Source organism: Theobroma cacao, chromosome 3 (genome assembly GCF_053813885.1).
Source record: "Theobroma cacao isolate CCN51 chromosome 3, ASM5381388v1, whole genome shotgun sequence".
Lineage (NCBI taxonomy): Eukaryota > Viridiplantae > Streptophyta > Magnoliopsida > Malvales > Malvaceae > Theobroma > Theobroma cacao.
This window is the reverse complement of record NC_142641.1, coordinates 1,482,373-1,592,413: the sequence shown is the minus strand read 5'-3', so window position 1 is coordinate 1,592,413 and position 110,041 is coordinate 1,482,373. Positions and strand designations below refer to the sequence as shown.

The following is a 110,041-nucleotide window of genomic DNA, read 5'->3' as shown; positions in this document are numbered from 1 at the left end:
AATTTTCCTATTTTTGTCCAATTTGACATTAATTATTTTTTTCGAGACGTCGGACGGACGTGACATGCGCATATGCATATTTTCTTTGATGAAAATTGTAAGTAAAGACTAATGTGCTTACAAAAGAGTACAATTGGCTCAAGTTAATTAAGTTGGACATGACAGAACAAACATTCATTAGTGACTTTGTTGATCACTTTGACCACTTAAGGCTCTATTTGTCATAATTTTGTCACTTGCCTTTAGCATATACTTTTTTTTTTTTTTTTTTGTAGTTAAAATATCAAATAAGCCCTTCAAATTTTTTCACTTTGCTTAATTGAGCCCCTAAACTTTACTTATGATTAAATTAGAGTCCAATGGTTTTATTTCTTAAGAAATTTGCTATGGTACAAGGCCATATATACTTACAAGAAAGTAGGGTCTGAGTAACATTAGAAAAGCATCTGAAGAGAGGGCAAAGGCAACAGGCTTCCAGCAAAGTAGATAAGAAGAGATGATTCCCCAAAGTGGGCTGGCAAGTGACAACAAAATTGCTAACACTGTGAATCCAAAAAACAACATGAAGTGGTGTTCTTGTTCCTTGTTCTGTTCCTCCTTCCTGACAAAACCTTTTCTGGTTCAAAGAACTGTTGTAGTTGACTCATAACCATTCCTCAAACCATGATTTGAGTGGTTTTGTCAAATCCCTCTGTGCCATCCCATTTCTATCTTCCCTATTCTGGCCAAGAAAATTACAACCCATGTCTCAACTTATTTCCTTCTTCCCCTCAAACTTTTTTTTTTTTGGTTTTAGATTTTATTTGAGTACTTGTTAATTTTTTATGAAATACAAAATCGATCATGTCACTATAATCTAGGTACCAAATACGTAATTAATCCAAATCTTGTACATGAAATGTAGCTTGCAATACTCTCCTCTACTATAAAACAAAAGGAATTACAGCAGAAAAAAGAGAAAAAAAAGGTTGAAAAGGAGACTGAACTTAGGGTCCTACCAGAGGATTTGGGGGGAAGAAAATTTGTTCATCTCATCATTTGTTTGGTAATGGAAGTCAATTATTTGACTAGGTTGCAAATTGTTTAGGTTATGGACAAAGACAGGGATTGAAAAGCATTATTAGTCATGAAATTCCTATGATTAATCTCATGAAAAATTTTCTTTTTCCAATAATGATTAATAATGATGGTCTACTTAGAAATCCATTATGATACATGCTTTTCAAACACTCTGTAAATTTTTAGCTTAGTCATTGGCTCATTTCGTAGTGATAATGTAAGAAGCGAGAAGAAGAAAGAAGAAGGAGAAGAAGAAGAAGGAAAAGACTTGGGCTCCTCCAATTTGCGATACACACCCAACTTTGCTCAAACAGGCAAAGGAAAGCTCACCCATCTACCCATTCTTGAAGGTGGATTCCACCAGGGTGCCAAGGCAGTTAGCTGGAACTTCTCTTCGTGTACGTAATAACGACTGTTTCTGAAAAAGAGTGACCAAATCAATTGGTATTTCATGGTTGTAACTGGGAAGAGATAAGGGTTTGCTTTTCGGCTTTCCATATTACGTGCTCATTGGTTTTGGGTCAAGGGTGCCCAAATCGAACGAAAGATTCAGCTTGCTGTCCATGGGCCAGGGCCTTGCTCATGCTTTAGCCTACTCTTGTTCAAAAAGTGATACCCTAATGCTATCCATGGACACTAGCAGTAGAACAGAATGGGCACTTTCTAGGCTCGAGTAGTGTTAAAATATATATTCATCCGGGGTCTTTCATTCTGGGAATTTTTTGCCTATTACATGATCTTTTGTCATGGCATTCTCATGGTAAAACATATACACTGAGAGAAGGGGAATGCTATTGAAATTTGTAGGTATTAACTCATTGGTTATAAGAGCTGCCCTGACCAGTGAGTCAGTGACCCCCATCAACCCTCCCAATATTTACATGGCTAGTTTTGTTGTGCCTAAAAATACATGCCAACAACATTTTCACCCTCTCTTCCCTCATCATGTAGTGTGTTCTTCCATAAATATGGCACAAATAAAATATAGCATCATCCATTAATCATTACTGAGCCATTGGAGAAGGGGCATTTACACAAAGCCATGCTTTCTCAATAACAGAAATGAACTTAGAAGTATTTTTGTCTCAGAATGGTTAAGGGACATCAAACTCAACTGAAACTACAAATCTAATTTATTCATCTAAAGATTATCAAGGTCTAATTAGCTTTAAAAGTAAAAGACTTTTCTAAAGGCCCAAGGAAAAGCAAAAGCGCAAAACAGCCATGAGAAGCAATTCTAGACTACTAAAACCAAAATTTCACAAAATTATCAAACTGGTTCCGACATAATTAGCTGGGGCCTTTGTCATTGAAATTTCCTTTATGTTTTCTATCATTCTGTTAAAGAAATAGCTCTGCTCCTGATACCAAACAAATGTTCCAAGTTCTAACAGTATCAGTATCACATACAATTCCATATCTGACATAATAAGCGATCTTGCAGTGAAAATAAGCTAATGCCCCAAAACAGAAGAACCTTAAACTATCCCAAAACATGGCTACAGCTTCCAAAGGACAAAATTTCAGACAACCAAGGAAAATAAGCTTCAAAAGTACATGCTTTTGTAAAGGAACAAGGAAAAGCAAACGCTCAAAACAGCCATGAGAAGCAATTCTAGAGCAAGAAAACCAAATCTTAACAAAATTATCAAACTGGTTCCAACATAATTAGCCGTGATCGTTGTCATTGAAATTTCATTCATGTTTTCTATCATTCTGTTAAAGAAATAGCTCTGCACTTGATACCAAACAAATGTTTTCTAAGTTCTAATGGTATCAATATTGCATACAATTCCATATCTCCCATAACAAGCAATGTTGCAGAGAAAATAAGCTAATGCCCTTAAACAAAAGAACCATAACTATTCCCAAAATATTGCTACAGCTTCCAAAGCACAAGATTTCAGACATCCAAATCAACAAAAACCATAAACATCTGTAATGCTACTAGAACAATTCCACATAATTCTCCATCAAGACATGGAAATAAATAACTAAACAGATGGTGTCAGCATTTCAACTAAAATCACAATTACCCACACAGCGTCATACAAGTAAAAATAATTCTATCAGCCAACCAAATAAAGTACTAATAATAACTAAATGAAAATGCATCATGATGCTGAATAACAAAAAAGGAAATGGATCCATATATCAGTAAACAAGTTCATTGCAAATCAAAACTCAAAACGAAATGACACTTAAGCACTAATAATAACATTAAGAGTGAAAAAAATAACTACGAGTCCACCCTAAAACATCTTCAAAAATTATTCAAAAAGCCTAAGCAGTAAGCACAACAGCCCCACCAGCCTCCTTAATCTTCTTCTCAGCAGTCTTAGAAACAAGCTTGGCTTTGACAACAATAGGCTGATTCTCAGGCAAAACACCCTTACCCAAAACCTTAAAGTAACCGAACTGGGTAACATCGATCAAAGGGGCAGAGTCCTTGGAACACTTGGCCTTGTCTTTAACATCTTGAGGGACCATAGACCAGAGCTTGTCGATGTTGACGATGGGGCAGTAGAACTTGTTGCGAAGCTTGTGGAAGTAACGCATACCGACCTTACCAAAGTAACCCGGATGGTACTTGTCGAAGAGGATCCGGTGGTGATGCATGCCTCCGGCGTTACCGCGACCTCCGGGATGCTTCCTGTGCTTGCCGATACGACCATGGCCCGCGCTCACGTGGCCTCTCTTCTTCCGGTGCTTCTTGAAACGGGTCGTCATTTCCTGGTTCTGGGTATGTCTCGCTTTGAGGCAGCTGCTTCAGAAAGAAAGGAGGAGTGGCGCAAGGGATTGGAATTAGGGTTTTTGTGGAATATATAGAGGAGTCTGGCAGTGTGAATTTACCTATTTGTCCTTACAAATGAATATTCCCAGTTTTCCTGCTCAGAACAGTGCGTTTCTGGGCTGGGCCTGGTCTTCATCTTCTCTAGTTCTACCGCTCCTTCGGCCTTTGGTAAATTCATTTTCCATCTGAAAAAATTATTATATTTATCTTTCATTAATTTTTTAATTAAAGTAAAATTTAATTTTGATTATTAAAATTTTAAATAAATTTAAAATTTTTAAAAATAAAACTTGTAAATTATGATTTCAAACTTTTCAAACCATATTTATTAAAACTTTAATTTTATTTTAAAAAAATGATCAAAACTGAATTCTTGTGACGTACAACGAAATGGAAAGAGTAATATTTATTTATTCTTAGATTAACTTGTGATAAGTCTGATAAGAGGAAGCTTAATTCTTTACTCTTCCAACCCCGAAAATATAAAGAATCTTTGCTCTGATTGCTTGTGCTGTCTGTAGAATAGTTGGGGATGGAGACCTTAGGCTGCAATGGCCAGATTTTGAACTTTAAAAAAAGAATAAATTTGCAGTTTTTCTCTTATTAATCATCTTGGTATATGGACAAAATAAGTAAGACAGGCACAACTGATATGCCAAACTAACATTTCCATTCACTTTCATATGAATCTGTAAAACATTATCCTACACAGAACACTGTAAAACAATCTCCTGGATATCAGGGCTCATAGAAGCAGCAACACTATGCAAACCTATGGTACTTGGATTTGGGGATGAGTGTCAGATTCGGATATGTGTCCGAGACAGGTACGGCTCAAGTTTTAAGTTTTTCCGTATATTTGGAGGGTTGTACCTCCCTATCCATGTCTGTCGGATATATGTTGGACATAGACACAGGTACTTGCAAGAAACACATAGATGCAATCTACCAAGGCCTCCTTGCACCAAGAGGTATTGTATTTGATCCTGATATCGAAGAACGATTACCGTAACCTCCACGTCCTCTGGAGCGGAAGTTTCCCCTGGAACCTAAAAACGAAAGGAAAAGTGTTGATTATCCAAGGTTAAATCCAGAAAGTCTTATTCAGTCATTCATTTACTTTTGCCAACAGTTTCCTAAACAAAGTATTACCTCCAAAACTTGAAGCAGCAGAGCGGGCCAATGTAGATAATGCAGGAGAGACAACCTGCCCTGCATCTTGCAGGAGCTTGATAAGGTCCCTAGCATACTTTGCATTTGCCTGCGTGAAGAAGGTAAAAGCAGTTCCCTTAGCCCCTGCTCGACCAGTTCGACCAATCCTATGTACATAATCCTCCAGGCTGGAAGGAAAATCATAGTTGATCACACACTTTATGTCCTTTACATCTACAGCAAACAAAGGAAAATCAGAACAAAAGATCTACAGGGTCAAGACAAAGATAAAGCTGGGAGAAATTTAAGGCTCCAAGTAAAACTAAGTAACTCAAGCACAGCTCTCTGGCTGGCCATGTAAGAGATTTGCTTGAAATCAATTACAACAGCCAGCTTCTCAGGTTGACATTGTTTCTAACGCTAGATCAAATGATCAGTGAAGATCACTAAAACTTTAAATTACATGCAATATTCTTTCACTAAGCAGGTTCAATACATTAAGAACCCTAGAAAGTTTCAAAACCTCCCTTATCCCTGCACCCTAAGATCCAAATGATCAATATTAAGATAACACATTCATTAGATAAATGTGCCCACCTTAACCTTGCAGGGATAAGGAGCAGCTTCACCACCACCATTTTCGTATCCAATCAGGGAATATAAGCAAATGTGAGTCAACCAGGCTGCCACAACAAACCAGCTCCATAACCGTGGGTGGGTGACACTAACTTCAGCTTCAGCTATGTTACTTAGACACTTGATTATAGGAGCCATGCCAATTCAGACAATTCAAGCAAATACATAACCTCACATAAGAGAGCTTTCTAATTTTCTTTTCCCCAAACTTAAAATCAGGAAATACAAATTTTCTGAACAAAGGAACAGAGCAGCCTGTGTTTTCACAGTACACCACCCAAATTATAGATTACTGGCTCAGCTAGATAGGCAAACTGTGCTCCCTGTGTCCATGTAACATGAGCTATAAGCATAAGGTAGTAGCCAATTATATTAGGGTACATCTAATGAATATGAGAAACCACTATGTTCCTCAATCCAACTCATAATTCCCTTTAAGTGGAGGATCATGCTTATGAGTTAAAAGATATATATGTTCACAGATTCTTTATGCACATCATGGCACCTCCTTTGCACCTAAGCCACAAATTATTTTCTCAGGAAACTGGACAGCAGCTGGCAGACTCGCTTATCTTCACCATTTCAAGACCTACATGAATATACTAAGACTCCGAACACACAGTGATCCTACCAAGACCCCGTGCAGCCACATCAGTAGCAGTCATTATGGGACTTCTGCCACTCTTAAATTCAGCCAGGACCCAATCTCTTTCAGACTGGTTTTTATCACCATGGATGGATAGAGCAGGCCATCCATCCATTCTCAGCTGCCTAGTAACTTGGTCGCATCCCTTCTTTGTCTCCATGAATATGAGTATTCGATTCCCATCCATCACTTCCTTGAGCAATTTGATTAGCCTGCACAGAGAGAGATCAACCATTAATATCACAATACAAAATAAAACTTTCCCTAAAACAAGTTGCAGAGACAAACCTGTTGTACTTTTCCAGCTCTGTTACGACTTCAACAACTTGGTTTATAGATTGGTTTGCTTTAAGATCAGGTGATCCAATGATAACCTAAACATCAACAATTTTGGAACTGAATAAGCATGAGCACCTCAAAAAATATATCAACGTATCCAAACATAGATGCCTTAACAACTTCATCTCAAAACCTTATATGGATTGCGTAAAAACTGCCTTGCTAGAGACTCAACCTCCCTTGGCCATGTTGCACTCCAGTACAATGTTTGCCTGTCAGGCCGAATCTGATTATGGATAAAACCAAAATGGTCACATAAAGATCCAAAGCATTTTCTTTTGACAGGATTGTGATGCAGAAATATTACTCAAAAAGACTAGCAGTCTAAACAACACAAGATAACTGGATGAAATTAACTAAAATGCAACAGCCTTGGCACAAAAGATGCCACTTTGGTCTAAAGCAGACATCAAGAATCACAATTAATTTAAAACATACACCTTTGTTCTAAATTGAATAATGAAAACATTAGCACATCTGAATGTGGCTAAAAGCATTGCCATCATTCAGTGTAAACGAGCAATTACTCTGCTTCACCAGTTTAAACTACTTTTTGACAACTATATCATTGACTTATGCATTTTCTAACATATTTTCAGAATTCAATGCCAATAAGTATGCCTTCTGCAATATGCAAGTACCATGTATGCAATAAATAACATTTTGCTACTACATTCCTTAATATAGAATAAAGTTATACCAAGCTTACAGAACTGATGTACAAATGTACAATGGACAATAATCTAAAAGAAGACAACTTGACAACAAATAGAGCTACCTGAGCAACAATTTTTCTTATTTGAGGCTCAAACCCCATATCCAACATTCGATCAGCCTCATCCAGAACAAGGTAAGTCACTCTTTGCAAGCTTGTGTGTTGAGCTTCTAGCATGTCTATCAGTCGACCAGGTGTAGCAATTACAATCTCAACACCTAGCATAGGAAAACCTTAAATTGAATACTGGAGTAACCTCAATGCCATAAAGGTGAATACATTTCACAGAGAGAATTAGAAATACCTCTTTTAAGATCCCGAATTTGTGGTCCTTTAGGAGCACCACCATAGATGCAAGTACTTCTGATATTAGCATGAGTCGCAAACTTGGCAGCTTCTTCTTGAATCTGAACAGCCAACTCTCTCGTAGGTGCTAATATTAATACAATAGGACCCTCACCATGCGCTACACAGTTATAGAAACAAAAAAAATGAGCAATTGCATTCAAATGAACACCACAACAACCTAAAAAAGCACATGAACTGATGATGAGTACTAACCCAATCGTGGCTGCGCATTAACATGCACCAATGCCGGCAGCAAATATGCCAGCGTTTTACCAGAACCAGTCTCAGCAATGCCAATTAAATCCCTACCCTTCAAAGCCATAGGCCACCCTTGAGCCTGAATTGGCGTTGGTTCAACAAAACCCAATCTAGCAATAACCTCAAGGCAATAATCTAACACATAAAAATTACATAAAATAAGATAAAATCAAATTTAGATCAAAAAAATTGGAAACAATCCAATGTAGATGTACCAGGAAAATTGGCTTCATGGAACATCCTTGTTGGCTTTGGAACATCATGTCCTTGAATTGTAATGTCCCGTGTTTTACGATAAACCATAGCTTCTTGCTCTGTCATTCCTCTAACTGCAGGACTCTCAACATAAAAGTTCTTCTCAAAAGGAACCAAATTTCCAAAATTTTGCCTTGGAAGCGAAACATTGTCTAAATCCCCTCTAGACGACCCTCCGTGCCTTCCCCCATAACCCCTCCCACCACCACCACGGCCATCACGACCACCTCCACCACCTCTGAAGCCGCCACCACGACCTCTCGCCCCGTCGCTTCTCCTGTCTCCAACATGACCATTACCCATGCCCCCACCGCGGCCCATCTCTAATCTTCCCGCGACTGGTTGGAAGCTCGGGTACGTATCGAAATTTCCTGTACCTGGGACGGCTCCGGATACTCTTCCCTGAAAAGTCGGCGGCTGCGCAGTCGGTGGGCCTCCGTAAGGAACGTTTCCACCACGGGGATAAGAGGTAGCACCAGCTGGCGGAACCATTTCCGGGCCCATAGCTGGTAGGCCTACCGGAGGCGGTTGGCCCATGAAATCACTGCAAACAAAAAAGAAAAAAAACTCAGCAAATCATAGGAAAAAATAAATAATTTATCAATCTTGCCGGGTGGGGCAGGTATAGATCTGGGGAACAGCCGGAAGTACCTCCTTCGCTGACGGTAAGATTCGGGGTCGCCGTATCTACGGTCGTAAGGATTCATCGAAGCGGTAACAAAGCTTTACGAAAAAAGAGATTTTTTTTTTAAAAACCAATTAAATAAGAGAAAAAAACTTTTTTTCTGAATCTGTTAATATCAATACTTGGTTTCGCTGGTTTGGAGAGATGGGTATGAAAGAAAATCTTCGACAAAGCAAAGCTAATTACCCAAATTATCCATGTAGGGACCTTGGGAGGGAAAAATGTCAGAATTTATACATTGAGTTTGGAATTAGGAGGGATAGTCCAAATTCCCAAGCACAATGTCTCCTCTGGGTCTCGGACTCTGGGTTTGGTCACATCCTTTTCCTTCATGGGCTCTGGACAGAAATGCCTAGAACTGATTAATACTTGCAAATAGCAACTTCCAACTCTTCCAGGCAAAGCCCATAATTTCTTTTTCTTCTTTTCTGTACCACAAGAAAAGAAAGACAAGGCCTAGATACAGATTTGGTTAAGATTAGAAAAACCTTATTAGGAGATAAATTTGTATTTTATTATCCAAAGAAACAGGGAAAGATCAAATAAATCCCATGTATAGCCCATATAGAGGTCTAGGGGTTAATTCCCATGCATTATGGCAGGACACGTATCAGACTATGACCTCTGAAGGTCTCTTACCTTGTGACAGTGCGGCCCTTTGCATGGTTTCCGAATTGTTTTAATCAAGCAAAACCAAATGGACATATCTTGGCTAGCAACAAAAAGGTGAAAGGGAACAAAGCGTAGTGGTTGCTTAGAGAGTGACATTTGGAATTGAAGGATTCTTCTCTCAATTATTGCTGGTGGAGGAATCATAGTAAAGTTAGATGTTTGCGTTCTTTCTTTCTTCTCTCAAAGAATGGATGAACAACTACTTTTTACATTCATTTAATTATTTGCTTATGTACAAAATTTTAGCTTATCTTCCATTTAAGAATGAGAATTGAATCTGTTTTAAGTTATTGCCAAATTGCTTAAACATGGCTTGAAAAATGAAATGTAATTTGTTAATCACGTCAAACGATTCAAAACATCAAACAGCTAAAAAATCTTGAAAGGTTTATAAACGTAAATATTGATAATAGAGCGTTGTTTTGCCCACAGGTTACATCCCTTTCATATACATCATTGGGGGAATTGGTGAACCTCTCATTGCCAGTTGGGATTCAACATTCACATGGAAGCTGTGACATGCTGCAATCTTAAGAATCCCCGACTCTAGTACTCAGTTCTTCACACTGGATTTGGGAGACGAGAGAAACGTTTAGGAAAATTATACTCTATATTTATTCATTTAAAATATATATATATATATATTCATAAATTTTTGTATAGAATTATGTTTGTTTATGAATTCTTTTTATGAGAAGATTTTTCTTTTTCAAACTCTGATGTGTTAACAAATATATATGATACAATAAGGCATTTTTAGATCCGTGCAACTTAATATTAAGTGCATGTTTGGCTTAATTTATTTTTAATTTATCTATCTCTTAAAAGTAAAAATCAGGTTAAACATGATTTTTTAAAAAACTCTTAAAAAGTAGCTTTTTTTTTAAGAACAAAATTTTAAAAAAAATTTCTTCTCTTCTTTTAAAAATATAAGAGAATTTTTATTTTTGTTTCAAAAATATCCTCATTTGTTAAAAATAATTACAATATTACTCTCTAAAAAAATACATTTTATGATAATTTTAACAAAAATTATAACTTATAAAAAGAAATTTACTAAATAATTTTAACTTAATTTTAAAAGTTATTATTTTTCATAAGAACTTCATAATAGCTTTTAAGTTAGAAAAAAGCCAAACTAAACAAGCTCTAAATTCAATTTTAGTTGAGTTGAATTAGGCTGATTTTTTTTCTTTTTACGGGATTCATGTGTAGAAAGTTTCAAACTTAGGATATTCAACGAAGTCATAGGCATGTAGGTTCAAAGCCAGATTGACTACTCAAAGAGCATGGATGGCTGAGAACCTAAACAGAACTAGATAGGCTGTCAACAGAAGGAACTTACCCTAACGATCCAAATGGTCAAGCCCCAAGGATGGCCGAAACCATAATTTTTTGGCTTGTATCCATATCCTCCAACCAAGCATAGCAATTATATCAAATGATCAATCAAATTTTTATTTAACTTTATAGAATTTAGAACTGTTCATTTTTTGTATATGGCACAATATCATGCAGCTGGAGAAAAAAGAAATAATTTTCTTTGTACTTTTTTAGAGTTTATGGTTCATTATAAACTTCCATGTCTGCTTCAATACAGGAACAAAAGAAAAAGCTGAAGGCAGGGACCTCTAATTATGGTACGAGAATAGGGCCGACCACTAAAAGGCTAAATTTTATCTAAACTTAATGGTTCTTAAATGCCAATGGAAAAATATGATTCAAACTGCTTGCTTGTCATGAATCCTGAAGCCCTGTAGGTTTTTTTTTGCTTTAGCAGACTATGGCCCAGGGGGATGATGGACATCTTGATCATGTTGAAACTATTGCTATTATTTGATGCTAACATCTCCAAGTGAAGCACTTTCACAGTATTGCAATGACTTTCACTAAATCTCTTTATCATTATCAGTTTTCCAATTTACATTCAGCATCAAGAGTAGATCAATCAGGCAGTAATGGTATCTTTCGAGTTTATAGAAAATGGAGGAATAAAATGGGAAACTATGATTTTTCCTTGTAGATCATCCCATTGATGCGCAGGGGAACCCAGCACAGGCTCAATTGAACTTGCCTGTAAAGCATACACACTGGAAGAAATTCCTTTCGGGGATGAGCCCTGGTCTTTGGGGACTGGATTCTTGGGATGAATGGACCTGCTCTGGTTCCTGTTGGCAATCTTGAACCTTCTTGCCATCATGGACAACGGTAACCTCACAATAGTCCGGAGCATTCTTCTTGATCAATTCTCCTATCCTCTGTTTTCTCCTCCTCTGCCTGAAGAACATCATGAAAAGTTAGTGATCGATTGGTTTAGCAGTTAGGCTTCTTGGTGAAACATTCGATGATACCTTGAGCTAGGTGGATGTTTGGATCCGATGACAAGGCAGGTGATGTTGAGAACAGGAATGAGCTCAAGGATTGCTTTGGACAAGGAATTGCTCTCAATCAGCATCGTATCCACTGTCACCTGCAGCAGGGAAGTAGAAATGATCAGTTCTCACTGTTAAAAAGTCTTTTGGGGCAAGTTTAATGCATGGTCGAATGCTCCAACCTTGGAGTCAATGCACAAGCGAATGTATTTTGCCAAGAGGTTCTTTCTCCTGTTATTCTCTTCATTAACATAAACTCTCAGCTGTTCTTCGTTCAACTGGTTCTTTGATAACTTCCCAACTATCAACAAACATTTCCAACATGCAGATAAAACACTTAAAAAGAATCTTACCAGGGCAGATGGTTGCAGAGAAATAGTAGCAAGAACATGAAGAAGCTCATCAGGAAATCAAGAACTAAAAAGAAAAGAAAGAAAGGAACTTCGGGTTTAATACCTGGCGTACGTACGAAAGTTATGGGAGCAAAAACATGAACAAGAAAAACCCGAGCTCCAGGAGAAACAGCATGGTCAAGTGCCCATTTCAACACATCTAAGTCATCTCTGCCAACAGCTACATAAACATCGCTGCAACTTCCATCTTTGCTTCCTGCAAAGCTCTTACTCTCTTCTCCGATCTCTACGATTTCCGGAGACATCATCCGAGCTGTGTAATACTGCATGGAGTCTACCGGCACATAGTTTTCTTCTTCCATCTCTCTCTCTCTCTCTAGTTTTTTACAAACAAAGACATAAAGAACAAAAAGGCACAGAAGGGTGAAAGAGGGAGAGAGACAGATAGGGAAAACAAACGAGATTTTGGTGTTAGTGGGTTGGAGGTTTTATGAGATGAACTTGTCGTTGCTCTCAATGCCACAAAAGAAAGAGGGGAAAAAAAAAGAGGGATTCTCTTCCGTCAAGGTTTGCAGGCGAATTGGTTTTATGATATGTCACAACTCACAACAAAAAATGACCCGTCTCTTTTTATTTTTTTCTTCTTCTATTCTACAAGGCCTTTCTACCTTTTCTTCTCCTCCATCTGTCTAGTTTTAAGGTCTTAATTTGACCTTGTATTTGGGGAGGTAGCATCTTGCCTATTATCCTCATATTTGAAGCCTGGGTCTTAATTATATGTCCTTGTTGCACATGTTAAATCAACTGTTGCAACAAAACAAAGTGTGGCCTTAGAATTTTCAGTCACAGAAAAAAGGGGGATGATCAAAGATGATTGCATTGCTGTTATGCTTTCCAAGCTGAGTGGTCCAAGTCCTGGTTGCATTTGCATGCATTGCCATGTTGGGTCTTTGCCGTGTATTAATCAATTTTTGTTGGGTAAACTTAGATGGAATGAAGCTGCAGTAAAAGGAGATGGTAATGATGCAATGTGTCCTGTTGGATATTGGAATCTTTTGGGGAAAAGATGTGTTGTCTGTTTCCTTTGGGATCTCTTTTACAGATACATCTGGGGTCGGACGAGTGCAACACATCTCTTCCATCTAGAATAATGCGTCATGTTCTGCCAGTAAGTTTTAGAAAACAACTGGCCCTGGGGCAGGCTCTTTCTGGGTTTCCTGGTAGACTTTTCTCTGTTTTGTCCTTCTTCTAAGTTATATATGATGGGGCAATGGGCCAGGAATCTGCCTTAAATCACCCAACCTTGAGCCGCTTTGCAGGGTCTCCAACTCTTCAACAAAGACGAAGTGAATCGGCCCTTGCCCCTCGGCCTTGCAACTACAATCAAAGAAATGGGCTTTGGATTTGGGCTGCCAGCTCTCACCATGTTATCCTGTCATCTTTAGGTTAGGTTAGGTAATTAATTTAGTTTAAAAAATAATTACCTAATGGATTCCCTTGGGCCGGGAACATGCTTGAGATAAGGTGTGGGTTGAAAATAAATTGAACTGTGCTCAAAATTTGGTTCCAACACAACACTAAAACTGATCTTGTTGTGGCTCAAGATAGAACAGTTGACAAAATAAATTCGATTTATCCTTTGTCAATTTATCAGAAGTTAAGATTGGGAAAAATCAAGCTAATCACGGTGACACTACAGCTAGCTAATTGCTTTCTCACTTATCATCGAGGGATTGTGGAGGATGTGTTAGTGAAGGTAGATAAATTCATTTTTCCGGTGGATGTTGCTTGTTAATTTATCAAGGCAAATTGCTTTGAAACTTAATCAATTCAGCAAAATATCATGCAAGTATACATGGTCAATAAGTAATATAGTAGTAAGTGAGTTATCATTTCCGGAAATTGTATCTAAATTCTTGTTAATTACTAAAATTAGGCAATCTAATCTTATCCAAAGAAATCTAAAATGGAAATTAATTGAAAATGAAAAAATTAAAGTAGCAAGTCTAAATTAGTGAACTAAGCTAAAAAAAATACAAGTAAATTGAGTTGGAAAATAGTAGGGTAGTACCTAGGATTATGGTTTCAATTAATACTTCATTTAGACTTAAGATTGACTAATTATCTACTTTTATAGAAAACTAATGCTAGTCTAAGATCCTTAAGCATGTACAATTCTCTGTCGAGTTATCGTATAATGTCTTAACTTAATTTAATTCTCTATATGTTTATAGCTAATTAATTAAGCTTTCTGTCGAGTTATCGTACAATGCCCTAACTTAATTTAATTCTCTATATGTCTATAATTAATTAATTAATTAAGCTAAAGTTCATAAGTATAGGTCCTATAAATTGACTATATATGGTTAATAGGTGTATGTCTATTCTATAACAAACCACCCAACTAATTCCTAATTGCAACGATCTTATACTCCTTTTTACCTCTGAAGTTGCTCCTCAAGATGCCTCCTCTTTAGCCTTAAAAATGATTGTATTTATACCCCTTTTTATAGCCATTTGATGTAAAATCGAATAGGCAAAAATGTGCAAAAATGACTTGTTGGTGCCTAGGCGCCCAAGGTTTTGTTTAGTGGCTATTTTGAACATGCTAGACAGTGCAATTGATGCCTAGGCACCCAAGCTTCTGTCAACATTGACTGTAATCTGCTGCAATCAGTCAAATTTTTCCATTTTTTTTTACCAAGATTCCTTTTGAATTGGGTGAAGTGTTAAATATCAAAGTTGTAGCTTTTCCTCTTAGCTTTTCGTAGGTTGAAAAATCATGTCGATTGGAGTTTTGTAACTTGAGTTATGCTTAAAATATTACAGCATGTTCGAAAACCTTTCTTATGTTACTTGCACCATCCTTTGCCATTTGAGTTTCAAGTCCTTGCACATCCTTCAATATCAAAAAATCAATTAATTAGAGGCTGAAATGAGAGATTTTAACAAGAAATTCAATGAAAGTGCATAAATGATAAATGCCATGACATAAATTAAATTACTATTACTAAGTATAAAATTACCTATGGATTACTTAAAACTAAAGGACTTAGTTCAATTTTAAATTTCAAAGATGTATAAGACAACTTTATATAATAGAGCTGTCACATGTTTTATTTTTTGGTTTTTGATAATGACTATCATGTTCTTCAGTTCTTATCTAATGCTTTCCTTGTATGCCTGCACTAAGTATTAGTAATGCCTATTAGTTACTAGAATTATGCTTGAATAGAGGGTTCTCTTTCATTGGAAAGCTTGAATCACAAATTGGAAGGTACAAAGCTGTTGAAGATTATGAGAAGATTGAGGAAGCGAAAGGAAATAAATGGTTCACAAATTTCCAAATGAGAATAATCATTTGGATATGCCACCAATTAACTCAAGTGGAAATTTGGAGTTATAGGGAATAATATGAAATTATGAACTCAAGTGGAAAGTAGGAACTGATGACATATATATATGATGTTCAAGTAAAAGGTGAAGCGAGTTACTTTGCAAATGATGAAATTTGGAGTTAGAAGGAAGGCAAGCACCTCTAATTTTTGGAAGGCCACAACTCACAAGATAAGCTAGGTCTAGACTTCATCTAATCATCTGGTATTGGTGATTTTGTTCTCTAGGGGAGCAATAAGACCTTCATTTTCTTTGCTAGTTTTGATTTATCCATCTTGCAGTGCACAAACTCATCAAGTCATGTAGTGAAAACTCTAGCTGCCACTTTTTGTGGATTCAATTCCAAGTTACCCCACATGGCTTGTCCAATTAGTCCATCATTTGCTTTGTGGAGGAAACTGGCTACAAGTTATGATTAAGAGAGATGCTAAAAGACAAACACAAAGTTAATCCTACGGCCATATGAAGAAATCCTTTTTCATTTTTTCTTTTTTGGATAAATGCATATTAACAGATCTGTTAAGCATCTTATGATTATGATTCAATATAATGAAAAAGGGGTTCACAAAATACAGAAACTTAAACCATTCCTTTTAAGATTGTTGCTGTGGTGAGTTGGAGTTGAATCCTCTTGAAAGGAGCGACTTGTTAGGAAAAAGAAGGAAAGAGGAGAAAAGAAAGTGGATGGACCATATATCCACTATGTAATTTGGGGACAATTCATTTAACTGATAGCAAATCAAAACCTCGCCAGATTATGATGTCTAATAATAATATGAGAATGAAATATGTATTTGCTAGACTATGTCATATGTAAGGAGATGATCCGCAGTCACTTTCATTTCCTCCAAGAAAAAATGTCAACTTCTTATCATGGAAGGTAAACTACTTAGATACAGCGGAAGATTCCTTATTTGAATTGCCAACCACAAGGAAATGACTTTGCAAGTGGTGGGCACTCCTTAAAGCTAGTTGGGGCTTAGAACAGTCTTTTTTATCACCTAGTGGTGCCAGCTCTTTCCCCACAGCTCTTTATATAGAGACCCTTTTTCATACTATATGCAACTCACAAACCTCCTTCCAGCAACCAGTTTAGAAGAAAGAGATGGGGAAAGCCAGTATTCTCACTGTTCTCAAAGTATTGATGGTCTTAATAAGCACAGGCTGGATATCTCTCTGGCTACTGAAACCAACAAACTTCTGGACAAGAAAATGGAAAGGAGCAGAAGCCAGTGCTCAGGATACAGTGTTTGGTTATTATGGTAAATACTTAAGATATTATCAAAATAGGCTTTACTTATGCTGAAAAACACCTTTTTCAATTTGTTTTTGATTCTCTTCTCTAACATGATTCTATCATTCATCTCTTTCCCCAGCAAGAATTGTCTGTAAAAGATGTTATAAACATTAATTTCCAATAATGGATATCATATAGGTCTTGACTTTGCTGTGTATACATTCCCTGTAATTGCCCTGGCTATGATTGGACTTGTCTACTTGAATTTGCAACCTTGGGAGCACAGAAGCAGGTAATATGATCATGCCATTAAATTGCAACCTGCAAATTTTTTTTTTTTGCTTAACACTCTTTCTGCTTAATTTTTTGTGACAGACAAGTAAGGAGTTCAGCAGCTGCTTTCTCAAATCCACTAGTTATAAGTAAACTTATTGGCATTTTATCCAGTGTAGAGATACTGGCAGTATTTCTCTTCACCCTCTTTCTAGCATGGACATTTTATAAACGCATATCTCAGGATTTTAAGAAGCTGACACCGGTTGAATCACTGAAGTTGGATCTGTGAGTTCTTAAAAGCTCTTACTAAACATGACAGATGCTGAGAAATCAAGAATATCACCATTACTTACGTGTTACCTGTGTTTTAGATGGCAACTGAAGTATCTAAGAGTGGCAACCCGATTTGGTTTGCTAGCAGAAGCCTGCCTAACTTTGCTTCTTCTGCCAATCTTAAGGGGACTGGCTGTTTTTCGAATACTTGGCATCCGGTTTGAAGCTTCAGTGAGATATCATATATGGCTAGGGACTGCAATGATATGTTTTGCTACTTTTCATGGTGCAAGCACCTTATTCATCTGGGGCATTAGCCACAACATCCTGGATGAGGTTATTGCAGTTTGTTCAATCTCCTTTCAATATGAATCTCATTAGTACTCGTTATCTTCTACCAGCATCTGACACTTCTTTAAATTTGCACATTCTATCCCTCCTCCTTGCTGTCTTTCAACAACAGATCACAAAATGGCAGAGAACAGGCCGGATATACCTTGCTGGAGAGATTACTCTTGTTACAGGGTTGATTATGTGGATTACATCGCTTCCTCAAATAAGGAGGAAAAGATTTGAAATCTTTTATTACATACACCACCTGTACATAATCTTCATAGTATTTTTCTTGCTTCATGCTGGGGATCGACACTTCTATATGATCTTCCCTGGAATTTTTCTCTTTGGCATTGACAAACTACTCCGCATCATACAGTCAAGGCCTGAAACTTACATTCTTTCAGCAAGATTATACCCATGTAAAGCTGTTGAACTTATTCTGCCAAAAGACTCAGGTAAATTCTTAGTCACCTCTTTGTACTGAAATACTACATGTGAAGAAACGTTTGAAATGTGGTTTCTGTACTCATTTCAGGATTAAGGTATACCCCCACAAGCGTGATATTTCTGAAGATACCAAGTATATCCAATTTTCAGTGGCATTCTTTCAGCATAACGTCGAGTTCAACTATCGATAATCACAGAATGTCTGTCATAGTTAAGTGTGATGGACGGTGGACAAGTTCTCTCTATGACATGATACAGGCTGGGCTAGATTCTAATGCTGATAAGATGAAGTGCATACCTGTTGCAATAGAAGGCCCTTATGGTCCTTCCTCTATGATCTTTCTCAGGTGCGCAAAAGAATTATATAGCATGAAAAAATTTCATATCTAAAAACCGATCTGCTGATATATTCTTCGTTACAAATTTCATTAGATTATCACCGTCATAGCCAAAAATTCTTTGCAGATATGACAGTCTACTTTTGGTTGCTGGTGGAATTGGAATAACACCATTCCTGAGCATACTGCATGAAATTGCTGCAGCTCAAAGCAGCTGTAGAGGTAGAATCCCTTCCAGAATGCACCTGATATATGTTGTGAAGAAGTCCCAGGACATTGGCTTGTTAAACTCAGTTTCGTCCCTACTGCAGAACCAACCCTCACAGAAATGGCATCTGAAACTAGAAGTTTTTGTGACCCAAGAAAAGCAGTCTGGTGCAACAGTAGGAGAAATACTTAGTGAGACATCTCAAGTGCAGACAGTTCACTTAGGCACAAAAGGTCCAATTTATGCAATACATGGACCAGAAAGTCTGCTTCGGATTGCTGCATTGGCTGGAATTGCTTCCATCGTGTTCTTCGTTTTTGTTATCTGTTTCAACAATATATTTGTTCCCTCTGAGAAGAAAAGTTTTCACTCTTTAAAAGTGGCTCTTTCCTCCAAAAACAAGGCCCCAAAAGAAAAGAGCCCCTCTTGGGTTGCTGATATACTCATCATATCCTCATTCATCATATCTCTAGCATGCACCACATTGGTAGCAATTATTTTGAGATGGAGAAAGGTGAAGAAAGAAATACCACTTGTCTCCCAAAGGGAAGAAAAAGTAAAGGAACTTGGTTCAACCGAAACAAAAGGTGCTGTTGAGGAACATGAAGTCCATTTTGGAGGAAGGCCTAATTTGGAAGGTATGGTCATATCTGCCCTTCATTCTGATATACTTTTGTAACTTTTTCTCGGCAATTGTTCTAACACATTTGGATTCTCATCAGATGTATTCTCCAAGTTCCTAAATGAAACGGATGGTTCTAACATTGGAGTCCTGGTGTGCGGACCAGAATCACTGAAAAGGGCAGTTGCATCATTGTGCCAGCAGAAGTCTCAATGGTTTAACATCAGAGACCAGAAAAAGAAACCATACTTGAGTTTCCATGCCCTCAACTTTACACTCTAGTTACACCATAAATACAGTCATTGAGCAACAAAAAAGTCCTACTTTTATTGTACACTTCACCCATCTATCTGAATCAGTTGCAGCCCTTGAAAAAATAAAATAAAATAAAAGGGGATGTAAAAATGAAGTTGATATGTTGCAGAGATGTGCCCTTTCTTCTTTCTGGTTCTTTTGCACTTAGCAAGTGACAAGAAGGGTAGTGTAGTTAGGCAGAAACCATGACAATTTGCAACACAGGTTGCTTTCATTTTGCCATGTTTCATGGAACACTTTATCAAGTCATGCTTACATCTACATGCAGAGAACACTGACTCTATCCAGCAAGTGGCAGCCATTGGCCAACTTGGCAATCGATTTGTCACAACCGTTAGAACCCTATAATGAATTTCGTTAGGCACTTTTAAAAGATAGTTATCTTTTAATCAATTAGTCAGGAAAAGGGGAGAAGAATCCCATAATAAAAGCACTAAAGATCGACCTTTTGTCATGACAGGAATGGGATGGGGAATTGGCAATTGAATGCTCAACCTTTTCTCATATATTTCCAACTTGGGCATTAAATTTGAAACCATGAACAACACTGGATAGGAAACTGGTCACCCTCTTCATCATTATCAAGCACAGGACTTAGGCTCCATTGGAAGGAAGACAATTTTATCTCCATCTCATGTAGGGCACGACCCTGTTAACATCATCTTAAATATATTAATACTCATTTAATTAATCGTATTAACCATTCATTTCGTAGAATTTTTATATGTTGACTTATTAATTTTTGTCGGCATGGCCGTACATTTTGTGAAGACTACAAGAAGAAGAAAACGAAGAAGATTCAACGATTGTTTGTACATTACTTTGCCTGGACCGGTACTGCCACTGACTTCTCTCGAAGCAGATGGAGGTGCAAGAATTAGCCCACCATTTTAGACCAAGGCTTGTTCGTGCAGTAAATATGAAGGACGGATTCAAGGACAACCTAGAGAAGCACTAAGAACAAAAGCCCCATAAGTGTGAGCATGGAAGATCTCCCTCCCTAATCATAAAACTTATATATATATACATATAAAATGTAACAGGGTTTTATTTTTTTAATAAATAACATATTATAAGCAAAAAAAAAATGGGATAAAGAAGGATGAGAACAGCGAAATTCAATATTGGACAAAGGATAACTTGGCCATCTCTATTATGGACATAATTTAATGAAATCAACGTGTGAAATAAGTCAAAGAGCATGTTCCACCGCCACTATTCTATTCTTGCCAAATAAATCGTATTCACACTGGTGGTTCAGGCAGCGCCGCCGCCGTGACCATCATCCGCAGCGGTACTCCCGCCGCGAGTCAACTCGTTCAACAACTCAGCCGGGGCAGCAGCCACTTCCTCCCCGAGTAAAACCGCCGCCACCTCCTTCATGGTGGGTCTCCTCGAAGTATCAGGGTGACAACAAGCCAACCCAAGCTTCAACACCATCTCCACTTCCTCGCCCTCGTATTCCTCTCGAATTCTAGCATCCGCCGCTTCCCTTAGCCGTCCTTCTGCGTACAAGTATCTGACCCAATCAATCAATACTTGCTCCTCCTCCTTTTCCGTACCCATCTCTAATGGTCGCCGCCCACCAACCACTTCCAAAACCACCACCCCAAAGCTATACACGTCACTAGCTGCTGTTGGAACTGCTACTGTGGCTAATTCAGGCGCTAAGTAACCCAATGTTCCGACCACCCTGGTCGTCTTAGGAACTTGTCCGTGTTCGTACAACTTAGCCAATCCAAAATCTCCAAGCCTGCCTCTCATTTCAGAATCCAACAAAATGTTGCTCGATTTTATGTCTCTATGAACAACAACTTGGTCCCAACCATGGTGGAGATAGTTCAAACCCTCGGCGACGTCAGCTAGAACCAAAAGCCGCTGCCTCCAACCGAGGAGCTTCTGGGGTTTGTCGAAAATCCAACGGTTAAGGCTTCCATTGGGCATGTAATCGTAAATAAGCATGAGCTCATTACCTTTCCGACACCAACCTCGCATTTGGACAAGATTCTTATGTTGGAGTCTTCCCATGCTTTCGATCTCAGCCATGAACTCTCTCAATCCTTGTTTGGAATCGTGGTTCACGCACTTTACCGCAACTTCCGTGTTGTTTGGAAGTGTCGCTTTGAAAACACGACCGAACCCACCTGAACCTAAAAGATTTTCATTCGAAAATCCATCCGTAGCTTGTTTAAGCTCTTCATAAGAAAATCTGTGAGGCCAGTACTCCAGCTCCCAATCTTCAATCTCATCTTCACTTTCTTCCCTGAACTTTTTCCTCCAAATCAAATAACACCCAGATCCACAAATTATCACAAAAGCAACACATCCAATAACGATCCCAGCAATCGCCCCAGATGACAAAGAAGACGACGATGATTCTATAAAGAAAATAGGCAAACCCGTGGTGTTAATCTCTCTAAGAACTCCCGTATCACTGAAGCTCCAAGCTAAAATCCTCTGCGCCTCGACCCACTGAGTCTTGGACGCTGAAAACCCAACGAACATTTCACTAGAAACATAATTAGCAATCACTGGACCTTTGTAATTGAGCGTTGGCCTGGCAGGTTTCGGAACTCCCACAGGAGCAACCGTGACGTTGATCTCAAAATTCACACCATCAAAATCAATCCAAGCATGAACATTTTGGCCTGTCCGCATGTTGACAGGAACAAAACTTCCGGTTGAAGAGTTAAAATACTGAGCAGGCGCTGTTTGGGCAGATATAACATTGTTTAAATCGATCCCTATATGGTTCTCATCGGGGTCATTGAATTCCGGGTTTAGACCGGTATCGAACTCGATTGCTAGAAGGGGAGCCACGGGAGAGTCGGTGGCGTTTGTGAAAATACCGAAGTACTGGCTAGCTAAAGCGCCTGGAGGGGAAGTCGAGTTGGAAAGGACGAAGCAGAGGCCGAACCCCGGGCTGTTGGAAAGTTCTGGCAAGACTGAGAAAACGAAGGCTGTTGAGAAGGAAGAGAGAGATGAGGAATTTGAAGTTGATTTCATGGAGAGGGTGGTGGGGTGAAAGGCACGGCCGAACGAGAACTGGTTGGAGTCGTTGGTGAGGCGGATGGTGGAGGTGTCGATTCGGGCGTCGTTTATGAGGGTGAGGTTGGTGGCGGTGGTGAAGGAATTGAACAGGAAGTCGAGGGCAAAAGTGGGACAGATAAACATGAGGAGGAGGAGGAAGGGGACGAGGAGGGATGGCATGGGAAGATGTCGCCATGGGCGGCCGAGGCGGAGAGGCTGGGAGGGTGGTGGTGGTGAGTGGGACATGGCTTCATGGGGTAGGTGGGCGGATTGGGAACTTTGACACCATTGAAAAAGAGAAAAAAAAATGGTCCAACGACACTCCGGGTTTAAAATTATATAAAGAAATATCGGGGTCAAAGCTGGGAGGTGTACGTCTTTGGATGCTAAACACAACTCTGGAATTCAGTTCTTTTATCTGGCTATTACTTATATCACTTCTCTCTAATATACTTTGTACTGTTCGTAGTAAAATGTCAATGGATGACTCTGCAGATAATAATTGTTTTACATGTTTATCTTTAACAATTCCTTTACGTGGTTTGCGTTAGTTTGATTTATTTAATAATCCTTTGTGTTCTCTGCACTCAGCTTATGTATCTTGGAGAAAATGTGGTGCTTTTTGCAAATAACAGTGACTCACTGTAGCTCTTTTGTTTTCCCCCGTTGTTTGAGTTGTTTCTGCAGCCTCCTGGAAATTCGTGGCATGGTTCTCTGATTTCTACAGTAATTGGAAACCTGAAGATATGTATCAGCAATGTACATATCAGATACGAGGATTGTGTCGGGTGGTGATCATGTGCCTTTTTTGGTGTTTTCTCTTCTCTGTTCATTTATGGTTTTGTAATTTTCTTAAGCTCTGTAACCTTGCTTTGCTCTTAACGAACTCTAATCTTGTAGTAATCCAGGCCACCCGATTTCTTCTGGTGTTACCCTGGCTAAGCTTGCTGCTGTTACAATGGATGAGCAGGGAAATGAGACCTTTGATACTAGTGGTGCTCTGGATAAGTTGCGTAAAGTCAGCTCTGTCTTTTTCCTGCCATATAGCTTATGCTGCTGTCCTTTAGAAGTAGTTGAGAAGGGTATTAGTTATTTCATAAAACAAGTTAATAGTTAAACACTATGGTTGTTTCTTGAAAGAGAGGGTATTGCATCCAAATAGAGTGTGGGATCAGGATGCAGCTCAATCATGTGGAACAGTGATGTGTGATTGTTGTGTTTGGTGGTATTGTTTCTCCTTGTTTCAGACCTAATAAAGTTATTCTGTGAATTTCTCAAGAAAAGGTGATGTTTTTCTGTGAATAAAAAAATTTTCCAGTTTCATAAATGGGAATCTGCTTTTCAAGATGTGGTGGTAAAAAATGCGATTTCTGATATTTCAACTTTTATGTTATATATTTGCTAAGAACTTTACCTTGAATTCAGAGGGGTTGGAATCAATTATACGAGTCAATTAATCCATGATGTGGGCTCCTTGAATTTGTGAGTTTAAGTGCATTTTTATGATTATTCAATATCAGAGAATATAGTTTTCCATTGAGGATGGTACAAGGCTTTTTGAATTGAACACTTTATAGCCTTCATTGCAACTGAATTTCATCAGTTGATTATCGGCTTAGGCAAAAAATTATTTATCCTTCTTTTCTTTCTTTTCATTTAATTCTTGAAACTCAATTCAAAACATGATCTGTTATTTGGATATCATACCATATTTGGAGATGAATTGTGAAACTAGGAGGTGACAATGGCTGGCATAGTCTAAAAAATTCCGCATGCATGCCAAAACTGAAGAATGACTTTAACAAATGTCTGCCACATTTTTATCTATGAGAGAAGATGGTGGGTTCATTCTCCTTTTCAACTTTTAAGTTTTTGCTGCTTTCCCTTTTAGGTTTGGTCTTTGTGAATGGTTTTTCATAATTACTACTGCTGGTTCTTGTTTCTGAATGACAAGCAAAATTATTGTGCTAATGCTTTTGAAGTTCATGTTCAGTCTTTGCAACTGGAGTTGCTTGCTATGTATCATGATTTGGATAGCCTGCCTTGGAATATGGATAAGAAATGGGAAGATCCTAGTCCTAAAGAACAGATTGAGGTTTGGCTTATAGTGGAATTATAATCTCATTTACTTCAATAGTTCCATAATTTTAATCATGGTAGTGTGATGAAGGTTAACTGAAACATTACACCAGATTTTAAATTTCCCGTCTTTTTCTAAATTGTTGTTTATCCAGATATTTGAAGATCGTATAAATGAACCTGCTGCTTATTGTGAAGTGGTGTCTAAGTGGGCTATGAATCGCAATTACTTGGTGTCACCAATAATGGAGTACTTAATATGATTGACTTGGAAATCAAGAAAGAAATACTCCAGATTTTCCTTTTGAGAAGGCTTCTCTTGTCTTAAGTGATGTCTCCTTAACTATTACAGAGGTTCCTATACTTTTTTTTCTATATATATTTTAAATTTCTTCATTTTCTTTGTTTTCTAGAGAATAAAATAGATTTAAAAGTTCACTGTTCTTTGCATTGCGTCCAAAGATCTGGCAATTATTCTTTCTAAATTTTTGCATCTTTTTTTTATTGTTTTTACGGACAGATTGGTATCAGTTTTACTCGTTTTGGATTCTTTTTAGACTTGGGGTTTTGGCTGTTTGATTGAATTCTCTCAAATTTAGGTATTGTTTTTATAGGTTGCAGATTGAGGTACAAGGGAATTCACTGATCAGAGAAGGTTAGAGATGTCTGTTTTGGAGTTTATTAATCACTGGCTTTAGGGTTTTGTGGAGGACCTTGATGGTAATGGTAATGGCAACTTGGTGCTTTATTTCAAGGACTGGCATTTTGTGAAGGTGCCATTTAAGCTTTTAATAAGTACTAGTTACTTGATGATTGTTTCATGGTGGTTCCCCTCTTTGTTTACCTGTAATCTTCCTAATTGTCGATTCTCAAGCAGTATTGTTTCGAGAACTCATATATCATTACAATTTGTTAAAATGCTAAGCTTTTTGGAGTGTATATTCACCCTCTTTATTAGAAATTGTTAGTGGCAATGAAAATATTCTAGGTATGTGAGAGTTTCCTAGTGTTTCATTCTAATCGCACACTGCACTATATCGGATTATTAGAAATCAGTGCACATGGATACATCTATGTCAACCATCAATATGTACTATTAGCTCTGAAGATACAGTAGCATACAAGCTAAGTCTTGGAATTTCTTGGTGAACAGAATCATAGACATCTAGATTTTTTGCACTAATTATATTGGAAGCAAAAGAGACATACAAGTTGACTTTTAAAACTGTTTAGGTGAGATTTGAAGAGATTAGATTTCTCAATCTATGAAATATGTTAATGTGTCATTGAGGTCATTGTTTTTCTGGCATCATCTCAAATTACCTGCCCTCTCTTTTCTTTTTTTTTCCCCTCTTTGTTGTTGTTGGTGATGATTATAATAATGCTGTTGTTTTTGTTGGTCATTTTTTGTTTGCTCCAACTCTACATCTTTTATTTTGCAAAATCTTGTTCTTAACAAAACTAATAGTTATTTCCCAAAACATGCCTGGATGCCATTCGGATATTCTGTTATGCTTTATGGTACATATGTTAGGACATTAGCAGCTTAGTTGTCTTAGTCATTCATATCCTTTCAATCTCTTTGTCAGGAGTATCCAGAATATCTAGCATACAGAACTCCACTGTTTTTTACTGATGATTGACTCGATCTTTATCTTGACAATTATTGTATGCTTGACAATCCAGACACTTACCAAGAGAATAATGATATATGTTGCCCTGACTATCATCCGTGTATATGCGAGCCAAAGGTTTGAGAATAGATGCAAAATTCTATTTTTCTCTGTGATTGGATATACTATGGATATATACATGTCAATAAAGATGCTTAGTGTTTATTCTATATCCATGAATATTTAGCGTAAAGGCAACTATCTAACTATTTAAATCTCTTGTACAGGATCCAGGACACCTCTTCATGCTGATGTTTTTAGATCATGTATTTGGTCAGCAAACGTGTTTGGCAAGAAGAAGTGGCTTTTTCTGGCTCATCTGCAATGTCATCTTCTGTTTGACAGGTATGCAGAACTTCTTCTTGCCTAATATATTATTAGACAGGCATATCTTCGGACATTTAACTTTTGTAGCTTTCTTGGACTTAGGGAAAGGACTTACTTAATTACTAAAAGGATGTTTGGCTACTAATTAGAACTGTAACAGCTGTTTCTTTGGCATTATTGTTGTCATCACTGGAATCCAAGAGAAGGGCAAGATGCAGTGGAGAAATCTGAAAAAAAAAAAAAAACAGAAGAGTCCTAGGAGGTGCTGGATTTTGTCCTGCTTTTGACACTCCAAATGTGAAGTTAGTGATGGTGCCATAGAGCAGAGTAAAAGTAAAGAGTGTTTGTGAGATCCCTTACCTAAGAGCCTGAATGTAGTAAGAATTAGGGGTGATGCATGAGTGCTACCTGTCTCCTACATATGGTGGGCCATAAATTAGCCTAGTATGCTGCCCTGAGCTTGTGACTAGGTATGTCTTGCCTTATATTGACCAGGTGGTTATGCAGCTCTCCTCTATTGATTTGGCCTATGGTTCAGTTCTATGGTCTTGATCCATATGCCTTGTCATCTAAAGGCAAAAATTATTAGAATGAGGCAAGAAAAAGATGAAAGGCATCAAGAGGAAATTTTACCTGAATTGTTTTGTGGAGTTGTGATGACAAATGTGTAGGATATTGTCCATATTCTTGCTTTCTATTATGGCCAATTGGAGCTGACTGACCTTCTACATGTTACATGCCTTTAGCTTCATTGTTTCTTGACTGCCATTGTATTTTACTTCAGGAACATGAAAAGCTCTGTGTATAATAATTTTGATGACATTTAGAGAAACTAATTCCCTGGTTTTAAGAAGGTAACCCATCATTCTAGAGCTTCAAATTGTAAATGTAATTTGTCTCTGCTGAACACCTTAGTCATATGTTCTTATGTTCATATTATGTGTAGGCTACCTGGCTGGAATGCTTACAGTAACAGAATTAAATTATCTTTGTGCCTAGCGGATGGTATCATCAAGTCCATAATCTGGTAACTTGATTCTTTTTCTTTTTTGTGTTCTTTCCAATTTCTCTTTTTGAAGGTTATCAATACTTTGAAGGCATGCAATTTAAAATGTCCCCAGACATTGAGGAGAATAGACTAGAGAGAATGATAGATAAAAGGGAGAGAAGAAGCAAAGGACATTGGCTAATCAATCCTTTCAGGGTGGTTCTAACATAAAAAGAGGGGTAGAAGATGGTCTTGCAATCTATTAAATCATAGGTTTTGAAGCTCCTGTTTGCTATATTCTTGCCTAAAACTATAGTCTGAACACAAGCCTCATAGAGATGCCATTGTTTCCTAAATGATTTCTTTATAGTTAGCTTTATTCCCTGTGATGAATGGTAGATCTTCTTAAACATGTTCTCATAGCATAATCTTTTTCGGAAGGACACAATATCAATAAACCACAACCGGTTCAATGCCTATAATCTTTCTTGGTTGGTAAGTGCAGTTACTACAGACAAGTATTTCACAAATGTAAGAGAAACCCATTTCTTCTATGGAACATGAAATATGTCTTATAAATTGTTTATTCTTTTAGTGGGATCTACTGTTAAGAGACTACGAGGAGTACACAGAGGATATCGAAGACATCTGTGACAATTTTGAAGGTCTCTGTCAATGCAATCTTGCAGCAAAAACAGGTATATCATTAATCTTGATAGGAATGCTAATTTACCACAATTCAGTGTCAGATTTTTCTTAGGCCAATTGTGCCCTCTTTTTTCCTTCTAGGTGGTTTTCATGGATGTATCCAAACTTAAGTTGAGGGTCTTATTGATTAGACACAAAAAAGGATAATTACATGATCTAATGCCATGTTATTAAGTGATTTTCCTGAAGTCCATATAGTTTGCACCACTAAAGAATTTCAAAGTCCCTGTGTATATTTTTGTGGATAACATCATTGAGTTGATTCTGCAACTTACCAGAACTCTTTCTATTACATATACCTGGATGCTATTTCTACTTGGACAATGATAATTTTTTTTTTTGGCTCAGTTGGACAATGATAATTGATATGCCAAAATTGCAATTCTCTTGATCATATCTTGTTTGCAAGTTGTTCCTCTTTCCACAGGCATGAATTTTTATGACCTCTTCATCTTCATATCACACTTTTCATTAGCCAATTTGGTGGAACTATTTTATATACATAGTGAATCAAAGTCCGAAAGTTCAGTCTGGCTTTGGTCTGCTATGGTGCAGCATTTTAAACCTTGCATCTATACAGAAAATAGCATTAAAGATGATTTCTGAAGGTGGTGTGCAAGGAAATCTTGGCATCCTGGATTTGAGAAAACTTCTGAGTGATCCTAAGTTTCTTAAACTTTGCACTGGTTTAGGCAGAATATATGCAGTGATCCATGAACAAGAGAATTGGAGCTATACTATGAAGAAAGTTTTGATGGCTGATTTTGAGAAGTATGGATCAAAAGTTTTTAGTCCTGACTCCTGAAGATCTTTTTAAATTTATAGACTATGCCCTTTCTAAACTTAGTTGCAATGGCTCTGAACAAAATACTTTGCTGTCTGTATTATATGATGCCCAGCCACATCAGCAAAGTTAGCACATTTTTCCCGTCTATATAACAGTGGGTGTAAGCGGCTGCTTCTATAAGTTACAAAGAGATGCAATTCTGTTATTGTGTATTCTTCACAGATCTGCAGCTGGAAGAATGGATTATATGGCTGCTGTTGAGAGGTAGTATCTCGTCCTTTTCCTTTTGGTACATATGACGAAGTCCAAAGATTTCTCAACGTTATGGCCATGGTTTGGGTTGGAAGCCAAGTAACTAAGCTTGTTAGAGCTGGAGGGTGAGTTGATAGAATTCAAATGTTTTACCTTAACTATTAGTTCTTTCCAAGTGGAGCTGAATTAGGCCCTTGCTCTTGCCCCATTTGTAGACAGAGCATTGTCATGGTTCACTATCAAATTTAAGTTTGAATCTCAGGAAAAGGCTTTCATGGTGATTGTAGGATTTTGTTTTGGGCTGGCGTTCTTGATGTTTTTGGTTGTGACACTGCTTTGGGCATAAGCTGGCTATTTTTGGTTCTCACCAGCTTACATATCTGGTCAGTTCTATGTCCTGTTAAATCTTAGCTATACAATTGTGATGGCGTAGTTATTTTTGATATGAGAATCTGGAAATTATAGAGGAAAAGAGGGTATATGAGTCGGCTGAGTTTGGAAGAGAAGCAGGGCACACTTGGGCTGGGTTGGGTCCTGCTTTTCTAAAGCTCTAGCTTTAAGCCCAAGTTTTAAGCTGGCATGTTTTCCTTTCCTAGGAAATATTCCAATACAATTTCCTTAAATAATTTATGAGAATGTTAATGGTTTTATTTTAAAATAGCTTGACAAGCAACCTACGCTTTCTTCACCCAAGTAATTTGAGTAATTAAATCTCTCACTAACCGATCTGAGTTTTTTTTTTTTTTTGAGCAAGAAAGTTTAGCTAATCTTGATGGAGGAGAATGCTGATGCTGCTGCTATGTTGCTAGGACTCAAGTTTGAGCCTTCTGACGTCGTGCTAATGTCCTATCTTGTCAGCAAAGTCACTGGCAAGTCCATTCTTCATCTTGAGTAAGACCTAATCAAGGATTTTGATTTGTATGGAGAGAAAGAACTTTGGGAAATATGGGATTCGTTTGGTGGGTGTAATCTTCAATCTGGCGATGATCTCACTCTGTTGGCACTGGTACGTGGATGGGCGAAGATTTAGGCAAGCCAATAACATATTCTCGATTGTCAGCAGTACAGCCCCTAGGATTCAAGAAAAGGTTGTGATATGAGGCTGGAATGTCGCAACAAGTAGGTCAGTGGATCATGCATGAGTATAGTTTGGATACTAATTTGGTGCCTAAGAATGATGATGGTTACATGCTTTGTGGACTAACAAAGAATGATCATGAGGAGAAAAAAGCTGAGAAAAGAAGAAAGTCGATCAGTCGATCACATGAGAGCTAGGGTCTATTATTTGCTAGAGATTCAATGTGAGAGTTAGGGTTTAGTGATTGGATAGAAATACAGTGTATATATGTAAAGGAATTAGGGTGATATCATGGCTGTTCAATTAATTATGGACAATAGCCATGAATGTCGAAATCTTGATGCAATGTTTTGAGATAAAATGAAATTTGGGTTATAAAAAAATAGAAATTAAGTATTGCAATTGATTCTCACATCAATACGATTACACACACAAACGGTCTCAGGTGAGAGACCAGCTTTTGTGATTCTTGATTAGTTGCACAATATCTTTGTTTTCTTCATTGCTTTTTCATGTCAAAGGATCTTTTTATTGCCTTTTAGTTCATGTACCTACAACATTATTAATTTTATTCATTCATTCTTTCTACCAAAATCTATGAACTATTCTGTATCTTCCTGTGGACTTCCACATAAGTAACAATTCTGCCCCTCTTAGGGTGAGTTTGGTATTGCAAATTGGGTTCTCAAAAGTTAGTTTGGATGGCCAATGTAGTGCCAAATAGATCAAGTTTTACGAATTCAAACCTAGCTTTTTCTTTGAAGTGAACTAGGCATTAGCTTTGATATTAGGTGGTGTGTAAACATTTGACTTTGTAGAGACAAGGACATCTGCCCTGATGCCCGAGAGAAGGGCCGGGTTTCTTTCTAACAAAGGAGAAGGACAATACAAGAGTGTAAAATATAGTACTTCCTGATTTAGTATTCTGCTCAAATCCATGTTATAGTCACCAAAAGTTTAGTTAGACTAGTTGTTGCAGTGAATTTGGTATCAGTTTGGCTGCATTCTATCTTGTTTTTACTTTTAAATTGGCATTGCAGGGGGGCCACTGAGATTCATCAGTGTATTTTATTTATTCTTGGGAAGCTGGTGCTGAAGCCAAAGATAGTTTAATATATCCATAAAGAAGTTCCATTTTGTAGTTTAATATTGTAAAGAAGTTTCATTTGTTAAGTTTGCTGGAGAATTCTTTACAATTCTTACATGCTTTCTTGCTTCTTTTCACATGCAAAAGCCATGTAGAAAAATGTTTTCTTATTATCAATATTGTCTTCTGATTGAGGATTCCTAAGCACAGAAAGATTTGTGCATATTTATGGGTTTTTGTGACTGCATTTTTAGGGTTCTTTGGCCCTTTCCTGAGTTGTTTTATCACCATTTTTCTCATCTGTAACTGTGTAACCTAACGAGTTTGTGCTGTTGTTTACTAGGATTGGGAAGCAAAGAAAGGAAAGAAACAGACAGCAACTCAGTGTTATTAACAATTTGTATTTGCCCCAGAATTTACATATAGTCCCCAAAGAGGGAAAATCAACCTATCAGGGGAAGAAAAATATATATTAATAGAGTAAAAAAAAAATCTAAAAATAACCCCAACCGTGTTAAGGTTCAGGAGGAAAACTAAATACCCAGAAAGAAAAACTGGGGGTTGGGTTCACCCTGTATCCTATGCTGTTGGACTCAAGGACACCTTACATTCCTTCCAGGGCCTCCATAGTAAAAGTAAGTTCCCCAAACATTGTTTCTACCTTGTCTGATATCATAACAATTTGAATGATCAGCCAAGAGGCGAAGGTTTGTGAGAGGCAGCAAATTGTTATCCCAATCAACAGTTTGCATGTTCCGGAAATAAGCTGCTTTCCCAAAGCCTTCTTCAGCAAAATGGCCACTGCCCATCTGTGTTGATGTGTGGAACCCTGATGATCGAGTGTTCACAATTTCTCCTCCAAACTGTATCATGTTTGCATGGTTTCTCAAATGGCTGAACAGGAATGCAGGCCAGTACCCAACCAGTAATCCTGATCCAAACTCTAGCCACCAATGTCCATGTTTTGGATCCTACAAAGAACATTTTTGGTGCTTTCAGTTAAAAGTTGGACACTGTTGCAGTCCATTTATGTTTCATCAGTCACAACTCTGCTTGACAATTTTTCTGAAAAATTTTCCTTGTCTGGTTGAATTGTCTTGTTACCTAATGGATGGTGAGATATAACATAAAGTACCAGAAAAGAAAGAAATTTTAGACTTTTTGGTAGCATAAACCTAGTGATTTTCCTCTTAAGCTGACCAATAAGAGTTAAAAATGGAGTCAAACTAAAATAGAGCTGTTTTTTTTTTAAAAAAAATTATAATAAAGAAAACAAAGTTGACACATCAATAAACTGTTTGAGACAATAAAGAGAAGAGAATCTTACATTTTAATATTAAGAACAAAAAAAAGAATTAAGTTAAATGTCAAGAAGGGTCTTTAGTCATTAATCACCTAAGTCAATTTCATTGATTATATTAATTTAAGCCCGCATGTTTAGTGCATTTATTGGTGGTGTTCTCCAGGCATTAGTCAAAGGAGCCAAATCTTGAAGTTTGCAGATGTGAGAACAGTGCAAGCTGCCTTCAAGCTTAAAATAACAAATAGATCTTCCGTTCTTGGAAATTACGCCAGATTGTTTATTTTGAAGTAATGGTGGCAAGCACTCACCTTCCAAACCATTATTCCGATATCAAACTGTCTGCCATTGTATGAAGACCTTGGAGAGATTGCTGCTCCAATGGCAATCTTATTGTTGGTTTGGACAAAGCCAGAGCAAAGCAAGTTGTAGCATCCCGTGGCTTGGTATGCATCGGTCTGTAAATTGAAAGCCAATTAGCAGATGGTTCTTTGTTTTTTTTTTTTTCCTTCTAACTCTTCTTTTCAAGCTTTAAGAAAGACAAGAAAAGTTGCTAGATGTTATACTCACTGTCCAGTATGTGAAGAATCGAGGGTAATTATCTCCATATAATTCAGGGCTAACCTGAAGAAAAACATGAATGCAATTGTTCATCAGATGCAAATGGTAAGTACACAACAGCAAATATCATTTCATGTTTGTGACAGATTAAACAAAATAATTGCATGCTGATAATTGAAGGCAACTTCAGAAAAGGATTTTACAGAAAAATCTCGTGCAACATGCACCAATTGATGTTTCCAGGATACGTTTTGAAACTCGAATAAGATAAAAATGTCATAGCAGGTGTACGAATGAGATTTCCTTTCAGGATATGAATAGCAGATAAGGGCTTCTCAATACAGAAAATTCTGAAATATGTACTAAGAAATTGAGGGGCATGCCTGCCAACCAGCTTCAATGGTGTTCAGATCATTGCCAAAAGAACCAGAGATGACCCATATCTGTGACAAGCTAAACTCGTATTCATTGGTCACCCGAGGCGCCCACACGTTTAAGCTTGCCTTTGCTCCATAATACTGATCTCCATTCACAAACAAAACTGCATGCTGCGATGAGAAAAAACAAAAGAAACAGAAAAATTTGTCAAAACTTTTGCATCATTTGGTATATTTCACCTTGATGGGAAGCATTGAAAGGATGCTGTCATCAGCAATCAGATGATAAAAATGGTTGGTATGAGGAACTATAAAGTAGATGTAAAAAATTTCAATTAAGTTGATGGTTGATGGTAGTGCTCTATAATTGAAAATCAACTTTAGAGTCCAATGTCTATTCACTGTCTGCCTTTCATTCTTTTTCACCAACCAACTCAAGGTGAACTGTTTGATTACTGTTAAAAAACAGAGGAAAATCAAGTTGGCCTTTTCTAATGGAAAACTAGCCTTTTGCTGGAAGGGGTTTCCAGGAAAAAGAATGGAAGCTAACGATAAGACAGATTTTCTGCTCTACTGATCTCAATCCTGGGTTATTAAACGTTTTTGACAGAATGTAACAGAAAATGATTCTTAATTCTCAGTCTGTTTTTTCTTAAGACTGCCGGAATCCTATCCCCCTGTTTTAGTCATATTTTCTGTCTTGGGAATAACGAGTATGATTTGGATGCAAATTTTCTGCCGTACTGTTTCTATTGCTGAAAGTGACTTAAGGTTCAAGGTACTGACCTCATGGCCGTTGCCCGTTGAGTCTCTCCGCACCCGTCTTCTTCTTCCATATCTTCTAACAGAACTTGCTCTCAGAATGTCTTTCTCTGTAGTTCTTCTAATTGGAACAGTTCCTTGGGGGCATGATTCACCTGAGTCTGTCCATAGCTGGAAGCTTTCAGAGACTGCTTCTGTGGAGTTATGGCCTTTTGGCCTCTCCGGTGGATCCTGTCAAAATGAGGTTCGATGTGTTTCACAAATAAGGATGAAATGCTCCAAATTTGCAAATTTTCAGTTGCATTTATATGTATTTCTGAAGAAAAGCTGAGCTGGTAAAACAAGCAGAAAATTACCAATGGCTTCTGCCCTCTAAGCTCAGGGTGGTCAAAAGCAGGTTGAAGATGAGATAGAACACAATCTATGACATCACCATCTGGACTCTGAAGCAAGAATCAAAGAACCAAGATATCTTATTTAATCAGAAAGCTAACAAAAGAAGAACTAGTCTTAACCCTCCCGGAAAGGACAAGCAGAAAATTTGGAAGAAGAAAAGATAAAGGAAAAGAAGATGCCTGAATTGTCTTGACAGCAGGCTTACTGATCTTCTTGAGATAAGCATTGATTCTCCTTAGCTTCTGAATCTCCTTAGCAGGCCTTAAAGTATGGTTTGCCAACTTCCGGTGACCGGAATCTGATACCAATGGTGAAGACAGGACAGGGCCAAGAGAGGAAGCAACAACAAGGAAAGCAACAAAAATAGGAATCATTGAGAAAGTGTTGTGGGAAACAGAAGAAGCCATATTTGTGGAATGTTTTTGTGCTGTTGTTGTTGTTTGTTTTGATAGGAAGGGTTGTGTTTGTATACATTGGAGCTGTCTTGTTGTGTTCGCAACACAACATGGTTTATTCCAAATTTTTGTCCCTGGAAATGAATCTCCCTTCATGTCCTTACAAAACAGATGAACGATTAAAGAAAAAACACACACCCCCCTTCCCCCTCAGGCCTGATCAGTTCTAGACTTCTACTTCCACTGCCTCTCCATTTTTCAACATATAAACAAAACACTCTCGGGTCTCGACCCTTTTCTTTGTAAGACAAAGATTATTCTAAGTGCCTTGGTTTTGAGGTCTGACACACAAGAAACTTCAAGCACGAGCATGTTAAAATAGACCTCGTAAGAGGTCTTGTACTTTTCCAAGTTTTACCCATAACGGACTGTGGTCAAAACAGACATGGGCTGTTTTCTCTTTTGATGCTCTTTTCTTTTTTTCAAAAAAAAAAAGGGAATTAATCCTGTCTCTCAGAAAGAGAAAGATGATTTCGAATTTAAGGAAAGCGAGGACTGAGAGTTGAGGTCTGAGTTGGAATGAACTGGGCCAGTGAGAACTGATTTTTATGATATTCTTTGCTTTGAATTTGAGGAATGTGAGAGACTATGTGTGAGTGTGTGTGTGTGAGACAGAGAGAGAGAGAGAGAGAGAGAGAGAGAGAGAGAGAGAGAGAGAGAGAGAGAGATTTCATACAGTTATAACATCATTCCTTTTAGTTCATTTTCATTTCTTTTTTGCCTCTTGTTTTGCTTTCTGGGTTGTTGTTAGGCAAAGGGTTTCCAGTTTTGTTAAAAGAGAGAATCAAATTCTGTGCTTCTAATTCCTCTGCTCTATACTACAATGTTTTTCTGTACTTCTGTTATCCTCCTGGCACCCCCCCTACCCCTGAAGAACACCAAAAAAAAAAACTGACAGAATGTGATCTTGTGATATTAAATTTCATATCTCAATCATTTTGCAGGCATTTACTGAGTATTCCTCTCCTATTCTTTTCCAATGAATCATTTTGTGAATATGGTTTTTGTTTCTTTCTGTTCTCTACAAATGGCTATTTAATGTGAATTTATTTATGCTTGTTTTTATGTATAGGCACAATTGTACTGAAAAAGAAAGGAAAAAAAAAAAGAATGACACCACAGTCCCGCAGTATGGTGCTCCAATCACTATGAAGTGGGAGTATATGTAGAGAACATTTGTACATTTAGTGGGGCACATACAATGATCATGTCAAAGAAATCATGATGACAGAGGGAAAATAAAAAAAAAAAAAAAAAAGAGAGAAAGAAAGAAAAATTTTCTTGCTCTCCAAACAAATGCAACTTTCTTTTGACTAAGTATTATTAGTACATAATTAAATGTAAAGATACCTAAAGAGTCATTGTAATGATCCCAAAGGAAATTCTAGCACCAGCAGCAGCAGCAGCCCTTAACAGATATAGAAATTGCCAACTAGTATGTACAGTGTTCTGTAGATGGGGGTTAAAAGAAACAAGTAAAAGAGAAGGAAAACTATCATATTTACATGCATGGAAATGCTCATCTGATTATACCAATTCTATGTTCTGTTATTGTATGTCAGTTTGGAATTTCAGATGGTAGAAACATGCATTTCAGTGAAAAATACAGACCCTTTCTCTCTCTCTCTCTTTCTCTCTCTCTCTCTCTCTGAGACTTGGATTAATGGTTTTTAAGTTGGTTGTTGGCTGATTTGATGAGCCACTAAATGCATGGTGGTACCCTGACCTGGTTTTTGGCAATGTCTAATGTACTGGCCACAGGGAGACTAAGACTGCAATATTATCAAATTTATAACATGTCACATTGCATCAACTAAATTTTGCAGGCATGAATTGGACTTAAAAAAGGTCACATTATCTTCAGACTGTTCATATTAAATCAATCTTGTCATTTTTTTTTCAATTAGCAAAATTTTTGAGTTTTGATGATCACATTGCACAGTTAGTTAACCCTTTCTTACCTTGATTTTTCTCATTGAAAAAGAAATGAAATAACTGAAAAGAAAAGAGACTAACAGGGAGCATCCTCAACTGATTTACTATAGCACTGCTGTCACATCCAAAAATTAGAGCCCCCTGGGCCTTTTTCATCCAGAACATTAGCAACTAATTTCTCCAAAAACCACTCCACATCCAAACCAATTTCATCCAAAGCAGTGGTGGAAAACTATCGTAATCTACATTTACTCAAAGGTAATAGTAATAATGCAGTGGGACCACAGGCTCCTTTCAACATTGATCACATTGGCCTGGTTGATTAAAACTGATGTCAAAATCATTGGTTGCTGATGTCTTTTTAAGCAGGACAAGCAGCAGAAATGCCAGACAATGTGTGATCCTCAAGTTTGATCACCAAATACTCTGAGCCATTGCTCTAATTAGTCATGTTAATCGTGGAGGATTGGAGGGAAGGTGGTATGCTTATGCCCCTTAGTGGTGTGAAGGTTCCCTATTCTAAATTGCCTGCGGCATTAGGTAATTTCTATAGCCATCCTAGTAAAGTTAGAATAAAGACACTTCTGTCATGAATCCAAGACAAACAGAGGAGAAGAATCATTCCTATACAGTAATCTAAAAAGTGAAAGGGATCTTTTATTAGATTTTAATAATCTTTGAAATACCCTTTGGATTAGGGGCAGGGATTAGGCTGTGGGCGTGGGTGTGGGAGCACAAAGATATGGGCCCCTTGTCCTGGTTACCTTTTAGGGTCCTGGGTTAGGGTGCTTGCCACTTCCAAAAACTCCCCTTTAGTCAGGATACACATTCTTTATTTTTCTCTCTTCTTTTCACAAATGCCCACTTATGGTCTCACCCACCTCTGCAACCAAATTAAAGCAAAGCTAGCTGTTGAGGAATATTGGGCCACTGAAAGTCACTCTCAAATTTAAAACAACTGGCATTGAGGGGGGGATTATTAAGGTATTTCCAGTGCCCTTTTGTAAAGTTAGCTTGAGAGAATAGATTCCAAACCCACCCCCCTAGAAAGTATATACACTTGGGTATTTGAAAATTTTTTGAATGCCACTTTGTGTTTGTGTTGTGATATATATACTAATACTTTTTTCTTTTATGCATAAAAGGGAATGTGATCTAATGACTAGTTATTATGTAAAAACTACACTCTCTCTGACAAAAGGCTGTCGTGGCCATGCTTTCCCTGAAGGGATTCAACATATGTAAACATGAAAATACAGATTTATAATGGAAGCAATGTGGTAGCAAAGAAGGTAGTGGAGATGATGCTCATAGATTTTAAAGAAGGTGGTCATTCTTACCTTTTTTTTAACTGAGACTGTTGCTGTAATAATAGTTCTGGGTGAACCTAATGGCTGGACCACTATTGATTTCACACTGTGTATCCCACCTGCACTTTGTGTCTTTATATTATTAGAGTTACAGCCATGTCTGAATTCTGGTGGGAGAAATCCTACGAAAAGGAATGAGGATAACAATAATGAAGACATAATTATCTTGCAGATTGTTTCTTATTATAATTATATGTTCAATAATATACCTACAACTTAACAGATTTTGAATTTCTTTATTAAAACTCTATTTCACATGTAGAGAACATGTATTTGTTGAGAAGAGAAGTGACAAGATACTGAATCGTTTAGAAAAGAGCACAACATAAGTGTATAAATTGAAATGTACATCAACTAGTGGAGTCATTATCACTTCAAGTTACAGCAATATGAAGCCATTGAAATTTTCAGAGTCAATTTTTCACATGGTGGATATCATCAATGGGTGAAAAAAGATGAATTATGATTGCTAGAAAAATGGGTTTTTAAAATAAAAAAGGAACAAATAATGGAAAGGGAACACAAACAATTTATGGACTCAACAAGACGTTATCATCAAATGACAATCCAATAAAGTCCAAGCACGCCAAGCGTGTTGGATGGTGATGCTTGCTTGCCAAGCACAACGGGATTGCCCTACCAGATATTGTTTTGCCTGCAGAAGAAAAAGAAAAATGCAAATGAAGATAGACCACAACAAAGGTTAGTGCCTACTTTAAAGGCTGAAGATGGTGATAGATCATCTGATAGAGATGTGGAGACCATGTGGTGGAAAACTATTTGATATATAAGTAACCCATTCTTTTCACTATCTTTATGGGAGAAAAAGCTGTAAAAACATTGTAAACTTTCTAAAAGAATGGTTAGGAAATGAACTCGTTTTAAGCTAACAGTTAGACTGTCACATGGGTGTCAACATTTGCCCCAAACATTGAGAGCAGGGATGTTGCTTTCTTGGAGGCTAGAAAGTAAAGATTACCCCCAAAATGGATTAAAGAAATCCCAAGTTGAGACGTCCAGGCATAGCTCTTTCGTAATGGGGGCATGGACAAACCTTCTCAAGTACTCCAAGCACTCAAGCAGCACCTTTTGTCGACAAATTTGACCATTTAAGGAATCAGCATGATGCTTATGAGAAAATTTGGAACTTTTTTGACTAACTTGGATTTTCTTGAGCCCAAAATCATGTCTTTGTCATGACTAATTGTAGGCTTTTAGGAAGCTCTATCTCATTACCAAAAGGCTCCAGGATTGAACAACTTATCCCCCATCAGAATCAGCCATGGGAGCTCTAGTTTTAAACTTACATTCTAGTAGTCAGGATGTATTCAGTATATCCAATTTCAAGACCAATTAACCATGAAATTCAGTTAATCTGGCGTTTTTGTGCTGTTGTGGTCTCTAGAGAACCATGATTAACATGCTAAAATTCATTTAATTATGCCCTTACTTTACAATTAACTAGCTAAAAGCAATGAGTGATCCCCTTGTACAAACTTTAGCCTTACATTAACCAGTTGCTGTTGACTTTTCTTTAATCTTGGTTCTTATCTGCTTTACATGGCTTTTTAGAGTGGACCAACCGACAGTTTTACAAGATTTACATCACTTGCGCAATTTGCTCTTTGATCAGACAGAATTTCACTTTGAAATTTGAGAACTTTGAACACTCAAACTTTCAAGGAAAGTTGCATAACATATCATTTTTTTGACCATATATTCAAATGCTAATCAAACCAGATGCTACGGTTACAGCTCGGTACAGATGCTAGAAAGTGCTTCGAACGTTGCCCTCACCTACATATCAGAAGGTAAGAAAGTTACATTTGGTAGAATGATTATGAATCGTCCATTGCAACCCTTCTACAGGAAGACTGGGATATGTGCTCTGAGCATTCCTGAACTTGAGAATGCTGCAGGGATGGAATCTTATCCTCCATTCACTGTGGTCTCTGTCAATCAGGTTACCTTTTTACATAAATGGCAAATAGTCACAAGCATCTTCTTTTTTTCAAAATTAACGGTGGATTCTATCATAAGCAAAGCATCCTCTTTGAGTTCTGTAGAAATGGAAAAAAGAAGAGGCATCTTCACATAAAGTTCATTAAAGAACGGTATAACAAAGATGATTATAACAGATTACTAGTTAGTGGCAATCTTTATGGATTGAGAAATTTCCCAAGTGAATATCAAGAACTTAGCCGTCTAGTTCCTTCTAAGATATCCAGCTTGCATGATAGGCAGTTGTATAAATTACAATTTGATCAGTCTACAGCATTCTTGAAAGCAAACAGCAAGTATACAAGTTCTTTCTTGCTTTTTCCTCTTTGGTTTTGAATAATCTTCTGGAGCTACTAATGATAGAGAAATGTCATTGACAATAAGAGGAAGCGTGAGAGCAAGAGGGACGACCCCCTCTTGCAATGGGATTTTTTGTCGGATAGTATGCCTTCCCAGAAACATAATAGGGGGGTTTTCAAGAGTACTGGGTAGAAGAAACCAATACCAACCACCAAACTTGCAGCTGCAACATTCACAACCGCAGCAGCCCCTAGTTGTTCCAGAAGAGTGGGCTTTTCTAGCTAGTTTTGAACAGCAATATGGAATCACACATCCATTTTTCTATGCCTGTAGCTTTATGGAGGCTCTGAAGATAGCAGAGGATGAGCACAAGTTCATGTTCATGTATCTCCACTCTCCGGAACATCCCTTCACTCCCTCGTTTTGTTCAGGGACTTTGTGTTCAGAGCTGGTAGTACAGTTTCTTGATGCAAACTTTGTGTGCTGGGGAGCAATTGCAAATAAAGGAGAGGGTTTACAAATGGCTGCAACTCTGCAGCCTGCTAGCTTCCCCTTCTGTGCAGTGATTGCACCAGCTGCTGGTAACAGCATAGCAGTGCTGCAACAGGTTGGTTAACATTGCAGGTTAAATTCTAGGTTCGTTTCTTAATTTGATTTTGGAACTCTTGCATGCTTATCATTTAGTTTCAACCATCAAGTGTCTTAAAGAAGTTGTCACAACAGTGCTTCTCTTTGGGGTTTAACAACAGGCATGCATCTATCAGTAGGCCATGATTTCTTATTCATTTTCTTAACTTAATGATGAGACCAAAAATATTTTAATGTGGTAGTGGCACTTAACTTGAACATGTATTTGTTCCCCTTGTACTCTCAATATTGACAACAATGACAATAATCTTGTTATGAACTTTTCTTCTATCTACCTTGTTTATGCTTAATGGAGGGCCCAGTTGATCCAGCTGAGCTGGTGGAGATTCTGCAGAGGACAATGGAGGAGCAAGGGTCGGCTTTCAGCAGTACAAGAGGAAGGGAGGAAGAACAGATGAGAGCAAGGATTAAGGAGGAGGAAAGGATAAGAGCAAGAGCTAAGGAGGAAGAGAAGTTAAAGGCCGATCGTCAGTTGAGAGAAGAACAAGAAGCTGCATATTTTGCTGCTTTAAATATAGACCAGGTGTGTGCCTGTTTTGTTTGATTTGTAATTCCTATGGTTTTGGTCAAGGAAAATCTTAAAGCTGCAAATTAACAAGACCAATGTTTTTTTTTTTTTTTGGAACTTTCTAGGAAAAGGAAAGGCTTAGGAATGCGAGAGCTCAAAAACCAGTAGAAGCTTCAAATAAAGCAAATTATGAGAAGCCTAGGCAGATGCCTACAGAGAAACAACTAGGTAAAACAAGGCAGGCCTCATCCATTAGAGAAGCTCAGTACAAAGAAACTGCTACTCAAGGGAAGGACACTCCTCAGGCTACTCAGGTGCTTGTTACAACCAATCATTCTGTCTTAATTAGGCTAACCTGTTTCAGTTTCAGAACATGGTTCTTACAGTTCAAATACCTGATGAATTTTTCAGATATTGATTCGGTTTCCGAGTGGTGAAAGAAGAGAGCATAGCTTTTCTTGCACAGATAAGATCCTCTCAATTTACAGATACATTGATTCATTAGGACTACCTGGGCTTGGAAACTACAGATTAATATCAAGCTTCCCAAGAAGAGTTTATGGTGTTGATCAAATGGGAATGACTTTGAAAGATGCTGGTCTGCATCCTAGAGCAAGCCTGTTCTTGGAGCTTCTCTGACAACAAAACTAATGATGGCGCAGGAAAGCTCCATGCACCATGACATGCACAGCATTCCCGCAAGCTTACAAATATGTCAAAAACTATGATTAGATGTCGTCTATCCCATACCTATCACATCATCCATATATATGTCTTACATCATAGTTTCTTCGCCATGATCTAATCTCCTCAGTAGTTTACATCAATGCTTAGACTTTGGTTAGGGGAGAAACAAAGAGCAAAATACAGAGCAGAACTTTACCTACATAAGCTACCATGAAATTTACTGATACTCATCAAAAAGGATCAGCAAAACCGAGGTGCAAACAAGGTCCACTTTGACATCAGAACTAACAAGCATAATCAAGCAGACACTGTGCTACCAAAGTTCAGTGATTTTCCTCATATTTTTGCTGCTAGAGTTTCAGGAGAAGAAGGTATATCCTTATTCCAAAATGAGGCCTCTATTGATCAAATGTCTATTACCGCCATATCTGTGAAGGTCTTCACATCCAAGAACGCACAAGCCTTTGATATATCCATCAAGTTTACAGCACTATCTATATACACATCATTTAACCTAATTGATAGACTTGAATCTAATTACAGTATCTGCAAAGTTACAGCATGACTTCATGTAATGATACAGAGCTAAACACTAATCTCTCAACAATTTTTCAAACCTAAATCACATCGACATTAAAAACGTAAATTCAAGTTACTAGTAGTGATTAACTTAAACCTTTATATAAAGATCTTTAACACTTATACTGCAGAAAAACTTGTTTGAATGCCAAGCAACAGTTTACACTAACAGGAGCTTTGGGGTAAATCCTTTTTTCTTTTCTCTCCTCTGTTTGCTTGGTCATTGAACAGACAACAAGAAGTTTGAAGCAGCAGCATTTTCTTGGGGTACAGAATCAGATTTCTTCTCCAATTTTCTCATCACATTGCTTGAAAGCAACGGTTGCATATGTCCCTCTTTTCTAAGAAAAATGATTCCCAAAGGAAATGATTACAATAGGGGTTGAAATTCTGCTTTACTCCAATAAGAAAAAGTGAATATTGTCTTAAAAGAAGAAAGGATCCAAAGTGAGGTAAGATAATGTAAATAAACATATCTCCTTGCACACCCCAAACTTTCTATATAGGAATGTATGACTCTAGAAACAATAAAGAGTTTCTTTTTGTTCTTTTGAAAAATCTAAATCATAATCATCACATTTGACTCATTGGGTTTTAAGAACTGCATCAATTCTTCTCCACCAATTCTACCTTTATCCTGAAAAAAATTGTACTTGGTTAAACTATTCTATCCTCAAAAGATACATCTATTCTATTATGATAAATAGTCGATTTATGGTAATACACGTGGTCTCAATGAATTAGAATTCCTACTAATCAATTGTCTATATATTCTCCCGATTCTTTTAAAACTAAATCCTATATAATGTGTATTTAATCTTCGAAATTTATATAATCAAATTAAACCCGAATTCATTCTTTCAAATTCAACATTTTCAAACACAATTATCCGAAATATTATTTTGGAGGTAAATACTAGTACCTAAGTTAAAGAACTTGAAGAGTTCCTAAAAACACTGTGACTAAATTCCTACACTGCTAAGTCTTATATGAATAAAAATGGTGGTCCTGACCTCAATTGTCACCCATCCCTTACCAGGAAAGAAAGTGGAAGAAAGGTAGGTGGTTGATATTTGTGGGCCAAAGAAAGAGAATAGTGGGGAGGTACAAAGACAGGCTAGCAGTGGGGAAAGAGACATTACCATCAGCTGAAAGGTGTCACCTGCACTTTTCCATCTTGTTCTTTTCTTGGCCAAGAAACTTAATTTCCTTTGGAAAAAACAATGGATTGGATCTATCTGGTTGGAAAAGAATGCTTTGTCTATCTCCAATTGGTGTTTGGGTGGTTAGAAAATGTTTGTCGCCAATACCCCCAGTGGGGACACAATGCCCAGCCTCTTTCACCATTGTTTCATGCATCCAAATTGATAGACAAACTCCGACAACTTTTCTTTCTTTTTCATTTGCCTCTGTTAACCCTAGTCATTGGATTTGAAGGAATTCGGCGATTAAAACTTTGTTCGTGACTTATATAAGATTACATTATCAGTAATAAAAATATTATTTATTATTTTATATTTATATAATATATAAAGAATATTATATTATTATATTATTATATTATATCATCATCAATGATAATATATTAATATATTATATTAGTGTCACTTGATATAAAATAATAAATAATATTTTAACTAAATTTATTGGTAATTATAATGATTTATTTAACTCAAAATAAAAATATAAAAATTAAATTAAAAAAATATAAAAATTTATTTAAATTCTTTTAAATAATTAAATTTTTTTTTGATACTATACTATTAAATTACGACGCATGTAAAATTCAGTTTATATTTTTTGAACTTTTAATTGTTTTCGTATGACATTTTCTAGTTGTAAACCTTTTATTTTCAATAATATTTTGATAATTTCAGAAGATGAAATTAAAAGTGTAATTTCCTATGACAACATAATTTATTCATGGGAGGTAGCTGTGGGGGGAATGAAGTACAAATTCGAGGAGGTTGAAACCAGCATGGCTGGGTTGGGGTCGTAGAGAGTTGCGGTCGGCTCTTAATGAGTTGATGGATATATTGAACCAACAAGATATAAAAAATAAAAAAAAAACATTTTAATAGAAATAGAAATACCGTCTAGAATAAAAGGGCCGAAAACGTTGAGATAGGCCCAAAAGCCCAAAATACTGTTTTTCTTCAATGAGCCCAAGGCTAATTCTTTGGGCCACGCCGGGCCCACCCAGTAACAACCGCCAACTAACTTCCAACCAAAACGGCGGAGTTTTCAGTTTGCTGGAGCAGAATACGTTTTTTCAGTTTTAATCGCACTTTTCCACCACCGATTTTCCCGGGAAACGGACAGCCGAACGTTGGAACGGGCGTTGCTGGACGGTAAACTTTGAGCTGAGAGGGTGAATTCGGAGGAATGGCGATCCACACATGTGAAGCTCTTCGTGCGTGTAGTCCTCCCTTGTTTACCTCAATTAAGTTGGCTCCTAATTGCATTCGAAACTGCAAATTCTCTGTTCGAAATTGTCTGAAAAACCCAAATAACTCACGAAAGGTACTACCTTTTTTTTCTTTTTCTTCGGCTTATTACCATTTTTCTTCTCAATATGTCCCATTGCAACTGGGTTTTGTTTGGTTTCTGTGAAAACTCAGGAAAGGGAAAGAAAATGTTGGAATTGTATAAAGTTTCCATTTTTAATGGTTTTTTTTTCCTTTGAGTTCATCTATGTGTTTGGGGTGATTTAGTTTTAGGCTTTTAGTGAGGAATTTCAATCACTTTGATGAATTTTACTTGATTTTGAGAGAAGTTGTTTTGTTCAAATTGGTTACTGACTTGACTTCAATTTTTACTGCTTTGAAAGTGAAATGTGCTTAAGGAAATACTTTCAAATTGATAAACCTAATCAACTGATAAGTATCAGATTAGCTTGTTTCTGCATTGTTGAAATGCATAATCAACTTTTGATTAGTGGTTAAAGCTATTGGCTTGAACCTTGCAGTTAGTTTTGAAAGTGAAGGAGAAGCTTGAAAAGGAGCATTATAGTCTGCCAGTTGGAAAAAATGGAAGAGACGATGAAGACATGATTCTCTGGTATCTAAAGGACCGGAGATTTTCTGTTGAAGAAGCTGTCGCTAAGTTGACAAAAGCTATTGTATCCTTAACCAATGCATTCATACTCTTATGGCTCTAGAACTTTAATTGTGCACATTTTAAGGCATGCCCTAATAACAATCTTCAATTTAGTTTACGAAAATATAAAGTTCATGGAAGCTAATGCGGACCAAGACTGCTTGTGTATAATTTCAAAAGTCCATTCCTTTTTTGGTCAAGAATGGTTCATAACTCGCAGCAAACTGTTAAACGATGCTTTTTCAGTTGCAAGTTTTGTTGAAATAGAGTAGAGATATTTGGAGAAACAATGGCTTCCTTTGTTTACATCTGAAATTTTATTCTATACCTGAAACCCTTATCCAGTTGTCCTTAAAAACTCTTTTCTAGAGATGGCGTCAAGAGTTTGGAGTGTCTGATTTATCTGAAGATGCGGTGAAAAGTATGGCTGAGACTGGAAAAGCCTATGTGCATGACTTTCTTGACGTTAATGACAGACCAGTGCTCATCGTGGTGGCATCCAAGCACTTTCCTGCAGTAAGTTTCAAAAGTCACTGACCATATGCAATGTATCTGTGCAGATTTTTTGGCCTAGAAGGATACTTTTGTCTTGTTTGATACCTTTTAATACACATGCTACAAAAGGTTTTGTGGGTGTATTTCTGGAGAAAAAAGAAAGGAAAATGTTTTCTTACATGAATGTGGATAATTATCAAATATAGGAACTAGGATGCTTTGACCCTGATTATGGTGATTCTTGACATCTGTGCTCTATTTCCCTTGCATTACTGCATATGGGACCATTGTTCAAATTAGTGATCCCCTAATTAGACCATGGAATTGGAGACTAAAAGAGAAGTGAGACACGTATCTCTGCTTCATGAACCAGTTTCTACTTTCTAATTTTTTTTGCAGCTTCTTGGGTCCAGGCACAGCTCTTCTGTCCTCAAGTAAAAATTGCCCTGCTCTCCTCTAGATATATGACAGACAAAATTTTGTTGTTTTAAGGTTCATGTTCTGTATAGAATAAGTCAAAACAGAGTTTAGTATGCTTTAAATATGCTTCTGAGATGATTAAGCTTCCAACAGAAGTCATTAATTTTCATGGCCACAGGTGCACGATCAGCATGAGGATGAGAAACTCTGTGTATTTTTGATTGAGAAGGCATTGAGCAAGCTTCCAGCTGGGAAAGAACAAATACTAGGAATCTTTGATCTCCGGGGCTTCGGCACCAAAAATGCAGATCTCAGTTTTTTAACTTTCTTGGTAATTTACAAATTAGTTGCAGAATATTAGTGGAACTTCAGTAACTATTTGTTTTGTTACCACTACATCGGCATTAAACTTTTCAAAGATATGCGTTTGGCTGGTTAAAGATAAAGAAATAAAATGTTATCAATGTTAACATCTGAGTTTCTTGCTATGATTAAATAGATATCTTACAATTGGTGTATACATGTGTAGGTATGTCTATGGTTTGGGTTTTGCAGGCATAGTCTTTTCCCCCTTAATAGAATATAATCATAAGAGTACCTCTAACCCTTAACATTAGTCCCCCAAGCAATTCATACTGTCATTGGTTCTTCTGTTTCTCAAATATATAAATTAAAAGCCTCTTTTGAGGCTTATTCATTGGTATTGAGTTATTTTATGCTAAGTTTTGATATGTGTGTGTAGAGAGAGAGAGAGAGAGAACTCATGTTAACCTTTTTCTTCTATTGGATACCAAGGTTCAGTTGTCACATTAACTGACATCACATACGCTCAATTCATAAGTCTAGTTGCTAGATGATGTTATTAAGGATAAAAAGAGTTGATTTATATTCGTCTTTCTTTGGCAGTTTAATGTATTTTACTATTATTATCCAAAGCGGTTGGGTGAAGTTCTCTTTGTGGAAGCTCCTTTTGTCTTTAAGCCTATTTGGCAGCTAGTAAAGCCCTTGTTAAAATCATACGCTTCTATGGTATGCACCCTACCTATGAACTTCTTTCTGGCAAGCATATAATTGTATCTAAATTTAAGTTTAAAGTTAATATTCTTTACTTTGAGAAAGCAGGTTCATGCGACACACATTTCACATCGTCTCATGTGTTTTGAAGGTGAAATTTTGCTCCATGGAAACTGTCCGGAAGGAATATTTCACAGAAGCAACCATACCGGTCAACTTCAGAGACTAATGCAATTACCATATGCATCCTTAAGACAAGGATATGTTTATAAACTTTGGCAATGCATTAATATGTAATATAGGAATTAACTTTTCGCAAGTTTAATATTTCTGTCAATTAAGATTTACCTCATTTTGCCCTATTTAGTTTATTGCCATTAGCTGGATTTCGTTTGTCTTAAGATTAGAAAATTGACTGACCTATAGTAGCTCTCCACAGCAGTCAATAAAAGCATGAAAAGAGTTTAGTATTGTTAAGCTTTTAATGAAAATTCTAGAACTATTCCTTTCTTACTCACGCCAACAATTGCAGGATTTTCAAGTGCTAAGCTCAGCGTAGAGTTCTGTGTTTGCAGTTGTGATATACCAGAACTTGCAAAGATCAAAAAGGGGTTTGAAAATGGTCCAAGTCTGCTCTCTAGGAAGGACATTGATGAGTTCTCCAGCTTATAGAAGAACAAACTGCTCCACAAGTTGCAGAAACTGAAACAAATAGGGGTACCATTTCTTTTCCCTGTAGTTACAAATCTGTATACTGTACCTACATGCAATTTGCATTATACCATATAAATGGTAGCTCATTCTACAGAGTTGGAAGAGAATGTCTACAGTATCGAGTTCTTAACCATGGATCAGACACTTTACTTTCGAATTCATTTCAATTTGTCAAATTGCTTGACCTTAACTGCAAGGGCAAAGCCAAAGGGTGGCTGGTGGCAGCGGCCGTCACTCCTCAGTTTTTAATTTTTCTATTATTATATGTATAAATTTAATATATGTAATATGATTATTTTTATAATTACTTTTTAATCACTTTTTATTCAAAATCTTATATTCACCATTGCTCAACTATAAAGAAAAACCTAATTAGCATTAATGATTCAAAGTTCCAGCCGTATGTTTATTCATTTGTGGCATTGACTGGAGCGATTTAGAGTTTAACTATTACTATTATAATTTATAAGGGGAAGCACAAGAGACAGACTTAGGTTCTCGAGAGGTATGCGTAAGAAAATGAGATATATATAAAAAAAATTATTAATTATTTTAAATAAAGTTTTTACATTTTAATTTTTTTAATGAGTTAAATTTAATTTTTATTAATATATAAATTAATTTTAAATTTATTTTTATCTTGCACTCCAATTCATATTTTTTAAAATATTAATAATCAGAGTCTAATATTAAATTTTAATTTTTACTTAAATTTAAATAAAAATATTAATAAATTAAATTTTGGACTTCTTAATAACATTTGATCCCAAATTTAACACATTGCGCTGGTAAAAATGTCAAATCAGCAATCAGGGACAGAACCGTAAAAACCCGATACCCAACACCTTTCTTCAAATACCGAGCAGGGCAAGCAAAACGGTAAAAACGGCGAACACAGAAATGGCGAGAGCACCGAGGCTGATCATCGCGGTGGTAACCCTGCTGTGGTTGCTGGTACTCTGCCGTTCAACCGAATCCCCGCCGTACGAGGTGTTACACGTGGAATCCGACTTCGAAATCAGACACTACCGAAACGCCACGTGGATGTCCGCAACTGTGAACGACCTTTCCTTCCAAAAGGCCACCTTGTTTGGCTTCCACAGGTATAAGTAACAGCAACACCTCCCCGATTCGACTTAACCAGAATTGTTACTTAGTCTTTCTTTTTGATTATTGGTACAGATTGTTCCAGTTTATAGAAGGTGCGAATCTAAATTGGTCTCGGGTAGCCATGACATCACCCGTGGTGACAAGCCTAGTCCCCGGAGCTGGGCCGCTTCACTCCTCAGCCTACGCGGTCCGATTTTACTTGCCTGCTAAGTTCCAGGACTGCCCACCGACGCCACTCCCGGAACTGAACCTGGAACCTTACGCCTGGGAAAGCCATTACGTCGCTGTCAGGAAGTTTTCAGGGTTTGCTACGGATGATAGCGTGCTCAAGGAGGCTGCCAGCCTTGCTACAAGTTTGAGCTTGTCGCCATGGGCTAACTCTACTATTGATTCTGAGTACAGTTATTCGATTGCCCAGTATGATCCACCGTTCAGGTTTATTGGTAGGGTTAACGAATTGTGGGTGGATGTTGATGCTTCTGTGTTTGTTGGCCCTGGAAAAGCTACGGCTTGAAAGATATTGGAGAATCACAAGGTTTGGGTCTTGGGACTTGGGGAGATTTTCTGGTTGTATACTATATGGAGGTAAAATAAGGCTTAATCATGTTGTGTTCTAGTTTTTCTTATGTCTAAAGGTTCTATGTAAATATATGATAGAATTATACAAGAACAATATGTTTTAGTAGTAAATTTTACAATAATCATTCTCATCCTCATGATCAGCTCTGACTAACTAGACTTTGACAATTCGTGTTCAAGATTGATAAACATGTGATTAATTAAATGTGTTAAGATCTTAAGCACACGTATAGATATATTTATTAAAATGTTACACAATATGACGTGTCTAGTATACCCTATTCTTTTACCTAGTTGGAAGTGAAGTTTAGGAGAACTATAAGACACAGGGTATTAGTTTAACATAATAATAAGCTTGCCAAGAAAAAGTTCAATACAAGATTACAACTCAAGATGGTAAAAATAGCTAAAGCAAGAAAAGGAGGGACAAGGAACCTGAACCTCAAAATTATAGCAATATAATGGGCATTTTTGGAACCCAAACCTATTAAACAAATTTGATTTATCATGTCAGAATCTTTTCCAACTTATAGAGCAGTTTGTTCAAAGAATTTTCTAACCTAACTAATGAATGAATGAATTTTGGTTGTACAACCAAACTAACTAGACCAATTACTTAACTTCTGTGCCAAAGATCAAGTTTGTCGGCGTCTTGGATGAACATAAGATGGCAAAGATACACCAACATCTGCAACTTTCCTGCCCAGCATAGGTAGCGTGATTTGGCTGCAATAAACAACAAACAAAAGGAAGAGAAGTAGAACAAAAAGGAAAACAGGGGATGAGAAGATATCCATGTCTTTTGTAGTTGAAATGCTGGCAGGAGTTTCAATACTATCTAGCCCAAGGATTAGTGCAGCTCCCAATGTCCAAGAAACATCCCCTGGGCCAAACACTATCTCTCCATTGCCGAGGCACAGAGAATCTTCAATAAGTGATGCCACATAAGGCACCCGGAAACACAATTGTCCAGCATAAGTTTGTCTTTGGGAAATGCTGCTCAACTCAGTCGAAGATCTTGAACATAACTGCTCACCTTTCTCCCAAATCTCAGTCACACTGGCCCTTGGGCTCAAGTGTAACATGTCGTTAACAACAAAAAACCCAGATAAAGCATGAAAGCGTCCACTGTGATGGGCAACAGCCGTCAAATTTAGCATATTGCTACCTGCAGAATATGTAAAGATTGTTATAGGTGTATAAAGTCCAATCCAAGAATAGGGCAAGATATCTCAAAGAAAGAGCAAAGTTTATCAAAATCTATTACGTGGAAAAAAGTGAAACTGAACCAAGGAAAACATCTAATAAGCATACTTAAGTAAATAGACAAGAATTGCCTGGTTAAAGCATGAAAGCCTCAAAAGGCGTATCTTTATTAGATTTCTGAACAACGTCTGAGAGTATGTTAAAGAGCTTTCAAAAGATAAACAGTGAGATAAAGTCATAGTATACTCACATGAAAATAACCCAAAGCATAAATAGAATGGTCAGTGAACAATCTATATGCCAGTGAGTTTACCTAAAATGCAGTGGCAATTACTATCTCATTAGCAGAGCACTGAATTGTGAACATGATATTATCATTACATAGTACTAACTGTTTTTGATATGGGGCAAAGGACAAATATTATATCTGCTGCTGTCCAATTCTCATGATTCAGAAGTTGGGGAGTGCATATGTCTATCTACATCTACAAGAAATCAGTGCCCTTCTCTATGTCACACAGAGAAACAGTTTAATCAAATGGCCATTATTAGATAATGGCCATTGCAAGAAATGATTCAAGTATGCTATGCCAGAAACTCAATGAGCATTACCTGATGAATAACCACCAAGTATTTCCAACTAACAAGTTCACTTCATAAGATGAACATGGATTCCGAGTTTAATTCACATGTTATATGAAATTAACATATCATCCTTCAAAGAAAAAAAAACCCTTAATCAATAGTCCTGCTTTATACTGAAAAGCATAACCATTAAGTTGGACCAATGGAAACAAATATTTAGCCGAAGTGCCTAACCCTTAATATTTTATCAGTTATCACTGAATTAAAAGCTGTTTTTATATGAATGCAGTAGAAACAAAAGATATATGTCGGTATGTATATGTTTCAACATTTCATACAGAAAAAGAGCAGGATTGTTTCTAACTTACCACCATAAGGAGATGAATTTGCTTCACAGTTTCTACCAACTATTTGATGTGACCAATCTGAACCGCTGTAGTTCATTGCAGCCGCCCTCACAAGTTCCTTGCATTGCTCCCAATTTGGGTCTCCAACTAAATATGTCAAAGAAAATTGAGATTTATACATCAGACTTTCAGAATTTTCAAGATCAGTTACATTTGGCATAGGGCAACCAGAGCAAGTATAATTTTGCACAAAATCAGAACTTAGACAAGGGTGTCTGACTTCAAATCTGTTAGTGGTATTTCCCCTGTCTGTTTGATTTTGACTGAGCATGACCACTGTCCGATCAAATGCCTCAGTCAAACCAAATGCTGGTAATGAATATGCTAAAATTTTATGATCTGTTGAACCAATATTTGATGTCATGACATTTTCATTGCCGTTCTCTTCAGCTACTTCAACCACAACCTGCAATGATGAACCTCCTAGATCAAGAAGTCCAAAGGTAGATGCTTTCAATGTATTTCCAAGGCTACCCAGTTTATAGTTCAGAGCAACCCAACCATAGTATGCCTCTTCTTTCCCAGTCAAAACCCTTATCCAGTTCTTACTATACACAAAAGAATGTCCCCTTACAACAATCTCCACATCATCCAAAACCTGCCTAGCATCCTTGGCAGCCAACCTCCTCAGCCCAGCAGTAGCTAAAACAATTATAGGAGTATCTCCATGCCTTTCATGAGGTACCATCTGTTCTGCCCATGCAATCAATGGTTCTAAAGATGCCCTCATTCCTGAAGCATTACCAACAAATTTATCTAAACCAGGCTCAGTCTGCATACAATGGTAGCGGCAAGAATTTCTCCAAAGTGGACTCTTGGTCGAATAATCTGGATAAGAATGCACCAAATAAGGCAGGCCCTGATTAACCAAACCTCCTTTTTCCCACTCAAATACATTCACTCGTGTTCCAGTGCTTCCACAGTCCACCACAACAGTATAATATGAACTCTCTAATACATTCCAAGCCTTCACAAAATTAAATGCTAAGTAAACACCAATACAGGATAACAGAATGAGAAAGCCGAAAGTGAAAACTTTCAAGACCCGTTTCCATCGTTTGAATCCCATGACTGAGAGCTTAACCTTTGAAGGCGATTTGGGTTCCATTTGTGAACTATCACCATCAAAATTTCCAAATTCTAGCAACCTTCTCTACTGCCCCTTTGAAATACACTAATCATAATACAAACACATACAAGCTTACAAAATCTGCAGAATAAATGGAACTCAACAGCAGCTGGTCAATTACCCAGATCATAATCATAGTTCACTGCCAAATCCCACAACTTTTAATTCCCTTTTCTGTCTCAAAACATGGGAAAAATCTCAAACTTTGAACAGATTTGGAAGGAATTTTCACTTTAAAAAATAGCAACCAGAAGTTCCATATTTAATTGAAGAATATCAGAGCTATGGAATCTTATACAAAGAATCACGGATCAGGAAAAGAAAATCTGAAAGACCAAAATAAATGTACCTTAATCATTGTCGGATTTTCTAAAGAACCCGACCCATCACTCCATTTCTGTTTGTGGTAAGTCGGCGCAGAGAATGAACTGATTCATCCTAGTATTTAATTTTACTTTTAAGAAATATTTTGGTCATTATATAGTTTGCTTAGCAGAGAATCTCGCAAAACATGATTGGTTTTATTATATTATATTTTATAAGCTTTTTTTATAAATTTAAATCTACCACATTACTTTAAAAAATAAATTAATTTACGATTTATTAATATACGAGTGATACAAATTTAATATCATTGATATAATTTGGTTAAAAATATCAAAATTTGATAATAAAACATTTTCGTAAAGAATAAATAGATTGATTATTTGAATTTCTAATAATAAAAAGTAATATATATATATATATAAAATGAATATAAGATATTACTATTAAATAAAAGTAAGAATATTTGCTTTAAATAAAAGTAAGAATATTTGCTTTAAAGAAAAAGAATATTAGTACTAAAAATGAAATATACATAATTTTAAAATTATTTATAAATTAAAATATTAAAAATTAATATTAAATTTGAAGTTGAGTTTTATTTTGGGTTGCTGGTGGCTGTTTCATGGGCAAAATTGTTGGGCCAAGGTTTTTGGACTTTTTTTTGGGTATTTTCTCTTAAGACATGTTTATTTTATATTTTATTTATGTTTAAATTTATTTTCCAATGATTAAAATTAATATTTAAGAAATGAATAAACCTTTTGTTTTTAAAAAATATGTTTGGTAAAATTCTTATAATTTTTAAATTATAATAATTTTAAAAATTAAAAATATAATATCTTGAAATATAAGGAACAATGAAAAAATGTTACCAAATTTTGGGAGACCATGGCCCCCTCCAACTTGAATGCATCAGTACATGCAGTAGTCCTACTGCTACTGCAGCTTGACAGTGTCAGACTTCAGCTGCACTCCAACAAAGTTTCAGAAACTCATATGGGGATTTCACTGTGAACCTTTTTTTCTTTTTAATTATTTTTGCTTCTAAATCTTTCATGATTGGAGAGCTAAAAAGTTCACTAAGGGGACCAAAGGGTCGAAGATTGAAGTCCCTCCTAATTTTTTTGAAAATTCTTTTACTCAATAAATTTAAAAATAATAAAAAATTAATTTGTTGGTTCCCTTGAAGGTTGCTTTAATTGCAATATATATACCAACCCATTGCAATTCAAATTAAACATTTGCTTTATGCCCTCTTTGGAAGTTTGGTTTTTCTTTTTAACTTTCTCAAAAACTAAAAAACAGTTCAAATTGGTCCTTATTTTTTAAAAATTTTCATTATTAAATTAATAATTAACATGCAGAAAGAAAATAAAATAAACTAAGACAAATACATGTTTAGTTAGATCACAATGGCATTTTGAAGATATCCAAAGACTTTTTTTTTATGTAATTACAATTACAAAAAAAATTAATTACAATCAAAAAATTTTCATACAATTAATTAAACAAACTAATATAAAATTAAATTAAACTCATAGACTTAAACTCGAGACCTCAAATTTTCAAGAATTTTTTATTTTACCATTAAAACAAGATATTATTATCGTGAAATCTTTTATTTTGAAAATTAATTATTGAAGGGGATTACCCTGTTAACCAATGGAAAAAATAAATCTCTTAAATTTTCTAAAATATATTAGTTTTTGGAAAATATGAATAGTAATGGTAAAAATTTAGTCAAGAGTGAATTTGTAAACTAATTTTGAATCTTTTTCTGATATATATGTATAGATTAAAAATTTAACAGTTGATGTCATGGGTAATAACTTGAGTTTAACTTTAAATTTTGAAAATAGAGCTTAAGTAAGCGTATAAATCATTTTAAAAATAGAGTTTAAGTAAGTTTATAAATCACAAGCCTACGTACCTAATCCAAAAAATATACTTGATAAGTGATGGAAGACATTTATTTTTATACGAAAATCTACCCACACCATCTGATGTGGGATTCATTATATTTTATTTTATTCAATTGTGTAACATCTTTGTTGCATTAACTCTTTATTCATAGAGGAGAGAAATTTTTACAGTAGTTCGAGTTTTATTGACGTGAGATTTATGACATTTTATTGCATTTAAATATGTAATGTCCTCGTTACACTAACACTTTACTTATAAAGGAGAAAGACTCTTACATTAGTTCGGATTTATCTTAACTTTTGTATCTCTCGTAAGATCATTTGTGTTTATTCTGATATCAAATATCATGATCTGAATTTGTTTTGATATCATGTGCCATAAGATTCACATAAAGAAAGATTAGAATATGTTCTGATACTAAATGTCGTGAACAATCTTATGCGACTTTAAATTATGAAAATAAAATTTAAATAAGGTTATAAATCACGAATTCACATGTTTAACTCAAAAGCTCATATTATTTTTTATTGATGCGAGATCCGTTAAAGTTGAAATCATTTTCAAATTCTCTCATATTCCTTTTATTTGGTCACTTTTTCTTAATTTAAAATAAAAAAAATGTTCTCTTAATTTCTATTTTCATTTTTTGTATTCATAAACAAACGTATTTATTCAATCAAATTTGGAAATAGATATTTTCTTATTATTTTATGTCCTAAATCAGATGTCATGTTAATGAATTAAAAAATGAAAAAAATTTTAAAATAGGAAAAGTTAACTTTCTTTATTCCTTTTAAATTTTTTCCTTAAAAATAAAACTAAAAATAAATAATTTTTTTTCGCTTTGATATTAAAAGCAGGAGACCCCGAACTCGCTTCTTTCTTCTTCAGCTCTTTTTCCCTTTTCCTCCGATCTGAAAAACCCCATACGTTGCTTTCACAGCCCCGTCGATCTCCCATCTTTCCTCCAATCACTTCTCGCGATCTCACGAAACCCGTGACCTTTCGATCTCTTTCTCTTTCTCTCTCTATCCTTTTTTTTTTTAATTTTTTTATAAATTAAGGACACAGCTGTTTCTGATTTTTTTCCTCTCTCTAGGGTTTCCTTAAGGAACCAACTCCCTTACTATTCCATCTTGTCTCAGGCAAGTTATTCCCTTGTTTTAGATTCTATTTAATAATTTCTGGAGTTTGTGTTTGTTTCCCGAGAAATAATCATGGGATAGATATGAAAATAGTCCAGACTGATAATAAGAGAGAAACTATGGTTTTCCATATTTGTGCGGTGTCTGATTTAAGTTTATTTTAATCGGGGAGGATGACTTGATCTTCGGGGGGAACAAAAATAACTGGAAGGCCTTTTCTTTTTTTGAACTTTCCTTTTTAGGTCTTAAATAATTTGTTTTGCGTTTTATTTTGAATGGAGATACTTTGATTGCGTGTAGTATTTTTTTTCTTCATTTCTTTTTATATATCTTTTAATTTTTTGGGGTATAATAGGAAAGAAGTAAAGAAGTTTTCTGCTAATAGGTAGAGTAGAAACGGATGTAAGGGGAGTGTCAGCGAGTAGCTACTAGTGATGGTGAAGAAGGTTGTGGTTTCGAGTAGTGAAGAAGCAGTTTATGAGACAAGTAGAGTGTTGAGAAATCGGGGTTTTTCCATGTCTATGAAAGGGTGGACGGAGTTGAATTATGAACGTTGAGAGGGGTGAGATATATGACGACATGGTTATGTTTTAGAAGTGAAGAGAATGGAAAGTTACTGGACATGGGTTTACCCTAAGTCTGTGTTTGGGGGTGTAGGTGTATGCTGGCTCACTTGGAAAATGGAATATTGCAAGGAAAGAGAAACAATAACTAATCCAGTATAAGTGGGAGAGCATTTTCCCTACTCAACAGGAGCTTGAAAATGTTGGATATTAGGTTTCTTTTGAGTGTTACTAATACAGCAGAGAGGTTAGGGCAAAGATAGGAGCAAAATCATCGGTATTATATTCAGTTTTGGATGGGTTAAAGATTATATACTTTGGTGGATTCAGTTGAAATATTTTACTTTACATGCTGAGTTAAAATTTTGGAAATGGCCATTGAAGAGAACTTGGATAGACTTTTGATGCATAACATATTTGTGAGCGGCACAAGGAGTTTAAGAGTAAGGTTTAATTTTCGACCATCAGGTCTTGAGGTTTGAGGTGTTTGCTTGGCCATAAACCTTACATTTCTGAGAATCTGTTTGTTAACTTTGTTAATTTTGTTTCTTGTGAAGAGTATGTTGTGCTACTAGTGGAGCTTGTAGCTTAATTGGTAATTTGCTTTCATTCCTGCTGATAGGATTAAGAATGTTGGAAAATAGGTTATAAAAGTTTGTATTTGAGTCATGAATACATGGTAATGTCCTACTTATGACACCTCTGTGGTATTTTTGAGAGAAGAATTAGAGATAAGTGATACAATTACCTTTTAATTTGATTTGATGCTGCATAAGTAAAAAAAGGAGGTCCAGCTTGGGTACTTGTTTTCCTTTGTAAAATATGGTTTATTGGCATGGATAGTTGTGAAGGCTAGAATGATAATGAAGGAGTTTTTATGTAATAAGTTGGTTTGTTTCGTTTATTACTACCTCCATGTTTGTAATGTTTCCAAACTATGTTTTCTTTCCTTTTTTGGTTCTTTTTTAACACCTGAAATTCTTATGCTACATTCCATAATAACTGTCATGATATTTCAAACCTGTGAACATATTTTACACAACAATTTACGTACAGTTTATTGTGTTGTATATGTTTTCCAACTTCCATGCATGAAATACCTCATTAAGTGTTGATTGATGTGTTTTTTATGTGCCATTGATTTATGCATGAGTGCTCTGTGGGATCTTGACTATGAATAACTGGATTTCAAGGGATTGGTGATGACTCTCTGCTTGCAAATATTTTAGGTTCCTAGATTAACACTTATGCATTTTGGACTATGGAGATGTGCATACAAGTATTATCTAACTATTGCATATTCTGCTTGTTTACAACATTATATGGTTCTCTTTTTGAAAATTTTTTAACTGATTTCAGAGTGTCCAATTGATGGAGTTTTACTTGTTCTTTGTTGACAGATTTTGTTCAATCTGATTGAATGACCTTGCAACAAAATCTGAATCATGACATCAAGTATGCTCTCTGGAGAACGGAGGTACTTTGGCCCTTAAATCATTGTTCTTTGCCCAGATATTTTTATAATCAACAATGATGCTACCCTTTTAAATCTTGATCATGTATACCCTCCTACTTGGCATCAGAGTGTTGGTATATTGATAGAGACTATTGGAAAATTGAAGCAAAATTTGTCCCCTAGGCTTTTTTTCATGGGCAAACTGGGACACAATCCGGTTCTAACAAATTAAAAATGTTTTTAATCTAATTGTAGAGGGTCTAATTAAGTGATCTTATTTGTGTTCAACTAATTAAAGAAGCTGAGGAAATAATTATGATTATTGTACCTTTGTTGGAAAGCTATCTTAATTTCCTTCATCTTTTGCTTTTGGTGTTGTTAGCTGCATAAGATAGAAAAAAAGGAAGTTGGGCACCTCTTATCTTTTATCTTTCAGTACTTTAAATGCCAAATATAAGTTAAAGTTTTGAGAGGGTTGCTTTTAATGTATTAATACTTTCACATGAGATTGGAGGACAGTCTTTGTGATGTTTTAGAAATGATTTTTAGAATGAACGCAGAATATTTTTGTGAAGGTATCTCCTTTTACCTTTTTGTAGTTTGAAGTAAACTATATTGGGCTCTCCTCCCTTTTCCCAAAGAAAGGGAATTCTTTATTGTTGATGCAATCAGCATCAATTTCTGCATTTCCTGCGTCACTATAGTTGATACTAATGAATGGTTTGGAGATTATGTGTTGTAATGTGAATTGCTTTCTATATAAAGATGCTAATGTTTCTGCAGATGGGCTTCTGCAAGACGAAGTGGCATGACTGTTTTGGGAAAAGTTGCTGTTCCAAAACCAATAAACTTACCCAGCCAAAGGTACTTATTTCCATTTCACATTTACTTTTTTTTGTCAAGGTTGAGGATATTGAGGTCCTTGTGTTCTTTTCTTTAAACCCTTCTGCCTTTCTTTCTGTTGTTTCAAGGTTAGAAAATCATGGCCTGGACCCTAATGTGGAAATAGTTCCCAAGTGAGTAGCATCATATCTAAATTTCCTGTTTTTATTTTCCTCCCCTAGTATGATTACTAGGCATTTGAGAAAAATCTTTCTGTAGGTTCAATTTGTTTGGATGTTATGAATGCTTACCAGTAGCTTGGATTGTTCTATATGTATAGGGGCACGCTTAGTTGGGGCAGTAAATCATCTTCTTCATCAAATGCATGGGGCTCCTCAACATTGTCTCCAAATGCTGATGGTGGTAGCAGTTCACCTGGCCATCTTAGTGCCTGCCCTTCCTCTGGTGGAAGTGGCACCCGACCTTCAACTGCAGGTAGTGACAGAGCACATGAACCTGCTAATGCATGGGGTTCAAATTCTAGACCATCATCAGCTTCTGGGGCGTTGGCTTCAAATCAGACATCACTTACATCTTTGCGTCCTCGCAGTGCAGAAACAAGACCTGGTAGCTCTCAATTATCCCGGTTTGCTGAACCTGTGCCTGAGAATTCAGGGGCATGGGGTGCAGCTGGGACGGCAGAAAAGTTGGTATGGTCAAGTTGTTAATGACTTTATTGTTCAATAATGATATATTAACAGAAGTTGTTTATGAGGAAAATTTCGGCTTATTGCTATTATATATTTGCTTCAGTTCATAATCAGTTGTTTAATAATAGGCTAAAGGTTCAATTTAATCAATTTTGATTTGGATATGTGAACACAACTACTCCACTGTCCAAACACATCTTTTTATATTTGGTTATGATTTTCCAGGTTGATACAACATAACTTTGTCATTATATGATGTTGAGAGGTTCTTGCTACATGGTTTGTTGGAATGGCTTAAGGTGTTTTATGAGATTATGAGGGTTGAGATGGACTAAGGTTGAGATTGTTTCAATATTTTAGGGCTTTGACTGACATGAATTACCCAGATTGTTTGTACTGCTTTCAAGTTTTCCATCTATGGAATTGTATGTTATTAGTCGCTCTTGCTGTTTGCTTTATTATGTCTAAATGTGCGAGTTACCATTGTCCTTTGCAGGGAATGACATCATCCAAGAATGATGGCTTTTCTCTCACTTCTGGAGACTTTCCTACTCTTGGGTCTGAGAAAGATACCTCCGGAAAGAATGCTGAGTTGCAAGGTTTCTTGCTTTCTTATTTTGTTAGTAATTTCCTAAGTGTAAATTTATCCTTGTGGTTTAAAGTTTGGTTGTCTTTCAAAATGGTGCTTGAGCAGTTATTACATGTGTTTGTTCTGTTCTGAAGTGAGCTTTTCTTCTTGAGAAAACTTGCTGCATCAAATTTGAACTTCCAGGTTCAAATATTTGTAGCTTAATCTCTTGTATGGCATGAAGTATATATCGAAAAGTAGATTTTTTTATGACATCTTTTTATTATGGAACTGATTTCATCTCATGTTGGATCTAACAAGGTAATATGAAAGTGTGCTGAGACGGTTGTTATATTTGTAATTGGGGGAGTTTCTTGGATGACATTTCCTGCCCCCCTGTCCAGGCTGGTAGTGAAGTTAGTTATTAGTTATGTCTTTTGTACATTGGTGGAGTCAAGATAGGATAAATTACAGGATATTTAATTTATGTCCTTTAGTGGGCTATTCTATACAGTTCCTTTACAGCTTGAGTAACTTTGATTGCAGAGCATGGTTCTCAAAGTCGTCCTGGCTCATCCTCTGGAGTTGCACCACCGAAAGAGAGGCCTGGAACTTCTATTGTTGGTTTGTGTGCAACTTTCTATTCCCATCTTATTTGGCATCAACTTTTGTCATACTTGATTTTAGCACTCTGATAAGATTAGAATGTTTTTGCATGTTTTTCTTTTCTTTATTGCAGTTGACATTTCTGTTAATGCAAATGTAAAGACTGGAAATACAAATTCCTGGAGAAGAGATAATCCTCCATACACTGAAGATGGAGTCCGGCCAAGCATGGAGAAGTGGCATGCAGATCCTCAGGGATCCCATCCATACCCTAATACTGGTATTCCGCCTCAGCATTATGATGCTTGGCGTGGCCCACCAATAAACAATCATCCAGGTGGTGTTTGGTATAGAGGACCTCCAGGAGGGCCTCCATATGGGCCACCAGTTGCTCCTGGTGGCTTTCCTATGGAACCATTTCCTTATTATCGACCTCAGATTCCAGGTGCTGCTCTTGCTAATCCACAGCCAGTTCCTCCTCCAGGAGCAGGACCAATGGGACCTCACCCTAAAAATGGAGATATGTACAGAGGCCCTATGCCTGATGCTTTTGTCCGCCCAGGTATGCCAATTAGGCCTCCTTTTTACCCTGGTCCTGTGGCCTATGAGGGCTACTATGGTCCTCCCATGGGGTATTGTAATTCAAATGAACGAGATATACCATTTATGGGAATACCAGCCGGCCCTGCTGCCCACAACAGATATCCAAGTCAAAATGCTCCTGATCCTGGTGGTTCCCATGCCAGACCCAGCGTCTATGGTCCCCCAGGAAAAACATTGGCTGCAGAGCATGCGGAATCTGGCCATCCTCATGAAACACGAGGACCGTACAAGGTTCTTCTGAAGCAGCATGATGGTTGGGAAGGAAAAGATGAGGAGCACAGGTGGGAGGATAATGCAACAGCAGGTCTGGAGAAGAGTGATCAACGGAGAACAGCAGCATGGGAAAATGACGGGAAAGCAAATCAGAAAAAGGAGGAAGTGAGTATAAGGACAGTTGTTGAAGAAGCTTCCTTTCAGATTACTGACCACCATGGAGGAGATTCTATCTTGGGCAAATTAAAGTCATCTGAAGGCATGGAAAATGCAAAGGCATATGATGACATTTCAGTAAAGGAAGTGGCACATCCAGAAGTCCCGGCTGCCACAAAAGATGCCAGTTTGATTCAGAAAATAGAGGGTTTAAATGCAAAGGCTCGGGCCTCTGATGGACGCCATGAGTCTATATCTGGTAGCAATAGGGAGGAGCAGAAAAATAAATCACAAGTAGTTAATGCAAAGGCTAAGCACTTTGCAAATGAAGTTGCAAGTGGTTCTTGTGCTGTATTTCCTGATAAAATGCCTGCTTCTGGAATGACTGAACCTACCTGTAATGAAGTAGCTGTTTCTGATGGAGATAAGAGCCTTGATCTGCCAGCAGTTGGTGGGGCAGGCATCAACAGGTTACTCTTTTCTAGCTGCTTTTATTTGATAATTGTGTCTCTGTTGTTTTCTATGTTGAAGAAAATACTTACATACAGATTTACAGGAGATCTACCCATAGTATTCATGGTAGAACTGATCATCGAGGCAGGGGAAGATTCAATCCTCAAGATGCTGATGGATGGCGAAAGAAACCTCTATTTACAGACTCATCAAATGTAAAACCTACCAAAGATTCTGAAAATCCTTCTAATGTGAATATTCAAGACTCTATGTCATTGGAGGCTTCAGAGAAGTCTGGGTTGTATTCTCAAGTAAGAGATGAGGGAGAGTCCATGCCACCTGTATATGATCCAAGTGATAGCCAAGCACAGGTAATTTTCTTTTAATATATGCCTGGTTGTTTTCTACACCTGAAAATGTAATATGTATTTGAACATTTTTCAGCGTGCCATGATGAGGGAACTGGCGAAGCAGCGTGTTAAACAACGACAAAAAGAAGAGGAAGAGAGGGCTAGAGACCAGAAGGCTAAGGCTCTTGCTAAATTGGAAGAGTTGAACAGGCGTACACAAACAGCTGAAGGTTTTACTCAGAAGTTGGAATCTGTTCCTGATAGTGTTGTCCAGAGTAAGCAAGAAGATTCCCAAACTCTCGCTGAAGAAACTATCCTTGCTAGCAGATCTGAAGCAACAAGCTTAGCTTCAGTTTCTAACCCAACTGTAGTTGCACTTGTTAGTCAAAGTAACACTGGTGGAGTTGAAAAGCCCACTGTTTTTTCCAATCAACAACCTCCGGTGTCAACAAAGAATGTCCATAAGACAACTGCAGATATGCATAACCAGTCTTTGCCCTTGCAGCAGAGAGTCAGTAATGCTGATGCTGCTCTCCATAATCTCTCACAGGTTAGTGATAGCAGCACATCAAAGCAGAAGCGTGTGGGCTATAGAAAAAGGGATAATAGCTCATTGGATAAGAGTTCCAGTGAGAAGTCTATTTCTACAAGTACAACTGAATTGCCAAAAGTTCATAGTGATGCAGCAGTTGATGTTGGTCCATCTGCTGAGGCTGTCGCAAATGAATTTACCTCAGGCTCTGAGACTATTTCCACACAAAATGTTGTGAATGAGCCGCCAGTACACCAGAGAAGGAAAAATAACAGGAGTGGCAAGAATAAGCACAAAATGGAGGAGACATCATCTGTGGTTCTTTTACCATCTGGAATTTCAAAGGAATCAAATCTTACTGGTACTTTTGTTGAGAGTTTGAAGCCAAAGTCTTCTGAATGTGAGTTGGATCCTAGCTTAGTTCAGTCTTTGACTGATTCAAAGGATGGAAATCGGTCTTCAGAGCAGGACTCAGCTTTACTTAATGAAGAAGTCTACGGCCGGGTGAATAATCAGTGGAAATCTCAGCATTCACGCAGGATGCCACGAAATCCACAAGCTCATAGATCAGCAGTCCATAGCAGTGATGCTGTTGTCTGGGCACCTGTGCGGTCACATAACAAAGCTGAGGCTTTTGAAGAAGTCAGCCACAAATTGGTGGTTGAGTCTGTTTCTCCACAGGTGAAGAATGATGCTCAAGTGCAGAACAATCCAAGAAACAAGAGGGCAGAGATGGAAAGGTATATCCCAAAGCCTGTTGCCAAAGAAATGGCTCAGCAAGTGATCAGTCAACAACCAGTGGCTCCTTCAGACAATCAGACTGCATCAGATGAGACTGTGGTAAGAGCAGATACTGGGTCTCTTGGAGTTGAATGTTCTCAACCTATGGGCTCAGCCATGGGGAAGGTAGGGAACTCCACAGAGTTGAGGAATGATGGGAGGCAGAGTAGGCAGGGAAGAGGGCATGGTTCTTGGCGCCAACGGGCCTCAGCTGAAGCAACTTTGCAAGGCCAAGATGGACAATATTCCAACTCTAGTAAAAATACTCTGAAATCAACTGAGCATAATCAACACCAGAAGCTTGATTCAAGCCCAGTGAAAGAACAGCCCAAGTATGATGAATGTAATACATCTGATGGCTGGAACATTCCTGAAAATCCCGATTCTGCTGCACCACCAGTAGTTCCTGTTGTAAGAGATCAAGGATTGACAGGCAGAGGAAAGCGACATGCCTTCAAGGGAAACAAAGGTGGGGGAAACAATTATGATTTTGATCACAAGAAAATTAATAATGGTGAAGCTGAAAAATTTAATAGACAATCTTCAATCCTTGAGATGGGTCAGTCAGATTTGCCTGCTACTTCAAAAGAAACTCGTGCTGTTGGGGAGCGATCAACATCTCATTGGCAACCCAAATCTTCAGCCATCAATCAAAGAGGAAGCAGGCCTGATAGTGATCAAAATGTTGGGGCTGAAATTGGTTGGGCCAACAAGAAGGATTCTACTCCTCAAGGTAGGGTGTCAATTCCACCTCAACCAGACAAAGAAACCAGTGAAGGTATGACTCAGCCTCTTAAAGATCTGTATATCTCTGAAAAAGGAAATGTTGAAGAAGCACATAATGGTGGGTATCACGATTCTAAGAGGGAAAGGAAGGTAGCTTCACTTAAAGGACGCCCACACTCCCCAAACCAAGGTCCTGGTCTTCCAGTTGAAGCGCCTCAATCAAATGTGGATGCTAGGACTGAGCAACGCACAACATCAGGGTTCCGCAAAAATGGAAACCAAAATACCCGTTATGGCAGAGGGCATGAATCTCGTGGTGAATGGGGCTCATCTGGTCAAGAAATCAAGCAGCATAACCCACCTGCAAACCGTGATAGGCAGAGGCACAATTCACATTATGAGTACCAGCCAGTTGGACCCCAAAATAATAGTAGACCAAGTAATCCTGAAGGAGCAAAAGATGGCTCTCATGGTGCAGGTGCAAGGTTCAGGGAGAGGGGTCAGAGTCACTCAAGGCGTGGTGGGGGAAACTTCCATGGACGGCAAAGTGGCAGTGTTAGAGTAGATGGTGGTTATGAATAGTGAGGAGGAAATTCAGGATGGGGCTTATTTTTTTTACTTGGTCAAATACCTCCCCGCCATCAACAGAAGTGGTTTGGTCCCTTAAACATTTTTCAGGTATACTAGCTTAGGCAGCATTTATCAGTTGTAAATAAATATTAGAATCAAATCATTTCTGAACTGATTGTATGTATGCATTGAGCAGGGCTAGGAGAAAAAGCAGATGGTGCCTAGGCAAAAAGATAGTATCAACTTGATCAGAGGTACTGAAAATGCGGTTTATTTCATTCGTATTTTTCCAAAGTGTAATTTGGTCACAGTTTGTATGCTGTTGGAACCTTTGGGCACATTTCTTTCAGCCTTGTATTTGGAATGAAGTAGTGAAGAAGAAGTTTTATAGTCTCCCACTTCATTTTCATATATATATATATATATATATGTGTGTGTGTGTGTGTGTGTGTGTGTGTGTATGTGCATATATATATATATATATATATGTCAGCTCCCTGTTGTTGCCTTATTAAGTTAAAGTTGCATTTCCTTATATGGTGAAAGGCTTCCAATTTCCTAACTTTAATGCACTGTGAATGCACAGTATGTATACATTATCGGTGCCTAGATAATACTTATTTAAAAGTTTGGAATCTAAATAGTAAAAAATGAAAAAGAAATTTTAATAAAAAAAATTTGGACAGGCTTTCAGAAAGGAAATATTTTAAAATTACAATTTTAGAATGCATTAAATGAATAAAAAAAGAGATAAAAAATAAATCTTTTATCTAAAAAAATGGATAACAACAAGAAGTTTTCGAAAGAAAAATTATGAAAAACATGTGTCCTAAAAATTTTTAAAAAAATAATCTAAGGGGAAAGAAGAAAAGCCCAATTTCATGCGATTGCCGGCCCAGAAAAGGAGCCCATATCAAATCAAGCCCAAACTATTCTTTTCTTTTGCCTTCTGAAAATATAAAATTTTAACCGCCTTGCTTTCTGTTTTTACTTGTTTACCTTTTACCGTTTCCGTTTTGTGGCCTAACTTAACTATTTTTTTTTTTTTAAATTATAAAAAAGGAGTCTCTGCCCCCCTATAAAAACCCTAATTCATAGCTTAAAAGGCTTCTTTCTCTCGTCATTCTATCTATCCATAACATTTCAAGAGAAATTCAAGAATAAAACCAATTTCTTTTTTTTTTTAAAATTATTACTATCTTTATCTTTTATCAATTAATCTTTCAGCAAAAAGAAGAAAAGAAAAAAGAAAAAGCAAATTTTCATTTCGAAGCTGTGGAGGAGAGGAGCTTCAAGATTTCAATTCATGTCTGAGGTTAGTTCTCTTATCTTCTTCTTCTTCCCTTTATTCTCTGCTTTTTGTTTTTTGTTTTTAACTTTTAAAAACGTTAAATGGGTTTTGCTTAAAAGGAAAAAAGAAGAAGAAGAAAAAAAGAAATTGGGTTCTTTTTCTTACTTCAATTTCCTTGAATTAAGAACGAATTTACTTAAAAGTTGTTAGTATTAGCTTGAACCCCTGTTTGGAAGCTGAGAAAATATAGGGAAAGAAATGTGGAATTTTTTGCTGATAATTTGGAATAATAAAAAATTTAATCTAGCTTTTGTTCTTCTTTTGCAAAACAAAATTGAAGTTAATGGAATTCTCTTTGATTTCCTGTAACTCAACTCAGTATGAATTTTTTTGGTCGAACTCTTGTCCTTTTATTTTAGTGTAAATATTCATTGTTTGTTTTATATTAGAAATTTTGAGGCAATACATTGAGAACTTTAGATTATGCTGGTGTAAATTTGATTGCTGTAAATAGGACAAGATGGAATTTGTTACCTGTACCATTTCTGGCTATCGGAGGTATAGTTCTATCTAGGGGGTCAGTTAGGGTCCCCTTTTTTGGGTTTTGGGAGTGCTCTCTTTCACATCGTTGTTTCCTGCTGTCTACATGAGTTGAAGGCTTCCAATCTATTTTGATGCTACATGTATTAATTGTGTGCATTTCATTTGTTTAGGCCTCGTTGAATAAATGCTCGGGTGCTTAAGGTGGAGGTTGAGACAATGGTGTTGGTGACCCATCAATTGCAGGTATTCTAAGAGAACTTTTGACTACAACTGGTAGACTAGGATTCATGGATCATGAAATTTAGATAAAGTTCCATAGAAACCAAGAGCTTGATGGCTGAGTTAAAAAGTCCCCACCTGGCTTCCTGGGCAAATAGGTTAATCCATGCACTGTCCTATGAGAGATAATATTCTGTTGTGGAAGCTCTTATATGTACTGCTTTGAGGATTTTTTATTTATTGAGGAAGAGTCTCATTTCTTGTCATCTACTAGTATTGATATCTCAGCTTTCTTTTTATATTTATATGAAAGTTTGTTAGTGTGTGTGCCATTTTTTATTGCATTAGCATTTCCTTCAAGGTCATTTTTATTGCATTTCAGGGTTCCTATGTAGCATTTCCTTCAAGGCCTTTACCATGGAGCAAAGGATTGGCATTAAGGCGACATGTAGTTACACTTCATATGCTTGGGAGCAGAGAGAGGGGCATATCATTAAAGCACAATGTTTGTTTAAGGTAATCAACATCTCCCTTATGAGTATTATATTACAACTTATTTTGGTTAAGCAATGATTACAGAATTCCCTGTTGTTAGCTTGTTTCTTAGTATACTGGTTGATTTAATCAACTCTCTGGGCGTACTTGGAAGTGCTGACCTTGAAAGGGCTAAATGATTTTAATTTAGCTTATTGAATTTTATCTGAGTAAAAAAAATCAATATTGCTTATTCTTACCACATTTGTTCAACTCATTTTATGAACCACAAGCACATGTTGATTTAATTCATTGCTTAATCAACATGATTTTAGGGTGATGTGGTGTGAGATTGTAGATGTGAAGAATTGTTTCTTGCCTCCGATTACTGATAACAATTCATGCCTCAGCATTCTTATTTGTTTTCCCTTACATTTGAGGGTGGGAAAGAAGGTTTTTTTTTTTGCATGATGTGCTTATAGAGCAGTCGCAAATGTTGTCTTTGATCTTTGTATGGAAATGCTTGAGGGTGCTATTCTACTACTATTCCATCCATAAATAATTTTTGGTTGTGAAACCAAAGTAATTTGTTCCCATCTCACATTTTTATTCGTTAATCATAATTGTGGAAAAGTGGTGGCTGGGAAGAGCTTTTTCATTTTGCACAGGATGTGAACTCTTTTGTCTTTTCTACTTTACATAGTTATTGTTTTTATGTCACCTTTTCCACTCCTGTTCTCCTTTCATTTTCTTCAAATACTTCCGTTTTCATTTTATGTAATCTTGAACATATAAATTCAGATGGCTTATTTTTGCAGTACAGGGGCTCCTCGTACTCGTGGATTGAAAGCCAAGAATATTAGAATTTCAGCCTTCAAAGGCAGTGCCCAGAGTAATGAATCAGGTGGCAGAGCAAATGATGCAAGTGTTCCCAAGAATTCTATTAAAGTTGCTTATGTTCCAAAAGACGGTGAAGAGACCACGATAGAATCTTCAAAGGCTCATAATGGTCAACTTGCCTATGCCTCGGAAACAAGTGAGACCATTGTGGGATCCCCTGCTATTCAGAAATTATTCAAGAAATGGATAATGATATTGCGCTCACAATCCCCAAGTCAAGTGATGGATGAAGCTCTTGGAGAAGGACTACCTCCAAGGGACACATCAGAAACTCAAGTTGGCACCCAAAGCAATAGACAAAGCGAGTTTCTAAAGATAGTTTGGAGCCATTTCTGGAGTATGGATGCTACGATTAAAATACCCTTTTTGATATTGTAAGTATAGTTGTTTATGCCAGCCATTGTCTATTTTTCTGTACCCTATTGGAGATTTTCTCGCAATATGCATGCTTTATTAGTTATTTTTGATATTGGTGATATCAAATTGATCATAGGTGCACCATGTGTCTTTCCTAGAAAACCAAAGAGTCCACATCTTGATTTATGGACTTTTGACTTTGCTCAGATCAACTTGCTAAGCTAGCTGGTTTGGTGGTTCTGATTTTGTTCTTGCTAACCAATTATAGTGCTCCTCTTTCTAGCCTCTGGATGATTAGTAGCAGCTCTATGCTTATTGATGTCATCTATTATGTTGGTCAAAATTGTAACGTTGAATCGTTTGAATTCTTAGTTTATGATTAATAGTTTTTTTCAGTAAAATTGGTCAATTATTGGACTTGCCCTATGTCCTAATTTTACTTTGCATGCCATCCTGACTCAGCCACAGTATATTGTCAAGGTATCTTGTGTGAAAAAAGGGGGAAGGGGGTTGAAACTGAGACAACCTATTGTCCTATTAGAGCAGCTTTTTTGCTTTCTTCATAATCCATAATAATATGAATAGAAATTTATTATAATTTATAGATGAAATGCTTTGTATATATGTGTCGATTGCTAACAAGTGCTATGCTGTATGTGCAGCGTTCCATGGTACCTGGCTGTCAGTTTGATTTATGGGGCTGAAGTTTCAAAGGAGTTGACTCCTCTATGGGTATTTGGGCCTCTGATTGTTGCTCTTTACATCAAGATACTTAGAGGCTTGTGTGCGCTCTATGTTTTCTGCTTCAAACAGACGGTTCAGATAATTAGGAACTTACCTACTTACTACCTCCTGGCCTATAATTATATTGCACGTGGAAAGCTCAAGGAAGATGTACGAGCTCGTTTCTGGCAACCTGTGGTAGACTTGAAGAACTTGGACTACAAGGAGCTATCCAGAAGAAAGATGAAAGATTTCCAAGAGTGGGCGATGGAGAAGTACCTGGACTTTGTGGAATCAATATGGCCATATTATTGCAGAACCATCCGGTTCCTAAAGAGAGCGAATCTCATTTAGATTTGGAGATTCTGATCTGAGGAAAGTCTTAGGTGAGGATAAAGGAGTGGATTTAGAGTTTGCGATTAAAATGTTTCAAAGGTTGAAAATTTTGGAACAGAGGTAGCAAACCCCATTTTGTACTGGGGTGATTCTTAATATCTTGGAGTTGAAAAAGGATTGAAACTGTCAGATTTATGTAATTTTTGTAATGAAATGATTTTATTCTTACCCGAAGCAGTAGCTGTTTCTTTCATTTCTTTTCTTCTCCTCCATTATGTATTCTACTGTGTTAGCTGTTGGAGTGCTGTTAATGGATGGTTCAGCCCTTCTTAAAAATCAGTTTAGCTTTACATTCTTTACCAAAATCTTCATTCTTCTTCCTGTAAGCTATGCACCAGATTCAGGGTGCAACAAACAAAATTTTCACAACAATTGTTGCTTCTAATTAACTAGGTTTAATCACATTATGAATCTGAAGAAGAGTTTCCTGAATATGGTAATCTAATCCTATCAGAATGAATTGGCAGAAAGGGCAAAGGAAGGAAATGAAAACAAAGAAAAAGAGGAAAAGACCAGAGAGGAAAAAAATCTGGTTGAGTTGAAGTGAAGGGTGAGAGGTCCATGTAAGAGTAGGACGCAGGATTGTCCAAAATTGGACCGCTGTTTTAAGCCCAACGAACGAATAACGATAGATACATACATATAAAGTATCAATAAGGGAAGAAAGGAAGCAAGCAAAGCCGCTCTCTTTTTCTCTTCACTCCTCCCTCGAACTTCCAAAAAGAAAAATTCCCATTTCCTCAGTTTCTCCAAATTCCCTCTCTTTCTGAACAAATTTTCTGGCATGGGTCTTCTTAAATTCCCTTCAATTCATTTGGGTAGTCCTCCGAATCCACTAACAGCGGCCGCTTGACTCTCTCATAGACACTGCTCTCTTCCTCTTCCTTTTACCTCTACTGCTCTGCAATATATATTTGTTTATGGCTTTTAGGTGTGGTTCAGGTTCTGCTTCTGCTTCATTTACTTACGTGGCTTCTTCCCTTTCTTCTCCTTTTCATTTTGGGGTATGTTCTTTCTTCGCTTTGGTTACCCACCAAGGGAAAAGCTTCGCTTTTTAGTAGTTTTTTTTCCCCTTATTAAATATATTTATTTTTACTAACATTATCTAGTTATGTTCAAGAGTATATGTAGAGTGTAAATAATGGTTTTATTTTGAGCTAATGATTCTTGTTATCGGTGGGTTGCTCTGGTTTTAAAGTAGTGTATGTTTATGCTGCCTGCTAATTGTTCTTGAGATATTTTATCAGCATTAGATATTCGTTGATAAAATCATTTTAAACACCTTGGTTCAACTGGGATTTCTTTACATTTTTTGAAGCTTGGTCAACTATGTTAGGAGTTGGCAAGAAGCATGAAGAATAAGTGATTCACTTAATTGTAAGGTTCATTTGATTGTAAGAGAATGATGCAGTACTGTTAACAGACCTTGATGGGTTAAGATCGTATTATGTATATCCTTTGAAGGGATTGTTAAATCTGTTTCCATTATTGACAAAAAGTGCAAGCTTGAGTTCATATGGACCAATGTGAATAAGGCCAAGCATTCAGTAAATTAGAAATGATTAGAGATATGTGTGATCGACTGTGTGTGTTGCATATTAGTTGATATTCCGACCTGAATAGTATGCAACAACTCTCCGATTTTCTTTCCCAACTTCTTTTTAATGTTAAAATGGGAAATATAAAATGGAATTTTTAATTGCTGAGATAAAATGTCGGAAATTGCTTTGGAATTATTTTAGTCTAAACTCATGCTCTGTGAATTTTGAATATTAGCCTAAACTCATTCTCTGTAAAAACTAGTAATTGTTTACTACGATCTGCACAATGAATTCTACCATTATCTGTCAGAGACTTTCTATTTAAAGTGGTTAGTATCATATGTTTTTCGCCTAATTTGTTAGATTTGACATCCTGCAATTCCATTTTGGGCTTATCTGAAATTTTTCAAAGATTTCTCCTAGTTGTCTTATCCACTTTTATATCTCTTGTGTTTTCCTATCCAGCTGAGCTTATTAAGAAGACCATATAATGACCAGCGAGATAGGACTGAGCAGCTTAGAAATGTTAAAGGTAGCTTCTGTAACTTGTTGCATGACATATGAATCTCTAAATTTTTTTTTAAGATTTGGACTTTAATCATCCCCAAGACCCTCGAAGGACTTCGTTTTAAGGTGTAACTGGGCCTAATTGCCCTTGAAGCAGTTTGTGAGATGCTTCAGTTATAGTCATTTTGGGCCCCTAGATTTTAGCTGACTAGATGGCTACAAGTTTGTATTCTCCTCCATAGTCAATTTTAGAAGACCAATGAATCTGGTACATTAGCAATGATTTTGAAATTTGACTGGTGTGATGAGAATTTACTTTATGTCACTTCTTACATGTAGTGCTGAAGTTGAAGGGGTTTCAAAGGAGACAAAATTTACCTTTTGCTATATTCAGAGAACAATCACAGTACATTGAGATCAAATCTGATGATTCAGAGCAGTTAAGTGACCATCCTGGTCCTGAAGATATCTCTGTTGCTGGCTTGTCATCTATATCTTTTGAGGGCACTGAAGGAAAACCAGGTTTTATTTCATTTTACAATCGGCCATACAAAAGAGATGATGAAGTCATTCCTACTGTGCAGAGTAATGAGAGCAGCTTGCTATGGTTTATTGGTCCTGCTGTCCTTGTGGCCTCTTTCATTTTCCCCTCGCTGTATTTACGCAGAATACTTTCCACCATATTTGAAGACTCCTTGCTAACAGGTGACTGCAATTTCCTATACTGAGACTTCCTCTTTCCCCCATCCCTCTTCTTTTGTGCTTCTTCTTTTCATCTGGACATTCATTTGACACTAAGCACCTTAAGAAATCAAGTGAACTAAATGAAACATGCAGCTACATTAAAGAAGGATAAGAAAAGTAACGAGGATATCAGAGGATGTGGGGCTGATTTTCTTGTTATTTTGACATCCTCTTTCCATATAGGTGTATTTTTGTGTTTATTAATAGTGATCATAACCTGAGAAAATGAGGGGAAAATGTAAATGGTGAAGAGCAACCATACATAGGAACCTTTTAGGAAAAATGTTAGTTTGTTGAGATCAATGGAGGTGTTTGAACTTGGTGGTTGCAGTGGCCCTCTTGTTGTTCAACGGCAATTAGTGTGTTAATTATAGCACAACAAATTTAATATATTCGGCAGATATTGGACAAATAATGGAAAAATTGACAATTTTAAGAAAATAACAGATGATGTACTCAGAAGAGAGTGTACACTAAAATGAGTCTGTAGTGACGTATTGCTATGGCAGTTACTCTACTTGATGTCTATGATATGTTAAACTGGATTATTTGTTCTCTTTGTTTTGCTGTTGTAAGAGATAAATTTGATCCTTCTCTAAATAGCCTTGTGTTCTGTGTCTGCAGATTTTCTCATATTGTTCTTCACAGAAGCACTCTTCTACTGTGGGGTTGCCATTTTTCTTCTGCTAATTGACCATCAAAGGAGGCCTATTGGGCCAGATTCTGCAGCTGAAACCTGGGCCCCTCACTTGGGTCAACGAATCTCTTCTGTTGCCACCCTTGTACTTAGTCTTATAATTCCTATGGTAACAATGGGTTTAGTCTGGCCCTGGACTGGTCCAGCAGCATCCGCTACTCTAGCTCCTTACCTGGTTGGTATCGTTGTCCAGTTTGCCTTTGAACAGTATGCAAGATATCTGAAGTCACCTTCATGGCCTGTCATCCCAATAATCTTTCAAGTAAGGGCAGTTATGGCTTATTTTATGACTACCTTTCTTTGAGCGTCAATTTTAAGTGGAGAGGAGCAATAATTTTAACAGTTAAATTATTTTGCGTTTCGTGTTCCTTTATCTTCACATGTGCATCACAACATGTTTTTCCTTACGAGTTTATATGTTTCTTTTTGTGATTTAATATGTTTTGGATATTCTTAGCTGACTTTTCTGACAAATTGAAACATATTCTTATGCTTTAACAGGTTTATAGATTGCACCAACTGAATAGAGCAGCACAACTAGTGACAGCCCTGTCATTCACTGTGAGAGGTGCTGAAATGACTACACACAACTTGGCAATAAACAACTCTTTGGGAACACTTTTGAATGTCCTCCAGTGCCTAGGAGTTATCTGCATTTGGTCCCTCTCAAGTTTCCTCATGAGGTTCTATCCTTCCACCACCAGGATAACGTAGTGGGGAATGAATCTCATGTTATGGTTGGTAAATTATGATTACATGTTATTGAGTAGAAGACTGCATTCGATCTTGTTTCGAGAACTTACATATACATTGGGCCTAGCATATATTGTTTGGTTCTGCTCTGCTGGGAATTTGGAAATTGAGGATTTTGAAATCATCCTACTTGAAGCCTATCAAAAAGGTTGTTGCAGGATCTTGAAACAGAGGTTCTCTGCGCTGAAGACAGCAAAAGTAGTTATTATTTCTTGCTGTTAGTTCAAAGTTGCATTTGCCAGGACCTAACTTGACCTTACAATCAGAACAGTGGAAAGCATTTGGTTTTCAACTCATTTATAAACATGAGTCGCAGCTCTGTATATTGATATTTTTCTCTTATAGATATAATCCATATCTGGCAAATAAACTTTGAAGGGCAATATAGAGTTATCAAAGCAGTGCTACACTGCTAATTGAGATTTAATTGGCCAACATTTCAATGAAATTTTGTTATGTTGAAATCTCAGTCGGATGTACTGTTTATTGAATGGAAAATTTGTCTGCTGTTGCCTGTGAAAGTTGTTTAACTCATGTTGTGCAGGTAATCTATTGCTCCGGGCGCTTGTTTCTGGTTTTTGATCTGATTAGTTCTCTGACCAAGTAGGCAGAGCCCCTATTCTCTTCTTATTTTGTTTTGTTAGGGCATTGCCGCATCAGAAAAGAATTGGGTGTCAAACCAGGATGGCTAACCTGAAGATGAAAATAGGCTTCTATCTAGCCCCAAGACAATTTTTCAGGTTGGGGAAGCACTATTTTCCTAATTCCATGCCCTTAAAAGTCATCCCTTAAAGATCGAAGTTTCATAAGGTGATTCTCTTATGATTGAGGGGCAGAAAAAGCTACCTAGAATAAATCAAAACAATTTCTAATTGTTTAATCTGTTGGTCATCTTCTCCCTATTTGCCTATAAATGTTCCTTCTAACTTTTAAACAAAAGATATTCCTTCCCTTTTACCCCTTTGGGTTGGGTGCGGTGGAGGGGAGTCTTATTTAATAATTATTATTTTCAACATAATCATTGAATACTTTACCTTCTCCCTTCTGATTATCTGTATGAACTCAGGAGTAGGTAGCACCTCAACAACATTCCATATCTAAAGCAAACGATTGGGAAAAAAGCTGAGATCTGGTTGACAATGGAATATGTCTCATAAACAAATTGTAGGTCAAAGAAATTCTAAGATGAATAATTTATTTAGATGATAGGCTTTCTCCTTGTCAAAAGGGAATTGTCATTCTTGCATCATGGTCTCTATTGTTTGAATATGATGTATAAGAAGAAAGAAAAACAAACATATTTTAAGCATGCTGACTCATGAGTGTGACTATTTGAACCTGTTTTTCCACATATTTCCTTGGTGGGTTACACCCGGAGAAGGTTCACAGCAGAGCCATGACAATGAAAAGGGTCACTGGAGATTTGCTTCATAGTAAAGCAAAAGTTAAAAGGGAGCCCTTGGGTAACAACTAAATGGTCCAGGTTGGTAAGTAGTAAATTGTTCTCTTGTCTGCGCTTGTCGATGGGACAAAACATGTTGGATTTCCAACCCATGTTGGTTGCCTATTGCTTGAATACTGAGAAACTAAGCAAAGTGAGAATCTAAAAGCTAAAACTGGAAGTCTGGCATGCACAGATATCTATCAGGAACACAGTTGGTGCACTTGTTTGTCCTGTGTGTTTTGTTACTTTTTGAGCAGAATCCTTTTTATCCAGTTAGGTGTTGGTCATTAGAATCCTTTCAATTTGATGAAGTAATTCTCTTTCGATTTAATAAAACCTATCCCAGCCAATGGAAACATTTCTTGGGTGTATAACACCAAACCTGCACATGCCTTGGTCCCCATCTTGGTTTGAATAATGATCAATGAAGCCTGTCTCTACTGTAAAATTCATTATGGTTGTTATTCTGGTTTGTTTTCTTCTTGTATTCAAGTTGGTATTTGGTGGCTTAGGTGACGAGCAGGGAGACTCATATCTGAAGTCTAGATAATACAGAATAAAGTCATAGCAGACAAAAAAAAAAGTCAGAGAGAGAATAAAAATGAGAAAGGTATGAAGAAACATAGTACAGAATACTTGCATTCAGATGAAGCTTTATTCAACCAAAGACGACAAGCTTATCCGAGCCATTCAATCAGCCATGATAGTGTGCATTTACATGTTCGCGTTGAAACAACTCGGATCCAAACATCAATAATTCTTTAAATTTAAATCACTTAATTTTCAAAAGATTAAATTCAAATTTTTAGTGGTGATCGACTAGATTTTCTTGATAATTATATTCACATTCTATGTGGAATGGGTTCCCTGTGTTTGTTTGATGATTGAAATCATCTCACTTGCCAGGCCAACTGGTCCATTCAGGTTGCACGCTTATGGTCCTTTATGCTACTTTGGATCATCCTATAACTTTCAGCAGCATAATGGTTTTATACCAATTTAGCTGACAATAGTTCAAAAGCCAAATTGACTGTGTCTCCAAGCCTCTCCAGATAGTCAAAACTTAATCTTTTGGAACGTTTCCAAAGCACCCTTATAATGTTTTTCTTGATATGCTGTGAGAATTATTGTTTGTCTTAGCATGAATCCGATCTGTACCTGACAAGTAGAGGCTAGGGAGAGGCCCACTTCTTTGAGTTTTTCTGCTAGGCACTTTTTCCTTCTTCAACATACCCATCACTGCATCTTATCTCTATGTATTGTATTCTTGTACGATTCCCTTTCTCACAGGCTACTAAAACATGCTTCAAGATTCCATAATTGTCTCCAGAGGAAAAAGAGAGAAACCCCACTATAACTTTTTGGCAAAATTTGAAAAGGTTAAAAGAGAGGGCTGTCTTCTAAGATAATTTTGTGGCTGGAGCTTAATTACTATTTTATTGATGGGAAGGCTTAATTACTGTTTCATACTTTATTATTATAACGTTCGTGTTCAAATTGATTAGGCACTAGGCAGACCTACTTCAATAACTATTTAAACCTCCAGGCTTTGATCTTCCAAACTCTTTAACCCTGTGTGATCTTTCATTGAAATTCCCTCCTTGTATGTCGGTTCCTTCTCTTGCCTACTGTTTGCCACCTTGATTCAGGTTGAACTTTTCTTGCTTGTTCTGGCCTTTGAAACATGGAATCAAGCTCCAACAGTTGCACTACTGGAGCCACAGAATCTGGTATCTGATACTTTTTGGTTTGGAAATGAACTTGGTCACCATTTGAAATGGATTGCATTCGAATGTCCCATTTTGTTTTGTTCTTTACGGTCCTGAGTGCTGTTCTGGCGGTCACTTTTGGAGATAGTTCAACAGATTCCTACTGGCTTCACAGAATCAAATCAAAGCTAGTTGATCCTGCAGGGGTTCTTGAGAGCTGGTCTCCCACAGCTCATGTATGCAGCTGGAATGGCCTGAGATGTTCAGATGATGAAGCTTATGTCATTGGCTTGAACCTATCTGCTTCAAGATTGTCAGGTTCCTTACCGCCTGAGTTTTGGAACCTCAGTTCTCTTCAAACGCTTGACTTGTCTCTGAATTTTCTCACTGGCTCAATTCCCCCTGAGATTGGACAGCTTCAAAATCTAAGAACACTGCTCCTATATTCAAATAGTCTCTCTGGTAAAATCCCTCCAGAGATAGGCCTTTTGAAGAAGCTGCAAGTTCTCAGAATAGGAGATAACATGTTGGCTGGTCAAATCCCACCAAATATTGGCAACTTGACTGAGTTGAGAGTGCTGGGTCTTGCGTATTGCCAATTAAATGGAAGTATTCCTGCAGAGATTGGTAACTTGAAGAATCTGATATCTCTTGATTTGCAGGAGAACAGTCTCAGTGGCCTCATTCCAACAGAGATTCATGGCTGTGACGAGCTTCAAAATTTTGCAGCATCAAACAACAAGCTTGATGGAGAAATCCCTGCTTCAATCGGGAAGCTTCAATCGCTGCAAATTTTGAACTTGGCCAATAACAGCATTTCTGGATTGATTCCTACTGAGCTAAGTCATCTTTCCAATTTGCAGTACTTGAATTTGCTTGGAAATAGGCTGAATGGCGAAATTCCTTCAGAGCTAAACCATTTGGTTCAGCTCCAGAAGCTTGACTTGTCCAGTAATAACCTATCAGGGAGCATAAACCTGTTTAATATCCAATTGCAGAATCTTGAAGTTCTAGTTTTGGCTGACAATGCTTTCACCGGTAGCATTCCAAGCAACTTTTGCCTTAAGAATTCAAATTTGCAACAACTTTTTCTAGCTCAAAATAAGCTCTCTGGAGGGTTCCCCTTGGAGCTGCTGAACTGCTCCTTACTCCAACAACTAGATCTTTCCAACAACAACTTTGAAGGAGAGTTACCACCTAGCTTTGACAAATTACAGAACCTCACAGATCTCCTGCTCAATAATAACAGCTTCAGTGGAAGTCTTCCTCCTGGAATCGGAAACATGAGTAACTTGGAAAATCTTTATCTCTTTGACAACATGATCACCGGTTCAATTCCAGTGGAGATCGGTAAGCTGCAGAGGCTGAGCACCATCTACCTGTATGATAACCAGATGTCTGGAAGTATACCAATGCAGTTAACAAATTGTACAAGCTTAGCTGCTATTGATTTCTTTGGAAACCACTTCAGCGGTTCCATTCCGGAAACTATTGGAAAGCTCAAAAATCTAGTTTTGCTTCAATTGAGGCAGAATGACTTGTCAGGTCCAATTCCACCAAGTTTGGGCTACTGCAAAAGGCTGCAGCAGTTGGCTTTAGCTGATAATAAACTGTCAGGGGTTTTGCCACCAACATTCAGATTCCTTTCTGAATTGAGCACTGTTACACTTTACAACAACTCTTTTGAAGGTCCTTTACCTGAATCACTCTCCTATCTAAAGAACCTCAAAATAATCAATTTTTCTCACAATAAGTTTAGTGGCACCATCTTTCCCCTCACAGGTTCCAATTCTTTGACTGCCTTGGATTTAACAAACAACAGCTTCTCAGGTAGCATTCCTTCGACGCTAGCCATTTCGAAAACTCTAACCCGTCTCCGCCTGGCAACCAATCTTCTCACTGGCAACATTCCTTCAGAGTTAGGCCAACTCACAAAGCTCGCTTTTCTCGATTTATCCTTCAACCATCTAACAGGAGAAGTGCCATCCCAACTCTCTAGCTGTCAAAAACTTCAGCACCTTCTGCTTAATAATAACCAATTCACAGGCAAAATGCCCAATTGGTTGGGGAGCCTACAGGAACTCGGGGAGCTACATCTTTCTTCCAATAATTTCCATGGACCGGTTCCTGCTGAGCTTGGAAACTGCTCAAGATTACTAAAGCTTTCTCTTGATACCAACAATCTCTCCGGTGAGATCCCACAGGAGATTGGGGAACTCACTTCTCTCAATGTCCTAAATCTGCAAAGAAACAATCTCTCAGGTTCCATTCCTCCAACTATCCAGCAATGCAAGAAGCTCTATGAGCTAAGACTTTCAGAAAACTTCTTCACAGGCTCAATACCATCTGAGCTAGGTAGGCTAACTGAACTACAAGTGATCTTGGATTTGAGCAGAAATCTTTTGTGTGGTGAGATTCCATCATCTCTTGGAAACCTTTTGAAGCTGGAAAGGTTGAATCTCTCTTTCAACCGACTTCAAGGAGAAGTTCCCTCTTCACTTGGAAAGCTGACCAGCCTCGACATGCTAAACCTTTCAAATAATCATCTCCAGGGAGAACTTCCTTCTACCTTTTCAGGATTCCCACTTAGTTCTTTCTCGGGTAATGACAAGCTCTGCGGCCCACCATTATCATCGTGCATGGATTCAGCGGGTCATGAAAAGAACAAACTGTCCAACACTGCAGTTATTTGTATTATAGTGGCCATTGTTTTCACTTCTACAGTTATATGTTTGGTGCTGATTTACATCATGTTAAGAATCTGGTGCAACTGGAGAAAAGTTTCGATTTCCAATTCAGAAGGAGCCGGGATTGAACAAAAAAGAGAAGAAGAGAAATGGGTGTATGGTGATGAGAAGAAAAGGAAAGGGGAGTACTGGAGAGTGAATTCCATGGCATTGGTTCCTTCACAGAAGGAGCACATCTCTTCATCATGCATTTTTCACGTTAAAATGGATACTCAAAACCATGGAAAATAACTTGGTATAGAGAGATATTGTCATTTCATGCTTCAAATCTTGTCAGCTTTTCATTGTAATTTGTACAATTCTGTCTCTCTTTTACTCTCTATTTTTTCAGTCAAAAATTTACTTGATGCATGTGTTGTAATGGGTTCAAATCTCACAAAATTCAGTGTGTACAGAAACTTCATCTTTACTCTTCCAGAGGCCACAGATCAGACTCTTGAATTCCTAACATTTGTTCATAGCAGCAAATTAAGACATTTTCTCTTATCTATTCAAAAGGTTCTGATGCTCTCATTCTCATGAAGGGTTGTAGGCTTGGCTTCAATTATAACATTGGGAGTTCAAGTTGAGAGGATTTGGACTTCACCCTTGCATCAATTATCATATGACCTCATTATATATCTATTACGTGAATAAAAAATGTCGTTGATTTTGGATCTGTTAACTATTAATGTTTCATTAATAATTAATTTCCTTCGATACAAAATGATTTAGATAAAGAATAAAATTTTTAACGAGTAAAAGTCAAATAATTTACTAATTATTATATTATTTAAATCTAGAAATTTTGATAAAAAAAATGCGCGTGACAACTTGAGAAAACAGACTAAAACTCTCCATTGAAATGAAACATATAAGTCAAATGCAATTTAGAAATTTGCAATCCAAGCAATTGATTAGCCATTGTATTCTCCGAATTTGGACAGGAGCAAGCACCCATGATTCCCTGATAGAAAAGGAGGAGATCAAAGTAAAACTTATTCTTTTGATTATAAGAGCAGCAGTTACTGTTGCTACATGGAAAACAATGTCCTTTTCACAAGCCCAAGCTGCCGCCACAATGTCATCCACTCAAACTCTGGAGTCTGGATCCAATGTAAGAAATGGAGGGACTGCCTTATCCAAGTTCCAAATTCTTGTCTGTGAGAATCTCCAAATAGTTACTTAAAATGAAATCAGCCTATGTAAGCCTGAGTTTACCATTCATAGACTTTTCGTTTTATACCTGAATGAAGATAATAAATTTACCAATTATATAAGTAATAGAACATAGTATTTTTCGTGATAAACACAAAAAAATGAAATAAAATAGATTTTCTGTCTAATATAAAAATATATACATGGAGGAGTTGTAACACGTACCAATTTACTGCCAATGTTTAGACCTAAAACCTTTTGTCCACAACATTGCAAATACTACTTTTTCCAACCCATTGTAACGATGGGCCTCTTGAGTAACGACCAACAACCATTTAGGGAGCTCATTATTATCACCCAAAATTGACTGCCCCAGGCATTTTTAGTGGTGGAGATCATTTTAGTTTTAAGTTTATATCAAGCAAATTTTTGAGGAAATTATGAAAAATAATTCTCTTTATAAGCTCAATTTAAAAATATCTTTTATTATAATTTTGATTATTTTTAGTTAATTTTTGACATGATTTAATAATATTACTTTTTAAATAATTTCAGACAAATTAAAATAATTTTAGTTTTCTCTATTTCGGCATTTAGATAAAATTTTCAAAATTGAATCCTGAATTTTCTCTTTTACCAAATACTGTCTAGTTTACAATTTAGCTCTTTCTCACTATCCCAAAGAGTAAAGATGATATTAAGGTCTATGTTTTAGATTTTTGGATTTATTAGTTTATTCATATAATTTCAAAGTTGATGGGTTTAAATTAAAACACTGTATGATTTTGACAACTTAAACCTGACTTCGAGTAGACAAACCAATTAGTTATTAGGTATTGCATTATTGGTTTTTAAACATTATGTAATTGATTTTTAAGTATAGTGAGACTAATTTTTAGGTAATGCTTAAGTTACACAATGCTTAAAAACTAATCATGCAATGTCTTACGAACTAGTCATACAATGTCATATCAACCAGTTACTCAATACTTAAAAATCAATCACGTAATACCTAAAAATTAGTAACGTAATACTTAAAAACTAATCACACAACGCCCAATAATACTTAAAAACTAATCACACAATGCCCAAAAATCGATTATGTAATGTCTAAAAATTACTAAAACTATTGAATTCTATTTAACAAAATTAACAACTTCAAATAATATATCATATTCCATTTAACAACATAATCAATAAAAAAATGCTCAAAATACTTAAAGATTTTTCTTCATGTATCAAAAGCCACTCCAAAATACTTAAAAATGCTCAAAACGTTCAAAATTTTTTTTTTATGTATCAAAAACTACTCTAAAATACTCAAGATATTTAAAAAGTTTTTCTTTTTGGTAAGAAATACTTCATAGATAAATAGTATGATTTGACGAGAAAAGTTAAAAGGAGATAAGTCGGTTTGAAGTGTAGATTTAAACATATGAATTGGTTTTATTAAAAGTAATTTTTTATAAAATTAATTTCTTTTAATTAAAAATAATTAAAATTATCAAAAGACTATTTCAAAAACACCTTATGTACAAGAGATATTTTTGAAAAAGACCCTAAATTTTTTGGTCTACATACAAAGATTTGCACATTTCAATCTTTACCCAAATCTTCATTCCATTTGCTTGTCATCCTAGCAGTTTGTGACCATTTTTAAACAACATTTTTGCTTCTAAACAACAAACAACAATACCCTTCTGACTAATTGCTATTAATTCACTTGTTGAATAGAAAGTTTCTTGTGTATAGGGATAGGGGTGTTTTTTGGAGTATCCTGTTCTTACCAAAGCTATTGTCTGGCTTCTGTTCATGCTGATTTTTTGGGCTTGAGATGTTTTTTTGAAAGTGAGAGTTGTTTTTTTATAGAGAGTAGGATGATATCTTTGGAGAGGATTTTGAAATATCATTTTCGAATTAAAAACTAACAGGATAAAATCATCTTATTCTGGAAATAATTGTTCTCATTGATGAATATATTTTAATTTTTTTAATAAATTCAATTGGTGAATAGATAAATCCAACATTTTTGCATTTTTCCATTTCTTGGTGGATTCTCTTCCAATACTAGTTTTTAAGGTAATTAAGCACAATGAATCCTCTTCTTTAATGCAAAACACATGGAAAATTTGCCCTTTGCCCCACCATCAATTATTTTAATCCTCTTACCGAAAATAGATGCATTCCTTTGAATATTCCTTCCCGGCAAGGTACCAACAAGAAGGGGTTTTCTTATTTTCTTTTTTTGGTACATTAAAACAGGTCAAAAAAGAGAAGAAAATTGAAATATTTTTTAGAAGTAAGTTTTTTTTATTGAAAAATTGAGATGTTTGCTACCAAATCCAAATGGGTTTATGCATCTGCAAAGAAATAGACACAAACCATTTAGAAATAGCAAAAGAAGTAAGATTACTACTTTTTGTTTAGTCAATCTGTGCAAAATATGGCCGCTTTGCTCACCTTTTGGTAATCACATGCGGATGGAAGCTTTTTGCACTTTTAACACAATCCCAAAGACAAAACATCTAAAGATCAGACCAGCCATCTCTAAACTCACCCAACACAGCAATCCTACCACTTCAAACCTTAAACCCATCATCATTTGGGGGAAAAAACCTTAAACCCATGTTTTAAACAGTCAAAAGCCCATGATTTTCTTCTCAAAAACTAAAGTATAAGAACAACAAATTAAGGATATATCTTACAACCAAAGCATAATGAACCCTCCCCAGAAAATAAACCTGAAACATAATAAAATCAAAGAAGAACAGAAAGGAAAGCAAAGGTCGGTGAGGAGAGAGGAGGCAATGGATATGAGGTTAGAATGATTATGGTTTTATAGGGGGAGGAAACTGTTTTTAGGGCAACACTTTGGCCTGCTGCCAGGCTGCCAGCAGGTTTAGGGCAGCGGGCAAAGAGGTGTGTAGAAGGATTGTGTTTGTCCGGGCAAGCCATTTCAGCTGACCCAAATAATAAAGAATTAGGCAACTTGCCAAAGGCTTTGCTCTCCATGCTTATCTCCACTTCTCCTCAAAATATATTCACTGTTTTTGAGAGTTTGTGACGTCTAAATCCAAATTACTCCTTTTGTTACATTAAAATCCAAATTTTTATATTAATTTTCATAAAAATAAAAAAAATTTAAACTTTAATAGGAAATAATCAAAATATACATTAAAAAATACAAAAAAAAGAGTCTTATGTTATTCAAATGTTTACGTTCTTTCATGCATGAATAAAAGATAAAAAGTAGGTTTTAAACTCCAAACACTTGGCAAAGAAAGTGACATCTGGGATGCAGCCATGGCTGCAGAAAGTTCACGTATCATGCTTGTAACTTTGGATTGGGGCCGAGACAAGTTTTCAGCCGAAGAAGAGAAGGATGGACCGACTTAAGAGCTGTGAAAAAGTAAGGCCTTCAAACCCATTTTATCAACAGATGATTGCTTCCGAATAGAAGTTTCTATGTAGTATATGCCACTTCAAGGCCCATCGGCCTATGTGGTTGTGGACTTTCATAAAACTTTATTATATAGAAAGATGGAACCGATATTGTCTTACCCATAATAAATTAATAATCCCCGAGATAATATCTCCGGATTTAAATTTTGAGATTTTAATTTACAAGTCTTGGATTCGAATCTTGAGAAAATTTGAATAACTTTTGATAATTAAATAAATTAATATAGATTTTTTGATTAATTTTGAATAATTACATTAACGAAAAATAATCTTCCGAGTACGTAACACAGGTTACACACTTAGTAAATATAAAACCAATCGTCTTTTTTATAGATACCTCCATTCATATTGACGTAATTATGCCAACAAACCTTCAGTATTAATATTATTATTAGTAGATTTAATGTATTGTTTACATCTTGACATTATTAAGTAAAGAATCACAGTCCAAAACCTTGTAGAGAGAAAATAGAATGATTATTTTTATGAAAATAGAATAAGATAAGAATAATTATTATATAGTTTAGTTCATGAAATGGAATAAGGTAAAAATTGTTATTATGACTTATTTTCATGTTTGATTTGTAAAAATAACTTTAGAATAATAAAAGAATAGGTGATAAAAAGACAAAAATACTTATTATTATTATATATAATTTTTAATTTAAAATATTTATTTTTATAATTTATTAAAAATATTAAAAATTTTTAATTAAAACTTAAATATTATCACTTATTTTATTTTTTAAAAAATTAATAATTTATAGTTTAATTAAAATATTAATAATGGATAATTAATACTTCAATGTGATTATTTATATTTATTTTGAAATATTAAATATTTATAATTTATAATTACAATTTTAATTTAATATTAAGATTTAAAATATTTTTTTAATTTTTTCTTTTTAAAAGTTTTTCTATTTTAATATTTTCAATTTTTTCCTTTCTTTCTTCTTAATTGGCCAGCCACTAAAGATGTGGGCGGTGTAATGCAGTGTTGATTTGACACTTACAGTGATCGAATTTGATCAAGAAACGTAGGATCTGACACTTTCGCAACCATATACAACGATGGACATTAGATTTAGCACTTTCTTAATCCGATCTAGTTGTGGAGCTCTAGATTAGTGTTTTTCATGACCAGCATCGATGCTGCTATTGCAATTGTCGAACTCCATCGCCCTCCGATGGTGGAGGAAATTTGGAGAGAAAAGCAAAGAGGCAAAAGATAAGTAAAGCGAGAAAAATAGAAATGTGAAAAATGAAGAAATTTTATATAATATAGATGATAATTTTCAAATTTGTTTAAGAATAGTTTTATCCAATAAAATTTTTGAACTATTCTTTCACATTTGGAATAACCACTACCAAGTCTTTTTTTTTTTCTCAGTTACCAAGTCTCTTTTGGTATTGGCTATTCATCATTTTTTAGGAATGGTCGTGAAGCAAACAAATTTTTGAAGAGAGCTTAGGATGGGGGAATGGATAATTAGGTAGTTTGGGAAACAAATTTAATTTTTCATTTTTGTTTTGACAGATGGAGGTCAATAATATTTGTTCGAGTGCAATTGTTGCTCAAGTTCTTAGTGGAAAAGATAATTATGAAAACTGGAGAGCTTGCATAAAATACTATTTCTTGGTTAGAGATCTGTGGGATGTTGTGGAACAAGCCCCAGAACCTCTCAAACAGGGAAAAGGTTATGGGGCTGATTTCAAGGCTTGGAGAAAGAGGAATCTAACTGCTTTGCATGCTATTCAAATTTCATGTGATCCTAGCATGCTTTCTTATATTAGAAACATGACTACGGCTAAAGATGCTTGGAAGACTTTAGCCCAAGTGTGCCAATGTCCTATGCCAGAAGAGGCACCCGGTGTCTCTCCAGACCTCTTCATTTTTCTAAACTATTATATTGAGTCCCTAACAAATGACATGTTTATTAAACAAATTAAATAATGATAAAGATGAATTATATATGTCATGTTAAAATTACGATATAACAATATACGATTAACTTGTTTAAACATAATTAGTAGATTCATTTTATATTTTAAATATTAATATATAAATAAATTTAAAAATAGTTAAATGTATATATTAAGTTGTGTGAATTAACTTATTCAAACACATCATAATTGGTTATATATGGATTATACGAGTCAGATCATATTAGACAAGAAAATTAATTTTCATATTATAACTATGTTGGAGTCATTATACAAAATCTAAACTTGTTCAACCTAATAAATTACCAATCTTTAGCATACTACTCTATTAACAGCGTTGTGCGGTGGCAGTGGCCAGAGATGCTGATCGCACTCATATTTTAGAGCTCCTCAAGGGTATTAAGGAACGTGATTTGGAATCCACAAAGAGTGTTTTGACGTCCCACACGCATTTAGCCAATGCCGTAATTGGCGATTCCAGTTTCACGGCCTTTCATTTCGCAATCTTCAAAGGTCAATTGGATATGATTGACGAATTTCTAAGCACAATGTCAGAGGAACACCTCAAAAAGCAAGATCGCTATGGTCGCACAGTTCTTCACCATGCCGCCAAGTCTGAAAACACCAAGATTGCCCAAAGCTTGATCAGAAAGAACAGAGAATTACTCACTTTTCCAGATAACGGAGGAGATATTCCACTTAATTATGCATGTTGGGTAGGCCATAAAGATATGACTCACTATCTATACAACATGACTCACAAGAATTTCTACTCTCACCAGAAAACGAACGTCTGGTAGCATTGTTTGTCTGTCAATGTATTTATAACAAATGGTTTGGTAGGCGTGACATATATAGGTTGTAAATACTAAAACAATTCTTTCTTTAATGTATCTTGTCATGGGGTACATAATTTTTTTTTCCTATATCATCACTTCACCAGATTTTGCTTTGGATCTGCTCCGTCATCGTCCACATTTAGCATTTGTTGAAAGGGGAGATGGAATCAATGCTGTTACAGTATTATCGTGTCAACCTTCTGCATTCCTAGCGGCTGTAGGTTCTCATTTTGGCAACGCTGGATCTATACTTGTCAGTATCACTTCTCTCTCTAATCAAATTAATTGTCAATCCAATGTCTCTAATAATTAAGATAATCTTTATACAAATTATATTTCGCAAAAAATTAATAAATAAGTCAAAAATTATTATCTATTCTTTTCTTTTCCAATCCCATAATTTTAATTCTAGAAAGTAATTATAATTATTCATATAGTTTTCTTATCCACACTTATCAATATGTCAATATAAATAAAAATAAAACAAAAATAAACAAATTACTAGTTTCAACTAATTAAATGTACAAATTAAAGAAAAAAACTAAAAAAACTAAACACAAAAAAAAAAAAAAGACAATGTAAAATACGTTTAAAGAATAAATAAGTTTGCACTTAAAAAAATAGTGGTGTATGTATAATACATTATAATATAATTTAATAACAATATGTCATTGTTATTGCAGGTTTAAAGGTAAAAGGATCCAAACCTTTGTCTAGTGAAGACGATGTTCATATAAATATTTACTAACCACAAGATCAAAAGAAAATGAAAAATTTCATGATGCAGGGTATTTTCTACTTTATGACCTTGAATTACAACACACTTCATTCCTTGACAACATTTGGTTTTCTGATAATAAAGAAATTCTTCTGTTATTGTAGGAATCAAGCAAATATATGATTTAAAGGTGACCCATGTCTATGCCCATGAGCTTCTGCTTTTGATGTCTAAGACGATAGCTGTTTTTGATGCTGCGCAATGTTATCGAAGTTCAGTGCATCAAGCAATGCTCAACGCTGCTCAGTGGGGGATGACGGAGTTTATTGTCGAAGTCATCAAACCTAATTTAGATTTATTGATGGTTTTGGACGAGGAGCGAAGAGACATATTCCAGATTGCAGTTGCACATCGACAAGAAAAAGTGTTTGGCCTCATATATGGGCTTGATGCTACCAAGTATCTTTTTCTTCCTTACACTGATAGGAACAGCAATAATATGTTACATTTGGTAGGCCAACTATCACCCAGTCTCAGGTTAAGCTTCAACAAATCTCAGGTCCAGCTCTGCAAATGCAAAGAGAACTACAATGGTTCAAGGTCAGCATCACTCTCTCTTTTATAATTCCTCAACTTTGTCTTTGAAGAATAGTCAAGTCTCTAAGTAAATTGCACCATTGCTTTGTGTTCATTTCTATTTATATCTTAAATAATTTGATTATTTTATATGTAATTTTTTGAATTTGTTTCAAATATATCTATCCATTAACATGTCTTAAATAATAATAATAATAATAGTATCATCTCTTGAAACTAGATAGACATACACATAATAAATAAATTTTGAATAAATTCAAAAAATCATAAATAAAAATAAAACACACATATAAATTTCAAGTCTCTTAATTAACACCAATACATTGAAACTTGCACTTTCGAAATTCTCCAACGCACACACAAAATTCGGATTTGCTCAAAATTAGTTCTTATCTGGTGCTGAAAAAATTGCTATTTAGCATCTTTCTCGCTTTCATTTCTTTTTATACTTGTCCGATTGATTACTTCAACTGTTGGCTGCTTGTCTTTGCCTTTCTTTGAATTAAAAGAAGAAAAACAACATCTTAATAGAATAATATTTGAAAATATAAATTAAAACAACACCAATAACCTTTTTTTTTTTCCTGATTGAATGAAATACTTATATTTCACTTGTGAAATTTAACGCTATTTAATATGCATGCAACAAAAAACTTTACAGACACTTGTTGGGTTAAAATGATAAATAATTACTAAAAATGTTACATTAATTATTAAAAATAATACTTCAATGATTTTTAAAAATGTGCTTTTAAAAATTATAACTACTTTCTTTTTTTACCTTTTTTTATCTTTACAAAAAAAAGAAAGAAATAATTTGACAAAACAAATAATGCAGATAGATTGAACAATTAGCTTTTGTAAGATATTTAACTTTTAAAAATTAAATCACCTAATATTATTTAGAAATGATAATTCAATCATATATTATAAGCGATATTTTTAATAAACATATAATATGAAAATGTCTCAAATTATAGGTTTTGTTAAAGTATTCATATATATATATATATATATATATATATATATATATAAAGAAATAAGAAAAAGAAAAGAGAAAATTAAAAAGAATTAATCTGACCTTATTGGTCTATTTAATTTTATTTTTAGTAAGAAATAATAAAAGAAAAAAAAATAAATATTGAAAATAGAACTAATAATAAAAATTATTACATTTTTCTATTTTTTTTCTCTTCCTCTCAATTTTCATATCTCCAACCTAGTGCACACAATCGATTTGGCGTTGTCGGCAACGGTCGAGCTAACTAAGGCCAAATTTGAGAGCCATGTCGCACTCCTCTTTTTATCTTTTAAGGTTCCGTTTAGTAAGGATGAAAGTTTTTTCTGAAAATTTTTTTTATCACTAGCTTCTCAACTCCTATTTAGGCTATGTAGAAAAACCCAAAAGTGAGTCTCAACAAAAACATTTGATAGGATACATCACCTATTTAACTTCTTACTTAAATATTTGGTATTCGATTTATGGTCAAATTATTGATTTGACACGTAAAAAAAATTTACAATTAAGTACTCTAACCTTCATTTTGTTTAACAGATCACACCTTGACTAACTGTGTTAATCGAAAATGTGATGTGTCTTGAACAGTGAATGACAAACCTACTTTAAACCTGGAAAATTTTAATTGCTTCTTTGTTTCGAATTTATTTCTTTTACCAAACTTTTTAAATCTTAGAACTCATTTTTTTTTGGAGTTATTTTCAAATAAAAAACTTATGTTATCTTATTGACACGATGTTTCTTAAAAATCTTCTAAGGAGTATTACATCAATTTTATTGAGTGATATTATGGAAATTACATTCTCAAGTGTTATTTTAACATGAATGTACATTTTTTATTTTCTACTAACAAAAAATTACCAAAATTTTGGAAGAAATATTTTTCATTTAATGTTTGAGTTCAAAAAATAAATATTAGCAGAATAAAATTCTTCAACTTTCTTTTAGCTTGATAATGAAAATATGTCTTCACTTACATTTTTGTCAAAATTTGATTTCTTAAGAAAAAAATGTTAGAGCTCCAAAACATATCTTCGAACAAAAGCTTTAGGCAACTAAAGCAATTTGAAAATTTTATTTCTCAAAACCAATTTTTCTTTGAATATCAATTTGGGTTTCCTCTTGGTTCATTTTGTATTAAAATTAGTACATATGATTCGTTTGTAACTAAAGTTTCCTTTGGTTGATGTTTTTTATTTTAATTTTTTTCTTTTTTTTTTCAAAAAAAATGAATAGAGAAAAAAAGTAAAAAATAAAAATAAATAGAAAATCAAAGACAAATAATAAAAAGCAAAATGTAACCGTTTTTATCAAACAAAGCCTAAACTAATGAGTTTATGTATTAAATATTAATTTTAATCTGGCCTAGATTTGGATAAAACAAAATTAACAAAATTAGGAGGTACCTTATCTATCAACATCTCTAGCTAACACATTATATGGTCAAGTTCTAGGACTGTAGAGGGAAAAAATTGAAATTATTGTATGAAATTGACCGTCTTATTAAAATTTTCTAGAATTTATTACAAATTATTTAATAATATGTCTCTGTATAATTTATTGCACGTATTAGCACCAATACGTGCATAGAAGTTCATGATACAATGGAGTCATACAGGTTAAAGTTTATTGAAAAATTTTAAAATGAAATGACTAAATTTAAGTTGTTACCATATAAATTGCCTAATGTTTTCATAATTTTTTATTTTATTTATGATCTAAATGCTCAATTTTTTCATTCACGATCTCTTGAATTTGTTTCAAACTATGTTAACATATCATTAAAATATGAAAAATATGGACAAAATTTGGCATGTGACACTTAGATGAACATACATGTAACAAATACTGTCCATATACTTAACGGCAAGTTGATAAATAGATATATTTGAAACAAATTCTACAGGTTATGAATAAAAAAAAATTACATTTTTTTAGATTATGAAAAAAATGAAATGTTGTGAAAAAGTCATGAACGAATGAATTATAGAATTTACTCAAGCATGTAATGTTCGATGAAGAAATAGACATGAAAACGAAAAAAATCTTAAAAATCTTTTGATAAGATTTTTATCAAAATGAAATAGGCATGTAATGTAATGTTCTTGTTAAGATTTTGATAAGATTTTAGATTATAGAAGAAATAGGCATGTAATGTAATGTTCTTGTTAAGATTTTTATCTCAACTTATGGACTAGGGATCTTTGATAGGAAAATGAAGCAATGGCTTTAGTTAACTATAGGTATATTTCTGTTTTCCAAAAGAAGGGGTCGAATTGTGATTGTGTCGAAGATGGAAGATTGATATGTAATATGGCGTGTAACTTCTCTCTTGTGTTTCTACCTTTTGCGTGTCACTCTTCTCTTGTGTTTCTGCCTTCAATGTGTGATACGCGTGTTTCCTTTTATTGTGCTATTTTACTCCTTTTGTTTAGCAAGTGGTTTGCCTCATTTATTGTAATGGTAATATGACCTATTTTCTTTTGTTTCGCAAATACATTAGACAAGTGTGTAGGGTCCACTAGTTTATTTCCTTTGTAATTGTGCTCGTATTTAAAGCTAGCTATTTGTGGTTATGCTTGTTAGAAAAATATTCCTTTCCTTTTTCCCTGTGTTTTTCTTTTTCTATTTTTCATCTGTTCACCATTTTTGAATCTTTAAAAGTTTAAGTTTCTTTTCAAATTCAATATGGTATCAAAGTACTTAAATGGTCTTAAGGACTTTAGGGGAAAGTTTTTTTTTTTTGGAGTATTTGTTCTTTCCTGTTTTTGCTAGTTTCAAGATCTCTGGTTTAGAGTTCTCTAGTTGTTGGCATATCATGTATCTCTGCTTCTTTTTCTTATTCTTCTATGTAATCAATTTCAATTTTGTAAATAAAATAATTTGTATTTGATCAGAATGTTGATGGCATTACCAACGGGGTTTGGCTCATTTTCTACTAAGGGAATCATGGTAACATCGATGGAATAAATTATAGCATTGACGAAACCTAAAAAAATTCTTAATGTAATTGTCGGTGAATCGTCAATAGTTTCATAAAAAAATTATTGATTAAATTTGCTGATGAATTTAATCGCATAGCTATTAGACGGAAGACCGATAGATTTGACTCTTTATTGACCAAATTTTTGGACGAAATGTTCCATTGGTGAATTTTCGATAGATTTCCCCTATTTCGACTAAATGATCTTTATTGACCAGGGTATTTCCAATTGAATATCGATAAAATTTTCCATTGACATTCTGTCAGTAATTTGACTTAGCAATGAATTTTTAAATTTTATGAAAAATTTCATTGGTAAAGATCACAATTTTTGTAATAAGAGATTGCAAGGAGAGATGAGAGCACTGCATGATGTATGTATGTTTTATTATTTATTTAAATGTATACGTTATGATTAGTAAATTTAATAAAAATCTATATGAATATTTTTTAATAAATATATTTATCATTATTTTTATAAATATTTATTTTTTATAAAATAATTAATTTATTACATCTCAATTTCACAATTATCCTATATGAAACTCGAGAAAGTGAGTGTTTATATTTTCAAAAGAATTTCGATGGAATTACTGACAGAATATGAAGCTTTTTTGATAAAATTCATATGAATTTTTGATGGAATTCAATTGAATTTTTGACAGAATTAGTCGAAAATTTTGAACTATTAAGTCAAATTTCATCAAAAAATTTATCAAAAATTTTAACTACTATGTATTGTCTCTCGATGATTTTCATTTTCGAAGGATTTGTATTTTAACGATGGATTTACGAACAAAAATCTCTGTTAAAAATTTTTTTGACAAATTTTAAAAAATTTCAAAAAAAGCAATTTTCCAATGAAAGTTCTACGAACCAATTTTTCGATAGAAATATCGACAGAATGTTGCTCTTTTCCGTTGAGGAAGGGTGCTTATTCATAGCTTTGATAGCTGGTTAAATCCTTTTATTATTTGGAAAAAGTCAATTGATATGGATAAGATATTTTATTTTCTTTTATGTTTTCTTATGGTGGTTGGCGATTTTTTTTTTTTTTGCTCAGCCAATCAAGAAGTTTCATTAATGATAGAATAGTCACAAAAGGTTAGCCTAATGCCATAGGTAAAGCAACTGCAGCAAAAGATGAAATAAATATCTGTTGCTGGAACAAGAAAATAAAAGATGGACAGCACCTGAAATCATAAACTTAAGGCAGAAAAAAATGAAGTGCTGACTAAGAAACCCAAAAAAGATTAATACAAAGTGAGACATATCAATGCAGTTTCCACAAAAAAGCAAACTTCAGCGGCAAAGTGTGAACTGGATTGGCATAGGAAAAGAGTCAACCGTCTGACAGGATCACCACCAAGCTGAGAATTAAGTGTCTTTGTCAGCACCATGCCTTGCCAGAGAGTCTGCATAACTGTTGCCTTCTTTAAAGATGTGTTTGAAGGACACTGTACCAAGTGAGACATGTAAAGAATCTATCTCATTGAATATGTTCCATTTATCCCAAGGTCTCTGTTCAACAGAATTAACCCATGTGAGAGGACTCCTGAATCAGATTCAATAATTAGTGGTGAGGTCGCATGGGTGAGGCAGCATAAAAGCGCAAAGCCTTTAAAATAGCCATCAACTCTGCAAAGTTGGAATTACACAGGCCAAGGGGACTGAAAAATAATCCCAAGACAAAGCCATCCGAATTTCGGAGAACGCCTCCACAACCAGCAGTTCTCGGCTTACCTCGAGCCGACCCGTCAACGCTATAAAATCATAATTTTATAGTAATGCTCTCCCCTCTGAAGAACTGAGGAAGAGTACTCATTTTATTTATCCCTGTAAGTTAAGTATTTTAATAACTTCATTTTATGAAATTCCACATATGTATACTAATTATTAGGTGCAAATTAGGTAGCTTGGGAATCAAATTTAATCTTCTTCTATTTTTGTTTTTGACAGATGGAGGCCCATAATGTTTGTTCGAGTGCAATTGTTGGTCAAGTTTTTAAATGGACCATATAATTATGAAAACTGGAAAGCTTGCGTACAAAACTATTTGAGCAGAAATCTTTTGTCTGGTGAGATTCCATCATCTCTTGGAAACCTTCTGAAGCTCGAAAGGTTGAATCTCTCTTTCAACCGACTTCAAGGAGAAGTTCCCTCTTCACTTGGAAAGCTGACCAGCCTCGACATGCTAAACCTGTCAAACAATCATCTCCAGGGAGAACTTCCTTCTACCTTTTCAGGATTCCCACTTAGTTCGTTCTCGGGTAATGACAAGCTCTGCGGCCCTCCATTATCATCGTGCATGGATTCAGCGGGTCATGAAAAGAACAAACTGTCCAACACTGCAGTTATTTGTATTATACTGGCCATTGTTTTCACTTCTACAGTTATATGTTTGGTGCTGATTTACATCATGTTAAGAATCTGGTGCAACTGGAGAAAAGTTCCGATTTTCAATTCAGAAGGAGCCGGGATTGAATAAAAAAGAGAAGAAGAGAAATGGTTGTATGGAGATGAGAAGAAAAGGAAAGGCGAGTACTGGAGAGTGAATTCCATGGCATTGGTTCCTTCACAGAAGGAGCATATCTCTTCATCATGCATTTTGCACGTTAAAATGGATACTCAAAACCATGGAAAATAACTTGATATGGAGAGATATTGTCATTTCATGCTTCAAATCTTGTCAGCTTTTCATTGTAATTTTTACAATTCTGTCTCTCTTTTACTTTCTATTTTTTCAGTCAAAAATTTGCTAGATGCATGTGTTGTAAGTTGTAACGGGTTCAAAGCTCACAAAATTCAGTGTGTACAGAAACTTCATCTTTACTCTTTCAGAGGCCAAAGATCAGACTCTTGAATTCCTAACATTTGTTCATAGCGGCAAATTAAGACATTTTCTCTTGTCTATTCAAAAGGTTCTGATGCTCTCATTCTCATGAAGGGTTGTAGGCTTGGCTTCAATTATAACATTGGGAGTCCTAATTGAGAAGATTTGGACTTCACCTTTGCATCAATTATCATATGACCTCATTATATATCTATTACGTCGGATCTGACACTTTCGCGACCATATACAACGATGGACACTAGATTTAGCACTTTCTTAATCCAATCTAGCTGTGGAGCTCTAGATTAGTGTTTCTCATGACAAGCATCGATGCTACTATCGCCATTGTCGCACCCCATCGCCCTTTGGTGGTGGAGGAAATTTGAAGAGAGAAGCAAAGAGGCAAAAGATAAGTAGAGAGAGAAAAATGAAGAAATTTTATATTATATAGATGATAATTTTCAAATTTGTTTAAGAATAATTTTATTCAATAAAATTTTTGAACTATTCTTCCACATTTGGAATAACCACTACCAAGTCTTCTTCTTTTTTTTATTTCTCAGTTACCAAGTCTCTTTTGGTATTGGCTATTCATCATTTTTTAGGAATGGTGGTGAAGCAAACAAATTTTTAAAGAGAGCCTAGGATATATTCCATTCCCCCTTAGCAAGCATATATACCCTTTTATTGTACCATTCACGTCTTGACATGGGTAAGGAAGGAATCATATTCCACCCATTATTCTGGCATAATAAACCCAATGACCCGTCTTGATAGTAGTCTGCAATTCAACTCCAAAGAGAAATCATTGAGCCAAAACAACCGTTAATAGAGTGTTAATTTGCAACTGCATGCTCTCCCCACTGAAGAACTGAGGAAGAAGACTCGTTTTGTTTATTCCTGAAAGTTGAGTTTTTTTGATAACTTCATTTTGTGGAATTCCAAATATATATGCTTATTATTAGGTGCAAATTAGGTAGTTTGGGAGTCAAATTTAATTTTCCATTTTTGTTTTGACAGATGGAGGTCAATAATATTTGTTCGAGTGCAATTGTTGCTCAAGTTCTTAATGGAAAATAGTTGTCAAATTATACTATACTTGGGCCTAATTTGACATAGTTGTTGAGGTTGAAAAAAAGTTGTTGAAAAGTGTTGTGAAGACTGTTGTGGAAAGTGTGATAATAATAGTAAAACTGTCCCTTAATAGTATATGATATAGTTATTAATATCATATTATATGTATACGTTATGATATGAACGAAAAATAATATGTATTAATATATTATATTTTATTTGTTAAATATATATATCAAAAGTGCATTGTAAAGTATGTGATATTGATATTTTTTTATAAGTTTAATTTTATTTTTTATTAAAAATTCATTTTTTAAATATATTTTTTTAATTGAAACCTGAAAAATTATTTTTTGTGGATTTCAATATTTAAGATTTAGATTTTAAATAAAAAATATTAAAAAAATCAAATTTCCCATTTAACTATATTGATTATAGTTTTTAAATTTTCTTCTTAATAACATGACATTTTGGTGATGACCTCTCTTTATCTCTCTTCATTTTTCTAAACTAGTACGTGAATGTCTTTTGAGCTTATAGTATTGAGTCCCTAACATATGACAAGTTTATTAAACAAATTAAATAATGATAAAAACAATTAAATATGTCAAGTTAAAATTATGATATAACAATACGATTAACTTCTTTAAATATAATTAGTTGATTATTATATATTTTAAATATGTGTAATATTTTAATAAAAAAATTGAAATTGATTATATGTATATGTTAAATTGTGTGAATTAATTTATTTAAATACATCATAACATGTTACATACGGACTATTCGAAACAAATTATATCAGACATGAAAATTTTCATATTATAATTATGTTAACGTCAGTATACAAAATCTAAAATTGTTCAACCTAAGTGCTACGTGATAAATTACCAATCTTATACTACTTTATTAACAACGTTGTGCAGTGGCAGTGGCCAGATATGCTGACCGCACTTATATTTTGGGGCTCCTCAAGGCTACTGAGGAACATAATTTGGAATCCGCAAAGAGTCTTTTGACATCCCACACGCATTTAACCAATGCCGTAATTGACAACTCCAGTTACGGCCTTTCATTTCGCAATCTTCAAGGGTCAATTGGACATGATTGACGAATTTCTAAGCACAATGTCAAAGGAACACCTCAAAATGCAAGATCGCCATGGTCGCACAGTTCTTCACCATGCCATCGTGTCTGAAACCACCAAGATTGCCCAAAGCTTGATCAGAAAAAACAGGGAATTACTTACTTTTCCAGATAATAAAGGAGATATTCCACTTAATTTTGCATGTTTGGTAGGCCATAAAGAAATGACTCACTATCTATATAACATGACTACACGAGAATTTCTACTCTCACCAGAAAACGAACGTTTGGCAGCACGGTTTGTCTGTCGGTGTATTAATAACAAATGGTTTGGTAAGAGTGACATATAAATTTTTTTTTCTATATCATCACTTCACCAGATGTTGCTTTAGATCTGCTCCGTCATTATCCACATTTAGCATTTGTTGAAAGGGGAGATGGAATGAATGCTGTTACAGTATCATCGTGTCAACCTTCCGCATACCCTAGCGGCAGTGGGTTCTCATTTTGGCAACGCTGGATCTATTCTTGTTAGTATCATTTCTCTCTCTCTCATCAAATTAATTTTCTATCCAAAGTCTCTAATAATTAAGATAATCTTTTTACAAATTATATTTCACAAAAAGTTAATAAATAGGTCAAAAATTATTATTTATTCTTTTCTTTTCCCATCCCATAATTTTAGTTCTAGACAGAAGTAAGTATAATTGTTCATATAATTTTCTTATCCATACTAATCAATATGTCAATATAAATAAAAAGAAAACAAAAATAAAAAAATTACAAGTTTCAACTAATTAAATGTACAAATTAAAGAAAAAAATAAAAAAACCTAAACACAAAAGAAAAAAAAAAGACAATGTAAAATACATTTAAAGAATAAATAAGTTTGCACTTAAAAAAAAAGTAATGTATGTATAATACATTATAATATAATTTAATAACAATATGTCATTGTTATTGCAGGTTTAAAGGTAAAAGGACCCAAACATTTTTTTAATGAAGACGATGTTCATATAAATATTTACGAACCACAAGATCAAAAGAAAATGAAAAATTTCATGACGCAAGGTATTTTCTACTTCATGACTTTGAATTACAACACACTTCATTCCTTGACAACATTTTATTTTTTGATAATAAAGAAATTCTTCTGTTATTGTAGGAATCAAGCAAATATATGATTTAAAGGCGACCCATATCTATGCCCATGAGCTTCTGCTTTTGATGTCTCAGACGATAGCTGCTTTTGATGTTGCACAAAGTTCAGTGCATCAAGCACTGCTCAACGCTGCTCAGCGGGGGGTGACGGAGTTTATTGTCGAAATCATGAAACGTAATATAGATTTATTGATGTTTTGGGACCAGGAGGGAAGAAGCATATTCGGTAATGCAGCTGCACATCGACAAGAAAAGTGTTTCGCCTCATATTTGGACTTGATACTGCCAAGTATCTTTTTCTTTCTTGCACTGATAGGAACGGCAATAATATGTTACATTTGGCAGGCCAACTATCACCCCAGTCTCAGGTTAAGCTTCAACAAATCTCAGGACCAGCTCTAAAAATGCAAAGAGAACTACAATGGTTCGAGGTCGGCATCTCTCTCTCTCTTTTATAATTCCTCAACTTTGTCTTTAAAGAATAGTCAAGTCTTTGAGTAAATTGCACCATTATTTTGTGTTCATTTCTATTTATATCTTAAATAATTTGATTATTTTATATGTAATTTTTTGAATTTGTTTCAAATATATCTATCCATTAACATGTCTTAAAATAATAATAATATTATCTTTCGAAACTAAATAGACATACACGTCAGAAATAAATTTTGAATAAATTCAAAAAATCATAAATAAAAATAGAACACATACACAAATTATGAGTCTCTTAATTAACACCAGTACATTGAAGCATGCACTTTCGAAATTCTCCAACGCACACACAATTACGGATTTGCTCAAAATTAGTTCTGATCTCATGCTGAAAAAATTTCTGTTTTGCATCTTTCTCTCTTTCATTTTTTTCTATAACTTGTCCGATTGATTACTTCAACTGTTGGCTGCTTGGCTTGGCTTTTCATTGACTTAAAAGAAGAAAAACATCTTAATAGAATAATATTTGAAAATATAAATTAAAAACAACACCAATAACTTTTTTTTTTTACTGATTGAATGCAATACTTATATTTCACTTGTGAGTTTTAACGCTATTTAATATGCATGCAACAAAAACTTTACGGACACTTGTTGGGGTAAAATGATAATTAATTAATAAAAATGTTACATAAATTATTAAGAATAATACTTCAATGATTTTTTAAAATGTGCTTTTAAAAATTAAAACTACTTTTTAAATCCTTCTTATAGGAAAAGAATGAAATTTTTTTTTTACTTTTTTTTATCTTTACGAAAAAAGGAAAGAAATAATTTGACAAAACAAATAATGCAAATAGATTGAACAATTTGCTTTTATAAGATATTTAACTTTTAAAAATTAAATCACCTAATATTATTTAAAAATGATAATTCAATCATATATTACAAGTGATATTTTTAATAAACATATAATATGAAAATGTCTCAAATTATAGTTTTTTTAAAGTATTCATATATATATATATATATATAAAGAAATAAGAAAAAAAAGAGAAAATTAGAAAGAATTAATCTGACCTTATCTATCTACTTAATTTTATTTTTAGTAAGAAATAATAAAAGAATAAAAATGTAATATTAAAAATAGAACTAATAATAAAAATTATTACATTTTTCTTTTTTTTTTTCTCTCTTCCTCTCAATTTTCATATCTCCTTCAACCTTGTGCACACAACCGATTTGGCTTTGTCGGCAACGGCCGAGCTAGCTAAGGCCAAATCTGACAGCCATGTCGCACTCCTCTTTTTATCTTTTTAGGTTCCATTTAGTAAGGATGAAAATTTTTTTATCACTAGCTTCCAAGAATAAGGCGTAACTTCTTAATTCCTATTTAGGCTATGTAGAAGTATGTAGAAAAACCCAAAAGTGAGTCTCAACAAAAACATTTGAGAAGATACCTCACCTATTTAACTTCTTACTTAAATATTTGGTATTCGATTTATAGTCAAATTATCGATTTGAACGTAAAAAAAATTTACAATTAAGTACTCTAACGTTCATTCTGTTTAACATATCACACCTTGACTAACTGTATTAATGGAAAATGTGATGTGTCTTGAACAGTGAATGACAAACCTACTTTTAAACCTGGAAAAGTTTAATTGCTTTGTTTCAAATTTATTTCTTTCACCAAACTTTTTAAATCTTAGAACTCATTTATGTTATCTTGTTGGCACGATGTTTCTTTGAAATCTTCCAAGGAGTGTTACATTAATTTTATTGAGTGATATTATGGAATTGCATTCTCACATGTTATTTTAACATGAATGTACTTTTTTTTTTAAATTTTCTTCTAATAAAAAATTACCAAAATTTTGGAAGAAATATTTTTCATTTAATGTTTGAGTTCAAAAAATAAATATTAGCAGAATAAAATTGTTTGACTTTCTTTTAGCTTGATAATGGAAATATGTTTTCACTTACATTTTTGTCAAAATTTGATTTCTTAAGAGAAAAATGTTAGAGCTCCAAAACATATCTCCGAACAAAAGCTTTAGGCAAGTAAAGCACTTTGAAAATTTTATTTCTCAAAACCAATTTTCCTTTGAATACCAATTTGGGTTCCTTCTTGGTTCATTTTGTATTAAAATTAGTACATATGATTCGTTTGTAACTAAAGTTTCCTTTGGTTTATTTTTTTATTTTATTTTTTGCTTTTTTTTTTTCAAAAAAATGAATAGAGAAAGAAAAGTAAAAAAATAAAAATAAATAGAAAATCAAAGACAAACAATAAAAAGCAAAAAGTAACCGTATTGACAAAAAAAAAGCCTAAACTAATGAGTTTATGTATTAAATATTAATTTAAATCTGGCCTAGATTTGGATAAAACAAAATTAGGAGGGACCTTATCTATCAGCATCCTTGGCTAACACATTATATGGTCAAGTTCTAGGACTGTAGAGGGAAAAAATTGAAATTATTATACAAAATTGACTGAAATTGACTGTCTTATTAAAATTTTTTAGAATTTATTACAAATTATTTAACTATATGTCTCTGTATAATCTGTTGCATGTATTAGCTCCAATATGCGAATAGAAGTTCATGATACAATGGAGTCATAAAAGTTAAAGTTTATTGAAAAGTTTTAAAATGAAATGACTAAATTTAAGTTGTTACCATAGAAATTGCCTAATGTTTACATAATTTTTAATTTTATTTATGATCTAAATGCTCAATTTTTTCATTCACGATCTCTTGAATTTGTTTCAAACTATGTTAACATATCATTAAAGTATGAAAAATATGGACAAAATTTGGCATGTGACATGATGAACATACATGTAACAAATTCTGTCCATATACTTCTATCGGCAAGTTGATAAATAGATATATTCGAAATAAATTCTAAAGGTTATGAATAAAAAAAATTACATTTTTTAGATTATGAAAGAAATGAAATGTCATGAAAAAGTCATGAACGAATGAATTATAAAATTTACTCAAGCATGTAATGTTCGATGAAGAAATAGACATGAAAACGAAAAAAACCTGAGAAATCTTTGGGCTTTAATTTATAACTATTTTCTTTTCATTGAAGTCAATTATGCTATAGCCTTTCTCAATCCCAAAAGGACAAAATATGTCATCTAAGTTTTATTGGTTGTATGAATTATGAACACAGGAGGTGGAAGCCATTGTACCACCATTGCTTAAAGAACATATAAACAAAGAAGGAGAAACTCCTTATGAAGCATTTGATCGAAGCCATGCGGGATTGGTGAAAGAAGGGGAGAAATGGATGAAGGGTATAGCGCAATCTTCTACGATTGTTGGCACTCTTATCATCACCATTATGTTCACTGCTCTTTTTACTGTTCCTGGAGGCCTTAGTCAGGACACTGGTAATCCATTACTCTTAATAAAAAAACTTTTTAAGGTATTTATAATATCGGATGCCATTTCTCTCTTTGCTTCGACCACTTCGGTGTTGATGTTCGTTGGCATCCTCACATCACGATATGCAGCACATGACTTCTTCAAATCTTTGCCCAACAAATTGATCATTGGACTTTCCTCCCTCTTCATTTTTATTGCAACAATGATGGTAGCTTTCTCCTCAACTGCCATTATCATGCTAAAGGGCCAATTAGAAATAGTTATTCTGATCGTTTTGCTGGCCGGCATTCCAATTAGTCTCTTTGTGTGGTTGCAGTTTCCACTTCTTGTTAAGGCTTTTATCTCAACGTATGGACCAAAGATCTTTGATAGGAAAAATGAAGAAATAGCTCTAATTAACTGTAGGTATATTTATGTTTTTCAAAGGATGTATCGAATTGTGACTGGAAGTGATATTAATTTAATGTTTGGTGACCCAACAACTTGCTACCATTTAGTAATTACAAGCGTATTACATTCTAGCATGATATTTGGGTTGATGATCTTCTTTTTAAAGTTGCTTTTCCTCGTATTTGTGTCCTCTTTGCTAATAAATATGAGTTTTTAAATGAATATGTGTTATGAATTATTGTTTGACTAAGATAGTTTAATTCTAGTTAAACTAGTATACCTTGTTGAACAAGACTTTAAATCTAGCTAGACTAGGATAACATAACCTAATTGTATTAGGATAAAATTATTGTACTTGGTCTTATGATAGGATCTTATGGGGTTAAAGAATAGTGAACACCTAGATTTAGAGAGAATGATTTAGGTATATGTGGGATAAGGGTTATGAGTTTAAATTGTTCTTATAATCTCTTGATTTTTCTCTTAGTTGATCATTCTCTATTTTCTACCAACTTGAATTTAGCTTCTTATAAGTCATGTGGATCAAATTCTAAAAGTTGTCGAGTTAGCAATGATGGGCTTAAGGCATTATTATTTATATAAATCTATCATAGCATGCATGATTAAAATTTAGGAAATTATGGTGGGAGCGGTTGTGTCTTTGTGTAATCTTGGTTCAATATATGAGGTGTGGGCCTTGATTAGGACTTGAGTTTTTGCATGGATAGAGTTTGGTAGCCATCCCACAATGAAAAAAATGTGGGATAAATGATTTGTATATAAGTTCAAATTATTAATAACTAATAATCCAAATGTAAGTCTTAATTCATGTGATTCAAGTCCATAAAGTTATGCATGAGCCTGAGTTGTTACACCTAATAAAGAAAGCTTTTCTTGTATCTTAGGTTTATATGGAGAACAATTTATATTTATTTATGTTTTTGTCATTAAACACACATGCATTGCCACTTTTAAATGGTTAATTCCCTTTATTCCATGATTAAGTCACTGACTTAAAGCATTGGTTTCCTCTCTTATGCATTCTTGACAAGAACAGGCCATGGCAAAATAGTAGTACTTATAGTGAGCATCTTGTCTCTATTTTTTTTCTCAGCGAAATCAAAATATTTCATTGATAAAGAAATTTTACAAGAGAAAGAACCTGATGTCCATAAAGTGTACTAGGAGTAGGCTGATACAAAATGGCTTAAAAAGGCTCTAATTATTTAACACCTCACAGGATGAAAAGAGAGATCTGGACACAGAGAAAAAATCGAACCATGATCATAGTGGTGACCTTTGTCATCAGCATTGATATAGAACACAAGAAGCATAAGTGGAACTAAACACATCATTAATCCTCACCACTAGGCAAGAAAGAAAGAGTTCCTATCCATTTTGTATTTAGCTATGGAGTAAGCAACGGAGTTACCTTCCTTTAAAATGTGTGAAAAAATGACTATACCTAATAAAAGTCGGAGGGTGTCAATCTCATTGAAAATTTACCATAAGGCCTAAGGTTTCTATGATTTGTTGGCTATATAAGAGAGAACGTTCTTTGAGTCTAACTCGATGATTAAGTTGGACCCAACATAAGGAGATAAGGCAACAGGACGTAATGCATAAAGAATAGCCATTAGCTCAACGTAGTTAGAGTGATGGCAGCCAAGGGGGTTGTAGAAAACACCTACAATAAAGCTGTCAGAGTTCCTTAGGACACCACTATAACCGGCTGGCTCTGGTTTATCTCGAGCTGAGCTGTCAATATTAAACTTGAGGTCTCTATCCCTAGGGGGCTGCCATGGAACACCTAGGTGTGAATGAAGAAGAAGCCTCTTGGTAGATAGGATATTTGAATTAGTCCACCAACCCACGTCATTAATAAAATCAATACCTTCATATGCCCGAATCTAGAGAAATGAGTGTGTTTTAATAAGAAAAATAATCTTCAGATTGTCCAAACCTTGTTAGAGAACATCAACTCATTTCGCACAAGCCATAGGGACTAGAATGTTGTGCCATAAACAGTCATCCAATACTTCCCTAATGTATCTAAAAATGCAAAACCAGCCCATATTTGAAGAAAAGATGAGAATATGTTTGGAGAGACCTAAATAACTCCCCACCATTAGAAAACAAGGCATCAAACTTTCAAACTGAAATGGCATGAATAAGAATATGGGAGCAAGTTTCCGCTTCCAAACAGCACCACACACAACAAGATTGATCATCATCAAAATGAACTCCTTGAGATGCAAGAAAGTGTTTGGTGGGAATCAAATTTTGGATTGCAAGCTAAAGAAAACATTAGACCTTTGGAGGAATCAAAAAGTTCCAAATAGATTGGAACCATACATTGCGGTTTTTAGGATCAATGTCAAGAAGTGAGCAAAAAACTTTGACGAAAAAATGGCCTTTGGGTTGTGCTACCATATGAGTCTATTGTTTTTCCCAAGCACAAGAATTCCCACTTTGGAAAGCTGAAAAAGGATTTCATTGTAGGCCTTGTTCTCCCAAGAACAAAGGTTGCGTCTAAAGGCGACTGCCTAATTGCCATTGTTCCACACATCTATACTCGTGCCTCCTTATCCATAGCTAGGGCAAAAAGACGTGGATATTTGGCACCAAATGGCTGATTGGTGAGAATCCATTTGTCTAACCAAAAGAATATGGAAGCCTTATTACCTAATGTCCAACGACATGCGCGAGAGTCAACAAGGTTAGGTGTTTTGACATTGGAGGAAAGCTGTATAGTACATCTCCAAATTGATGACATCCTCTCTTTATGCATTAAGGAAGGGACCCATTTGACCTAATTGCTCCCATATTTATCCACAATAAGCTAGCGTCGAAAGGCATCATTGTTAACCTTGAAGCGCCACCACCATTTGCTTAAGAGTGCTAGATTCTTATAGCTAATATTAGAGATGCCTAAGCCTCCATATCTCTTAGGTTTGCACACTGTGTTCCACTTAACCTCAAAGAGCTTCCAACAATTTGAGCTTAACACCTTTGGAAACTTGAAAAATGGAGAGATAGTAGAGTGGTAAAAAGTTAAGAACAAAATTAATAAGGGTTAACCTTTGCATCCTCCCTCTATTTGAGTTTATTAGTTTCCAATGCCTATTATAAGATCTTTGTGCAAACTGTAGGTGGATTATGAGAATGTGTCAACTGGCATGCTGAATGTGCTGCATGGTAGAGAACATTTTGTGTTTAATCTTTCCATTTTGTTGCAATGGTCTCCATATTCAACAGAGGCTGAGCTTTTGAAGCCAGTAGGCCTTGTGCATTTCTTTTTCTTTTTTCTTTCTCTTTTTATGATTTTACTTCCTTCTTACAATTGTTTGCTTTTTTAGAAAGATAGAGATGATTTCATTAATACCTTGCTATACAAAAAAGGCCATAGAAGGCTAGAGCTACAGATAAGCAGCATCGAAACAGACTATACAAGTTCAACAACACCCTCAGTTTGTAATGAGATTAAAAGAACAACCATCAAGATCATCATCACAGCACAACCTAAGGAATCACCATCAAGTTATACTCTACAAAGCAAAAATCTGTCATCTCGAGTTGATAAAGCCTTTGTCAAATCCAAGGCCAAGCAAATCAAAGTAGAGAGAAGCATAAATTCTTACAATTGTTAGTGGTTATTATCGATTAGTTAATTTGATATGTATGTTATTTTCCTCTTAGCTATAATATTTTTTGCTGGTTGTTTTTTAAAATTAAGTTTATATTTTCATAATATTATTCTTATAAGGAAAAAGTACCAAACTTAACATTTTCAAAACTTGGTTGGTTAATATAATATGAAAGAGACATAGTACCAATGGGAGAAAAAAATGAAAGAGACATGGTAAAAGTGGCAGGGGGTGTGTGAGATACAAAGACTTGCAAATATTCTTATAACAAAATGTGACTTAACATAATATGCTTATATCAAAAGAGAAAAGGAAGACCAAAGAAACTATGGAAATTACAAAAAAAAAAAAAACAAAAAAAAGTTTGTAAATTTGTTGAATTAAAGATGTTTCTTAAATCGAGTACTATGGTATGGTGTAAGCAAATCAAGCTTATTTGCAAGCTATCTGAGCTTTACTTGAAAAATAATTCTGAACTTGGTGATTGCCAAAATGTAGATTTGACTTAAAAGTTTCTTATACTTGGCTTGAGTGACTTGCAAGCTAATTGTGCCATTTTCTTTTGTAATATATTTATAATCGCATATAATAATTAAATAAGCAAAGTTATTTGCATTTTGATGAATTTGTTTCCCATGGCACAAAAATTATCTACAATTTATGGCTTAATAATGATGGGGATTCAGAGCTAGACTTTGATCCTGATCCAAAGGTTCAAATTTCCTTTTGCATCCTCTTCGTGTGAGTCCATAATTTTTGTATGTTGTTATTGTATATTAAATTTATAAGTAAAAGGATTCATATTTTAATTCTGCTCACCATACAGGTATATTTGTCGATCTTGTACTTGCGAATTCTTAAAACTTTCAGGATAATATTGTGTGGGTAAATTGTCGGGCATCATAACATAGCTAATGATCTCAAATTTATAGAATATATCTTTTGTAGACCTTAAAGCTTTGTATCTGTGGAGGTGCTATTACTTGTTTGAACCCTTATCTTTATTGTTTATCATTGTTTATCTTGATTGGAAACTAATGAATTGTATAAACCACTATAGTTCCTTTTCCAATGTTGCACCTCAAGTTAACAAAATTTTTGTTGATGTCCAAAATAACTATCCTCTGTAATTTAACCCCAACTGTCAAGTTTCATTTGTTGGGAGCTGCGGATGAGAGTTTTATGGAAGTTGCTATTGTTGATATGATTGTATTGCATGCATCCTTCGATGGTGATTGCCTTACATGTTTCTATGACTTTACCATGTATTGACATGTCTGCTTTGTGGTTTAATTGTGCAGGGTATGGTTGTATGTAAAATTGGCTTTCTTAAACAAGCTTCGTAAGTTAATATCCACAGCTTTTGAGCCTACCACAAGAACTATCTAA

At 35.4% G+C, this 110,041-nt stretch overlaps 13 protein-coding genes, 2 long non-coding RNA genes and 5 pseudogenes across 31 annotated transcripts; 12 read left to right on the top strand and 8 right to left on the bottom strand.

Annotated features, from left to right (window-relative positions):
- Nucleotides 1-3,182: 3,182 nt before the first annotated feature.
- On the bottom strand, nt 3,183-3,869 carry LOC18603983 (large ribosomal subunit protein uL15x pseudogene; annotated as a pseudogene). The gene has a single exon (XR_016025448.1). The product of XR_016025448.1 is annotated as a large ribosomal subunit protein uL15x pseudogene (transcript).
- Nucleotides 3,870-4,506: 637 nt separating this feature from the next.
- On the bottom strand, nt 4,507-9,335 carry LOC18603982 (P-loop containing nucleoside triphosphate hydrolases superfamily protein). Of its 2 annotated transcripts, XM_007036264.3 has the most exons (10): nt 8,854-9,330; nt 8,163-8,746; nt 7,903-8,082; nt 7,646-7,807; nt 7,405-7,559; nt 6,760-6,852; nt 6,576-6,661; nt 6,273-6,499; nt 5,006-5,239; nt 4,507-4,902 (listed from the first exon to the last, which is right to left on the bottom strand). In XM_007036264.3, the coding sequence occupies exons 1-10, from the start codon at nt 8,907-8,909 to the stop codon at nt 4,799-4,801; spliced, it is 1,881 nt and encodes a 626-aa protein (XP_007036326.3). In that variant the 5' UTR covers nt 8,910-9,330; the 3' UTR covers nt 4,507-4,798. The 2 variants fall into 2 exon arrangements, 1 of the variants encoding a protein (XP_007036326.3); XR_016025305.1 differs by lacking the exon at nt 4,507-4,902 and having other exon boundaries at nt 5,087-5,239; nt 5,603-6,499; nt 8,854-9,335.
- Nucleotides 9,336-11,443: 2,108 nt separating this feature from the next.
- LOC18603980 (U-box domain-containing protein 36-like) lies at nt 11,444-12,970 on the bottom strand. The gene is made up of 4 exons (XM_018116893.2): nt 12,388-12,970; nt 12,114-12,232; nt 11,911-12,029; nt 11,444-11,836 (listed from the first exon to the last, which is right to left on the bottom strand). The coding sequence occupies exons 1-4, from the start codon at nt 12,644-12,646 to the stop codon at nt 11,620-11,622; spliced, it is 714 nt and encodes a 237-aa protein (XP_017972382.2). The 5' UTR covers nt 12,647-12,970; the 3' UTR covers nt 11,444-11,619.
- A 3,762-nt stretch (nt 12,971-16,732) lies between these two features.
- FRO8 (ferric reduction oxidase 8) lies at nt 16,733-19,993 on the top strand. The gene is made up of 8 exons (XM_007036259.3): nt 16,733-16,942; nt 17,116-17,209; nt 17,293-17,478; nt 17,565-17,802; nt 17,930-18,257; nt 18,338-18,596; nt 18,715-19,433; nt 19,518-19,993. The coding sequence occupies exons 1-8, from the start codon at nt 16,786-16,788 to the stop codon at nt 19,697-19,699; spliced, it is 2,163 nt and encodes a 720-aa protein (XP_007036321.3). The 5' UTR covers nt 16,733-16,785; the 3' UTR covers nt 19,700-19,993.
- An 863-nt stretch (nt 19,994-20,856) lies between these two features.
- LOC18603978 (Concanavalin A-like lectin protein kinase family protein) lies at nt 20,857-23,150 on the bottom strand. The gene has a single exon (XM_007036258.3). It carries the CDS (start codon nt 23,006-23,008, stop codon nt 20,990-20,992), a length of 2,019 nt encoding a protein of 672 aa, XP_007036320.3. The 5' UTR covers nt 23,009-23,150; the 3' UTR covers nt 20,857-20,989.
- Nucleotides 23,151-23,268: 118 nt separating this feature from the next.
- LOC18603975 (arginine-specific demethylase JMJ20-like) lies at nt 23,269-31,056 on the top strand (annotated as a pseudogene). The gene is made up of 11 exons (XR_016025365.1): nt 23,269-24,601; nt 24,756-24,857; nt 24,997-25,195; nt 25,456-25,496; nt 26,528-26,592; nt 26,742-26,859; nt 27,626-27,695; nt 27,788-27,868; nt 28,271-28,324; nt 28,425-28,527; nt 30,386-31,056. The product of XR_016025365.1 is annotated as an arginine-specific demethylase JMJ20-like (transcript).
- LOC148763436 (arginine-specific demethylase JMJ20-like) lies at nt 28,555-29,538 on the top strand (annotated as a pseudogene).
- A 1,047-nt stretch (nt 31,057-32,103) lies between the features above and the next one.
- Nucleotides 32,104-36,179, bottom strand: LOC18603974 (NEP-interacting protein, putative (DUF239)). Its single transcript, XM_007036253.3, has 7 exons — nt 35,317-36,179; nt 35,098-35,184; nt 34,766-34,972; nt 33,986-34,150; nt 33,612-33,665; nt 33,353-33,499; nt 32,104-32,712 (listed from the first exon to the last, which is right to left on the bottom strand). Exons 1-7 carry the CDS (start codon nt 35,686-35,688, stop codon nt 32,335-32,337), a joined length of 1,410 nt encoding a protein of 469 aa, XP_007036315.1. The 5' UTR covers nt 35,689-36,179; the 3' UTR covers nt 32,104-32,334.
- Nucleotides 36,180-40,602: 4,423 nt separating this feature from the next.
- Nucleotides 40,603-43,559, top strand: LOC18603973 (plant UBX domain-containing protein 10-like). Its single transcript, XM_018116866.2, has 4 exons — nt 40,603-41,805; nt 42,136-42,369; nt 42,480-42,668; nt 42,766-43,559. Exons 1-4 carry the CDS (start codon nt 41,266-41,268, stop codon nt 42,991-42,993), a joined length of 1,191 nt encoding a protein of 396 aa, XP_017972355.2. The 5' UTR covers nt 40,603-41,265; the 3' UTR covers nt 42,994-43,559.
- A 2,324-nt stretch (nt 43,560-45,883) lies between these two features.
- On the top strand, nt 45,884-49,694 carry LOC18603971 (Sec14p-like phosphatidylinositol transfer family protein). Of its 10 annotated transcripts, none has more exons than XM_088804225.1 (8): nt 45,884-46,143; nt 46,589-46,741; nt 47,089-47,235; nt 47,813-47,965; nt 48,541-48,663; nt 48,800-48,859; nt 49,224-49,365; nt 49,457-49,694. In XM_088804225.1, the coding sequence occupies exons 1-7, from the start codon at nt 46,006-46,008 to the stop codon at nt 49,227-49,229; spliced, it is 780 nt and encodes a 259-aa protein (XP_088660351.1). In that variant the 5' UTR covers nt 45,884-46,005; the 3' UTR covers nt 49,230-49,365; nt 49,457-49,694. The 10 variants fall into 10 exon arrangements, with proteins under 10 accessions (XP_088660351.1, XP_088660345.1, XP_088660347.1 ...); XM_088804219.1 differs by having other exon boundaries at nt 49,181-49,365; XM_088804221.1 differs by having other exon boundaries at nt 49,181-49,365; nt 49,445-49,694.
- Nucleotides 49,695-50,206: 512 nt separating this feature from the next.
- Nucleotides 50,207-51,162, top strand: LOC18603970 (uncharacterized). The gene is made up of 2 exons (XM_007036245.3): nt 50,207-50,465; nt 50,545-51,162. The coding sequence occupies exons 1-2, from the start codon at nt 50,263-50,265 to the stop codon at nt 50,984-50,986; spliced, it is 645 nt and encodes a 214-aa protein (XP_007036307.3). The 5' UTR covers nt 50,207-50,262; the 3' UTR covers nt 50,987-51,162.
- Nucleotides 51,163-51,519: 357 nt separating this feature from the next.
- Nucleotides 51,520-54,838, bottom strand: LOC18603969 (putative apyrase 7). 2 transcript variants are annotated; one of them, XM_088804218.1, is made up of 3 exons: nt 54,728-54,830; nt 53,211-54,552; nt 51,520-52,219 (listed from the first exon to the last, which is right to left on the bottom strand). In XM_088804218.1, exons 2-3 carry the CDS (start codon nt 54,355-54,357, stop codon nt 51,687-51,689), a joined length of 1,680 nt encoding a protein of 559 aa, XP_088660344.1. In that variant the 5' UTR covers nt 54,358-54,552; nt 54,728-54,830; the 3' UTR covers nt 51,520-51,686. The 2 variants fall into 2 exon arrangements, with proteins under 2 accessions (XP_088660344.1, XP_017972216.2); XM_018116727.2 differs by having other exon boundaries at nt 53,211-54,838.
- Nucleotides 54,839-57,495: 2,657 nt separating this feature from the next.
- MOS1 (modifier of snc1) lies at nt 57,496-67,274 on the top strand. 2 transcript variants are annotated; one of them, XM_088804351.1, is made up of 12 exons: nt 57,523-57,625; nt 57,728-57,773; nt 59,737-59,813; nt 60,576-60,656; nt 60,764-60,808; nt 60,955-61,324; nt 61,821-61,923; nt 62,439-62,516; nt 62,632-63,940; nt 64,027-64,294; nt 64,368-66,989; nt 67,078-67,274. In XM_088804351.1, exons 3-11 carry the CDS (start codon nt 59,782-59,784, stop codon nt 66,891-66,893), a joined length of 4,812 nt encoding a protein of 1,603 aa, XP_088660477.1. In that variant the 5' UTR covers nt 57,523-57,625; nt 57,728-57,773; nt 59,737-59,781; the 3' UTR covers nt 66,894-66,989; nt 67,078-67,274. The 2 variants fall into 2 exon arrangements, with proteins under 2 accessions (XP_017973356.2, XP_088660477.1); XM_018117867.2 differs by having other exon boundaries at nt 57,496-57,773.
- A 715-nt stretch (nt 67,275-67,989) lies between these two features.
- Nucleotides 67,990-71,958, top strand: EMB2759 (embryo defective 2759). 2 transcript variants are annotated; one of them, XM_007036240.3, is made up of 5 exons: nt 67,991-68,196; nt 68,886-68,958; nt 69,317-69,450; nt 70,227-70,682; nt 71,328-71,958. In XM_007036240.3, the coding sequence occupies exons 2-5, from the start codon at nt 68,932-68,934 to the stop codon at nt 71,740-71,742; spliced, it is 1,032 nt and encodes a 343-aa protein (XP_007036302.3). In that variant the 5' UTR covers nt 67,991-68,196; nt 68,886-68,931; the 3' UTR covers nt 71,743-71,958. The 2 variants fall into 2 exon arrangements, with proteins under 2 accessions (XP_017973579.2, XP_007036302.3); XM_018118090.2 differs by lacking the exon at nt 68,886-68,958 and having other exon boundaries at nt 67,990-68,196.
- A 420-nt stretch (nt 71,959-72,378) lies between these two features.
- LOC18603966 (uncharacterized) lies at nt 72,379-76,547 on the top strand. Its single transcript, XM_018118088.2, has 5 exons — nt 72,379-72,788; nt 73,791-73,857; nt 74,172-74,537; nt 75,201-75,535; nt 75,775-76,547. The coding sequence occupies exons 1-5, from the start codon at nt 72,705-72,707 to the stop codon at nt 75,985-75,987; spliced, it is 1,065 nt and encodes a 354-aa protein (XP_017973577.2). The 5' UTR covers nt 72,379-72,704; the 3' UTR covers nt 75,988-76,547.
- Nucleotides 76,548-78,949: 2,402 nt separating this feature from the next.
- On the top strand, nt 78,950-82,335 carry LOC18603965 (uncharacterized). The gene has a single exon (XM_018118200.2). The coding sequence runs from the start codon at nt 79,248-79,250 to the stop codon at nt 82,155-82,157; it is 2,910 nt and encodes a 969-aa protein (XP_017973689.2). The 5' UTR covers nt 78,950-79,247; the 3' UTR covers nt 82,158-82,335.
- A 467-nt stretch (nt 82,336-82,802) lies between these two features.
- On the bottom strand, nt 82,803-83,443 carry LOC148763435 (uncharacterized). Its single transcript, XR_016025364.1, has 2 exons — nt 83,289-83,443; nt 82,803-83,066 (listed from the first exon to the last, which is right to left on the bottom strand). It is a non-coding gene; the product is annotated as an uncharacterized LOC148763435 (long non-coding RNA).
- A 1,785-nt stretch (nt 83,444-85,228) lies between these two features.
- On the bottom strand, nt 85,229-85,936 carry LOC108661422 (uncharacterized). Its single transcript, XR_001927232.2, has 2 exons — nt 85,524-85,936; nt 85,229-85,423 (listed from the first exon to the last, which is right to left on the bottom strand). It is a non-coding gene; the product is annotated as an uncharacterized LOC108661422 (long non-coding RNA).
- A 10,342-nt stretch (nt 85,937-96,278) lies between these two features.
- On the top strand, nt 96,279-97,476 carry LOC148763434 (uncharacterized; annotated as a pseudogene). Its single transcript, XR_016025363.1, has 2 exons — nt 96,279-96,465; nt 96,587-97,476. The product of XR_016025363.1 is annotated as an uncharacterized LOC148763434 (transcript).
- Nucleotides 97,477-100,681: 3,205 nt separating this feature from the next.
- LOC148763433 (uncharacterized) lies at nt 100,682-108,655 on the top strand (annotated as a pseudogene).
- Nucleotides 108,656-110,041: the final 1,386 nt, after the last annotated feature.

Excerpts from the sequence above, each read along its gene's own strand:
- EMB2759 (XM_007036240.3), top strand. The coding sequence starts at position 68,932 with ATGGTGTTGGTGACCCATCAATTGCAG. Across the intron at positions 68,959-69,316 it reads TGGTGACCCATCAATTGCAG|GGTTCCTATGTAGCATTTCC; the intron begins GTATTCTAAGAG and ends ATTGCATTTCAG. Across the intron at positions 70,683-71,327 it reads AAAATACCCTTTTTGATATT|CGTTCCATGGTACCTGGCTG; the intron begins GTAAGTATAGTT and ends CTGTATGTGCAG.
- LOC18603974 (XM_007036253.3), bottom strand. The coding sequence starts at position 35,688 with ATGAAGGGAGATTCATTTCCAGGGACAAAAATTTGGAATAAACCATGT. Across the intron at positions 33,666-33,985 it reads CCATTGAAGCTGGTTGGCAG|GTTAGCCCTGAATTATATGG; the intron begins GCATGCCCCTCA and ends GTTTTTCTTCAG. Across the intron at positions 33,500-33,611 it reads GATTCTTCACATACTGGACA|ACCGATGCATACCAAGCCAC; the intron begins GTGAGTATAACA and ends TTCAATTTACAG.
- LOC18603970 (XM_007036245.3), top strand. The coding sequence starts at position 50,263 with ATGGCGAGAGCACCGAGGCTGATCATCGCGGTGGTAACCCTGCTGTGG. Across the intron at positions 50,466-50,544 it reads ACCTTGTTTGGCTTCCACAG|ATTGTTCCAGTTTATAGAAG; the intron begins GTATAAGTAACA and ends TTATTGGTACAG.
- LOC18603966 (XM_018118088.2), top strand. The coding sequence starts at position 72,705 with ATGGCTTTTAGGTGTGGTTCAGGTTCTGCTTCTGCTTCATTTACTTAC. Across the intron at positions 72,789-73,790 it reads CTTCTCCTTTTCATTTTGGG|CTGAGCTTATTAAGAAGACC; the intron begins GTATGTTCTTTC and ends TTTCCTATCCAG. Across the intron at positions 75,536-75,774 it reads TCATCCCAATAATCTTTCAA|GTTTATAGATTGCACCAACT; the intron begins GTAAGGGCAGTT and ends ATGCTTTAACAG.
- LOC18603982 (XM_007036264.3), bottom strand. The coding sequence starts at position 8,909 with ATGAATCCTTACGACCGTAGATACGGCGACCCCGAATCTTACCGTCAG. Across the intron at positions 8,747-8,853 it reads TCTTACCGTCAGCGAAGGAG|TGATTTCATGGGCCAACCGC; the intron begins GTACTTCCGGCT and ends TTTTGTTTGCAG. Across the intron at positions 4,903-5,005 it reads TGCTGCTTCAAGTTTTGGAG|GTTCCAGGGGAAACTTCCGC; the intron begins GTAATACTTTGT and ends TTTCGTTTTTAG.
- LOC18603978 (XM_007036258.3), bottom strand. The coding sequence starts at position 23,008 with ATGTCCCACTCACCACCACCACCCTCCCAGCCTCTCCGCCTCGGCCGC.
- FRO8 (XM_007036259.3), top strand. The coding sequence starts at position 16,786 with ATGGGGAAAGCCAGTATTCTCACTGTTCTCAAAGTATTGATGGTCTTA. Across the intron at positions 17,803-17,929 it reads GCCACAACATCCTGGATGAG|ATCACAAAATGGCAGAGAAC; the intron begins GTTATTGCAGTT and ends TTTCAACAACAG. Across the intron at positions 18,258-18,337 it reads TATTCTGCCAAAAGACTCAG|GATTAAGGTATACCCCCACA; the intron begins GTAAATTCTTAG and ends TACTCATTTCAG.
- MOS1 (XM_018117867.2), top strand. The coding sequence starts at position 59,782 with ATGACATCAAGTATGCTCTCTGGAGAACGGAG. Across the intron at positions 60,657-60,763 it reads ATAAACTTACCCAGCCAAAG|GTTAGAAAATCATGGCCTGG; the intron begins GTACTTATTTCC and ends TGTTGTTTCAAG. Across the intron at positions 64,295-64,367 it reads CAAGTGATAGCCAAGCACAG|CGTGCCATGATGAGGGAACT; the intron begins GTAATTTTCTTT and ends AACATTTTTCAG.
- LOC18603980 (XM_018116893.2), bottom strand. The coding sequence starts at position 12,646 with ATGGAAGAAGAAAACTATGTGCCGGTAGACTCCATGCAGTATTACACA. Across the intron at positions 12,030-12,113 it reads GCTTGTGCATTGACTCCAAG|GTGACAGTGGATACGATGCT; the intron begins GTTGGAGCATTC and ends TCCCTGCTGCAG. Across the intron at positions 11,837-11,910 it reads AAACATCCACCTAGCTCAAG|GCAGAGGAGGAGAAAACAGA; the intron begins GTATCATCGAAT and ends GATGTTCTTCAG.
- LOC18603965 (XM_018118200.2), top strand. The coding sequence starts at position 79,248 with ATGGATTGCATTCGAATGTCCCATTTTGTTTTGTTCTTTACGGTCCTG.
- LOC18603971 (XM_088804219.1), top strand. The coding sequence starts at position 46,006 with ATGGCGATCCACACATGTGAAGCTCTTCGTGCGTGTAGTCCTCCCTTG. Across the intron at positions 48,664-48,799 it reads TAAAATCATACGCTTCTATG|GTGAAATTTTGCTCCATGGA; the intron begins GTATGCACCCTA and ends TGTGTTTTGAAG. Across the intron at positions 48,860-49,180 it reads TCACAGAAGCAACCATACCG|GATTTTCAAGTGCTAAGCTC; the intron begins GTCAACTTCAGA and ends CAACAATTGCAG.
- LOC18603973 (XM_018116866.2), top strand. The coding sequence starts at position 41,266 with ATGTCATTGACAATAAGAGGAAGCGTGAGAGCAAGAGGGACGACCCCC. Across the intron at positions 41,806-42,135 it reads GCATAGCAGTGCTGCAACAG|ATGGAGGGCCCAGTTGATCC; the intron begins GTTGGTTAACAT and ends TGTTTATGCTTA. Across the intron at positions 42,669-42,765 it reads ACACTCCTCAGGCTACTCAG|ATATTGATTCGGTTTCCGAG; the intron begins GTGCTTGTTACA and ends TGAATTTTTCAG.
- LOC18603969 (XM_018116727.2), bottom strand. The coding sequence starts at position 54,357 with ATGGAACCCAAATCGCCTTCAAAGGTTAAGCTCTCAGTCATGGGATTC. Across the intron at positions 52,220-53,210 it reads AAATTCATCTCCTTATGGTG|GTAGCAATATGCTAAATTTG; the intron begins GTAAGTTAGAAA and ends CATATTCTGCAG.